The 144,179-nt window shown below is 46.1% G+C and overlaps 3 protein-coding genes across 3 annotated transcripts; all 3 read right to left on the reverse strand.

Annotated features, from left to right (window-relative positions):
- Positions 1 to 2,698: 2,698 nt before the first annotated feature.
- On the reverse strand, positions 2,699 to 65,746 carry LOC146200577 (uncharacterized). The gene is made up of 9 exons (XM_084592963.1): positions 65,623 to 65,746; positions 59,815 to 59,935; positions 47,395 to 47,537; positions 34,994 to 35,099; positions 30,847 to 30,998; positions 11,376 to 11,520; positions 7,344 to 7,483; positions 6,364 to 6,484; positions 2,699 to 3,030 (listed from the first exon to the last, which is right to left on the reverse strand). The coding sequence occupies exons 1-9, from the start codon at positions 65,669 to 65,671 to the stop codon at positions 2,853 to 2,855; spliced, it is 1,155 nt and encodes a 384-aa protein (XP_084449089.1). The 5' UTR covers positions 65,672 to 65,746; the 3' UTR covers positions 2,699 to 2,852.
- A 54,686-nt stretch (positions 65,747 to 120,432) lies between these two features.
- LOC146200578 (uncharacterized) lies at positions 120,433 to 123,202 on the reverse strand. The gene is made up of 3 exons (XM_084592399.1): positions 123,038 to 123,202; positions 122,169 to 122,325; positions 120,433 to 120,940 (listed from the first exon to the last, which is right to left on the reverse strand). Exons 1-3 carry the CDS (start codon positions 123,198 to 123,200, stop codon positions 120,433 to 120,435), a joined length of 828 nt encoding a protein of 275 aa, XP_084448525.1. The 5' UTR covers positions 123,201 to 123,202.
- Positions 123,203 to 124,439: 1,237 nt separating this feature from the next.
- LOC146200579 (uncharacterized) lies at positions 124,440 to 125,021 on the reverse strand. Its single transcript, XM_084592964.1, has one exon. It carries the CDS (start codon positions 125,019 to 125,021, stop codon positions 124,440 to 124,442), a length of 582 nt encoding a protein of 193 aa, XP_084449090.1.
- Between the last annotated feature and the right edge of the window lie 19,158 nt (positions 125,022 to 144,179).

A 144,179-nucleotide genomic window follows, 5' to 3' on the forward strand; every position in this document is an offset into this window, starting at 1 on the left:
CACCGCGCTATGTAAACCGCGTGAGAACATCATGGTCATCCTCTCTGCGCACACCATTTCGCTCTGTCATAAAGTGGCTTATTAAAGCCCGATGGGCCAGCTACCTTCCCCGCATTTTTATCACTAAATAAATTCCTTCCGTCTGAGCCCCGCTGCCCAGTTGTCTTGTTTCGAGTCCGAAAAAGCGTCCTCCTAATTTTTCCTAGGTAGTCTCGTCCCATAAGGCCTGGCTGATGGCGCTCTTGACTGCTGCAGGAGGAGAGAGAGGGTGGTATGATGTTTGCCGTGACCATGTAGAGCGTTAGTGGATGGATATCTGATGCACGATGGCTAAGTATAGAAGGAAAAGCTGGCAAAAAAATGAAAACATTGTAAACAAATAGCCTTTTCTCTTTTTGTTTATCCTTAGGCACGGAAAACGAGAAAAAAGCATTGAGTTCTATGAAGCCCTTAAGAACAAAAATATTTGTGCGAATACTCAGCATTAAATATTTAGTTGCTTCTAGATAAAAAAACAACACTAAGAAGGCTACAAAACGCAATTTTGGTTTATTGTGTTTTGTGTTGAGCAATTGAGGCTTCGTGCTTTGTGATAAATGCTCATTTTACGGAAACACTTAAGCATGCCAAGATATTGCATTTTTATTTTCCCCTTTTTTGCTAAGTGTAGAACTGTGAAAAACAAGATGTAGTCTTTTTTCACTTTGTAACTTCAGGAATAAATTACGAAGAGCAGCTAGTAAGGCCGTACTCCTCTCCGTTGCTTGGACGTCGATGCTGGTTCATCAGCGGCGGCGTCTGCAATCAGCCCACCGACCGCCGATGCAGCGGCTGGCTGATGTGCGTGGTTACGCCGTTATAGGTCGAGCTGTTGTGCTGTGACGTCACTATTATTTACTTATATCGATCTCAGCTTCAAACGTCATCCATTATGGTACCTATTGGTCGCCATAAGGAGAAAGAGCATTTAGCAATTGTTTGAAATTGATATAAACGCTGTTCAGTACGTGACCATGGAGGCCATACGCATAGAGGAAACGCATAACTTCTTTTACAGCTCCAAAATGGGGTGTACCAGCACCGTTAAGAAACAATATAAAAAAATTATAATGCATACGAAACGAACCAAATGATAAAAAAAAACTTAAGCTCAACATGAGCAGCTTAGAACCATCTAGAAAGAAGCTAACAGAAAAACATCACCTACACTTCTTGCCATGCCACTGATCCTGTCTGCGTACTGTGGCACATTTTACCTCCTCTTGTGCAGAGCCATCTAATGTAGGTCACTTGGAGCATCTATGCTACAAAACAAATCATTCAGAAATCATAAAAGACCGGTGTTTAGTTAATATGCCGGTAATTTTGAGTGTTTTGGAGAAGTCGTTCAAGCTTCCTCTTGCATGCACGAAAAGTCAGTCATTCAATTTCAACTACGAGGGACAGTGTACATGAGATCCGTCAGAAGATTTGCCACGTATAATATACTATAGGAAGGAATATTATTCGGTAATAAAAAAAACAACTAAAAAACTGTGTTTGGGTTTTGAAAGGATGTACGGTAAGTCTTAGTAATCAAGGTTTCAAGGTTTCTAACGGACCTCATGCGCTGTGCTTGATAAGCGCTCAGATACAGGCGCTCAAGATTTGCTAAGCGCTCAAAATTACACAAAAACGAGTACGACCAAAACTCAGCGTTCCCCTTTTTTAGTTTCCGAAATATGAATCTTATGCGGTGGCTGCTTTCTCTCAGATCTCGCAATAAGGGTAGTTTTCTAATACGCTGTGAAAAGGTAATAAGAAAAGCGTGCCTAGTTTATGCCATTACAAAACATCTGCCGAATCTCAAGCTGGCGCAAGCACTATTTCCTGTAAAATTTGTGCTGAAACTCAGGAGGTACTGTGTGCTAGAGAAAGCAAAATGTTTATTAAAGAGCTTTGTTGTCGACGGCGAGCTTCCATTGTCAACGTTAGATGCGATCTTGAACACGCTGCAGACCACAAGAAGCGGTGGTCTGTGTGGCAATGACAATGTGGCAGACAATCAGATGGCTCAAGAAAAAGTTGCGCATCAGCAATTTGGGACCCAAGCTCCACTAACTTAACTAATTCACTCGAGCTAGTGCAAAACAACTCTGCCCGGTTCATCCTTCTTAACTACAATCGTACAGCAAGTGTCACCTCCATGAAAAACATGCTAAATCTAACTACTTTAGCCTCCCGTCGAAAATTCTCACGGTTATGCTTATTTCATAAACTTTTCTACAATTGCCCCATTCTACGAGATGAACTAATTTCTGTGCCATATTTCATCTCATCCCGGCTTGATCATGCACATAAAGTCGGCATCACATCATACAAAACCAAAGCTTGTTCGCAGTCGTTTATTCCCCGCACATCAGCAGATTGGAATCACCTTCCCGGATCGACAGCCTGCGATTCCGTGCCAACTTAGCTAACATTGTATACTCAGGCCCTTAACAATTGTATTCATTGCTGTTACAATCACCAATGTTATTTTTGCCTTTCACTTACAACTATATTCTTACTATAGCAGCTAAAAATGTATAACCAGGAACATGACGCTTGTATTTTTCATTTTTGTTCTTTAACCTCTGTTCTATTATTTTTGTGACCACTCCCCTCTGAAATGCCCCTGGCCTTGAGGGTAATCATAAATAAATCATAAATAAAAGGTCTGACACGTCGGTCGTGGAAGGAACGAGAAAAAGGATCGTGCATCTAGCTGTCAGTACTGGACCGCCCCCTTTACCATGAAATTGCAAATTAGGGGGCGTACTAGTCGCGGTAATTCAAACAGCTGCATAACGACTGTATACAACTCTCCAGCGCTACAGTCGCGAACTAGTTCGTCGGTTTGTCAAGCTGCCAAGCGCCGTGCCACCGCACGGCTGCAGTCTGTCGAGGAAGTCCAGGAGGAGTTCTCTGGCGCCGTTCACGTCAGGCGTCTCTTCGCAGCGACGGACGAAACTTCTCTTCATGCAATCTGACCAGCCAGAGCGCAGGAGCCTGCACAAGAGAGTCTCAATGACGCTTCCCTTCCGGACCTTTTATCTGGCACACGGCTTTTCATGCGCTCGGATGCCATCGTCTCATAACAAATGGGCAGGCATCACTTTGTCTCGCTTCAATAATACCTTTTACACATTAGAGCACTCAAAGGGGAGGAAATTGAGAGGCTCGTTATGGTACACACATTCGGAATTTGTAGAAGCTTGGACGGCCGCCACCATAGCGCGGTGGGCAGAACGCTGCAGGCGAATGCTAAGACTTTGGCTTGATGTCCTACAGACGGCGAGTGGTGATAGTTTCCGGGCTAATCAGTTTCAATAATATTAGGTAAAAATCCCTTCCTCCAATTTATCCTAATTTCTTTAAGTTTAGTGGCTCTTGGGTTGTTTCACCTCATTACACAAGCGAGTTAAAGGCAGCCGAGTTTAGTCGGCAGAGGAAGAAGATGATGGATGGATGAGATGGAATGGATGGATGGAAGATATAGGAGCGTCCCCTTTGAAACGGGGTGAGAGCAGTTGCTATCATGTTTAATTTTTCCCCCTATATCTTAATTATTCTTTTAGGTCGGTTAAGTATACCATCATTCTATTTATTAAATTTTTGTTTCTACACTACTAACATTATGTCACTTTTCTGCTTTTAAGCCACCAATCTTCCAATCGTTCTTTGCTAGCCTCCACCCGGCAACTGGTATCTAAACCCCAGGGCCTCAGGTAGAGTGATTGCGCCTGCATCAACTTTGGGATGGATACCATCACATTCGAGTATGAGATGGTTAATTGTTTCCGTGATTTACCACATACTGCACATGTGTCATCTTCATGATTAAATTTCTTTTTGTAGTTGCGTGTTTTATGGCACCCTGATCTAGCTTCAAAAAGTAGGGCACTGGCTCTTGAGTTGTCAAAGAAAGCTTCCTTCCTGATCTGCCTTTTCCACTTTCGGTATAGTTTCACACTTTGTTTCTTTTTCACAAAATGTATCCAACTTTTAACTTCTGCGTTTTTCGCTTGTTCCTTAACGCTCTTTATTTCTTCATCCTTGTTACCAGCATACTTACTGGTTAGGTTTCTAGTTATTTTCCTCCATTGTGAATCAACGCTTTTTAGGTATAGGCATTTAACTACTTTGGCTTATAGAGGGGTATGAGAAAGCAACGCCATCTGGCGATCATTTCCCAAATAAAATCCGCTAAACAATTTCAGTGACAACTTTCGTGCGGGAATGGTGTAATTAAGTCAAAACTGTCGTAGCTGTCAGGTGGCAAAAACAAAATGATATCCTTACGTCTACTGCTAACATCTTGATTACAACATGAAACTGATCCCGCAGAACTTAGTTCAGAAAAGTGTGGCGAAGTGCTACCCTGTCCTTTTTCCCTATCGCTCACCGCTTTGATTTCCTCTACCGCTTCCTCACTATCTTCTGATTTCCGCCGCCCCAGTTCAGGTGCTTGAGATATCAGATACCGGGGCTGGCAAACATCCTTTCCTTCCTTTTGGACATATAACAAAGTAACCACTAAGTTATTACTACTAAGTGTTCAAGCCGAAAATGGCTCCTCTGAATTGTTTTGGCTCGGTGGGATGGGGCCGTGTGCTCCAAGCTACGAACTAAGGTTGGCGCCGTAGGGACGTACTTTTCAGTAAAAACGACGTGAGTGTTCTAAATCAGGCTTAAAAACGCACCTATTTACTTGAAATAATCTCCGGTCAAATATAACATAACCAAACCATCGAAAGTTTCTAAACAGTTTCTCAGAAAATGCCGTCTATGTACAGCCGATGCCCATTCATAAAAAGATTAGACGGGATGTGAACTCTTGCGTTTCAGAGAGGGGCAAGACGTTTCGAAATGAAAAAGGAAAATAATTTTTTAGCAGGATCAAGAACTGCACCCTTCTTTACAATGTGCTACGGAGGCCACACTTGACCACTTCCTAACAACTTGTTCCAGTCTTCATGTGGCCCTCAAGGCACACCTTAGAAGCCACTCTTACCACCCTACCAGACCACTTGACACAAGAGTATGGACACATGGCCCACACCACGGAGAGCTGTTGGTATTCATTGCGGCCACAGACCTGTATCAATATATTTAGGCCCTTATGCCGAAGGGCAAAGTTACGCAATATATAAAAAAAGAACTGCGCCTGTCAATAGTAGGTAACAACACAGAAGTCGGCAGGCTGCTCTTGGATATGAATTTGAGGGAAGTGCATTGTCGCCATTGGGCTGGGCTATAAGAGCTTCCTGCTCTACTTGACAGCTAATCACTGAAATTTACAGAAAGAAAAACAATTTACATTCACAGTAACCTTGTCTTAAAATTTTCAGTCAACGAAACAAATTCTAAAAAAAAATCTAAATTGATAACGTGTGGGCGTACAAGGTTACCCAATATTTTACGGGGACCTGCTTTTCAGCAGCATTTTCGGGTAGTTGGCGCTTGCGGAGCTTAGTGTATCTTTAGAGGGTACAAATAGTGTCATCGTTAACTCTGAGAGCAATATTAGTTCTACTGACATCGTAATTTCTAGGATGTATCACTGAAAAGCAGACCGCATGGTCGAAGAACTTCCGAAAAAACTTGCGTTTCATTACAAAGTGTCAAAAACAGTTGCTACGAAAGAGCACTGAACGTGAGTAGATGGGGGAAGCCTCAGTTCGCAGGTCGAGCCAACGTTTCGACAAGTGGACTTGTCATTGTCAGGGAGAGCGATCGTCGCTGGCAGCAGTTGAAATACGCTTGTGCTCCTCCCTCCCCTCCCCAGCTTTTCTTCTTCGGGAGCAAAATGGTATGTTGTTGAGAGAATGGAGGCGGGGGGCTACAGAAGCAAATACGTCGTAGAACCAGCTCCGTGTTTGTCCGACATCACCTCCTTAGTGTACGCTATGGTTTTGCGCTGTGGAACAAAATATCATGATATGTCGCGCATGAGCCACCTGCCTTCGTCTAGGTCTGATGTCAAGTGATTATATAACTTATATTTACGTCGCTTTAATTCTATCGCTTAATTAGTATGCACTGAAAGGTGCTTTCATAGTAACAAAGGACAACGGTGAAAGGCAGAATAGCAACACAGAAGAACGGGGCACACGAGCACATCGACAAGGGCGCAAAAAAAAAAAATCTAGCACCGCATTTCGGCTTCAAAGTACCCTTGCCTACTGAAGCATGCCGCGCCATAGCGTGCGTCTACGCAGCACACGCAATGTTGTTACGTGTCGCGAGGATGGCGACGAGTTATGGTTGCGCCGCCGCGGCATAATGAGGCTCCCCACAGCTACCGTTTGCACAGAGTGGTGTCACAAAGGGGCTGTATACCTGCATTCCTCGTAGGTCCTCTCGGATCCCAGCAGGCGTCGTCCGAGCGGCTTCTTTGCGTCGCCCACCGCGCACTCGCGGAATGCCTTCTCGTCCCAGCATGAGTGGGCGGCCGTCAGATCTGTGGAGTTTGAGGTATACACTAATATTTTGCGTACCACTCACAGGTATCCACGGATGAATGCTCTCGGTCTCCGTAAGCGTCCACTTTTGCGCCTAGATTACACGGCAGCTTTGCATCGACCGCCATAGACAGACATGCCAGAAGCATACGGGTCTTCCACTTCTCAGATAGAAATGCGTTACCGACCACACTCTCGCAATTCTACTCCAAGTGTTCTGTCTTTTAAACAGCGCTTGTTTTACCTGCAGAACACTACCATTTGTTAATGTTCACGCCTTTCTTAAGCTGCGCGATAGATGGCCGGTAAGGTTTCAAGCACATCATCAAAACAGGATTATCTTTTTTTAAATGCAATGAATTCATTAATTAATATAAAAGGCGCGAAGAGAGGACAAAAAGAACACACAAAAGTCAAACGGAAATATCAGCGCTCATGCTGAGCGTGCTCTACGTGTTTTCCTCTCTACCACAGGGCTCAAGCACGAATAAATAGCAACTTGCACAAAAAAAAAAAAAAAAACGAAACCGAAACTTGTCATCATTTCTATAGAAGTGCTCTGTTCTATGTTTAGAGAGAGAGAGAGCAAAGGAGATAGCGTTAGTAGATGGCATGCAGTTCATGGTGTTGCGAAGTGCGCTCATTCTTTCCACTGCCTCTTTACAACACGCTTGTGCTTAAGGTCCTGATTGTTTGACTCACCACAGAGCTGTACAACAGAACTCAGAATGTACAGCCCTGTCGATACTGTGGCGCCGCATTAATTAAGTTGTTTCGTCCATGTAGTAGAAGAAGTGCGCATAAAATGAATTTTACGTTGCAGTAAAAAGAAGAAAACTGGAATGAAAAATGGCTCACTGGTGAGCAGCTGGGGCGGTGCTGAGCAAACGGTGCCCTGCACAGCAATGGCCGCCTGATGGAACCGTTGCAACGTGCCGCGCTGCTCTAGAGTGCACTTTTTCAAGCTGTCTTCGGGGCGGCACTGTCCAGCCGGCTCTCTGCATATTTACGAGAGGATAGAAAACGTTCATCACAATCCCCACCGAGAACCCATATCAAAGGGCTCGTAGAACCCCACGCCACTCCGCCCATTCCGCGGCCTGATTTCGTGATTCAAGCGCTGTTAAACATACGAGTTCCGCATCTGCGTCCGGTAGCTAGGTAACTTACGCATTTACATGCGACAGAGCACGTGGACAACGAATGCACCTGTCAGGCACATTGGCATATTCGTGAATGAATCAATTGCGACGTATACCAAACGAAGGATGAGCTCCATATAGAGGAAAGGGTGAAAATATATTGGGTATGCCGTAATTGAGACTTATTTCATTTTTCTAAGCGCGATTTTTCTTTTTCAATCAAGCAAAGTTGCTGTGAATCAAAGTGATTCTGTTTTCTGAGCGCCTAGTTTCGAACCTTCTATTGGTATCTTCTATATTGCATAAACTTCTCGTTGGAACATAAGTATTCTGCAGTGCGAAAAGAAAAACGAAGTTCGCTTATCTCGGGCTAACTCACTACGGCACCATAATTAAAAATATCGGCTAACCAAAACAAAAAACGCGGTCTTCAAAATACAAATCCCGTCTGCACTGTGATGAAAAAGCTAATTTTTGCCGAACGCCATTTCGCAATATTTCTTCTTTTATTAAGGCGAAATTCTTTCTATGCTTATGGGCTATAAAAATGTCCGCAGGAAACATTTGCATGAACTGACAGCTAAAGGACTATAGACGCCAAATTTCGGTGGCATTTTTCTTATCGTTAATAATGCTTAAAGTCATTCCTGTATATCGATCCGTCGCAAGTTTTACCTACAACCACTAAATAGTTTATAATTTAATTTTTTTCTTTTCATCAGTTCTGGTTTCAGCAGCCGAGAGATAGTTGTGACGTCACAATCAATTCTTGATGCGCGGCATGAAAACACAACGATATATTCGATGACTCTTCACTTGTAGCAATTTGTTTTCCTAAGGCATGCTGGCTTTATCATTGTAGTGAATTTAAATGACACAATAACGAATATAGCGCTTTATTTTCATCCCTCACGTGACCTAAACTCGACTTTGACGGCATAGCCATCGCTAAACTGTTGAAACCGAAACAGGTGATGATGATGATGATGATGATGATGATGATGATGATGGAAATGTTTATTGAAAGCCACATTGGCTTAGAATCAGGGAAGGCTGATAGTGTCCCTAGTCCGGGACAACGTTGGTAAAAGCCGCTGCCCGTGCTCTTTCGACAAGGGTGGTTCTTCCTTGAGGTCCGAGCTGGACAGGGCCGCCTCCCAGCCTTCCCACGTTGGCTGATTTATTATGTCAATACTGGTAATTTGTTGACAGGCCCTTACCAAATGGTATGTTTGCCTTCTGGCCACAAAATTTGCACTGCGCCGAAAAGGACTCGGGCTCAACGGCATGAAGTGTTGCTGTATTATTAAATGACAGTTACTGGTACTCCCCTGATGGGGCTGGGATAGGTAGGTTCCCGCCGCTTGCGGCGGGGGCTGGCCTGCCTCAGAATTTTTATCTGTTGCAGGCCGTCATTGCACCCGCCACCACTTCGGTGGTGGAAGACGGCTGTTGTTGCGACGCACGTCTTCCTCTTCCTCTTCCTTTTCTTTCTTCTCTATTTTCTCTTCTTTCCCTTCCTATAAATCAATCAATCAATCAGTCAATCATTCTTCTCTATGTTCTCTTCTCTCTGCACGAGGCAGCGGAGGTGGCTCAGCTACAGAGCTAGTAGCAGGCCCGTGCATTTTCTTTTCCTTCTTCTTATAGCCACAACAACAGTTCGTAGCCTACGAAGGTGACACTCTTCTGATTTACTAAGACCATTAGCGGGCCTCGGGAATGTGCCTTTCAAGGCGCAAATGCTGTAATATCTCTGAATATGTTGTTAACGGAGAGGGGGAGCCTAAATCAGCAAGGGAGGACGTAGAAGGATTCCGGGGAAAAAAAGCTCGGGCCGAAGCGTGTGCGTGCTCATTTCCTTCAACTCTCTGGTGACATGGTACCCATATTAGCCCCTTCCGTGCAGCTTAAGTCCTACATTGACTCAGAATTCCGCAGGCAAGCGGCGTGATTCTGCCACGCAAATAGCTTCTATAAGCTGCCTGGGAATCTGTAACTATGTATTTCAATGCGGAGTGCATTGCGGATAGGGCTATCGCCACTTCCTCCATAGCCTGCGTATCTCCGTTACGAACGGAAAGCCCGCCCACGACCTGCATTTGATGCACCACTGATATTGTTGATATCACCACTACAGGACCCGCAGCGTCCACGAAGAAGGCTTCTTCTTCTCTTGAATTAGATTCGTTCATCTTCTTGCTTCTCGCCACTCGTCTAGCATGATGATGCTCCAGGTGCATGTTTTTGGGGAGCGGAAGCGTAAGAAATTTGCTCTTCCACTCTTGAGGTATATCTTGTTTCTCCGCCACTTGTTGTGGAAAGCAAATGTTCAAATTTTCTAAGACCCTGCGACCAGTCTTGGTTGTGGCCAGTCCCACTACCTGTCTTGTACGATGGGCGCTAATCAGTTCATCAGCCGTATTGTGTACCCCCAGTCGTAGCAGACGTGTATGTCCCGAGGTAAGATACGCATTTTAGTGCGTGCAGTGGTTCTTGCTGCATCCTTAAAAATCAGGCGTCAGTGCTTCAATGAAGGTTGTGAGCAATAGACGTTATAGACACGAAAATTAGGCAATTTTTACAATGTGTCTAACTCGGGAAAAAAGATTTGGAAGTGGGGATATCGATCTCATCTGCCATTCTAATGGCACATCGTGGTTTGGCAATGCCTGCGATTTCGACGACCCAGGGATCATTGAGCCGGTTAGATGTGCTTTCGCACTAAAAACGACCCCATGACACGTTTTGGAATCCAAATACATGTATTGCGAATTTCGATTTCGACGGTTCTTCAACTGAGCTACGGCAACGACCGATCGACCTTGTACTTTTGTATGTATTTTTGTTGGCTATATGGTATCCTTGGTAGTGTTCACCAGCGCCACTTCGTCCATAGCGGCGGACTTCGAATGTACTAACTTGCAGTGAGTATCCTGTGTAACCTGATCAAGCCGAGGAAGAAGGGAGCTATGTGGTGCCCCCTAGTCCTCATTAGGCTAATCAGCGAAGAAGGAAAGATGAGGGGATTGAACACAAAGAGAGCCAACAGCCACCGATACAAAGGCAAGCGTAGGGGATTCAAAAATACTGGAAGGATCGATTCCGATCTCACCTTCTCATCACAAAGTTCGGCTTGATAGCGACTGCAGGTGCAACTACGCAGGGAATGATGAGCCAGTTGCGCCTCGTGAATCAGTGCTTTTGCACTAAGTGGTCCGCCCGACCGTTCCTCGGCTCGTCGCGGCGCCTTAACCGGTGGCGATTTACCCCTTGCTCCCTTCACCTTCTTATGCCCGTCAACAGCGAGCCATTTTTTACTTCCCGTCTCAATGATGGACTCATGCAAATATCTCTAAAACTTACGACGCGTTCGATACACGGTCGTGACATTCAACCTGTACCCCTCTGCGACCTCTGTTTTCTTTGTCATGGTTTATCAAATCATACTGCACACAAAAACGCTACTGTCATCGACTCTGCGGAGCAGAAGATATATTACGTGGGTGCAGCGGGAGAGATGAACACATCCGCGTTGGCTTGGATTGACTTGGTTCTCTGCCCACACTCAGAAACAAACAAAATAACAAAAAAAAAAACGAAAAACAATTTTTTCGTGATCTGCTCAGGGGTGCGATACCTTATACCGTTCGTTCGGTGCGTTGCACCGAATGAACAGTATAAGGTATTGCTTAATGAAACAGGGTGTTGACCAGGCTCGAGTCTGCAGGCCCCTGGTCGTGCTCACCCGCAGATCTCTGCGTAGAAACGGCTCACATTCTTTCCGGGCTTGCCGTATAGCAGCAACATGGCCCGCACCATGTCAATGCTCTGTGCCAAGCAGAGCTCGTGCAGCTGGAAGGGGCACTCCTCCTGGAAAGGGTCTACGGGTCCTGCAGTGATCATTACGCACACGATGCTCATAAGTCTGGCTGAGAGCAGCGGGAGACGATGCGAATAGTGCATGTCTTATTAATCACTGGTAATTAAAATCGCATAAAAGATAATAAAGTCAGGGCAAAAAAAAATTTAGAGGGCACTTTGTGCCACTAAAGTGCGATGAGGCGAAAGCCATTAAGCGCGGTGGATCTTAGCCACCCACTACGGCGTCTCTATCTCCCTCTCTTCACTCCCACCGTCCCCCCGTTAAAACGCCGCTGATTCCTAGTTTCCCGCGTCTTCTGGTTGATGCGACGTCCGAGGAAGAGCCAAATGAAAGGCGCAGCAGGCTGCCTGGATCGGACGCCAGGCGGGGTCAGCTTCGTATATGCGTGAATGACGCCATGACTACACCAGTTGATGCTGTCGTAGTCATCTCTGCCATTATCATCATCACTGCCATTGTAACTACCACTATCATTATCAGTCACTATCTACCCCTAACTAGCTGCGGCATTCTCCATAACAACCGCGCTGGCATGACGCTAGGCAGGGAGAACTAAGATAGTCTGTTCTGAAAATAGTAGGACTCATTTAAAAAAAAATTATTCATGAGGATAGTACAAACGATTAGAATTTTAAGCACACTTCCACATCTACACACTGCTGCCAACAAGTTTTCCAGTTTTCGTACGCCTTCAGGAACGTCTAGACCGGAATGGTATTTAGCTCCCCCGTCATGGCCTGTTGAACCGCCTATAGGGAACCAAAACTGGAGTTTGGATGGATGGATGGATGGAATATAGGAGCGTCCCCTTTGAAACGGGGTGGTAGCAGTAGCTATCATGCTCATTTTTCTCCATATATCTTAATTATTGATTTAGAATGGTTAACTAAACCACCATGCTATTTATTAAATTTTGCTTCTACATTACTAACATTATGTCACTTCTCTGCTTTTAAGCCACCAATCTTCCAGCCGTTTTTTGCTAGTTTCCACCGCCGGTTTATTCACCCGGCCACTGTTATCTCTAAACCCTAGAGCTTCAGGAACAGTGATTGCGCCTGCATCAACTTCCGGATGGATACCATTGCATTCGAGTATAATATGGTCAATTGTTTCACTGGAGTTTCCACATACAGCACATCCGTCATCTCCATTGTTAAACTTCTTTTTGTATCTGCGTGTTCTAAGGCATCCTGATCTAGCTTCAAAAAGTAGGGCACTGCCTCTTGAGTTATCAAAGAAATCTTCCTTTCTGATCTGCATTTTCCACTTTCGGTATAATTCCACACTCTGTTTTTTTTTTTTTTTTCATCGAATTTATCCAATTTTCACCTTCTGTGTTTTTCACCGGTTCCGTAATGTCCTATATTTCTCCGTCCTTATGACTAGCAGACTTACTAGTTAGTTTCCTAGTTCTTTTCCTCCATTGTGAGTCAACGCTTTTTAGGTACAGGTATTTAAATACCTTAGCTGCCCATCTGTTACTGTCCAATTTCCTCAGGCGTTCCTCATATAATATTTTACTCTGAGCTTCCCGTACTTCGAAAGATGCCCAGCCCATAACTCCCTGTACCGCCTCATTTGTAGTTTTGCCGTGGGCACCTAGTGCTAATCGTCCAACAGATCTCTGATTTGTTTGTAATGTCGACTGTACCTCTGATTTTAGGCACAAAACCGCATTTCCGAAAGTAAGCCCGGGCACTATAATTCCTTTCCAAATACCCCTCAATACCTCATACCTATTGTATCCCCACAATGCCTTATGCTTCATTATCCCGGCATTCCTTCGCCCTTTGGCCTTAAGTGATTGCTCATGCTTTCCAATGTATGCCAATCCTTCGTTTACCCATACCCTCAATTATTTATATTCTGCTACTCTAGGTATTTCAAGGCCTTGAATTTTAAGACCCTGATCAGTTGAGCCGTTGAAAATCATCAGACCCGACTTAACTGCGCTGAAACTGAAGCCTAGAGCGTCCCCTTCGTCTCCGCAATATTTAACTAGAGTTTGCAATTCTTCCAGACTCTCAGCTAGCAGCACAATATCGTCTGCATACATCAAACCAGGGAGGCGCTGCTCTACCGCCTTTCCACCTAATCTGTATGACAGGTTAAAACCTTGGTTACTGTCTTGTATCCTCCGTTCCAGGTTTATCATATAAAGCATGAACAGCACCGGTGATAGAGGACAGCCTTGTCTTAATCCTTTGCATACTTTGACATCCTCCGTACTTCTTATCCCTTCAGACGTAATTTCTACTTTGTTATCCCGGTATATTTCCTGTAGGAACTCTATTATCTCATAACCGGAGAGTTAGCTCCGCGACGCCAGCGCTCGGTTTCCAGCGGAGCGGAGAGGAACTACAAAACCTACGCGCATCCGCGCCCACGCTGCGCGCGGCTGTCTGCGGAGTCTGCGCAGCCCGCTCGCTCGGGAGCGCGTGCTACAGGCAGCCGCACGTGCAAGCGGAGCGGGAGAAGGAGAGTGAGGATGAAGGGGGATGGTTGTGCGTCTGTGCGCGCAAAGCCGGCGCTCTTTGCCAGTGGTATTTCTTATTTTTGCTTTTTTTTCTGTGCCCCGGCTGACATAGAGGCTGGCTGGAGGCACGCTTTTTATCGGTGCTTTCGAAAGTGAGAAATTATGAATGATTGATCGCCGCGGACATTGTTTTCAAAGAGCGCTTGTTGGCAGGCTCAGACAAAAAAAACATGAACGCGAATTCGGTACTCGAAGGCAGAGGCAAGCGACAGGTATTTTGAAGGACTTGAGGCGGCACCTCTTGATGTCTTTTCCATGTTCAGAGAATGAAGGGTCCAGCCTTCTCGTTGAGAATTGATACGCGTGTACACAGCGACGAGTGCTCCGGGCGCTGGTTGGGGAGCTTGCTTTCCATTTGTGACTGCTCACTTGAAAGGGGCCTATTCAACTCTTTGGAGACAGACGTTTTAGGCGATGCTGCCGACGCCGTGGTTCCTGCTTTCGGCGCGTTTAGGACGCGTTCCCTACAAAAACACAAAGCATGCCGCCTTACCCTTTGGTTCCTGCTGACAGCGGTGAGGGGGAGTTCGCTGCTGCGGCACTAACATTTGAAATCAATGACCTATCTACCTTTAACAATGAGGGGTTTCTTAACGACCTAGGTCACTGACGAGAAGCCGAGGCATGCCAATTTTGCGGCAGTTTCCTCTCTCCACGAGACGAAGAGCGAGGAAATACCTGACGACTTTCCATGAGGGCGGGGACATCTCCCCACGGAAACCTTTGTATTCTTAATTCCATAGCTACACTGTGCAATTCCAAGTTCAGTTATCTCTCTAGCGAATGCACAGTTTTGAGCTCTCGAAGCAGGATCGCGTATGAGGATAGGACGATTAACGTATGTGTTTTCCCTTTATAAGCGCCGAGTCATGGCATTAATGACATATATCTGTTTCTTGAGGCCGCCTTGGTTCTGCGATGGCTACTGCGGCACCGCCAGTTACAGACAAAGGTGCGAGATACGAGCGGTACGAGGTACCTAAAAAAAAAAAAAAACGACAACCATCGTTTCAACACGAAAGAGAGAAGAGAGAAAAACACTTTCACGAGTTTTGCGAAAAAGCGCGCCGTCACTTTTTCGTTCCAGTTCTTTTTTTTCTTGCCCCCTTTGTTAGAGCGCGACGGCGGCCAGAATGCGGCCCGAGGAGGAGAGAAACAACCGAGCGCGCGCGCGCAAACACGTGCGGAGAACAGCGCGGAGCAGACGACAGCATGCTTTTCTATGCGGCAGGGAGCAGACGACGCGGCCGCACTGCGCGTAGATTTTGACGGGATCTCCATGGAGGGCGCTGACGCACAGAGCGGCGAAGCGCCCCCTGGCCCAGGTTTTCTCCCCTATAACCATCCGTGATGCTTGCACGTAGCAAAAGCATGTTTGTCAGGCGCCGGGCTGCCTACTCCTCTCCAATCCAATCTAATTCGATCCAATCTAGTGTAATCCAATCCAATGCAGTCTAATCTTATCCAATCCAGTGTAGTCTAATCGAACGCAGTCCAATCAAGTACAGTTCATTACAGTGAAATACAGTCTAGCCAATCCTGTCGAATTTAAGCCAAACCTCTCCAATCGAAACCAGTCCACTCGATTCCAATCAATCCAGTCCAATCTAAAGTAGTCCAATTCAATTCTGTCCAATGCTGAGTACATCATCATAATCATCATTATCATCATCCTCAGCCTGACTATACCCACTGCAGGGCGAAGGGCTCTCCCATATTCGTCCAATTTACCCGGTCCTGTGCTAGCTGCATCCACTTGACCCCTGCGAACGTGTTAGCCTCATCCGCCCACCTAACTCTCTGCCGCCCCCTGCTACGCTTTCTTTCCCTTGGAATCCAGTTTGTTACCCTAAGCGACCATCGGTTATCCTCTATTCGCACTACATGTCCTGCCCGCGCCCATTTCTTCTTTTTGATTTCCACTATATTGTCAGTAACTTGAGTTATTTCTCTGACACACTCTGCACGTTTCCTATCTCTTAACGTTATCCCTACCATTTTTCTTTTTATAGACCTCTGCGTTGTCCTTAACTTAAGTAGATCTCTCTTTGTTAGCTCCCACGTGTCAGTGCCGTAGGTAAGTACAGGTAAGATACAGCTGTTGTATACTTTCCTCTTGAGCGATACCCGTAAGCTGCTAGTCATAATATGCGAGTGCTTCCCAAATGCGCCGCATCCCAGTCTTATTCTCTTTGTTATTTCCTTTTCATGGTACGGATCTGCGGTTACTACCTGTCCTAAATAGATATATTCGCCTACTACTTCCAGTGCTTCGCTACCTAATGTAAACTGTTGTTCCTTCCTAGGCTATTGAACATTACCTTAGTCTTCTGCATATTGATTTTCAAGTCTCTCTTTTACTTTTCCTGTCTAGGTCATCAATCATTATTTGCAGTTCATCCCCTGAGTTACTTAGCAAGGCAATGTCATCAGCAAATCGCAGATTACTGAGGTGTTCTCCGTCTACTTTTATCCCTAACTGCTCCCAATCCAAGTCTCTGAATAAGTCTTCTAAGCAAGCTGTGAATAATACTGGGGAGATCATGTCTCCTTGCCTAACGCCTTTCTCTATATGAATTTTGTTACTTTCTTTATGTAGAACTATGGTTGCTGCGCACCCTCTATATATATGTTCCAGCACTTTCATGTACGGCTTGTCTCTACCCTGATTTCGCAATGCCTGTATGACTGCCGTGGTTTCTACTAAATGCTTTTTCGTAATAAGTGAATGCTATGTATAAGGACTGGTTATATTCCGAGAATTTTTCTATCACCTGGTTGATGGGATGGATATGATGGATAGTAGAGTATCCTTTCCGAAAACCTGCTTGATATTTTGCTTGGTTGCCGTCTAAAGTTGCTTTGATTCTATTAGCGATTACTTTAATAAATACCTTATACGTAACAGAGAGTAAACGAATTGGTCTGTAATTTTTCAAGTCCTTAGCGTCCGCTTTTTTGTGAATTAAGATAATGTCATGAATTAGGATAATAGCCTAGTACATGCTTGCCCAAAATGCACCGCGGTCTAGGCTGTCATCATAACTACTATCATCCTCACGCTGGACACTATGTCTAGCTGTGCTGCTGAATTAAAGACGAGACATCTTCTTCTGGTTGCTTATTGATTGCCAGATGGCGCGGCGAGCACGCTGCGTCCGCCAGCTGTGGCGGTTGCTATCGGCTCTGTGCCTTCCGCCACGCGAAACTTCTGGTTCGTGGAAAATGTAGCTTTCGCTACAGAAAGTCTGACGGGGCCATGGTCTGTAGGGGGCGGAGGCAGCGTTGCCACCTTGTGGTGGCCAAGATACTCCAATGTGCGGAACGCTGTGTGGCTGGTCGCGTTGTCATGGTGCAGCCGCCAATTGTTGGCGTTGGCTAACAATACGTTTTCGCAGTATTTTGAGGACTTCCACTTTAAAAAAAAATTACATTAACAGTTTGTTCGGGTGATACGAACTCCTTGTGGTTGACTACATATTGATAGAAAAAAAAAGGAAATGAGCACGAACGTTTGCTTGTATTTTATTTGCTCATGTGCGCTTTATTGGGGCGTGCAGAAGAAGGGGTGCGCCACTATGAGCTCAGCCGGTTGTTTTCCGGGTAGAATTCAAACACCTACGTCTTGTCAAAGGTCCAAACAATCGGGGTCCTCATTGACATGATGAAGAAGGTCCTGGCAGATCCCTTTTTGGTTGGCCTTTTGCTCCTCTGACAACATTCGCGGCACCAACTTCGCGGACACTTTCCTCATGGCTAAGTTTTCAGCCGCGATCTCTAAAAAGTTGGTTTGAGGAATACTCAAGTTGTCAGCAATCATTCTGATACTCTTCCTACGATCACTGTTTAGTACATTTTGCAGTCGCGACACCTCGTCTTCCACTCTTTCCCTATCTTCTCGGAACAACTTGTGCCACTCAAAAACACCTGGTCTATCTATGACAGCATCGCAGTAGGTTTGCTTAATCATGTCCTCAGTCTCTCTGCTCGTTTTAAGAACCTTTACACAAAATTTTATTGCGTATCGCTGATGCAGTAAACGCTCCATGATTCTCCGTGACGAGGCATTTCGACAGGTGTTGACAATACAAGTGACCTGCTCTCTTCAACGACCGAGAGCCAACTGAAAATTTTTGCTAGCTTTTGCCAGGTTTTCCCTTCACCAAACCTGCGCGCGAGAACCGTGTCTTGTCCCCCCATTCGCCCAGGAAAACAAAACCAGTCCTACTACTTTCAGAACAGACCGAACCCGGTGTGGATGTCAGGATGATTGACAGTATAGTGGGGCAGGACAAAGGACGCCGCCGTGAGTATCAGGCATTGAAGTCTTTCACCTTAATACAGCGATTCTTTATGTTTCTAATCACACGATGCATCTACAGTAGTGTGCTACTGGGCAACGTATGGAAGTCTTGTAAAGAAAACAGTGCTAATTTAACTACGTGTGGAGGCCTTCGACAGATTTGCGCCGCATTCGTTGATTTGTTGAGCTGCCCTTTCACCTCAACACAAGTGTAACTGTAAGCACAGGTGCGGGAAGCACTTTTAAGAGCAGTATTAATATAAACAGCGCGAACGCGAAGACAAAGGACAAGATAAAAGAAAGCCACAGTATGAGCGCTTGTACCGTGGCTTTCTTTTATCTTGTCCTTTGTCTTCGTGTTTGCGCTGTTTATATTAATAATGAATAAGGACCGACTCGCCCAACAAAGTATCTTGGTAACTCCTAAGAGCAGCTCGGAAATCTCAGGAAAACTGCATACCCATAACGCGAACCGCATGTTTATGTCAGTGTTTGAGTGTGGTCTACGGGGGTGGGCGATCTGAAAGGAAATGGCGTCGTCATGTATCGAAACTGAAATCTAATCTGTCACTCCGGTGGACGTAATCGAAAAGAGTTCTTTAGCACGGCGGGGCACGAGCCATCCACTCAATGCAGGTACGAGGCGCGCTCACGTGATATCGCGGGGAGACGGCATACAAGTACCGCTGCTGGTTCTTGTGGGTCGGAAAAGATTCCGGGCTGTGTGATGTCTGACATCGCACAGCACACGGATGCAACTGCGTTTCGATGGAGGCGAAACGAAGAGGCGTCCGTATGCTGTGCGATGTCAGCGCACGTTAAAGATCCCCAGGTGGTCGAAATTACTCCGTAGCCCTCCACTACGGCTCCTCTTTCTCTCTTTCCACTTTCACTCCCACCATCATCCCTTCCCTTACGGTGCGGTTGAGGTGTCCACAGAAAACAAGTGAGACAGTTACCGCGCCTTTCCCTTCCTATAAATCAATCAGTTTTAGCGCATGTCAAAGATCGATCCCAAGCGGTGAAAATTATTCCGCAGCCCTCCATGCAGATGGTGGTGGTGGTAACAACTTTTATTGCCACGAAATGAAAGGAATTGTTTCGGGCTGGGGCGAGTCTAGGGTGGCCTCCAGTCGGGAGCGACCTCTTGAGCTCGCGTGACGAGGGCCAGTTGCGTAGTTTTTCTTGGGCTGGCCAACAGCTTCTCCCATTCCTCCGCTGAGGGAGCTGGCAAGAGTGTCTTTGGAGGGGGATTGCTGGCGCATTCCCACAGTATATGGTCTTGAGTGGCCTGCGTCCCGTCACCGCAGTGCCGGCATGCAGGGTTGAATTCTTCGTTTGTAATTAACGATAGTCGGTAGGGGCTAAGAATGGCCTTTGTTTGTAGGCGTCTGAGTGTCGTGGCTTGTGCTCGGTCGAGGTCGGGGTGAGGGGCGGGGTACGTGCATCGTAGCTCGCGATAAAAGTTTGTTACATCCGCGTATGTGCGCGGTGCCTCCACAGGCGCGTCCGTTCCCGATAGATCGCCCGTCTCCCGGTTGGTTAAGCCTCGGGCTAGACGGTCGACCCCTTCGTTTCCGGAGTTACCCGCGTGAGCCGGAACTCATACGAGATTGATGTTGTGACTGAGAGATCGGTTGCGCAGAATTCGCGCCGCGAGTGCGCTTACAGAATTTTTGGCGAAATTTTGAACGGCGCTTTTTGAGTCGCTTAGAATAGTTTTGGTGCGGGGATCCGCGATGGCCAGTGCGATAGCTACTTCCTCTGCCTCGCGTATGGATCTAGCATGAAATGTTATGGCGTTAATGAAGGTTGAATTTGGAGTGGCCATACATGCCACGTTTTTGATGTGTTGAGCTGCATACACGTACACTGCTTGTGGATCGTCCTCGTACTGTTTCTCAAGGGTATGTGCCCTTGTCTTCCTGCGGGCATCATGTCTACCTGGTAGCATGTTTTTGGCTATTAGTTTAACAACTAGTCTACTAGTTATGTCAGCCGATAAATGTCCGTCTGAAATTGTGATAAATGCGGCGCCTTTCCTTTCCATGTGGCTTCGCAATGTCTGTCATGCAGTAAGAGCTGGGGTCGGATCTGGATTGCCAAAGATCTGAAGCGTTCAACAATGTTGCTGTCGAAACTGCCAACAGAGAGCGAAATCCACTGGTACAAATCTCGGAACAGACGCCTAAATTTTCAGGACGTGTACTTCTACTATACGTTTCCAAGGAATCTCAAGCGGTTCTGCCATTTGAAAGAGACAGCAGTTTCAATAATTTGAATGCGTCCAATATTCGGTCCAGTCGATTTGGAATTTCCGTCATAATGTCAAGCGCAAGGTAATTCTGAACGGCGTTGACAGCCGTAGCGTTTGCTTCAGCTCATTCGTTATCGCTGAAATGGTTTCTCCGTGGACACATCAAGTGGTGGTGGTGGTGGTTAAAACATTGATTAACTATTAAATAGTTACTGAGAGGTGATTGGGTTAGAACCTTATTTGCCTCCTCCCCTCACAATACTAGGTAGAGCCCTTATTCCGGGGCCTCAGACCTCGGCGGCTGCGTTTCGATGGAGGCGAAACGAAGAGGCGTCCGTGTGCTGTGCGATGTCAGCGCACGTTAAAGATCCCCAGGTGGTCGAAATTACTCCGTAGCCCTCCACTACGGCTCCTCTTTCTCTCTTTCCACTTTCACTCCAACCTTCCTCCCTTGCCTTACGGCGCGGTTGCGGTATCCATAGAAAGCAAGTGACACAGTTACCGCGCCCTTCCCTTCCTATAAATAAATCAGTTTTTTTTCCCGGGGCCTCATCGGCAAGCAACGCCGCCCGCGTCCGTTGTACCAACGCCTTTTGAGGCTTGTGATCTCGAAAGCCGAGCAGAGCCGCCTCGCAGTCCTGTCTAGTTGGATTGGTGTTGGGAAGAATAGATGGGTTTTATTGGCATGCCCAGACTATGTTGGAAGTGTCAGCCACCTCCCCACACTACTGGCGCGCGTCATCAAGGGATACGTTGAAATGTTTAAGCACCGCCGGGCACAGTACACTATTGGTGAAAAGTTTGATGAGGAGACGCTCGGCAGCGCAATCCAGTACAGTACGAGGGGCCGGGTAGCGCGTGTGCTCCTCCTTGTAGTAATCGGGGATGGCTTTGAATGTAAGGGCCAGATTGTCTGATTGAGAGTAGGCTTCCAAGGTCAAGGAGATAGCCCGGGGAGAGAGCGCGTGGGCGTCCTGATCGGCCTGTTCGTTTCCCATGAGCCCCTAGTGACTGGGCGCCCAAATATGGTTGTGCGGAGTTGTCTATCTATCGACAGCTAGATTACAGTATACGCCGGGTAAGCGGTAGAGCCCACCCCGGACAGGCCCCTCGCGAGTCGGTGATGATGTGCTTCGACTTGGCAATACTCAGAGCCAGATCGATAGCAATCTCCTTCGCGTGTGTTGTGCTGTAGGCTTTCAAAGTTAGGCAGTTAACTGCTTGTGTTGTGTATGATTGCAGTGGTACAAAACTCCCGTGGTGTTGGCCGGCAACGTCCACGTATTATACGCGTTGTTGGTGACCATAGTAGAGAGACTTTAGCTTGCCGTGATCCGCCACCGCGCGTTCCAATGCGCCATGGCCTCCGAGATCACCTCCGCGCGCACGCGAGGGTGATATCGGCGGCCATGAATGCGCACACCCAGATCCCCCTGACGCCGATAGATGGCGCCACATACTTGATGTCGGCATATAGACCTGCCGCGTAGGGACCAATCAGATTGTGCGCCCCACTCACGCGCGGTAGAGGGTGCCGGTGGCGGACCGGGGATCCATGGTAAGCTAAATCTGTCTAGTATCGCTCCAACGCTTCCGCGCGCGCCTGGCGACGACCGCTGTGGTCTTCTTTGAACGTATTGCAGGGAAGGGGTCGAACCCGGAGGGCGCATCTCCAGGGTTCTGGCCCTCTCACCCTTTCCTCAATGTGGTATTTGTTCGGCGTGTAGCCGGTCCAAGAGGCGGCGACCGGACGTGATCTGTGTAAGAAGCGCGTATTGGTCTCAACCAATACGCGTTTCTTACACAGATCTTACCGCAGCCGTGGCCTAGTGGTTAGAGCGCCCGTCTCGGCTGCGGGAGGTGGTTAGTTCGAAACCCACCGCCGGACACCCACCGGTAAAAATGGGTACAAGCGTCCCCCGGCCTGGCGCTCGGCTTTTCCTGGGGTGTGCGTTTGGGAGAAGCTCCGTGAACCCCGCTGCGCGCCCCTCCTCCGCAGTGGGCCCAAATCCAGTTTCGAACCTCGCAGCCTGCAAAGGTGGTTCTGTTTGTCTTGCAAAGGTACTTCCTTTGACTTTCACCTGAAGTGCTCCCTTAGAGCCTCAGCTGCAGCAGTCCTAAAAAAGTGGGCTTCTCGAAGCTCCGGGAAGGCGTTCACCACGCCAAGATCAGAAGTTTCTGGTTGGACGTGCTGACCAGAAGGTCGAGATCCCCCTTGATGAATTCCGGTCGATGGCCTCCAGATGATCATCATCGTGCTTGCGCAGGTACATATAGGGGGTCGAGCAGAGGATTCTACTGGTTACAGAGGCATGGGCAAGCCGCAGTGCATCCTTGCTTCGTAATCCGCCCCGCTTGTTGGAGACCCGGCGGACCATACAGCCCTGGTCTTTCATCGTGCGAAGTTTGGTCAGGGGGTGTCAGCCCTGCATTGATGGTGTATGAAGAGGCCATGGACGCGGAACTCTTTGGCCTCCCGGATCAGTTCCGAGGGCAGACTGATGCGAAGCTGAGTTTTGTCTCGAGAGGAGGTGCGTACGTGCACAAATTCAAATTTAGCTGGGGCGCACTGGAGTCCGCAGAAGGTTGCGTAGTCGTCGACTAGCTTCCAGGCAGGACTCTATGTTGCTCAGGTTACCTTGCGGGCCGCAAGGGAACAGTTGAAGGTGAAGTTAAAGTGGAAAGAGAGAAAGAGGAGCCGTAGTGAAGGACTACAGAGCGATGTCGACCACCTGGTGATCTTTAACGTGCACTGACATCGCACAGAACACGGATACCTTCGTTTCACCTCCATCGAAACGCAGCCGCGTAGACGTCTTGCAACTTATTAATGCGTAAGCATTATATGACTTTGTTGGCGGGTTTCGCGTGGGCATGGCATTGTCGGCGCTGCAAAAGAGGAATTAGTTTGTCGGAAAAAGAATGGTGCTAGGATAGAGCGTCAAGGAAACGTGTACAAGTGACACTATGGTAGGTGTGGTTTAATTAGATAATTATTCAGTCAATAACGAATCTAATTGGTTCGCAGAAAAAAAAATTGGCTGTGGCTGAGCTTGGTTAATCCTGGTAATTGCGAAGCAATACGTGGGTTCTGCTACTGTACCGCTTGTGGTGATGCTCTGGTTATGATTATGCTAGTATGGCTATGGTGATACTCTTGGCTGTGCAGTTTCTGCGATATTTGGCATGGGTAAACACGCACAGACAAGAATGACGACACACACATGTTACACCCAATCAGAATGCCGCAAAAGCGGGACACCTTTTGTCCACACAGCATGAGCCATTAAAGGCTTTGGCCTTAAAACACAAAGAAGCTAAACGCCACAGCCCGCCGGGACGGCAAGTGAGCCGAGTCCTACTGTCTCGACCAAAAAATTCGCGCGCCGCGTGCACGTCGCTCCCATTTGGCTGCGTTCCGAACTAGTAGTGCTCGAACGAGATGCACATTCCACACTGTCGGCCAAACTTATACCTTCCTCACTTGCTTCTGCCGTTGATTATGCGGCCGAAGACGCTGGGCATTTTTTTCGCCTGGCTGCATCTTGAGCTCGTCGCTTGGAAAGCCGCTCTTCTTCTGTCTCCGTATCTCGCTGATGCTTTCTCTTTGCAACCTGCCTAAGCGTATAGGCTGTAGGCGGCACCTCATGTGCTTGACGAGAAGAGCGGGAGTCAGGCCGTGGCTATGCGCCGCGCAAGGCGACGGCGTGAGATGGGGCCCTGTTTTTAAGCAGATGGTATGACGTCACATAGCGCGCAGCGCCCCTGGTGAGAGGAGCGGGAGTCAGGCCGCGGCCGTGGCTATGAACGCCACATAATTGATACACAAGACCAGCACATCGGTCTCCGCATTTATACCGACGCCACCCTATATCATGACGATGACACCGGCATCACGTTTGCAACCACTGCTTACTACCAAGAGGGTTCACAGCTGCACGCCACTAGCCACAGTGGTCGCAGGTACTGGTCCGCAACTGAACTCGAATTAACAGCCATCGACGAGGCCCTTCAACACTGCACCAAAGGAACAGATCGTTTCATCCACATCTACACCGACAGTCAAGAGGCTATAAAAACCCTGAAAGCCCGTTCTTACAAGACCTCGGTACAACACAGCATCAAAGAGCGCTGCCGATACCTGCGAGAGACCTCACAAGTCTCGGTACGAATACATTGGACACCTGGACATCACGCACAAGGAACTGGGAACAGAATGGCCCACGAGGCCGCTGGCGCGCAGCTAGAGGAAGACCGCCTGCATAGCCTTGATGTGGGCCCGTCCAACTCGGACCACCCTTACTGTTCTCCCGTCTCCTTCATCATACCGGACTCTGTCATCACGCGGCTTAAACATGAGCGGAGGGGTTTGTTGCGGGACCTTGTTCCCGGTATTAATCCTTCGATCCCTTCCGGCCTCTCTCGTCCAGCCCAAGTTCTAACTCACAAGGCGCGAGCCGGTGCAGCGTACACACCGGACATCCTGAGTCAATGGCGCCGAACCAAGATCAGCTGCCCCAACTGCCCTGCTGACTCCGTTGACCTGCAGCACTTGGTCTGGACCTGTCCTGGCACGGCTGGCCTCCGCGCACGCTACACATCTGCTCACCACATTCAGAGCTACGAAGACTGGACAGCCCCCAATACCAACGCCAAGCGCAAGCTTAGTGCCCTGCTAGACTTCATGTCGGAGTCTGGCGCCCTCAACCTCACCTAACCCACCCCCTTCCCCTCTAGGCCTCAGGTCATCCTCATGAATAAAGGTTTATGAATGAATGAATGCGCCGCGCAAGGCGACGGCGTGAGATGGGCCCCGTTTTTACACAGATGGTATGACGTCACGCAGCGAGGTCACGTGAAAGGTCAAGCGTGGCTATGCGGCTGCGGCATGGCACGGGCTGAGGTGGTAGCTAAAGTAGTATTGCTTCGCAATAAAAGTTGCAATGTCTGTCACGCTTGTTTTGTGGACAGCTTAACCGCGCTTAAATGGACTGAGATGAGAGTGGAAGCAGAAAGAGTGAAAGCAGTGCCGTAGTGGAGGGCTCCAGAGTATTTTCAACCACGGGGGGTCATTAACGTGCGCTGATATCGCGCAGCACACGGACGCCTCTTCGTTACGCTTCCATCGAAGCTTAATTAGAACCAGTTAAGTGGTTTACAGGAAAGGAACGACACCGTATCTGTGAATTGAGGAAAAGGAACAAGATGGTGTATTGAAAAAAAAAAGCTGGCTATGAATTAGCAATGGTTAACCTTATTTGAATTACCAAAGCAACGGCTGAATCTTTTGCTTGCTACATTATTCCCCTGTCACGTCCTATCAGTGTAAGGTGCTGCATTATTGGGTACACTTAAGCTCATCCTTTAAAGGTATGACGCGAGAGCGTAACGTACCATCCCATGTATAAAGTCACGCTTCAGCCAAGCCGTATTGACACGTGACGACCACAGTGGTAGGCGCCTTGCGCGGGCGGAGGCACTGGCCCGTCACTATGGGAACAAACACGGAATCTTCTACGTGGACGCCTCCGGCCCTCATCACGGGGGTGGTACAAGAACGCAGTCGTCCAATAAAACGTAATGGGGAATGACCTAACGGGTGGATGACCTAACGTTCTGAGCTGAAGACATAACACATGCGGAAGAGGCTGCCACCCCGTTAGTCGCAGACTAGGATTCGCGAGTCATCGTCACCGACCTGAGAGTGACCTGGACAATATTAAACAGGGGTACGCTACTCTCTTTGTGCACCGCATCCTTCAAAACAGTGACTACGTCGGGGCCCCCGAGTCTCGAACGATTGTATGGGCTCCAGCTCACATGGGCCTCGAAAGAAATGAAACGGCTGACGCTGCCGCCCACGCACTCACTCTCCGGGCAACGCTTCAGACCCTATTGATATAGATCCAGAACCCAATCGGGCCCTCGCTTTTCGAGAAATTATTGAGTTATTATAAATCGGCCATGCATTTATTCCGAGCCTTGCAAGCGCTATACAAAGGTGGAAGAATGCACACTCCTCCGTTTTTACACCAAAACGCTGCTGTGCCCGGCAGTTTTAAAACACTTTGATCCTGCCTGTACAGGAAAGTGCCCGCACTGTGCGGAGAAGTCTTCGGACATCTTCCACATGGTGTGGGCATCAAGCAGATAAATGAAGGGGAAATGAGGGTGCTCGTTATAATACATGAAGGAAAGAGGCCAACAGTCGGCGAGGTCAAGGAAAGCATTGGGGATTGTATTTTATGTATTTTTTGTAATTTTTACTTGGATAATCACAGAAATTAGTATTGTGTTCTGCTTAGGGGAAAGATAATTAAACACCAAATAGAAGAAAAAACAACGTGACGACGGTGGGGACCGAACCCACGACCTCCGAATATCGCGTCCGGTGCTCTTCCAACTGAGCTACATCGGCCGCTGTTCCCCCTGCTACTTTCTTGGGTATTACTGTTGTCTGTATACGAACCTTGAGAGTGTTCACCAGCGCCACCCTCAACCATAGCGGCGGACGTAGAACGTCCTGTGTTACCGCCAGCGTCACGTAGAACGTGATCAAGAGCGAGGGCGAAAGCTGTGCTAGAATTATCTTTCCCCTAAGCAGACTACAATACTAATTTCTGTGACTATCCAAGTAAAAATTACAAAAAATACATAAAATACAATCCCAATGCTTTCCTTGACCTCGTCGACTGTTGGCTTCTTTCCTTCATGGTGTGGGCATGTCAGTCAACCCCGAACCTCACCCCCAAACCCAACCCCACCCGGGAGGACTGGGAGGCAGCCCTGCTCGGCTGCTCCGATCTGGCAAGCCAGAAGGCCCTGGTCCACCGAGCTCAAACCGCAGCGGTCGCCAATGGACTCTTGTAATGAGGAGCCCACCTAGTGATTGCGAGACGTTGCCCTGGCTACCTCAAGCTTCTTCCCTGCAATAGTTTCACACACACACACACACACACACACACACACACACACACACACACACACACACACACACACACACACACACACACACACACACACACACACACACACACACACACACACACACACACACACACACACACACACACACACACACACACACACACACACACACACACACACACACACACACACACACACACACACACACACACACACACACACCACCGGGGTGGCGCAGTGGTTACGGCGCTCGACTACTGTTCCCAAGGACGCGGGATCGAATCCCGGCCTCGGCGGCCGCTTTTCGATGGAGGCGAAAAGCAAGGTGCCCGTGTTCTGCGCGATGTCACTGCACGTTAAAGAAACCTAGGTGGTCGAAATTTCCGGAGTCCTCCACTACGGCGTCTCTCATAGCCTGAGTTGATTTGGGACATGGAGGAAGGAAACAACTTAGGAGAGGCCGTTGCCATTCCCAGTGCATTGGAGAAAGGGTGGCGGAAGTGACGTCAAAATTTAGGGTTAGCCAAGTCGGACCATTAGCAACGGCGACGCTGTTGCTATGAAAACTCGGGCTACTAGCAACAGCGTTGCTAAGGGCCCTAGGTACGTGAGCGTCGCGGAGAAAGAGAATGCGGAGGGTAAAGGAGGAGGAGAGACGTTGCAGCGGCCGGTCGCGGCGCGGTCGCGCCGGCTTCAAAAAGATGACGTCAGGGCTTCTTCTAAGTTCTTACCTTCCTCCATGATTTGGGACGTTAAACCTCTCACACACACACACACACACACACACACACACACACACACACACACACACACACACACACACACACACACACACACACACACACACACACACACACACACACACACACACACACACACACACACACACACACACACACACACACACACACACACACACACACACACACACACACACACACACACACACACACACACACACACACACCAAGCCGTATGGACGTGCCTGCGCGTCGTAGGGGTAACAAGAATGCAATCGCTTCCTGCAGGCTGATTCTAATATCGCCCTCCCATATGAAAGGAGCTCCTGCCCGTGGCACCGCACACTAGCCTACAATCACTACTATCATCCTCATGCAGCCAAGCCTTTCGGTCAGAAATGACCAAAATGTTTGCGCATGATTGGGTCGGCCAGTAACAGTTAATGTGCAACTTTTATGTGGCACAGAGAAGCAGTAGCGAAACACTGGCCGCGAAGGCGATAAAGCAATCAAGGCAGGACAGCTTTCAGTCTACGTTTTGTCCTTGAATGATTTCTAGAGACGGACTATATGTAAAATTTGAGCAATGAAAGCAGGCGAATGTAGCCGTTTCATGACACATTTAGGAGCAATGCTAATCGCGCTACATTTGTTGGGCGAGCCGACCACTCATGTACTGTTTGCTGCTTTAGCGGCTACTGCGGAAGTTCCCACACCTCCACACGGGTTTCGTTTTCAAGAATCCATTATCCATTTGGATTCATTTACTCTACTCTGCCCTAGGCTATCTTTGTAGGGTCCGGGGCATTCAAGCGTCCACTACCAGACAATCAGATTTCAGCATTGCCTACATGACTCAACCACCGGTTGGCTGGTATGTGTGAGGAGCGGCGATGACTGTTGTCGACGGCGGGAGCTCTTATCCTGCAATTGCTTTGTCTGGCCGCTATCTGCGTTTGTTTGATGCTGCCGTCATGCTGACATCCAGAAAGATAAAAATTACAATTGATACTTATGGAATAGCGACTTTACACTATGTCCCATCCAGACCTCAGTAAATGTTATTTTTATTTTGCAGCCCATTTGTAGTCGCAAGATTTGCTTACTTGAAGAAATAGCTGATGTTTCCATGACCATATTCCCATTTATTATTGGCAGCAAAAGCTTAAGAGATGCGCGTTTTAAATATATGATATTGTAGCACTGTTTCACTAAATAATAAGTTGACAACCAACTTATTAGGCATCGTTGTCTTCAAGTGGGACATGTTATTTCCTACTTTTGTAAACCTGAGGTGACTGCATCTAAATTGTTTTTCTTTTCCAGGCGGCCTCTCGTAAACATTTGCCACAAGAATATCATTCCCTTGTTGCCCAAAAGCCGCCGTTGTTGCAATGGTATTGTTTTTCCTGTCTCTCCTCTACAAGCACAGTGTTCGGATCTCACACGAAAGGCTGCTAAGGCGCAACACGTTTTGTTGGGGCTTGAAATTCAGAGGCTGCTTGTCTTCGCCCAATTGAGAGTTGCAACTGGAACAGCGTAGAGCGACACACACGCATACCACCACTGTTAATTTTTTATCTTGTGCTAATCATCTCATTTGGTTGGTATTTGCTTGTCAATTCGAACAATAGAGTACATAAAATGATTTTACTAGCCGCGGCACCTCTTAGCAGCTGAACTGCGGCAGACTGAAATGAAAAGATCGGGGAAAGGAACGAAAGAAAGGGGCGAAAAGAATGAAGAACTGGGATGGATATGTAATAAACGCAGAAAATATAAATAAAGGCGCAAAATATAGCGCATCGCTCGCATCAGCAAACCAGCTAAGACACGTTTCAGCTATTAAATCCATTTTGTGTGCCAAAGACTGCGCAACGCGTGCGCTTTCTCCGTAGAACGCCCTGGCATCCCCGCCGCTATCATCGCGTCCCCACATACCAGAGAGGAGGAGCGGCGCTGCGCGCTCCGATTTGAGGCTAGTTTTCTTGGCCGCGAAAACGATCTATAGAGCACCAAGTAAAGATGCGCAAGGGATGAAAGGACTGGTGTGGGTTAATTAGGTAATTATTTAGAGACAATTCTGTGGTTTACAGGAAAGGAAAGACTCAGTATCTCGCGAAATCTTGCTGACACATTTTGCTGACAACGCTCAGGCTTACGCATTTCTCCAGTGCAGATTATGCAGTGATTTCAGAATTTTGTTTTTCTGCCAGAACAGGTTCGTATACTGCCTGTGGGTCCTGACACGCATTCCATGATCGGCAACCGAGGAGCGTTGTTGTTTCCATCAATTACCAATTGTTCTACGTGCACTCAAAGCGCATATTCACCCCTTTGTGCTAAAGGCGGCATCGCAAGGCCGGGAAGTTCTTTCTGTTCCGCGTTCCTGCGTATCTAGCTTAGCCTACACCGACGGTTCACTCTGCAGACCAGACAGCGCGATGACAAGAGCCAACATTAAAAGAAGTCGCTAACCGTTTTTCCGCTTATCTTTCTTTGAACACAATGTGTTACACGCATATAATGACGACAGACAACAGCGTCAGTAGAATGCTTGCACTCACGCGGCGTTGTTGAGGACGGAGATGTGCCCTGACAGCCGAGCCAATGCAGGAACGCAGTGAGGGAGCGTCTGGCCAGCGCCGCTCGATGGACGGGTCGGCGGCACATGCTTGACGGTTCCGACAGACAGCGCACTAGGCCATTCTCCAGGATACTGCAAAAAGTGTACGGATTAGCCTACGTCATAATATACGGGATTTCGCTCGATGATGAGAAATCCGTCTTAATTTAACTATACAGTCTTTCATTTGGAGCTGCAAGAAATGTATTCCTCAACTTTGACCCGTAATCAAAATAACAGATAGAAAACAGAACAAACACTAATTTCTCAGCAATCCTTTTCGAAGCTGATAACCTTGAGCGCAAATTTGTTAAGAACCTCGTGTGCATCCAGCATGGTTACCATGCTTTGCCATCAAAGACTGATTTACATGAACAATGTGCTCTACACAGGAAAATAAAATAAATTTTATGCATGACAACAGCCTTCCCACTAACTCTCACTGTAGAACGAACGTATTGATCGTATCAATCTTGCTTCTGACAATGCTTAAGTCAGCACACCACCTGGCAGCTGAATGAATGGCCGCCTGAAGCATGGGCCAAAAGACGCGAGTTCAGTCCTGGCTGCGGTGGTCGTTTTTCGATGGAGCCGAAAAGCGTGACGTCGGTGTACTGTGTGATGGCGGCGCACGTTACATAACCCCTGGAATCAAAATTTCTGGAGTCCTCCACTAACGGCGTCTCTCATAGCAAAGGTCTTTTTGGGACGTTGAAGCTTCTAAATGAAACCATACCTGAATTGCGGACATCAAATCAAGAAGCGCTTGATAATCTCGGGCTAAAACGCCCTCCTATATGCGGGGATAGAGGAAAGTTTGCCATGAGAAATAGAATATTTTAGCGACATGTTCTACGAAAGGGCAGTTTGGTTTAATATCAGGCTTAGAAATGGAACGCCGCAGCTAGGTAGGCCACCGAACCCCTCCGTGAAGGTGTTTCTGAGAAGGCCAAAAATTGCATTGCGAAGTTACTGCGAATGTTTTCGCAAAACGTTTTTTTTTTTTTTTTTAAATTCCTGAGGGCATCAATAACTTCGTATTTAGCCTGATCCGCGTACGTTAGCGGTCAAAAAGAAAACAAAAAATGGCATATATAAAAGAGGCAATAGAAAACACGGCATATATGCATTTTTCAGCTTGAGACATTTACCTTTGGAGGTAAAGGTTTTGACGCTGCTCGCACCAGAATTATAATCCAGTTCATGTTCTCCAATATTCGACGAACTTGCTTGTGGTCACACTCAGCAGTGCAGGACGTAGAGCGCTGATTAATTAAATGTCCTTTATTTCGAGAGGAAGGCACAAGACTACTATGGAGGGAAGGGGTAAAAACATTAGTACTTCGATACTTCAGTCATTGTACTACCCAATTTTTTATGACTCGATGCTATCAAAAGGTCCTAGTCGGCAGCCCTAACCCGCACTATTCAGGACACTTTGAGTTCCATATGTAGCGAATTAGAGTTGATTATTGGCACCTACGAGAAGCGCAGTATGGTAGTCAGCTTGATGTAGCGCAGTTTGTACAGGTCTTCGCTCTCGGTGGAGAAGGCCATCATCGTCATCATCAGCTGTGCTATTCACTGCAAGTCAATGGCCTCTGCCATATTCCTCCCAATAACATGGTCCTTTGCTAATGGCATCTACGTCACCCCAGAATTTGTCTTAACCTCATCCACCAACCAATATTCTGCCGCCCCCTGCTAAGGTTGCCTTCCCTTGCGATGCCTTGCAATTTGGTATCTTTATTGACATCGGTGATCCTTCCTTCGCAATGCATGTTATGCCCGTACCCATGGAGGAAATGATTTCCGCTAATAGGGCCACTGTCCAGGGTATGACATTTTAAGCAAAGGAGAGGTACCGGAGATAGTCTGTGCAAAATGCGACAGCGATACGCGCCGCAAAGCAGCAAAAATACAAATCAAAGAAATCTGCCTCCCCTTCGGGAAACCAGCTTCCCATTTCTCTACGCTGGCCCGTCGAGCCGCAAGGCTGACGTCGGACTAGAAAACGACGCCCATTGGTCTGCCTCGCTGGCTTGTCGGGTGAAGGATGGGCGTACACCACTAATTGTGTCCACCGCTCGCTGCTGCGCGCTTTTCCCTCGCCACGGCCGGACTGAATGCAGTAAATGCAGCGGCGCGCACACCCTCGCTCGTTTCGTTTTCGGGCACGCAGAGTGCCACGCCCCACCTCCTACCAAACGCGGAGGAGGAAGGAAAATTTGGCTCGCGGAGACTAGACGACCGGGCAGGAGAGTGAAAAATATTTGCGAGAAAACGGGAGGAGCAACTCGCGGGATGACCTGCAAATAATGATTGATGACCTAGACAGGAAAAGTAGAAAGGTAGGCTTGAAAATCAATATGCAGAAGACTAAGGTAATCTTCAACAGCCTCGAGAAGGAACAGTAGTTTACATTAGGTAGCGAAGTACTGGAAGTAGTACGCGAATATGTCTACTTAGGACAGGTAGTAACCGCAGATCCGGACCATGAAAAGGAAATAACAAGAAGAATAAGATTGGAATGGAGCGCATTTGGCGAGCACTCGCAGATTATGAGTAGGAGCTTACCGGTATCGCTAAAGAGGAAAGTATACTACAGTTACATTTTACCTGTACTCACCTATGGGGCTGAAACGTGGAGGCTAACCAAGAGAGTTCTACTTAAGTTGAGGACAACCCAGAGGGCTATGGAACGAAAAATGGTAGGGTTAACCTTAAGAGATAGGAAGCGTGCAGAGTGGGTCAGAGAAATAACTCAAGTTACCGACATTCTAGTGGAAATCAAGAAGAAGAAATGGGCATGGGCAGGACATGTAGGGCGAAGAGAGGATAACCGATGGTCGCTTAGGGTAACAAACTGGATTCCAAGGGAAGAAAAGCGTAGCAGGGGGCGGCAGAAACTTAGGTGGGCGGATGAGATTAAGAAGTTCGCAGGGGTCAAGTGGATGCAGCTAGCACAGAACCGGGTTAAGTGGAGAAATATGGGAGAGGTCTTCGCCCTGCAGTGGGTATAGTCAGGCTGATGATGATGATGATGATGATGGGAGGAGAGAAACACGACAGAATCGGGTGATTTCGATGGCTGTAACTGCGTTATTAGTTACTCTTTTAGAAAACATTTTCGGCCTTGCGTTCTGGGGGTGAAGCGTCACAGTCACAGGGGAAGAAAATATTTTCGACCGGAAGGTGTACAGTGGCCCTTTAACGGTCAGAGCTGCTCGTCCAAAGGCACTTCTTACGAGCTCCCGAAGAGGTCTAGTTAATTGCGTTGATGCTACTACATGCAAATTCTGGCTGCATTTCTCCTTGATTCTCTTTCGTTGACTATATTGCTCTATGGTCCTTTTTCTGAATTTATTACGTTCAGAGGGCAGGGTTAAGAGACTTTCTTGTATGCAAGGACTTCAAAACAATGTTGCTGTCGTCTCAAATTTAGGTCGCCTAATGTCTAAAACGCATTCATTACTTGCTTGTGAACCGAATTAAGATTGAATTTCTTGTCGAGATCTTTAGTGAGACGAAAGTGGTACAAAGTGTCGTGAACAGAAGGCCGCATGACAGGTACCCCACTAATGCTGAGCAGGTCCTCCGCCGCTAAAAATTGTAAAATTATGGCGGCTGTTACGAAATGCAGCTATGGCTGCATTTACTGATACTGGTTGTCGTGAATGTGTATGTTATGACAAATGGCATATAAATTTCATGCCATGTCTGGTCATCTGAGTAATTATAGTTCAGTCATGAGCCATAGTTACATTGAATGAGTTAGATCGGAGATCCATTGTAAATGAATATGGAGTCCATAACTTGTGTAAGTCGAAGTCACGACTATGACTGGTCCGCAGCCATGACTCTCAAAATTAGTAGGTTACGACATGCTAGGAGCTTCTAAAGAGCAGACAAGGCACAATACGAAAGCTTTCGCATTTCTCCAGTGCAGATCTATGGGATGCTCTGAACATTCTTGAAAGAATGTCGACATTGGAGCGTATTGTTCTCGACAGGTGGTCGACAAGAGCTGTCAAGGGCGCGCCGCCATGGCGGCATGCCGCTGAGGTTGCCGCGGATGCGATCCTTACCTGCAGGCAGACGGCCTCTCCTTGCTGTCGTGGAACGTGTGCAGCACTTTCACCGCGCAACGCCTGATGACCTCCAAAGGGCTGCAGTCGCCCTCGACCACGAAGCCTGTAGGCAGACACCCACGACGTTTGAGCACAGGACCAGGGTTGTTGAGCGGAAGGGAAAAATCATTGCTCTTCGCGACTTGTTTTTCTCGTTGCATCTTTCCGAATCAAAGGGACTTGGCTAAAGATTACATCAACATATCTGCGATGCTTAGTTTTGCCAAGGCGCGTATCACTGGATATTTCTTCTGGGGAGTGGACTGGTCATTTTGATTTCTAGCTCACAGCAGAGGCATGTTCATGACGGTGAAGTATAACTTTATCACGCGACGAGGGTTCTCGTTAAGTGTGAAAGGAAAACATGAAGCCATCCAGCACAGAGCACCTAGGAGGCAACGCGTTCGAAATAACAATACCAATACCTACTTATTGCTCTTTTTCATTGTGAACAATTTTATTCATTTCAATTTATGACGTGTGCTCTGTAATTTATTACCAGCAAGCATATTTGAACATTGAGCCTAGAGCTAGGAAATGTGCAATCTGTCTGGCCTATTGTTCAAAGATTTTTATGACGATCAATTACTACTATCCGGCGTTCGACTACGCTTGGAAAACATTAGTACGGAAGAGAAAAACAGAGTCAAAAGTTGACGCAACACGCTCTTTCAGCTCTTGAGCAAACATTTTCCACCACTTTCTTCGCGAGGTTCGCAATTCGCGACGAACAGAGCGTTTCTTGTACAAGAACGAAACATCATTTCCACTTATTCTATAGAACCATAAGAGAAGGAATAATTAGTGTTCGCGGGACTTAAATAATTTTTCGTTCAGGTTTCACTGCGTTCTAGTCTTCACTATATTTTACTGCGCTGGTAATCGATGCCGCAGCTCGTGGGGCTCGAAGCCATCTAACTTTCCGTGCAAAGAGTCCGTCAGAATGAGATTCTACAGCGTGAACAAAACTCGCAGCTTCCGTTGAATGCGTGCAGGTTGGACTTCAAAAGGAGTATGGTGTGGGTGCATGGTCTGTCCATGCAGCTGTGTGATAAAAGTTTAAGTTGCGTTGCGATATTGGAAGCCTTAGTATAAAATAATGTAGCAATCGTATTTTCTTGAGCATGACAACGTATCTTTACAACACAGTAGTGCAGCTCCAAGAAGCTGAAATTTACCAAGGAAGTTTTTACTGCCTGTATTCATTACTTATTCACATTTTCTCTGCATTTCTTTACAAACTACCCATCGCAAAATTAAGAGCTAAAAGAGCGCAAAATGCTAGTAGTGAGAAAAGCACTGTACGTACCACATTATTAATAAAATTATTATTTGTTTGCACTAAGTAAAATCTACACTTACACATATTGTTTGATGTTTGCAGTTCCAACTTTAGTTCAATTCCAAGCCTGGTTGTCGTTGCAGCTACTGAAACAATTGTTTGAAGAAATGAATGCATACCCCGTCATAAAAATGCGAAATTAGGAAAAGGTAGCAGACCTCGGAAAAATCAAAACAACCAAATTCAGGTCAGGGAGGAGAAACGAAGTGGCGTCCGTGTACTGTGCGATGTCAGCGCACGTTAAAGATCCCCAGGTGGTCGAAATTACTCCGTAGCCCTCCACTACGGCTCCTCTTTCTCTCTTTCCACTTTCATTGCCACCTTCCTTCCCTTACGGCGCGGTTCGGGTGTCCACAGAGCAAGTGTGACAGTTACTGCGCCTTTCCCTGCCTGTGAACCAATTTAACTTTATTTAATGTGGCTGCCATTGCAAAATATCGCAGAACACAACTATAACGTTTGCCCCTGTCCACGTCATAGCAGCTAATTTATATCTTGTTTTTTTTTTTGTCTCTTCAGTGCATTTGGCTACGTCACTGAAGTAGGAATAAAGTTTTTAGTACTCTAGTTATTTCCACCTTTTCTACATGGTTTCGCAAATAGCAATGACGCGACCAAACAACATGATAAAATGAGGACAGAAGACGCGGACGCGCAAATAGCCGATTCTTCTTACGTACTTAAAGCAGATCGCCTACCTCTGAGCATGACATCTTCCATTCCTATTGTTCTTTACTTTTTACGCGAAAATTTTGTAAATTCCGCGTACGTTCCCTGTGTTATGACGTATCTGTCGTAAGACGCTAGCGTTAAGAGCTCAGAATTTCTTTTCTTTTTTTTTTCTTTCGCGCAAGTGCGCTGTATTCATTTCATTTTTCCTGTATTTTATTTGTTCTTTTCACTTCACTTCACTTTTCCTTAAAGACCTCCCGGTATTACATAAGGGGCGGAGTTACAGATATATATACCGGGTGTCCCAGCTAACTTGAACCAAGGGGTACAAAATAATATATTTGAGGTAGGTCAGTGAAACCAATTGCATACAACTATCAGCCTGTTCGCGCACTACAGGCAATTTTTTATTTTGCAATTACTTAATTAGCTAATTACGTTAATTTCTCTAATTTATTAAATATCGACTTTAGACCAAAAATGTGAATTGGAAAGTTGTAGAGCACCTTCGGAAACCCCCATTTCATTAATTGCGATAAAGAAAGTCTCACGTGTATCTTTCTTTCCGGGCTCAGAAGAAAGCCCGCGAAATGCAAATAATACCACGTGACTAGTGCATTTGTGCGCCGCGATTGTGGTGCTCTCAGTCGCGGTTTGAGCGAACGAAATTAGCTGCGTCCGTGTCTTCTTGGCCCCGTTAAAGCGGCAGGCCGATATGCCTGCGATGGCTTCTTCGCCCGCGTCAGACAGCCGGCCCACGTGACGGTGCAGTAGCAGCGAGAGCGGCGAGCCGACACCACGGAGATTCTAACGAGGCCTCCTTCTCTCCCATCAGCGGACGTCACGACAAACGGATGAGCGATAAGGTATCAGCCACTGAATCTGTGCATACAGGCTTGGGTAAAGGGGCGAGATGACATCATGTGACTAGACTAACATTAGCGCTGCACCTTCATTTGCCGGTTCTTTATCGCCATCCGCCTGCCGTGATGTAGGCTGCTGCGGTGCGCTCGAGCTCGCTGGAACCATCAAGGTATATGTACAATGGTAGCGAAGGCTGGGCCCAAAAACGGTCCAGCGCGACAGCAGCACAGCCAAGGTCAATGTACAACTGGTCGCGCAACTCGGAAGAAAACGCGTGCAGCTGCCTACTGCCAGCGGCATCAACTCGATGATGAGGGCTCCTGCGAACTGTGAGGCAAATTACTAACGCACAGAAAATAAGATCTGCCAGAACTCCAAGGAACTAGAAAGTAAACATAATATTCGCGCTCAGGAATGAATGCAGTTTTTGTTTCTTGCGTAAGAAAAAACGTGTCACATTTTTAATAATTTTGTAACTTGTTTCTAACGGCCTCTCTCGGCCACTTATTATCCGCTGCGTAGTTGCCCAAAGCTCAGATATGGCTGAGACCAAAGCGTTTCATCCGCGGAATGGTTGCGTCGTCGGCCCCGGTTCAACGTTCATCGTTGCGTGCTGCGTACAGAGTGGGTTATCTGTAACAAACAGTCAGTATTTCATTCTGCTGGTTTTGGTAGAGCTTTACTGCAAGGCGAAGACTGTCTGTGCTCGATGAGAAACTGATTGCCGCTGCATGTGCGCATTTCCTGACGATGGGACAGTGCTGCGTCACAGCTCGGCGGCTCGGCTCGGCCTCCCAGGCACGTCGCAAAAGTGGTGGCTTGTTTTACGGATACACGTCTGCATGAGCGGCGTATCGCTGCATGTTTTAATCGAACGGTGAAGGTGAGATTTTATTGCCCCCAAGACGCGCGCCGCATTGATCTAAGCCTTCCGTTCCGCTCCCTTTGCTGCGTGTTTTGCTTACTGCGTCGTATTACCGCACCAACGTTCGGTGAACGTGCTTTAGCTGTTATTACAGTGATTTTCCTATTGTCAATGGGATGCTTAACATGTTAAATTCTGAAGTTGTAAATTTGTAACCTCACATTGACTCCTTTTCGTGGCAAATGAAGCGCGAGTAAAATATGGGAATCATGAACAGGGCGAGATTTATTGGAGCGAAGCTATATCTAGATATTTTCACTTCTCAGACGCATTAACTTCTAAATACTAGCAATCCCAATTTGAATTGCTTACCGAAGGTCTTACAGGTTGGCGTTCTAGCGCTAGCGTTAGTTATTTCGTTCGTTTGTTTTTGTTGTTTTTTGACGTTGATATGTACTTTGTTAGCAAGATCTTTCACCCTTTTATAATCTCACCGCGTCTCGTTTGGAGACCTACGCTCAGGAAATTTTGTTATCACGAGGATTTCATGAAGACCGTGACGAATGAGCGGTGGTCGCTCTCCTACACTTAGAGATTTCATTGTCGTGAAGCGTCTATAAGTAATCGTGAATTAATAAAGCCTGGCATTCTATGCAGCACAGCTTCACTCATTTATGCCCTTAGTGAAATGCCTCAAGCCATGTGGTTCTATCCATGTGCTTGCCGAATTCACTTGAAGGCCCTTGTTCACAAACGTGCCCGAAGAAATAAGCCCCAGAATGCGTTTACATGACGCGCGACGAAAGACTAGGCTAACGACGACGGAGGCAGAACGATGCTATGATAAGGTGGTTAAAGATGCCGTGACATTTCAGTTAACGTAAAACTTGACAGTAGAAATCCATGTCAAGTAAAGTTGGCTGAACAGTTACGGTGTCCATTTTTCTGCCTTATCCGAGCATCGTTCTGCCTCCGTCGTTGTTTGCCTTGTTTTCCGTTCATAAGTAAAAAGACAATCAAATTCCCAGCCAAAAGTACGTTGCTGTGACGTCACAAGCAACGTCACGTGTTTATTGTGCCTCACAGTTCGCAGGGGGCACTGGGAAACTAAAGCCTCGCTCAGAGTCGACACGTAGGCCTCTATGGGAGTTACGCTACCATTTGTTCTTCTACCATGGCACAGCCACTTTGGGGGGGCCAAAACACTTAGATAATGAAATTCAAAAGCACAAATAAAAACGCTATAAAACAACATAAAGAAATACACATTTTAATTCCACGTTTTATAAAATAGGTAAACTATTTCAGCAAAATATTACTCCCCATTTTTAATTTTTTGCAACGTTCTTGTTACGCCCCCTGTTGATGAGTGTGCGGTGCATTTGCAGCTTGACTTTGCAGGCCTTGTTTCGGCACCCAGCCACAGTGGCCGCGGGAGCTCACGAAGCGGTTTCTTATCGCCAGTCTCGAAATGCCCCTTTTGCGAAGTTTTCGTCGTCCTTGCGCGTCGCGTCTCTGTCACCGTTTTGTAAAATTTGCACCCCGCCGCACCGCTGCGGCAGTTTTCTCGGTTTTTGTCGTTTCCTTCGACGTGCGGCCAGTGCGAAGTCTTTTTCCGTCTTTGCACGCTTCGCGCTGTTCTTTTGAAGCGCTTAGCGCTTTATTTCAAGATGAGCTTGCGGCGTGTGAAGAAACGATGCGCCGTGGCACATTGCGACAGCATGGACAGTGGCGAGTGGCGTCGGTGTCAAGCTACACCGCTTCCCGCTGGACTTTCACAGGTGAGCTGTTGTCAGTGTCGTCTGCTACAAGGCGTCTGCTCTAAGTATGCTCCGAATGCTTTCGTTGGGCTGTTTCTTCTGTTTCTGTTTGTTTGGGCTTCTGTTTCTGTAACCAGTTCGTGCGCACGTGGCTTCATTTTTTCGGTGATATTTATGTAATACACTACAGGGCACACACTTTAAGTGCTGAGCTGTGCGAAGGAGGCCCCCCAGGCCCACCATTTGTCTGATTTATGGTGAGTTTCATGCAGCCGGCTATCACCAGCGTTAACTTGATACCGGGCTCTCAGGAGCAACCACGCGCATGCCACTGACCGGAAGGCCAATTTAAAACCAATTGTGCTGCCTGACAAGTCTGAGCACAACACTGTATAGTTTTCCAACACCGCGAAGCCAATTTGACCCTCGCAACTGGTAGTATCAAAATTCAGCCACGTGTATATGCGCGGCCTTGAGGGTGCTTTAACTGAATTCACTCAGGAGTTACTGCCTGTCTTCTTATTGCTATCCTGCATATGCATGACCGTTAGGGTAACTTTAAACGCACTTCATTCTCGTCAATCTTAACCATAGAAAAGTATAGCTACCCGCATGCCATGAGGACGAGCGTACGTAACCGCACTCTTAGGCGCTGAGAGCTTGGGGTGAGCATTTACTACCATAGTTCAGATATAATGGAAATATAATGTACTGCAGTTAGCATTGACAGGAATAATGACGCATTGGCGTTTGGAGTATGCAGTATTCCTTACGGCGCAATTGTGAATAACGTGCACGTTGCATCACGTCCAGGTGCCGAGCGTGAGCGTGGGTGCTACCACAACGTCAGCCTGGAGAAGACACCATGGCAGCTGCGAGACTTGCGGGTTTTTTTTTCAAGCACTTCGAACCGTCTGCGTATCTGTCGTCAAAAAAGCTGCGACCCGTGTTGATGCGCCTACTTATGTCATGTCATGTTTGCCTCAATTGAAGCAGCACTGTCTTCTATGCTTTTCAATTTCCTACCTGGCAACGTTCGTGGAACTGCAGGGCTTTTTTCTATCCGCACTGTGACCATTAAGATGAATAGCCAGCTTAAAGAAACTACTGCTTGAGCTGCCTGTGACGTGTATTTTTTGTTGGTGTGCTTTATCACTGTATTTGTTTGGTTGCTGTAATAAAGCATGAATATGAAAACCATACTTGCCGTACACTGTATTGCAAACTGTGCACTTGAGCCTGTGCTTTGTGCATCATACCTTGTACTCAAAAGTAGTAGCACCAGTATTTCCACAAAGGTTTCCCCTACGAATCATGCATGATTGCATTCTTAGCCAGCCAAGATAAGCTAGCGTCTGAAAGTGTTGCTGCCTTTCTATGCTGCCTTCTTTGCCAGTAACTTTCATTGGGTTCCGAATTGCACATTACCAAGGCCATAACTAGCAGGAACTCGAGCACATTTGACTGGAAAAGGTTGGTGCGCACTGAAAGGCAACCTTCATGAGATACCGGCTTGAAAAGGCGGGTTCTTTAAAAAGACCACTTTAAAATTCGCGCTAAAAACATACGTATGCGTGACGTCATTCAACGTCACTCATACGTAGTTGCCCCCCAATATGGCGGTGCCCATGAGCCGCCATTTTTTGGACCAATGGGAGCCTATGGAACCTTCGCTACCATTGTACATATACCTTGGAACCATCGCCAACATTTCTGTCTGCCGCTGCAACGGGACCAGCGGGTCACGGCCGCAGCTGTGTGTGTGTGTGTGTGCGTGTGCGTGTGCGTGTGCGTGTGCGTGTGCGTGTGTGTGTGTGTGTGTGTGTGTGTGTGTGTGTGTGTGTGTGTGTGTGTGTGTGTGTGTGTGTGTGTGTGTGTGTGTGTGTGTGTGTGTGTGTGTGTGTGTGTGTGTGAATTTTTATGACTTCAGGAAGTGACGATGGGCTCTTGAAAGCGACGACTTCGTGGGTTCCAGTCCACAATTTCTCAGGGAAAAAAAGACTATGAAAAAGCTTTTGTGCGAGCAATAAGGCAAGTTATCTGAAACGGACGCGCAGCGCGATCAGATACGTGAGAGCTATGCCCAGTGCAAGGTGTCTTATTGAGTGAACCGTTTAGAATTTCCTACCGCAAACAAAGGCTGACAATGCAGCGACAAAGTAAGAGGCCTTCAAGGCTGTAATGTTGCTGTAATAGAAGAAACATTTGGTTTGGTTAGTACGGGGACATGATGAATAAATTGGCAGGGGTATGCACGATGCATGAAACGGGTGGCACATATTTGAATTGATTCGAGAGCGTATCTGAAGTGGCTTCTAGGTGGCACTGACGTACTGAAGTTTTTTTACCCGAAACGTATATGAGGACATCAGCGTAGACCTGCAGAGAGGCTTAGATGCGCATGAACAGTCCTGGTACACGTTAATAAAATGTAGGTTGTTAGCAGCATGTAAATAATTTGTTGAAAGAGACAAGCATTTTTGTTTTAGCTGTAACATTCAAATAATTATGTGGTACCTGGGGAAATATTAGCTGCACCCAAAAGTCTATAGAAAAGCCACCGACACATTCGATGGAGAAAAGAAAAAAATCGGGCGTGAAACACGGAGAGTGTTGCAATTTAGGTCGGATCACACCATGCTAATCCCACTTTCTTCCGAAGCGCCAGCAAAGAAAGGGACGGACATTATTTGATTGCGACAAACCACGCTAATCAGGTGTAATGCAATCGTTCGAACATTTAAACAAATGTCACCTGTCAAAGCAGAGTAACGGAGACATGAAAAGTGAGCAACACAACTCGTCAAAAGACGAACTCAATAGATGCCCTAGCAATTGTTGATGACAAAAAAGCATCGCCTGAGAAATGTACGGACGCCGAGACGCACGTACACAAAGCACAAACATCGACTTTCACCTGAGAGACCAATTATGTGTAGATAAATTCTGCTTCCCTCCGCCTTTCCATATTAAGTTGTAATCATTTTCTTATCTCTTTCAAATATGACTCTATAATAATCTTTTTCGTCCCAGTAAAATGCGCTCTGTTGATAGCTACTTTATTTTGCTATTTCTGAGCTTTGAGCTGCCTGTTATGGTGTCATCGCTTGTAAGGAACCAAAGTAAGAATTCCAAAGGACGATTATTTTATAGAAGACGAAATACGTGCAGCCAAAAATTATGGCTGGGAGCAGAAAACCCACCTGCGGGCAATTTTAGAGCATATTTCTTCACAACAGGGCCGCAGCATCTGAAACTTTGGAAAGCGCTGTACCTTTAGGATTAGTTAGAAACGCTTAGGCGATCAAGTGTGCTCAAACTGGTGTTATTGTCTTTAATTTAATCACATATCCTCTCTATGTTGCGCCTCAGACGACTACTTATCCGTCGCCTCAATGTCTCTATGCGTTTAATGGCAATGACGTTGGGGCTAAAGCATTGAAAAGCGTTTTGCATTAGTAGCAAAGAAATCTGAGTTCGAACGAATTCATGAGCATTTTTTCGCACGCATTAGCGATATTAAGTACATCCTAAATAGCATTGGTATTTTCTGTTACAATACTGGCCCTCTTCAAACAAAAGAATGCCGTAGCAGTCAAATTCCCGACGTGATGACGAAAGACAAAAACTTAGTAATTTCGCGCGAACGGAAAGATGGCATTCGGTTTGTGTGGTGGCAAAACGACAGCTAAATAAAATCCCGCGTTGTTGTTGTGCAGATTGGTTTACTTTCAGCGCATTTGAAGAATAGTGCTTTCTCAAAAGTGCGCTTTTGCATTTGCGGCGTGCATGGCTCTAAGTTTGTTTGCAAGCAACTTTGTAAGGAAGCATTATGGTTTCAAGCATCAAGAACTAAATATGTTTGTATGGTTGCAGTGGGTGCAAACACGCAATCGTTTTGAACTGAATTTATGTGATCCTTTTACAAATTCCAAATACTTTGTCTTTAGCATCATCATCAATCAGACTAATTCCATTTATGATACATTCATCTTCAATATGCCTCCAGTTACCCATCACCAAGCCTGGCGTGTATGGTGTAGTTGGGTCACGTCCTGAGTAATTATTATTCAACACAACTATTAAATTTCGATTCGCACGTAGAGCATGTGTTGTTGTGTTAGGTCATTCCTGGAGAGGCCAATAGTGTCCATTGGTGATTTAAAACCATCCAGGTTGGTGACTTCTCAGAAGCCATTGTGGTTGACAGCGCTCACACACACGGACAGAGTACAAAAAACTGAAGTGACGGCGACAACTTCAACTTTATTCCAGAACCGTCGAAACACATATATACACAAAGATAGCCAAAGAGTGAACCTCGAGCAGCTGTCTCATGCAATAGAAGGCAACGGGAACAGCTGCTTGGAAATGTTCTTCACAGCAAAAACACACAAGGTCGGGTGTCCTCTGCGCCTTATTGTTTCGTAGCCAAATGCCTGGCAGAAAGGCTTTGCTAAGTATTTGCAAGGCAACCTGACAAATGCTTACCAAGAGTGATCCCTTTCTGGTAAAGAATACGGAAGAAGTCACTCGGTCCTTGAATGGGAATACAAACAAAGCCTACTGCGCCTTTTCTACAGATCTAAAAGGCTTTTATTTTAACTTTTACCTCACGATGACCTCATGAAATGCATTTCTGAAGCTATCGATAAGCATGAAGCCGTATCCTTCCTGAATGAGCGTGACCTCTCTGTGCATGGTTTCTTTGAATTACTCTGTGTGTCTAAGATCAACGTTTTGCACAATTTAATGGTTCACGCTTCTTCCAAAAGCAAGAGATCTGCAACGAATCATGCATTGCTCCCGGGCTCAGAGGACTGCGTATGAGAGAACTATCAGGAACCGCGTCGAACACTCACTCATTGAAAACTTTCCGCTTCTTAGGCGATTTCTTAGTATTTTCAAACCGTGACTACGAAGCCTTTTTCCAAGAAGCGCCTCAAGTATTGAGTGTTCCGTTCTCTTACTGGAACCAAGAATCATCTGTACGCCAAATCATGTGTTCTGGGCATTTGAAGAAACATCACCCAGTCTGCCCTTATTAACGCCATGAACAAGTCATGCGAGCATAAGCTGCCAGAAAGTTTCTCAAACCAAGTATGCAGGCTAACGCAATCAGGGTCTCCACTGCTGCCGAAAAAGAGCTAAAATGTACTAAGCCCGAAAAAAGTGACCCGCTGGCTGAGGCGTGCGGGCAATAGGAGAAAGATGCGGTTATTCCTTGCATGTTTAAAATTTCACACAACCTTACGAAGTTTAGAATGAAAACAGGGGTAGACGTCTTTTCTGCCTCCTAGCGCCTATCGCAAGGCGTTTTTTACTCTATCCCTTTGTCCTTCTGTTCCTTTTGATCCCTTTGTCTTGCCGCAAGGTATATACCGGACAAACGTACCGATGCATGAAAGAAAGGCTGACGGAGCATAACAATGACTTATCAGGTATATCACTCAATAATCTGCCAGCCCATTCTCAGAACAGTGACCCAAAAAAGTCGTGCCCCAAATGTAAAAACAAACAAACAAACCCAGTGTTTAATGCACCGGAATAAGCTGGCACGTGAAAGAGTGAAAACTGTCAAGATTTCTGAGGTTCAAGGGTGAATCTGTAAGCACACCTTCCGTTTCACTCGCAGAAAAAGGAGTTGCCTATCTTTCTTGATTTTGTTTACCTAGCCCGGGTTTTACCGACGTGTTAAATCTTTCACTTTATCGCCAATTCCCCCTCCTACCCCTCCCCTTTCCAACCCTTCTTGTATTTTAGCTTTTAGCTGTCATGCATTTTTTTTTATTTCATACGGGGATAATTTACCTTTCCCTTTCGTTTTTATTCACTTCATCTTCATTCTTCAGCTATGTTAATTGTTGGTTTCATCTTTGCTGCTCATTCTCACTTCCTTCTTTTTTACCAGTTTAGTTATTTAGTTCTCTTCATCTTCCTCATTTAGCTGTGTGAATTGCCTTCACCATTTTTCGCCCATTTTTGTTTTTTTACGCAATCTCTATTTTGTTTTCATTGCGTATATCTTTATTGCCCTTTCTTTTATTCATCACGCTTCATCTGTTTGTATGATTTCAGTTACATATTTTCGGACCAGTTCTTAAAAATTCTTTTCGCCAAGGTACTCCAATGTTTCACTTGTCGTTGACTTGAAGATGACTTGCTTACATTCAACTCACCTTGTCAGTGTATTACCAATTCCTGTTCTATCTTTTAGATATTTAGTTTTCTTCTTTCGCACTGGTCATATACCTTTTTGTTGCCACGAGCGTCAAAACCGCAGGTAGTCGGTGCTGTTTTTGGGTATATACGCAGTGTTTCGATAGTTCCGGAAGAAAGTTGAAGATTAGCGCCTGTGACGTCGTCACTTTTGTTTTTTGCTCTATGCTTGTGTCTAAGCGCTGTCAACCACAATGGATCAGCTGCAACTACCCCGACAGCTTGTCCTATTTTCCATAGGCGCCACTAATCTGTGAGCTGAAAGCCGCACTGCTGGAAGAAAGAGTGCAACTTCCACTGCATGAGCGTTTTCATGCAGAGATTAAAACTGATTAAAAGGGAACAATGTAAAAGAGGCCCAGTCAAAAAAATAGTGACAAAGTCAAGGTGCAGCTCTGCAGGCTCCTCCAAAGCTACCAGAGCTCAAAATTGTAAAACTATCCCTGCTCGATGACTGCTAATTTTGTCATCGCCAGACAAAACGCTCTATCCTTAAATGTCCGCTAAGCTTCCTGAAAATGCTCTCAGAGATCAGTGGCCACCAAGCGGATCGCTGGATATTTACCCCGTCAAAGCGGGCAGGGGTTTCGGCGAGATAGCCTTTATTTACCTGCGATACCACCTCCTACGCGCTTACTTTTAAGCAGCTGCCGCTCCGGGTCGTTGCAGAGCTCGGCGCTAATTTGCCTGTAGAGACCCTCCATCTCCTCGACCAGCTTCTCCTCACGACAGGCCTTGGTCTCCGGCTTTGCGAGGCACGATGAGTACTCCCAGTACTGGCTGCAAGGAAGGCGCAAAGTCCGTGCACGCTCTGAATAATATTTGTGACGAGCAGCTCATGGTGCCTCTGAATACGCCACTCGCACCGTCACTACCCGGGAAAGAGGGCTTGGTAAAGAGAGGCCAAGCTTCGACAAGCCACCCATCGAGCGACCCGCATGTCCCATAAAGCGTTTGGCTATCCATCAGCACAGTGCAGAGTTTAGCGCACAAGTTGGTTTCAGCTTACATCATAGGTGAAGACAGTAAGGTATCACTGCGAGAATGTTGTGAAATTGAGATAAGCATCAGAGCCACCAAAACACAATCTCCTGTGCAGCAGATGGTATCCAGCTGCAAGAAAATTCTAATGTGGTCACAAATAAACACGTTTTAAAAAAATCACTGCATTCATGAAACTTTCGAAATGAATTACAAAGAATGTTTTGGTTTGTTTTGCATTTTAACGTCCCGAAGCAACTCAGGCTGTAAGAGACGCCGTAGTGGAGGACTCCGGAAATTTCACCTGGGATTCTTCAACGTGCACTGACATCGCACAACACACAGACGCCACTCCATTTTGCTTCCATTGAAACGCAGCCGCCGGAGGTCGAGATCCAACCCGGTTATTCTGGCACCACATAGTCGGGCACCTTAAGCACTGCACCACCACGGCGGGGCAAAAAATGTTTTGTAACAAACATAAAAATACTTGCGTGTTTTTATTTATTTATTTTTATTTATATACTTATGTTAACCCTCTATATGAGGGTTAACGTAAATATGGAGGGGAATACATACAAATACAAGCTCAATTCTCATCGCTAAAATACACTCAATAATAAAGAATTACAGATTTGCACAGCAATCCTCCAGGAACGTCTTTACACCTATCTCAAAGTTTTCTACATCTGTTTGGTTCTCTACGTCGCTTAGCACTTAACCAATGGTGCGATGCAAGGACACGAAAACATGGGAAGAAAAAGGATAGTTCATTTCAGATTTCTACTGCACAGGCAAAAATGGGTAGCGATACACATCAGTATGTGTAACAACAGGTTGCAATACTTTACTGTGATTTTGTTTGTGGGCAACGCTTCAGAAGCGGTGCATAGTCAACATCATCATCATCATCATCATCAGCCTGACTATACCCAGTGCAGGGCGTAGGCCTCTTCCATATTTATCCAATTAACCCGGTTCTGTGCTAGCTGCGTCCACTTGACCCCTGCGAACTTCTTAACGTCATCCGCCCACCTGACTTTTTGCCGCCCCTGCTGCGCTTTCCTTCCCTTGGAATCCAGTTTGTTACGCTAAGCGACCATCGGTTATCCTCTATTCGCACTACATGTCCTGCCCGCGCCCATTTCTTCTTTTTGATTTCACTGTAATGTCAGTAACTTGAGTTATTTCTCTAATCCACTCTGCACGTTTCCTATATCTTAGCGTTATCTCTACCATTTTTCTTTCCATAGCCCTCTTTGCTGTCTTCAACTTAAGTAGAACACTCATTGTTAGACTCCACGTTTAGCCCCATAGGTAAGTGTCAGGTAAGATGCGACTATTGTATATATTCCTCTTGAGTTATACCGGTAAGCTGCTAGTCATAATCTGGGAGTGCTTGCGAAATGCGCTCCATCCCAGACTTATTCTTCTTGCTATTTCCCTTTCATAGTCCGGATCTGCGGTTACTACCTGTCCTAAGTAGACATATTCCAGTGCTTCGCTACCTAACATAAACTACTGTGTCCTTCCCTAGGCTATTGAATATTACCTTAGTCTTCTGCATATTGATTTTCAAGCGTACTTTCCTACTTTTCCTATCTAGGTCATCAATCATTCTTTGCAAATCATCCCTTGAGGTACCTAACAAGGCAATGTCATCAGCAAATCACAGATTACTGATGTATTCTCCATCTACCCTTATTCCTAACTGCTCCCATTCCAAGTCTCTGATTACTTCTTCTAACCAAGCTGTGAATAGTATTGGAGAGATTGTGTCTCCTTGCTAAAACCTTTCTTTATAGGATATTTGTTACTTTCTTTATGCAGACCTATGGGTGCTGTGCGCCCTCTATATATATCTTCCAGCACTTTCACGTACGGCTCGTCTACACACTGATTTCGCCACGCCTGCATGACCGCCGAGGTTTCTACTGAGTCAAATGCTTTTTCGTAATCAATGAATGCTATGTATAAGGGCTGGTTATATTCCCAGCATTTTTCTATTCCCTGGTTGATGGTATGGATATGATCGATAGTAGAGCATCATTTCCGAAAACCTGCGTGATCTTTTGCTTGACTGTTGTCCCGATTCTATAAGCGATTGCTTTGGTAAACACCTTATACGTAACAGACAGTAAGCTGATTGGTCTGTAATTTTTAAGGTCCTCAGCGTCCCCTTTCTTATGAATGAGGATAATGTTTGCGTTCTTCCATGGTTCCGGTACCGTGGATGACACCAGGCACTGCCTATACAGGGTGGTCAGTTTTTCTAGCACGATATTCCCCCCCCTCCCCCCCCACCGTCCTTCAACAAATCTGTAGTTATCTGATCCTCTCCAGCTGCTTTCCTCCTTCTCATAGTCTCCATTACTTTCTTAACCTCGTCATTTGTCACTGGTGGAACGTCTGACTGTTTTTCCCTACCGCCAATTTCATTACGGTCCTGACTACTTTGGCTACTGTAGAGATCAGTATAGAACTCCCCGGCTGCTTTGACTATCCTGTCCATATTCGTGATGACGTTGCCCGCCTTGTCCTTTAGCGCATACATCTGATTTTTGCCTATTCCTAATTTCCTCTTCACCACTTTGAGGCTTCCCCCGTTATTTACAGCTTGCTCAATTTTCTCCACGTTATACTTCTTTATATCGGCCACTTTGTGCTTATTGATTAGCTTTGATATCTCTGCCAATTCTATCTGGTCTGTTGGATTTGAAGCTTTCATACTCTGGCGTTTCTTATTCTAATCTTTCGTCTCCTTAGACAGCTTACTGGTATCCTCTCTGGCTACCCTACCGGCTACTTCTACAGCGCTCTCAGTAATGATATCTCTGAAACTATTGTTCATTGCTTCTACGGTAATGTTACCAACCTCGGTTAGTGCTGAATATCTATTCTGTAGCGAGATCCTGAACTCTTCTGCCTTCCCCCCTCACCGGTATTTTATTGATCGACTTCTTTCTTACTAATCTGTTGCGTTCCTTCTTCAGATTTAGACTAATTCGGGATCTCACCATCCTGTGGTCACTGCATCGCACTTTCCCGATAACCTCTACCTCTTACATAATGGCGGGAGTTAAACACAGTATGAAGTTAATTTTTATTTTTAGTCTCCCCGTTAAGACTTTTCCATGTCCATTTCCGATTCTTCCGTTTGCTGAAGAAGACATTCATGATTTTTAAGTTATTGCGCTCTGCAAACTCGACTAGTAACTCCCCCCTGCTATTCCTAGAACCAATGCCATAGTCACCTACTGCCTGGTCTCCTGCCTGCTTTTTCCCTACCTTGGCATTGAAGTCGCCCATTAGTACAGTATACTGCGCTTTTACTTTTCGCATTGCCGATTCTACATCTTCGTAGAAGCTTTGAACTGGCTGTTCATCATAACTACATGTGAGTGCATAGGCCTGTACAACCTTCAGTTTATACCGCTTATTAAGCCTAATTACGATGACTGTCACCCTCTCATTAATATTATAGAATTCATCTATATTACCCGCTATATACTTATTGACAAGGAAACCTACTCCTAGTTGTCGCCTCTCCGGTAAACATCGATAACACAGTACATGGCCATCCTACAGTACAGTATATGCCTCATTTGGCCTCCTAACCTCACTAACTCCTATGACATCCCATTTAATACACTCTAGTTCCTCTAACAGTACTGCTAAACTAGCTTCACTAGCTAGGGTTCTAGCGTTAAACGCTGCCAGGGTCAGTTTCCATAGTGTACATAGTGTTGTTCACTAATTTTTCTTTATCATTCATTATCAGAAAGAAAGATTCGTCTGTTTCTATTGTGCTTATTGACGAATGACTCCAGAGACAACGAACACGACAGCAAATGCGTACATATCACGTCGAAGAAAAAAGTTGAGCGCTGATAATCATAATCATAGATGCAAAATACAGTATCTAACTTCTATTAAAACAAAAAAAAAAAAAGCTTCACATTTAGTAACGTAGTAAGTTTGTTCTTGAAGGTGCGACTGCCGGTTGGCTGCAGCTTTGATTTGAAACATAAGCAAGGTAGACCTCCGATTCACCTAATTTAAACCACGTTAATTTTAGAATGAGGGCCTACATGAACGTCACATTAGAGACAAACAACTATCTTGGTAATGTATGCTACTGAAATGAAACTGGGGTCAGAGAAAGAGGGTTTTATTTATTTTTTTATAATACTGTAATCCCCTCAGGGGAGTTTAGCAGGATGGGACACAGTACATATGTAAAGAGTACATTAGCAACACAGGTAAAAAAAAAAACAAAGAGGAGAAAACAAATAAAACAGCACAATTCAGATCAACGGAGCTCGAGGTTTGCGCTTTGTAATTTTTTTTAAACAACGCTTGAAACAGTGATGATTTCAAAACTTGGTCAGCAGTAAAGCAATTCCATCCTTCTACAGTTCGCCGAAAGAAAGAATACTTAGAACAGATGTTACGTGCGGTAAATGGGGTATTGTACGGCTATGTCTCTGCCTAGTAACATAACCAGAAGAAAAAACTAGTATCTCCATAATATCTATCTTATATTGGCCGTTTCCCCGCCTGGGTGGCGCAATGGTTACGGCGTTTGACTACTGTTCCCAAGGACGCGGGATCGAATACCGGCCTCGGCGGAAGCTTTTCGATGGAGGCGAAAAGCAAGGCGCCCGTGTGCTGTGCGATGTCAGTGCACGTTAAAGAATCCTGGGTGGTCGAAATTACCGGAGTCCTCCACTACGGCGTCTCTCATAGCTTGAGTTGCTTTGGGATGTTAAACCCCACAAAACAAACAATATAGTGACCGTTAATCAGCTGAAACAGGAATTTAAGACGTGACATCCGGTTTCTTTGCCTTATCGGTGGCATGTTTGCTTCTGTTATGAGCTCTGTTACTCAAGTATGTTCAAAACTATTATAAATGAAGCGGGCTGCTATGTTTTGCACCATTTCTATTTTGTTATTGCCAGTTTTACTGAAAGGTCTCAAATGATGCATGCGTAATCCAGTATTGGCAGAATTATAGTTTTGTATTCGAGTAAGCGGACGCGGCAGTAGAAAGGTTCAAAACTCTCCTCAGAAAGAATAACTTGCAATTAGCAATAGCTACTACATATTCAAGGTGCTTAGTCCAGTTGAGGTCTTATAATGATCCAGAGTCCGAGATACTTGTACTGTGTTACTGCAGAAAGAAATATATCATTAGCCGCGTAAGGAAACTTTATGCTTTTTATGTGTAATGGACATGAAAACAGTTTTGTCAAAATTATTTTCCATTTGCCATACTTCACACCATGCTACAATTTTTTGAAAAGCATCGTTTAACATCTTGTGATCAGTTGCGTCATATATTTAGGAGTACAATACATAGTCAGCAGCATAAAGCTTTACCTTAGCCGGAATCACTTGCAGAACATCATTAATAAATAAAAGAAACAGAAGCGGTACAAGAACCGAGCCCTGGGGAAAGCCAGAGTCTACTGAAAGGCTTTCAGTGTAATGGCCATTAGAAACAACAAATTGTTCTCTTTCTTGAACCTATGCTGTAAGCGAGTTATTTTTTTTTTTCAAGGAACTTTATTGACAAAACCAAATAAAATGTGCAAACACTGTTTGGACCAATAGCTCAGTAGGCTATTGGCCGGTCCAAATACAAATATTACTCTCAGGTTCAGCCATAGAGGATCAAGGATTGAAAGGAACAATAATGATATAAACGCAACATTACTGCTACAATTGCATACATATGCAAGAATACAGCAAACTGCAAGTAAAATAAAATACCCACATAATTATGGGTACCAAATAAAATCGATAAGCATAATAGTACTACAATGAAGAAAAAGAGAATTAGAAAGAATATGGTTACAAAGTACAATAAAGTGCAAGCGAAGTACACGATACACTCACAAAAATTATTGCGCACACGTAATAGCATGTGCGCAACAACATATAGCAGTGTAAAGCATGTTTCAAAATCTAGGCAACATATGTGAATTTCACTAAGAAAGAAAGTCAGGCAGAATTTGATTAGACTGGTAATATAGTTTACATGTCAATTTAAAGTTTCTCGCGGCTTTTACCTCGATCGGCAATTTATTCCATTTAACATCATTGAACTACATCAGTCGCTCACCATTTACATTTCCACATTTGGGAAGGTTAAAATTACAGTTAGATGCCTGCCTAGTATTACGCGAAGGCTGGACAAATAGGCTTAATGGAAGGGGGGAGGTATTGCTAATTATATTGCTGATCACAAGCGCAACTTTGTAGTTACGCAAGGTTAGGTACGATAGTGTATTGTTGGCATAAAAAATGTTGCTGCTGGATTGATCAAAATTGCTAGTTGTTATTGCATTCAATGTCCGCTTTTGAAGACGATGTAAAGGCGACAAATATGTTTTATATGTTTGACCCCAAGATTCACAGCCGCGAATTTTTCGCTATCTTGCCTCATTTGTGAAGGAGGGTTTTGCGCGAGACCGTATCGAAAGCTTTTGAAAAGTCTATAAAAATTGCATCTATTTGCTTCCCCTTATAAATTGCTTTCGCAAAATCATGCATTGTTAGAACTAATTGCGTAGTCCTAGAGAATTCTTTTCTGAAGCCGTGTTGATGCTTTGTTAATGTATTATATTTACCCAAGAATTCTACGATATGATTATGTATTCTGTGTTCCAAAATTTTACATACTGTGGATATGAAAGAAGTTGGACGGCAGTTTTGAACGCAGGGCGTTTTTCCTGTTTTATGCAGCGGCTTCACTCTGCCAGTTATTCAGTCTCTCGGAACATGTCCCTCGCACTACGATCTAGTGAAAATAACGTGCCTATGATGTTCATTCAGCATACCGCTTTAAAAACGCGTCTGGAATGTTGTTCGAGGGAACAATTAACATTTCCCCGCATCAGCTGAATGCTCGCTATTGAAGCAGCAGCCGCCTAAGTTCTGAGCGGGCTTCGTTTGGCCACAGCAGCAACATTTTCGTCCTCACAGTGCTCTGGCTCGCTATATTTTGTAGCCTGTCATTAACCTTGTGCTGTTTAATTCCATCGAAAAATAATTTCTCGACCTTCGGTGGAATCTTTCTCGACCTTCGAATTAGTGCGGCAGCAATGCTCCGGAAGCAGCCATCTCAAGCTTATTTTTGTATATGTGCTGGTGAGACTAATACTCTCTGTTTACTTTATACTTCTCTGCACTGCCGCCGGACTTAGCGTACATGTGTCGAATGTCTACTTGAAGTATCTCCCATTTCAGGAGTGCTCATCTTTGTGACAATGTCGAAGGGAACAAAAGAATGGGCAAAGCAGTTTGATGATTTCCGACGGGAACTGCGTGCTGAAATTAGATCTTTGAAATATAGTGTTAAGTTTTGGTCGCACACATTTGATGCTGTGAATGATATCGAGAACGATGGGATTGAGCTGAAGCAGGACATCGAAAAGTCGGTAGAAAAAAATTGTGAACTAGAACAAGAAATGAAAGGGTATACAGACTAGGGTGGATAAAATGGAACAATATCAGAGGTTAAACAGCCCTGAAAGTAAAGGTCTGCCTGATGAATGTGACAAAGTAGGTGCAATGAAGGAAATTGCAAAAAAAAAAAGAGAACCAACCTACGAGTAGTTACTGATGACAGACATCGACATATGTCACAAAGTTGAAACGGCCAAATCTCAGGGCAAGAATGTTGTCGTTCGCCTCGCGTGTAGGACAAACGTAATAACATTCTTGCGAAAGCGCGCAAGACCGAGCTGACGACGCAGCTCTTTGGCTACAATGGCACGGATAAAGTGTATTTGTCAATCAGCATCTCACGCTTAAAAACAAGCAACTGCTCGGTACCGCTAACGCTCGCGAGAGGATTGTTGCCTGGAAATATGTGTGGACCAGCAAGGGGATGAAAATTCTTGCTCGCCGTACGGAAACATCGTCCATCATGCGGATTGCTTCGTCGAGTTACGTTTCCCGATGTCTGTCGATGATAGCATACCTTGAAACACCGAATTTGGACATGCATATTTTATGAACAGTGCAATCACATATGCCTGCTTTTGTGTTGTCTTATGTCCTAAAATCGCATCTTGGGGAAGACAGCTTCAAAACTTTGCCATTAAAAAGCTTCCATATCAATCCTCGATCACTTCGCAATAAGTGTGACGATTATACGTCGATTCTGAATAGCTTTGGCTTTGATTTGGATGTATTGATGGTAACAGAAACATGGTTCAATGGTAAATTTGCATTTACACTTCCTTCCTTTGAGACCTTTTATATGAATAGCCAAACTAGCCGCAAAGCCGGTGGAGTATCTTATTTATGAAATCTCATCCGCAGTGCGCCTTAACTTCAGAAGTTTACTCTTTCCTCAGATGATGTTGAAGTTGTATTTGTCTTAAGTGACTCGGCTGTATTTTCCGTTTCTTACAGACCACCAAATGGAAACGTGCAAGTGTTTTTTTTTGCATTCCTTGATCAATTCTTGCAATTCGTTCCTCAAAATAAGTACGCTGTGGTTTGGGGCCGGGATTTTAACAGTGATACGTTATCTGATTCCTCCTTAAAGGTGCGTTTAGAAATTATGCTCTCATCTAATGGCTGTATATAAACGGTATTACTGAGCTTACTTGCACTGATAAGAACTCTTCTAGTTCATAACAAATATTGAACAAACTTGTTCATAACAAATATTGAGATATATCTTGTCAAATCCGGTTCGTTGTCTGGGATTTGAGCGATCACATATGAGAATTTATATGTCTGAAGAAATGTGTCACAATACGTGGTTAGCAGCGTCATTAAAGTTACCAATGAATTGCGGAGCATGGAATTCATCGCTTTCGCATCACCTTGCTTCGGGAGAACTGGAGTAATATGTATGGCCTAAATGATGCCGATACTGCTTATGACGCTTCTCTGACTAGATTTTACGGTCTGTATAAACACCATTTTTCGCTTAAAAAAGCCACATACAGAAAGAGGATCAGAAAACTGTAGATAAGCAGCTCACTACATCATCGCATACAGAAAAAATATAAACTCTACTGACTGTTTCTCAAATCCCGAGATCCTGATGTCCTAGCACAGTATAAAAAACATCGGAACAGATTAAACCGCGATATTAGAGCAGCTAAGATCATGTTAGTATTCTAACCTACTTGAGCGTATCAATGGCGAAAGTGACTTAATTTGGAAACATTTAACTAGTATAATAAATACCAGAGAGGCAGTAAGAGTTCCCGAGAGCATAAACGTTAGTGCATGGTGTTGAAATTAGAGGCTCGGCACTGGCTAGCGCGTTTAATAACTCTTTTCTGCAATTCCTGATACAGATTGCAGTGGATGCCTGTGGTCTTAAAGTCTTCAATAATAATTTTACTATTTCCCTGAAGCCCGTAAGCTCTGAAGGAACAGTTTGTTTCTTCCACACCCTCAAGCGTACAACTTCTTGTGGTGTGAGTGGTTTTCAAGTAGGATCTATTCAATTTGTGATGGACTTGATTGCCCCACTTCTAGCCCATATATTTAACCTATGTTTGAAGTCGATTAACTTTCCCCGTTTCGATGCAAAAAGAAAACGTTAAACCAGTTTTGAAAAAGGCAATAAAAATGATATCGGTAACTACAGGCCCATATCTCTGCTACCAATATTTCCTAATTTGAAAAATAATTTTAATAATCACTTCTCCTGAAAAGCATAACACTATTTCAGGAAACACTTTTCCACTGAAGTGGCTTTGTGAGCCCTAAAGAAGCTTATACTAAGTAATTTTGAGGCCAGGAAGTTCGTACTTGCTTTATTTATTAACTTCAAGAAAACATTAGACTGCATACATCACGATATTCTGCTAGAGAAAAAATTACAGGTATGGTATTAGAGGTCTTGTGCAAAAGCTCATAGCCTCCTACCTTTTTAATAGAACCTGATACGAGGATATGAATGGCTGGCTTTCAGGTACTTTACGTATTTCTCGAGGCGTTCCACAAAGTAGTATTTTCAGACCATTTGTGTTTAATTTATGCATTAGCGATGTCATCACTGTTAATAAGAACGACTTTTTGTTATGTGCGCAGATGACACCAGTTTATGTTTTGCTGGAAATGACCCCACTGAACTTATTAAAGAAGCTAACCGTATACTGTCGAACCTCGTGCACTAGTCTAATCATCATGCGTTGTTATTCAACTTCTCTAAAATAAAAGCCAAGGTTTTCCGCCCTGAAGGTAAAACTGTGAGCCTTGATACTGTCATAAACTGTGTTTCTCACGAAATTGAAGTTGTGCCAGATTTCAAGATCCTCGGTGTTTGTTTTACATAGAAACTTCTCTGGGACAAACATATCAATTTCTTAAGTTTAAAGGTGGCCCGTATAGTAGGTCTTCTCCACGCGACAGTTTATTTATTTATTTATTTATTTATTTATTTATTTATTTATTTATTTATTTATTTATTTATTTATTTATTACACTATGAAGGTACCTAGAACATTATAGAGGGGAGGGGCAATCAACAAGGCAAATTACACAAAAACTAGAATAAAATTATAGAAGATGCAAAAATACAAGATAAAGAATACGAATATAAAGGTTACAAAAACAACAAAAAAGGCACACAGAAAAATCAACGCTTAAAGGAAAATATATTGTTATTATCCCGAGTTTCGCATGGTAGCACGAGAAAGATGGTACAAATACAATGTAAGTAAGCAAACAATGTTACTACACACAGTAGATCATTTGCTATATTAGTTTACAAAATAAAACCTTGGACGGTAGTTTTAAAGTTATCAGTGCTGGTAAAGCTTGTGAGTGACGCAGGTAAGTCGTTCGAATCTTTGCTGGCTTGGGGAGGAAACGAATACGAATAGCTTACGGTGTTACTATGAGGAATATTCACTTTTTGGCTGTGGTTTAGGTGAGATGAAATATATGGTGGTGGTTAAACCCAAAGAAGACGTAAGTATGAATTGTAATAATATATTTTATGAAAAGATGTAGGCGAGATATTTTTCTGCGGATGAATAACGGCGAGAGATGTGGGAATGATTTCGTAATAGTAACACTGGAAGTACTTTAGTAATTGTGTATGATGAATCGGGCTGAGCGATGTTGAATTGCCTCTAAAGTTGTATGATGTTGGCATGCCCGGGTATCCAAACTGGCGACGCATGTGTAAGTTGTTGATGAATGTAAGTTGTGTATACTTATAATTTTAGTGATGAGGGAGCTAGTGTGAAATTTCCACGAATATATCCCAGTGTTCCACTATACTTCGAGGTTATGTGGTCAATATGTGTTTTCCAGGATGTATTAGTAGCAATTTGAACCCTATAGGTTCCGGTAAGAAGTTACGCTTTCTAATGGATTGTTATTAAGCAAGTATGTTGGACACGTCATGTTAGTGCCAGATATCCACATACACTTACATTTTTTATTGCTTAATTCCATGCACCATGTGCAACACCACTCGTTGATGTTATTAAGGTTCTCCTGAGTGGCCGTATTATCTGAGTGATTAGTCCACATTCCACATGCATTACCAGCTTGCACTGTACGCTTTGTTGCCGCTATAGATTGAAAGGTCAAGCAGGAAGGTCAGCGGTATTGAAGTTGATTGTAATCTTTATGAGAGAAAGTTGATATTTGGTCATGCAAATTTAAAATAGACAGAGACTATAAAAAATATATAAACGGCACCATTGAAGCTGTGTGGTTGCTTCTGTGTCTTCGTATTGGTTTCCTCCATGCTGCTGTAAATTTGAAGGACAATCAAGTCCTGCATTCACAAGCCCATTAGCAAGGCTGACTTATTGCAATGGGTAGTGTCCTTAAATATATATCGTAAAGTACCAATGCTGGTGTCAACTGGGAACTAGTTGGATAAGGATTCGCTACTCTTTCACGGGTCTATTGGTGAGAGGGTTTTGGGTGAAGGGAAAAAGAGAAGCCCAAAAAGGAACTGCAGTCTGGGTACGTCTCTGGCCTGTTTACAGGAAAACAAGTGAACACGCACAAAGTAAACAACCTGCGCTGAACTGTCAATGGCATCGTAATTTGATTTCCTCCGGTGCCTCACCTGCAGAATGATTGCGCTGCATCATCTTGCGCTGATTTTACGTCGAAGAAAAGTACGATGCTGTCCAGAATATCCTGGTAGCAGGAGCGCACCTTGGCTAAGTCGCAGGCTTGAGTGCCAGCTGAAAGAGCAGATTGACATAAATTTCCCACAAGGCAATAGCACTTCGACAACCAGGGGTCCCCATTTCCTGACATGTATATTAACGCTGGTGTTATATGAACGAAGTTGCTCAGCCTTACACCATTGATAGCCACGTACTGAAAACTCTATTTTGACGCAAAATGTTTTTCCGCAGCGGTAAACATTTCAGGGGGGACGTGGATGCAATGATGGAAAAATACAGCGCAGAGAAGGACGAGGACGAAATGAAGACACATGGGACACACGAGCGCTGTATTTTTTCATCACGAATAACCAACACGCCCAGACTACTACGGTAGTGGATGCAATATTAACAAAGATATATCCACTGGCGTATCATAACAAAAAGAACGCGTAAACGTAGAGAGCGATCAGCTTACTCTCTGTTGGCTATGTTATTTATTCATGTATTCACTATTAGGTTCACGAAAACCTTGATTTAAATGAACCCAACGGCCAGGCTGTATAGATAGGATATTGATGATATCAATGCTTTTGACCAGGTGATAGAGCAGCATGTAGAGTTTATTCAAACCGTACCTATAGCCTTCATACTAACAGAAAAACATTTGACGCAGAACCTCAGCAGTCATTTAGGCATTGCTGAACTACAATGTAAATGATCTGTATGTGGAAGTCAAACGCCTTAGAGGAATCGTTCAATGTAGATTAGATATCATCATCATCAGCCTGACTATACCCACTACAGGGCGAAGATCTCTACCAATTAGCCCGGTTCTGTGCCGGCTGCATCCACTTGACCCCTGCGAACTTCTTGACCTCATCCGCCCACCTAACTTTCTGCCGCCCCCTACTACGCTTTCATTCCCTTGGAATCCAGTTTGTTACCCTAAGCGGCCATCGGTTATCCTCTCTTCGCACTTCTTCTTCTTGATTTCCACTAGAATGTCGGTAACTTGAGTTATTTCTCTGACCCACTCTGCACGCTTCCTATCTCTTAATGTTAACCCCATCATTTTTCGTTCCATAGCCCTCTGGGTTGTCCTCAACTTAAGTAGAACTCTCTTGGTTAGCCTCCACCTTTCAGCCCCATAAGTGAGTACAGGTAAGATGCGACTGTTGTATACTTTCCTCTTGAGCGATACCGGTAATCTGGTAGTCATAATCTCTGAGTGCTTGCCAAATACGTTCCATCCAAGTCTTATTCTTCTTGTTATTTCCTTTTCATGGTCCGGATCTGCGGTTACTACCTGTCCTAAGTAGACATATTCGCCTACTACTTCCAGTGCTTCGCTACCTAAAGTAAACTTCTGTTCCTTCCCTAGGCTGTTGAACATTACCTCAGTCTTCTGCATATTGATTTTCAAGCCTACCTTCCTACTTTTCCTGTTCAGGTCACCAATCATTGATTGGATTAGATATCTAATAAAGATAAATTACTCGTTCGCATCCACCCACGCGGAGCCATGCGGCTGCACAGGAAAGCTTGACAGATTTCTGAAACCCTTCGTAGTTGAGAAAATGTTCTTCATGTCACGGGGTTCGCAACTGCAACTATAGCCTGTCTGTGACAGTCGCTCTACCAACTGCGCTAACGCGCACAGCCAGCAGATCTGATGGAATGATGAGAACGAATAGACCGGTTCCACAAACAGTTCCGCTTCCCCGCTGCGATGCACCTTGGCAGTTGCAGTGCTCCGAGAGGAGGGCGCACCGGCGCGTAGAGTCGCCTGCGGAACTAGCAGCGCTGTTTGCATTGCCACGCGGTCTTTTTGTGCACGTATTCAGGTTTACTCGATCAACGGATTCCTATGATTTCCTCCGTATGACAAGTGCCCCGAGTAGGCGGCAACAGATTTCGAATAGCCTGTAAAATAACTATCTATTGAAGGAGCGCAGAAGCTGGTCGCAGAGGCATCTTGCGAAATTCTGCTCAGTGCGTTTAGCTTCTTGTTTCTGTAGAGTAATGTATTTGGCATATAATATATATTTCAAAACTTACGCGTGAAACTGAATGCAGCCGTACTTTTTTGTTGTCGCCAAGTACAGGTGAAGGTGCCTAAATATTTGCGCAAGCTCCGGTCGGAATCACCTTCGCTGGAGTTCTTGAAGACCTCTTTGCGGTATTCGCATCATAAGTTGGGCTGGCTGGTTGGTGCTTATTTGCATTGTCTTTTCTGGAGCAAAAGTAATTAAGGCTATGGTACGCTAAACACAACTTTAACTTTAACTTTAACTGTATCAAGGTTAATATCGCCTCATTATAAGTAGACGCAGCGGAAATGCATACGGTATTGTGCCGCATGTTCGTGCCCCCCGAAAAATGCATACGGCGTGACGAGGAATTGCATGATCCGTGCAAATCAAAATCAAAAAGAAGCTTAAGCGCTAATCAAATTTGTTTTGTGCTGCGAAGAATGATCGCGATGATTCATAATTACACCCTTTTTCTTGCTTTGAATTAGGCTCGTCTTTTACAATAGTACACCAGATTCAGGAAAGCATTCCTGTGTAAAACTGCTTATTAAACTAATTAGAGAAGTCTCTGTAGAAACAGGCAACAAAAAATAAGTTCGCGCCACTTACAATGTGGATGAAGAAGAAAAAGGCGTTCTAAACCTTGAAATAAAATGGAAATGGCCCGCATAAAATGCAAGCGTCACGTGAAGGCGTAAAAACATAGGTTTCAGCGTGCATGCCAATGTTCATTTTTGAACATAATCAGAGAGAAAGCGTTCAGCTTGTCTTGCACGCAAGCAGCTTCATCTTTTCTGCCCGCGACATCCACCACCTCGGTGTTTTACAAGAAGATTCCTCTCCTGAATACTATAAATGCTGCTAATAGAAATTGGTTTAGTTGGTTATGAGTTTTTATGTGCCACTCATGCTTGAGAGGCGCTTCGAAAGAGAGGATAATAAATTTGATTCTAAGGGAAAGCAAACGCACCAGGTAGGATGCATAACTTTATAGGTCGGATGAGGCCACGAAGTTTGCTGGTATTACGGAGATGCAGCTGCTAAACAATGGGGCTGATAGTAAAAAGATATAAGAGAGTCTTGGCTAATTTGTGAGTGTAGCCAGGGTGAGGACGGATGATGTTGGTGAGGACGAATGGTAAGCGAAATGTGAAGTGTGCCGAGAGCGCACAGTTAACCTAGGCACCCCGTTCATTTTAAACCGATCCTAACATGTTAGAGCGTAGCAACCAGGCACTCGTTATCGGGTAGAGCATCGGTGGAGAGGAGTGTAGAAGCGCCAGGGCGAGTAGGAGTGAAGTGGAAGAAGAAAGCAATGTAGGCGGAGAGCGCACGAGGACAGCAAGGGGATTCGGAATAACTATAGCCAAGAGTGCACTAAGAGTAACGGAAAGCATGCAGTTATGGTAAGAGCAGGAGTCTGATAAACGAGATGGCCTCCACCGAAGCACGTGCCAAGCATGGCAGTCGTTCCGCAATGGCTGTTACATGCACGATTGCAATTAGCGTTATTACCTTAAGAGCTGCGTATCCCGTTGATGAAGGCGCACTCCTCTAGTGATCCTTTTTTCGATCAAAATTTTATTATTTATTATCCCCCAGCGGTTATAGACATCACGTAAAAAACCTTGTTCCCGCCAAACGTTATTGAAAGTGGGTTAATAGCAGAAATAATGTATCGGAGTCTCTATCTTTCACACCGCTCCTCTCGACCGTTCCGAGATAAATCTTTTCAGCCGTCAACTCACTTGCGTCAGAAAGAGGTATACTGTTGTCTCCCTTTTTCCAAGCAGGGGCCAGAACAGAACGTAGTGCGCACAGTCTGAACAGCCGTAAATTTAAACTTTAATCTGTGAACAGGATGTAGCGGCCCAGGACAGCGGACCGGCAATCACATTATACCAAAACTCTGCAGTCACCAGCGGCAACAAATCAGTACGTGGGAGATCGTTACTGTACTTTATTCACTACAGATACAGCGCACCAGTAAAATGTATTGAAGCTGTGACACAAAATGTTGGGAAGTTGCGAAAATAAAGCGGAATATCCTAGGCAGAAAATTTTCACCAATCGATTTAAAAAGCTTGCATGGTTGGTTGGTTCATAGGAAGGGAAAGACGCAGTATCATTGGTAGTTAATCTTGGGGGAAAAACAACAACTTACTCTTGAGACATGGACGAAGAAAGATACAAAGAAGGAAAGCTTGTTTAGATTTAAACTATAGAACGTTCGTGCGAAAAAAATATTGTTGGCCCATTCCGCGGCATTCGCTGTCAACCAGGATAGCTCTCGACCTCAATGCACGCCAAATGTGCAGCTTCTTTTGGTCACCAGTGTGGTTGAGAAGATGGGCAGTCTTGATGGCAAGCGGGTTTAATTTTCAGTTTTCCCCGTGTTTCAGGTATAAATGGTTGTACTATTTCGCAAAGATCACCATATTCGTCCGATGCGGGTACTTCCCTAGATCAGTGCATATCTGATCGCAATGAGGAACTTTTTGAGTGCATGACAGAAATGAAAGACACTGCGGCAATCCTAAAAAATGGAACGCTTCGATTCTTTTATATTGCAATGTCAAAGAACTCAACTTCAAAAGGCCAGGTAGCTATTCAAATTTCGCCTTGGAAGTTCCTAAACAGCATTATACGCTAGTGATGCATACGAGGTTAGGAAGTAGGGCTTCATTAATATAGTAAGAATCAGTTTTGGATTCTGAAAAGAGTTTTGATCACAAGAAGAGGTGCTGTATCAAGAATCTACTGTACGATGATAATGTTCAAGCGCGCGGACGCAGCGAAGCGTCCCGTATTACATTCCCTTGATGTCAAGCAACATATCATATTTGCAACCCTTTTAAAGGCAATTTAGCTGCCTATAAAAAAGGAATGTTTCTCTGCCTACGAGCGCCTTCTGGAGCACTTTGGTATAACGAGAGAGGAAAAAGACGCTCTCAAAGGTGTTCCGGATGGAAGTCACTGAGCCAATTCAGAAGTAAGACGCCCAGCGAGGCGACGTATTTTTTTGATGGAACCTCGTCGCTATGGCCGCCCACGGAGCTTTCTCGCTGTGGAGAAAAAAACTCAAGAACGATTTTGTGTTCATATGAACGCAGCCTAATGGTCTGAATGCAAATGAAGAACGTAGAGTTCAATTACTCTCACTGACTGCTTTCCAGCGAATGCCATGAACTCATGTCCATAGCGTCGTGGATAATCCGGCATCACGCTACAATGGAAAATTCATTTTAGCATGATAGTGCATTGGCAATGAGTAAACCGCTGTCATGAAAATCAATCGACGCCAGTGTGTGGACCATCCGCCGCGTCGCACATGAGTTGTATCCGACTGCAGATGTATCCTCATTTTCCTAAATCATGGTGTTAGCCAGAACAGCAGCTTGGGCTGGTTGGTTATCCATCTTCAGGTAACAGCGCAAAAAGCACATACGGAACACAAGAGCAAGAACACACAACGAGCGCTGACTTAAACTGTTTAAAGTTATCGCTCGTTGTGCAAGATGTTAGGCTGCAGTCACTTCACCTCCCTGACATTAAACATTGAAATCGAATTACTAGCACACATTACTGCACAGTGACGCTTTCCTCGGCATTTCGAAACCTTCCTTATAAGGCTTCAATGGAAGATTGTTCTAGCAGCAATGGAGAATAAAAAGGAATAAACATAACAAAGCGTGGTTGACAAAGTTCCTCTCGGGAAACACCCACCTTTCGCTATAGTAGCGACCAGCAGTGTTAGCAGGAGAGCACGGAACATCGCGCAGTATACAAAAGAAAGTGGCTTCGGCCGAGTCGCCAGACGCTCTTATGCGACTTATCTCTGAGAGTCAGTGAGCTCGCGCAACAAAGACGCCCTCGATCTGTCTTTATTCTTAATGCGCTAGAGTCACGTGCCACATAGAGGCTGCGTCAATCGACCGACAGTGGAAGATAAGGCGAGGCAGGATGAGTGCTCTCATTGAAGATGAATTCCGATATCGGCTATGATTACGCAAAACACCAGCGCAGAATGGCAAAGACAACAAAAAGTTACCGGACAATGCGGCGCGACGGACAAAATGCGTGCGTATAATCCCTTCTTCAAAACAGCGAAGCATATAGTTGTGTATACAGAACTCTCAGCATTTCCTGATAGTGCGCTGCATTGAGCACCGACCTTCAAGGTTCACTCAGCGCTCCACATTACACGCATAGGACGCTTCTCTACGTCGTATAGAGGACGCCGATGAATATTATTTATTAGTATGGCCTGCTAGCTATTTTTATGCCGCAGAAGTTTTCACCTGGCTCGATAACTACTTGATTTGAATGTGTGATATTAAAATGATTCCACAGACATTCGCAGGTTTCTTAAGCAAAAGCGTTGAAGAGCCCGTAAACGCTGCGTTGACGCCGCTGCTGTTCTCTTTGGGAGCGAAAAAGCGTGGGAATAGCTCTAGCAAGTGGCATTTGGCATGTGACATACCTGTGCACATAATGGTCGTTGGCTGCTGTGACGTCACGACGCTGCATGGCTTGGCTTACTTGGCAAGCGCAGCCCACTATGACTTCGCTTTTGAAGTGGGAGGATGAGATTCGAATCAAGCCTTCCAGGTCACTTTGATGCTTGGTTTTTGAGACGCTGCCCCTGGGACACGCAGGGAAGTTCGCATGGCGTGTTTATGAGGGGGTTTATAACTCTGTTGAATGATCTTTAAAATATTGATGCATCTTACGACTCTGTGCATGAGTGTGTGTGGGATAGTGTGCGGTATATAGATGTCCAAGCAAGAAGGCCAGTCACTAAGGAAGTAACAAAGTGAATGAACGAGAACACGAATCTGGAAGGGGGCCTTGCAAAGAGAGCCAACCCCGTCGTCGTGTCATACACTTAAAAAAAGCAGCTTAACTTTTCAAGAAACTTTTCTTTTTACCAAGTAGAGTATTTTAACGCGGCGATTTCACGCCATTGTTAAGTGTTCTAAGCAATTTTCTGCAGGTTCTTTCAAAATGAATCAGAACAACATATGGGGAGTACCATTTTAATGATAGCTATGTGCGGCATGCGCAGACCTTTTTGACCTAACTTTGAGCAACTGAATTTACTCCTGGCGTACAGCATCCGATACTCATTGACATCATACTGAAGAATGCACAAAGCATGCATCCGTTTGACGCGATACCATTAGAACCCCGACCGGGAAAATATTTCCGCGCCGTTTGCGTATTTCCCAGGACAGAAAGTGTTCTCCTTTGATCTTAAATACAAGATATTTAGAAACCTGGAACCTGCAATTGTTGATGTAGGAAAAAGGGATCTGCAATCTTCCATGGTTTGCAGGTACTAAAGTAAAGAAATAAAAATCCCCTTCTTAATTTATTGAGGGAGTTGCGGGAGAGATAGAAAGGTGGCTGTGACTCGAATGACAAAAAAGAATTTTGCAAAATTTATACTCACTGATAATAACCTTGAAGGATTCCACAAGAATAAAAAAGAGAAGTGAAACCGACCGATATTAACTCCATGGTATTGCCGAGGAAAGCTGGAGGGAGTTCAGGAACTAAAGTTTTAAAATATTGTGAGCCTTCTGTGGACCTTCTTTCATTTGTACATGCCATCATCATCTTCTTTCATTTGTACATACCATCATCATCGTCCCGCGGCGCCGGCTCCGGCGCGTGCCTCCTGCACCCCGCCCAGCATCGACTTACGCGCACGTCGCAGCATCACCCCCTCCTTTTGTTCCGCTGCCCCAACTGGGATCGCCCTACAACCACATCAACGCCGTGACGACGGCTCAGCCTACGCCACCCTATTACGCACCCTGGCGCCCCTCTCGCCCAGTGTGCTACTACTGTGGAATACGAGGACATATATCCCGCTTCTGCCGTCGACGTATTCAGAACGAGCGGCGTGGTTATGACGCCTTCGAAAGTGACGTACCCTCATATTATCAGCGACGACCTATTTCCAGCCCACCTCGAAGATCATCCCCACCTCCAGAATCCTCGTCTGAGCCTCGTGGAACCCATGCATCTCGACGTCGGTCCCTATCCCCATACCGCCGCTCAGTTTCCCCTCTCCGACCCGCAACAACCCTCCCTGTCCGCCATTCGGAAAACTAAGCGTTGCAGTTTCCGGAGGTCAAACTGCAGTCTACGAACTTACCAAAAGTCCTCCAGATCGCCCGTATAATGTGATTTCCGTTTTCGCTGAAGGATTACCCGTCGAAGCATTGATTGATACAAGGGATGCAATTTCTGTCATTCACGCTGATTTGTGGTACCGTTTGCGAAAAGTTACGACACCATATGATGGGCCTGAACTCCGTGGAGCCAATGACGTCCCTTTGCGCCCTTTAGCAAAGTGCACCGTACGAGTTGTTATTGACGGCGTCCGCCATCATGTGCAGTTTGCTGTGCTCTCACCATGTGCGCATCTGATGATTTTTGGATGGGATTTTTTGTCAACCGCTTCGGCGTTAATTTCTTGTGGCGACCGAGTTATTCATATGACAGACAGCGATTTTTCATGTGAAGTTTCCGAACGACATCATCCCCTCGTTGCCACCGCTGATACTGTTCTGCCTCCTCAGTGCGAAAAACTGCTTGCCGTTGTTTCTGACCACATCGCTGACGGCGACGTACTCATCGCACCATCTTATCGTCATCTTGCACGCGGTATCGCCTTCCCGTCTAGTCTTGTGAGGTTCTGCAACGGCTCAGCGACAGTAGCGGCCACTAACACTTCACGTGAATCCCTCGTGCTCCGAAAAGGAACTTCTCTCCCCTGCATGGTGGATGTTCAACCTTTGTCCTTGATGGCTCTCACCGCCCCTCAGCCTCAGCACCGTGTTTCGACAGACGTCTCTCTTTCTGTTCTCACAAAGACTATTAATCCTAACCTCACGCCGAACCAACGCCAAGAACTGCTGACATTGCTTCGACAACACGAAGCCATTTTTGATGCCACTTTCCCACCACTGGGACGGACTAGTGTTGCGCACCATCGCATCGTTACTGAAGGTAGCTCTATCGTTCGCCGACGGCCTTATCGGGTTTCCCTCTCAGAACGAAAAGTAATTGAAGAAAATGTAAATGACATATGCTCCATCGCAATATTATTCGTCCCTCGACAAGTCCATGGTCCTCCCCAGTAGTGTTAGTTAAAAAAAAGGACGGCTCGGTACGCTTTTGTGTTGATTACCGCGCACTCAACAAAATTACCCGCAAAGATGTATACCCAATGCCAAGAATTGATGACGCCCTTGACTCTCTCCAAGGCGCCGAACATTTCTCGACTTTGGACCTCCGCTCAGGTTATTGGCAAATACCTATGCACGAGGACGATAAAGAAAAAACCGCTTTCGCAACTCCTGATGGCCTTTACGAATTTAATGTTTTGCCTTTCTAACTTTGTAATGCACCAGCGACATTTGAAAGGATGATCGATACTGTGCTTCGTGGCCTAAAATGGAGAACCTGTTTATGTTACTTGGATGACATTGTCATCTTTTCGTCAACTTTTAACGACCATCTCACGCGCCTGAATGAGGTCCTCACGTGTCTCGCTTCAGCGGGCCTTCAGCTCAACACCAAGAAGTGCCACTTTGCACAGAAGGAAATTAAAATATTGGGACATCTAGTCAGCCATGACGGAATTCGTCCAGACCCTGAAAAAATCATCGCGGTCTTGAAATTTGCTCGTCCACAACGGACTACAGAATTGCGCAGTTTTCTCGGCCTGGCGTCTTATTTCCGGCGTTTTATAAAGCATTTTGCAAGTATTGCTGCTCCACTTCATCAACTACTTAAAGCACGCAGCCCTTTCGTGTTGACTGAACAGTGCGAAGCTGCTTTTAATAACCTGAAGCACGCCCTCACATCAGACCCTGTTCTTGGCCACTTCAGTGACAGCGCTCCAACCATCCTGCACACTGATGCCAGTGGTCTCGGTCTTGGCGCTGTACTTCTGCAGCGCGATGCAACTTCGCGTGAGAAAGTGATTGCTTCGCCAGTCGGACTATGACTCCAGCTGATAAAAAAACTACACTATTACCGAGCAGGAGTGCCTTGCCGTCGTCTGGGCTGTCCAAAAGTTCGCCCTTACCTATACGGTCGGCACTTCACAGTTGTGGCCGATCACCATGCTCTTTGTTGGTTGTCTTCGCTCAAAAATTTGACAGGCCGACTTGGCCGTTGTATTCTACGCCTGCAAGAATACAATTTCGACGTCACCTTTAAATCGGGTCGCCAACACCAAGACACCGACGCTCTTTCTCGCTGTCCACTTTCGGAATCGGCTTGCTGTTTTTCTTCCCAATGCATTTCCACCTATGACCACAGCCGACCATCTCTTTCCCCGACGTATATCACAACAGTTTCATTTGACGACTCTGAGAACAAACACGCTCTCCGCTCACAGCAATTAGCCGATGCCTACTGCCATCCCATCATCGACCGCCTTATTGGCGCTTCGGACCCACCCAATGCTCGGCTTCGCAGACAACTTCGCAATTTCAAGCTCGAAGATGGCATCCTACTCCGCTTCGTGTATTGCCCTGATGGAACTCGCTGGATCCCAGTCGTGCCGCGTGTGCTTCGCCCACGTATACTGGCGGCTCTCCACGATGACGCTACTGCAGGTCACCTTGGTGTTGACAAAACCTACGACCGCGTGAAAAAACGATTCATTTGGCCTGGCCTATCTTCCAGCGTTGCCAAATACGTCGCATCCTGCCCTCTATGCCAACGTCGCAAACGGCCGACTTCTTCACCCGCTGGCCTTCTACAACCTGTTCCCTGTCCCGCCACGCCATTCGACGTAGTCGGCATCGATTTATATGGTCCCCTACCTCTCTCCAATGGGGGTAACCATTGGATTATAACAGCTGTCGACCACCTTACACGCTACGCTGAGACAGCACCTGTACCGACCGGTTCCGCTCAAGAAGTAGCAAATTTCTTTTTGCGGTCAATTGTATTGCGTCATGGCGCTCCTCGGGTGCTCCTAAGTGACCGCGGAACGGCCTTCTTATCGACAGTCGTTGCCGAAGTTCTTTACCGTCATCCACCCTTCATAAGACAACCTCGAGCTACCATCCCCAGACTAACCGGCTGACTGAGCGATTTCACCGCACCTTATCGGATATGATCTCCATGTACATCACACCGGATCACCGAAATTGGGACACTATTCTGCCATTCGTCACTTTCGCCTATAACACAGCAGTACAGCGGACTATCGGTTATTCTCCATTTTTCCTCGTTTATGGCCGTCCTCCCACTACAATTCTCGACGCATCCTTCTTTTCTACGCCCGACTACTCCACATCGGTACCTACCCAGTTCTTATCTCGTGTGGCCAGATGCCTTCATCTTGCCCGCTTCAACACAGCAGCGTGCCAGGAAGACCGCAAGAGTCGCTACGATTCTACGCATCGCGTGGTCTCTTATCGTCCCGGTGACGAAGTACTGCTTTATACTCCACTGCGCACCCCTGGCCTTAGTGACAAATTCCACCACAGCTACCTTGGTCCCTACAAGATCATCAGCCAAACCTCTCCAGTTAACTACAAAGTCACGCCTGTTGATCCCCCAGCCGATCGACGCCACCGTGGAACTGAAATTGTTCATGTTTCTCGCTTGAAACCGTTTGTGCGCCGCGGTACATCGGTTAGTTAGGAGCGGCCAGGCTGGCCGCTTCCGACCCCCCGGGCAGATTGTGTGAGCCTTCTGTGGACCTTCTTTCATTTGTACATACCATCATCATCGTCCCGCGGCGCCGGCTTCGGCGCGTGCCTGCGTTGGTGATCGGATTAAAAACGCTAGACAAGGCTTCGGTGTCCTTGCCGCCACTACCTCGCCGTCTTGACCTAGCCTTCTTCCACAATATAATTTGTTTTGCATCCGCGCGTGTAATATTAGCAAATAATGAGCAGCGCACCGAATTAACCACCCTTCAATCATTCAGCCTAATGCAAATCGGTAACGAAAACTGACCTCGAAAAAGAGGACAGACCTACCTTTAAAAGTGAGCAAGATGGTTAAGGCAAGGAAGTTATTGAGCGCAGAAAATGTAATAGGTGAGAGACGGTTATGAAAACACTCTCTCCAGATTTTGTACCTTTATGAAGTCAATAAACCTAGAAACGTGTCTTATAATCATATAACTACTGTCTATATTTGCAGACAACAGAATTCCGATAATATTAAAGCGTCCACATAACACGAATCAAAGACAGAGTTTAACTCTCAGCACCTAAGAAGTATATTTCTCTTTCTTGTAAAGTGAATGTAAAGAAATGCTCTGGCTCCAAATAACCAGCCTCTCGGATCGCTACCGTGCCGCATATTGAGAGCCAAGTGTATTGTGTCTTGAGGTATGGTAACAAACTGTCCAAGTAGCTGTAGCAGTAGTTGTCAATATGTAATTTCTTATACCTAAGCTTATATCCTTCGCGAAAGAAAGCAGCTTCTTCGTAGCCTGACATGTATTTGGCACTATGGAACAGACATTCTTACTCTGTTTAAGTGGACCGGAACTGGGCCCAACCATCGGACTACATCGGTCGATTTTGAGCACACTAACATTATGTAATCGTTCAGTCGTTTCCTTCGTAACTGCCGTATTAAAGCCGACTGAAATGAGGTCTAACTGTTTTCTTCCTGTTTCTTCGTATGCTTGGAGCGAACTGTCATCTGAAAGACATGAAGGACTACAGATTCGTCCTTCATCTCCTGTCTTCTGGCTAAGCTTGGTCGAGCTAAAATACATTACTTTTCGCTAAGAACTTACCAGCTAGATCAAGCAAGTCCTCAACCTTTGTTTAGTCATGTCATCGGCGCATGGCCTAGCTTTGATTGACGATAATCTCATGTCAGTATCTGCAATGCAGATATTATAGGTTCCTGATAGTCTTTATTTCATTTGTGCAAGAAATGAATAGCAACTGCTCTTTCTCCATCTTGGCGGCGCACGAATTAACGCCTTCTAATAAAATCATTATGTAATACAGCTGTGCGTGCAAAAAAACCACAGCTCTAATCTCTCTTCGGGCGAAAGCGTCTCTAGGCCCATGGTGAATATCTCCCGCCTGTTCGATGTATGCGCGAGATGTGTCACCTTGACGTCGCAATAAGTTTCTAGCGTCATTATAATTCCCCTGTAAGGACGTCGCATTACGGTCTGACGACGAACCCAAAGAAACGAAAGTAGTGAAATATTAACGGGTACACAAGCACGGAAGACAGAGGAAGCAGAAAAGAGATTCACAGAAGAGGAAGAAGGAAAGGCTTTCACCACAAAGCTCTTCCTGCAATCCATAAAGTGTAATCCTTTAATTTATTGCTGCTTACGTTCTGTCGGAGTCCTTTACTGATTTTTCTGGAGTTGAATGCTTCGCCGCAGCTTGAAACTAGTTTAAATACTTTGTGTCGTAACACCCCCCGCAATTTTCAAGGCGCAACACGCACTATACATTTGCACTGTCTTTGACGATTTCTCAGGATGAATAGAGGGTCTCTGAAACGGTACTTAAGAAAACACTCTTATGCAAGAAATTCATAAAGATGGCCTTAGTTGAGTATTCGAGTCAAATGTAAAAGCTTTGCGTAGAATTTATAACTTAGAAATAATTATTAAATGTGGTTCTCGCGACGACCAGCAACGGATTTGGGCAATATATTCCGGTGCGCAAACCTCATCGATGGCGTCATCGGGGCGAGATGCGCCCATTCATTGGACGCAACCAACCGAAGTGACGAGGGCGGGACGGGGGTGATGGGGCCTCCTCCCGACTTGTTCTGTTCATTTTTGTTATTGGGCACAGGCGTGCGCGCAGCTGTAGGGCGAGAGGAGGAAAATCATTTTCGAACACCAACATGATGTGTGCTAGTGCAGCTACCTTAAAAATTCTTATTTTGCTGGGAGGACTGCTGACGTACCTATTGGTCTTATGCGTTTATTTATTCTTTTCTTGGAAGGGGGGGGGGGAGGGTTAGTGAATAGCTCTCATGGGCCTTTCGAGGTGTCCAAGAAGGGAAAGCGGTCCCAACTACTGCTCAAGACGTAAGCACCATTTGGAAAGTATCTCCCCCCATCCCCCCCTGTAGCGTTTCACCAATCATCTGCTGCTGCAGTCATGCAACCAGAGGCACACTGCCGAGGACCTTCAATATACGAGGATGAGGGGAATACTTGAAATACCCTGGTCAGTTTCCTGCTAATAATAGATGGACGGAGGGTCCCATAATGAATGAATTCCCTGTTCTTCTCACTGTTCTTCTGAAGAACGACGTTCCATTGTGCTGAGTTCAAGACCATTCTCAAGCCTTTTCTGCGCTCATTGCAGCCCTCACCAACCCGCCCGTCCTGGCAGTGGCACACTTCAACCCCTGAGCCCCAACGGAGGTACGCACTGACGCCAGTGGTCACGACATTGGTGCCATTCTCGCCCAAAAGCATACGGGTCGCACTCGCGTCATTGCTTTGCCAGTCGCCTTCTTTCTACGGCTTCTTTCTACGAATAAAGATGGCTTACAGATTCGGCCACTTAAGTATGTTGCTAATATTATAGCTTCAGTTTTAGAGTACATCATTAATCAAATATTTTCATGCGGTCAATTTCCTCGCCGGCTCCAAGTGGCTAAAGTTACTACCATTTTTAAAGGTGGTGAGGAATACAATATGTCTAACTACAGGTCTATTTCAATACTCACTGTTTTCTCCAGTCATTGAAAAACTAATACACGTTCGTATGAGCTCATTCCTAACCAAGCATCACATCATGACACAATATGAGTTTGGGCTTACAAAAAAACGATCCACAGAAAGTGCCTTGCTTGCGCAAAAAGAAATCATTCTGAATGCTTCTGAGCGTGAATTCTGTGCACTTGGAATATTCGTAGATTATTCAAAAGCATTTGACTAAATAAATCACCCCACGCTAATAAAACATTTGAATATTATGGTTTCAGAGGCTGTTTTCTATCTGTCATTAAGTCCTACCTACAGCACCGCCAACAAAAAGTACACACAAATAACTCTTGCTCCAGTTTCAAAACATTACTACACGGCGTTCCGCAGGGAAGTATTCTCGGGCCGCTGCTGTTCAACCTATATATTAACGACCTTGTTAACATAGATTTAAACACTTCGTTTGTTATTTATGCCGACGATACAAATTTATTTTTCTCACATCAAAGTTTACCCCTGCTTGTAAAAAAAGCGAATGAAGTGCTTGATGTACTGAACACTTGGAGTCAAATTAATTCTTTAACTATAAACATCTCGCTGACAAAATCAATTCATTGCGCCCTAAAAATAAGCCAGTTAATTCCAATATTGTTCTTCGACTTCGGTCATAGATTTGGTACCAGTTATAAAAACGTTAGGTATTCCTTTTCAAGAGAATATGCAGTGGAGCGCTAATACTGACCTTGTTCACTCCAAACTTTCGGGAACAGTAGGTATTCTTGAACGCTTTCGTTATTTTTTTTTCCAGGGCACATTAAATTGCTGTTATACAACTCCTTTTTCATGTCCACGCTATCGTATGGTTATTTGGTATGGGGAACAACGACCTACACAAACCTGTCCAATATCTATCGACTACAGAAAAAAGCTGTAACAATCATTTCTAATGAACCCTATGACGCACACACAGAACCTATATTTCGTGACCTTAGATTAAAACCATTACCGAACCTGTTCAACGCAATTCTGTTAAAGCGTTATCATACTTATCGCATAAATAGTGACCCTCTCCTCGAAACACTTGCGACGCTGACTCCAGTCCAGTCGAAAAAACGTATGGCACACGAAGCAGTCAGGTTTGGAAGATTCCCAATACCTGTACCAACTACGGCCGCCAAATGTTGATGTACACCCGTGCGCAAAAGTGGAGAGACCACACGTTTTGACAAAACTGCGAGCCAGCTTTTTCGGGCAGTGAAGCGGTTATCTCTAAGTTATGCATAGAGTAGCCTCCCTAATATGCTTGTCATCTTGCCCAAGCAAATTTGTCAGGTGCATATTTTTGTACGGAAAAATAATAATTGCAGCTGTTCTTGTGGTTTCTACACTTTTGCGCAGAGGTGTACATGCTACGACAAGCTCTCAATTCCTCTGTTAACAAGTCCAGCTAATATATACAACAGTATATGTCCTCAAATAAAAATATTGTTAATACGTACATTTCTGTAACACCTAATATTAGTCCTATCATCTAAATGTTGTTTGTAATATATAAAGCCGTCGGTATGTTTATAGAGGCTTTTTCTTGTTTTGTTGCGTTTCTGTCTGCTGCTGTATTGCACTGTAAGCGGGGTGCTAGCCTTTGTCGAGCCATCGCAGGCTTTTTGCTAGCACCCTGCAGCATCACGACTAACGTGTAATCAGTATTAATGCTAAATAAAATTAATTGTATTTTTGCCACCATGTATGAGGCACAATAAATCAGGAACGGAATTTCACACTCGACCTGGTCGGTTGTTGGCCCCTCTGCTCCAAACACTGTATCCGCGCAAATCAGCCAGTTAAAGAAAAAATCTCCCACCAAAAGGGATACTTTACTATTCTCACGTAGTGGTGACGAGGTCGACGACACAAATGAAGGGTCGATGATTGCACTAAAGAAACTTTATTTGGCCTGACTTACGCCCGCAAAAGAACGAAGCAACTCGGCGACGGCGAAAGCAACAAACGTGCTCGTCGGTCGTCGGACAAAGAATGCCCGTCACACTCGACAACACTCAATTAAAGGCTGCACAGAACAATCTAGATAACGTCGCAAACAGCTACCAGCACGGGCTGGAACATTGTGGAAATACACCCTAGTGGCCGGAACCTTCGAGACAGATCTCGGTGCATCTTGCGCTACAGCAAAACTGATAAAGGTGTGACTCGCGACATCGAGCATTAACAAACAAAGAATACAGAACTGATACGCGGTCCAGAATCATAGTGATAAGCCTGTATGCCGGCGGCTGTTAAAAAACAACAAATGCTGTTTTGAAGGTTTCGCGGCATTACTCCCCCCTTAAAAAAAAACATCGCCTCGATGTTTCAAAACAAAGAAACTTAAACATAAACACTGCAAAGTTTAAACACCACAGATTCTTTAACGCGCGTAATAGGGCTTCAGTAGTACAACATGTACAATTTCTGGGCGTGCGCGTCGCCGTTGTGATGCTGACGTTCCGTCGGGAATGACTTCATAGTCCAGTGGTCCGACGCGGCGAAGGATTTTGTATGGCCCAAAGTATCGACGCAACAACTTTTCACTTAATCCGCGACGGAGAATTGGTGTCCAAACCCACACTTGGTCTCCTGTATTGTACTTTGCGTGGCGTCGTCGTAAATTGTATCGTCGGCTGTCGGTGCGCTGTTGGTCTTTAATACGCAGCCGTGTGAGTCGTCGGGCTTCCTCTGCACGCTGCAGGTAGGCGGCGACGTCAAGGTTGTCTTCGCTGGTTACGTGCGGCAGCATTGCGTCGAGCGTCGTCGCGGGCTCCCTGCCGTACACAAGCTTAACGGGGTCGCTCTGGTCGTCTCCTGGACTCCCGTGTTATACGCGAAGATCACGTACGGCAAGATGGCGTCCCAGGTCTTGTGTTCAGCGTCGACGTACATAGCGGTCATGTCAGCTATCGTTTTGTTCAGGCGCTCCGTAAGGCCGTTGTTCTGGGGATGGTACGCAGTTTTTCGTCGATGGCTTGTGTGACTGTATTCAATGATGGCTTGCGTCAACTCTGCCGTAAACGCCGTTCCCCTGTCCGTGATGAGCACTTCTGGGGCGCCGTGTCGCAAGAGAATTTGTTCGACAAAAAATTTGGCGACTTCTGCCGCGGTACCATTTGGTAGTGCTCTTGCTTCGGCGTAACGGGTAAGGTAGTCAGTGGCCACGATGATCCACTTGTTACCCATAGACGAAGATGGAAAAGGGCCGAGGAGATCCATCCCAATTTGTTGAAAGGGCAGGATAGGGGGCGGAATCGGGTTTAGTAGTCCTCCTGGTCTGATCGGCGGAGTCTTGCGTCGTTGGCACTCAAGACACGTCTTCACGTAGTGGGCAACTTCGGCAGGCAGTCGCGGCCAGTAATACTGCTCCTGGATTCGACGGAACGTGCGCGCAAATCCGAGATGGCCTGCTGTGGGCTGATCGTGCAACGCCTGCAGAATTTTTTGCCGAAGGGTTTTAGGCACTACAAGAAGCTGCGCGGTCTTGTTGGTTGCAAAGTTCTTCTTCACTAGGAGGCCATTGCTTAACGCGAACGATGATAAATGACGACCTGAACACGCCAGGAGGGGAAGTGGTCTTTCCTTCTAAGTAATCGGCTAGCGCTTTCAGCTCAGGGTCTGATCGCTGTTGTTCTGCGAAACTGCTGGCGCTTACCGGTCCCAAAAAGGCGTCGTCGTCATCATCCTTCGGGGGGGCATCGACGGGAGCGCGGGATAAGCAGTCTGCGTCGGAATGCTTCCGGCCCGACTTATAGACTACAGTCATGTCAAATTCTTGAAGTCGTAGGCTCCATCTGGCAAGGCGGCCGGAAGGATCTTTCAAATTTGCCAGCCAGCAGAGCGCGTGATGGTCGCTTACCACCTTGAATGGTCGGCCGTATAGGTATGGACGAAACTTAGAAGTGGCCCGGATGATTGCAAGGCACTCCTTCTCGGTCGTCGAGTAATTGACTTCGGCTTTTGTGAGGGACCTGCTATCATAGGCGATTACTTTCTCCTGTCCGGCACTCTTCTGGACGAGAACGGCTCCTAGGCCCACACTGCTCGCGTCGGTGTGAATTTCTGTCTCGGCATTTTCATCAGTGGCCAAGTACAGGAGGGTATTGCAGGCGGCGCTAAAGTTCGTCGAAGGCTTCTCCTTGCGGCGCTTCCCATTTAAAAGGTACGTCAGCCTTTGTAAGCTGCGTCAACGGTTCGGCGATCCGCGAAAAGTTTCTGACAAATCGTCGATAATAAGCGCACAGCCCAAGGAATCGGCGCACGGCTTTCTTGTCGGCAGGCAGGGGGAATTGTGCGATTGTAGCTGTTTTCTCCGGGTCTGGGCGAATACCGTCCTTGCTAACGATGTGATCTAGGAACCGGAGTTCTTCGTAGGCGAAGTGACACTTCTCTGCTTTTAGCGTCAGTCCCGATGACTTGATTGCTTCCAGCACTGTCTGTAGTCGTTTTAGGTGGTCTTCAAAGTTTGACGAGAAGACAACAACGTCGTCAAAATATACCAAACAAATTTGCCACTTCAAGCCTGCCAGGACTGTGTCCATTACTCGTTGAAATGTGGCTGGTGCGGAGCAGAGGCCAAATGGCATCACCTTGAACTCAAAAAGACCGTGCGGTGTGATGAATGCGGTCTTCTCGCGATCTCTTTCGTCGACCTCAATTTGCAAATATCCGCTTTTCAGGTCCATCGATGAGAAGTACCTTGCATTGCAGAGCCGGTGGAGAGTGTCGTCGATGCGGGGAAGCGGGTAGACATCCTTCTTCGTTATGCTATTCAAGCGGCGGTAATCAACGCAGAAGCGAATTGTGCCGTCTTTCTTCTGGACCAAAACGACTGGTGCCGCCCAGGGGCTGTTCGATGGCTGGATTACGTCATCACGCAGCATTTCCGCAACTCGATCGCGAATGGCCTGACGTTCTCGAGGCAATATACGATAAGGGCTTTGACGCAGAGGTCAGGCGTGTTCGTCCGTTATAATGCGGTGCTTGGCCAGTGGTGTTTGTCGTGCCTTCGGTGATGACGAGAAGCACTTCCCGTAGCTTCGAAGCAGACTGAGAATCTGATCTTTCCTGTTGTGGGTCAATGCCGGGTTGATGTCAAATGTGGGCTGACGGAATAGGTCCGGTGCGTCTTCCAGCGTTTATTCGTGGAGGGCGAATACATTTCTGAGGTCCGCCAATTCGTCGAGAAAAGCGATCGTCGTGCCCTTGTTGAGATGCCGGTATTCGTCGGTGAAGTTTGTTACCAGAACCTGAGCTTGACCTCTCCGGAATTTCGTGATGCCTCTTGCGATGCCGACACCTCGTTCTAAGAGCAATTGGATATTTCCTTCGACGATGCCTTCAGCGGCTTCGTTGTTTGCGCTACCTACACAGACTGCGATGCTTGATCGGGGCGGGACGGTCAATTCTTCATCGAGGACGTTTAGAGCGATGTGTTGCATCGAGGTCGTCGTAGCAGGAATGGCTTTGTCTGCAGAGAGCTTGATGAGCTTGGATCGCAGGTCGATAATAGCCCTATGTTCATTTAAGAAGTCCACGCCTAAAATCACGTCGCGGGAGCACTGCTGCAAGACCACAAAGCTGGTGGGGTAAGTACGCCCATTTACGGTTATTCTTGAAGTGCATCGTCCCGATGGAGTAATCAGGTTGCCACCTGCGGTGCGAATCAGCGGGCCATCCCAAGCGGTGGTAACTTTTCTGAGCTGAGAGGCTAACGGTCCACTAATGACTGAATAGTCAGCTCCGGTGTATACTAAGGCAGTGACTCTGCGACCGTCGATATCAACTTCAAGGTCACTTGTTCGCGTCCTCACATTGCACGTGGGCCTTAGTGTCCGATCTCAGCTCCGTCGTTTCTTCAGGTCATGGCCTGGGCGGCGGTGTCTGCTTGCACTCTGGTCGTGTTGTCGTCCATGACGTCGTGTAGAGCGGCGGTGAAATGGCTGCGTCGTCGTTAGTGGTCGTCTGCGGCGGAGGATGTTCGTCTTTTCGCCGTTGAGCAACCTCACCTCCAAAGGTTGCTCTGTTTAGTTTCCCCTGCGCGGGCTTGGGGACCTTCCGCGCATACTCTCATCATAGGTAGGGCCTGGCGACGTAAAGCGGGCCCTGTACGGCGATGGAGATCTGAACCGACGGCTTGGTGGCGCAACCTCACCGCTACGCAGATAGTTGTCAATTTCTTGTGGTCGTTCACCTGGGCGTGGTCGTGGAGCGTCGACTGCAAATCCGCGGAGACCGATTCGTCGGTACGGGCAGTGGCGCAGAATGCGGCCGGCCTCACCGCAGTGGAAGCGTAATGGCCGGTTGTTTGCAGTCCTCCAGGCGTCGATCTTCCTGGGGTTCGGGAGTCGTTGGTAGGCTTGGCGGGCGGGGGCCAAGGGGCGGTTTTTAGGAACAGGACGGTAGCGGCGAGGGCTCGGAAAGTCATCAGGTCGGGACGCAGGGCGACGTAATGCACCAGCGTAGTTCATTGCTGTTGCCTCTTGTGCTGGAACAGTCGCAGCCGTCGCTTGAGGAACGCCCAGCGCCTGCTGGACTTCTTCACAGACGACGTCCGCGAGCGTCGCCACCTGGGGTTGTTGCGATGATGGCATCAATCGGCGGAGCTCCTCTCGCACGATCTCTCGGATGAGGTCCCGAAGGTTCTCTCCACTTGCAGATGCGCTGGGGTAGTGGCTTGAGTAGTCTGGCTGATGTGGTCGCTCGTAGTGGCGCATCCGGGTATACAACGTCTTCTCGATGGCAGACGCTTCCGTTTCAAATTCCGCCACGTTTTTGGCGAATTTCGGATAAGATTTGCAAAAAGTGATTCTTTGACGCCTCGGATTAAAAATTTGACTCTCTCACCTTCAGTCATGTTAGGGTCGGCGCGGCGAAAGAGGCGCTTCATCTCTTCAACGTACGCCAGGACAGGCTCGTTAGGAAGTTGAAGTCTTGACTGAAGGAGGGCCTGGGCTCTTTCCTTTCGGACGACGCTTGAAAAGGTAGTCAAGAACGCTTCCTTGAAAATGTCCCAATCCTTCATTGCTGCCTCATGATTTTCGAACCAAACTCAGGCATGTCCTTGAAGAACAAAGTAGACTTGCCTGAGTTTCGCAGCGTCGTTCCAGCCGTTGAATTCTGCCACACGGTCGAAAAGGTCCATCCAGTCTCCAGCAGCTTCATCCGGTTGTCCATGGAAGCAAGGGGGCTCACGGGATTGGATGAAAACAACCGGTGCTGTAGGCTGGGCCAATGTCAGCGTCGATGCCTTCCGAGATCGAATGGGGTCAGGCAGCAGACCGTGTTCGGGTTGTAGGCCTTGAAGTCGGCAGCTGGCTCGGTGACCTGTAGGCTGGTCTTTCAGGGCGACTGGAACACGGCTTGGGTCTTCGCTTGAAGGATCAAAGGCAGCACCTCCACCAGATGTCACGTAGCGGTGACGAGGTCGACGACACAAATGAAGGGTCGATAATTGCACTAAAGAAACTATTTGAGCTGACTTGCGCGCGCAAAAGAACTAAGCAACTCGGCGACGGCGAGAGCAACAAACGTGCTCGTCGGTCGTCGGACAAAGAATGCCCGTCACACTCGGCAACGCTCAATTTAAAGGTTGCACAGAACAATCTAGATAACGTGGCAAACAGCTACCAGCACCATAGAGAAAGAGATTGGTAAAGAGCGGACACTCCCATAGGGCCCAGCGGCCCATTTGACTGTAGTGCACCAAGCGGCCGGCGGCAACTACTTCCGGTCTTGCTGAAAGGCGCGCGATTTGTATGCTAGCCATGCGCTGCGCCCTTCCCTACCCTTTTGGCGCATTATTTTGGTTCTAAATAATCTGCTAGTGTTTCTATTTATTCTCAGCATGCATAACAACAGGAAAAATAGATTCCCAGTTCTCTAAACTGGCCATCAACGCAGCTGCGCCACAGCCTTTGCAAAACAGTATTGCAGAAAAGACGCCAAGTGCTTTGTGAAATGAATTTATTTTGCTGCATATAAAACACGAGATGCAACAGATGTAGACGGATGCATTGACAATACTTGACACACATTAGGCGATGTGCACAAGGAAAAATAAAAATACTCAAGGAGAAAAACAGCACTTGGGTAGAGTAAAAAAAAAGGCATATAACGTTGATTTCCGAATTATTGCAAGTGATATCTAACAAAACGGGCATTATGCATAAACTACACAGTCCCAGTAGTGGCTACCTTAGCAAGGGTAACTTGTATTGTCCAGGGCAGAGAGGAGTACTGACGCTTGAGGGAAGGCCACACCATTCCCTCGTCGCATCTGCCGTGCTTCGGCTGCAGTCCGTGGGTCCATGCAGTGCTGTTGGAAAAGGAATGAACATGATGCAGAAGGTTGCAATGAAATGTAAGGCCACTGCACCGCGCACACATCTGTGCATGTGGGTGGGTACTGAAAACTTAGTGAGCAGCAGTTATGGTCCAGAACAGAAACGCTGTCATTCGTAAAATTGATACAAAAGCTACTCTTGCAACGTAGATGTCAGGAAATGCAGGCTAACCTAACCTATCTGAAAATGCTTTTCTACAGAGCGTGAAATAACAGCCACTAATCTAACAATATTCCTCAAGAGCACTGAACAGCTGAAGCAATGAAGCTTGCCGCATAAAACATTTTCACTTTAACGTTGTCCCGTTAAATGTAACGTGACACCACGCAAAAGTAGCCGTTCGCAAAACCGCGGCCTGGCCTCACCACGGCCGGTGAGCACGTGATGTTGGCTTGCCTTTCATACGAGACTTTGTGAAGCGCAGACCACCGCGCTGAGCTAAACTGCCCGAAATGCCTCGCAGTTTTACAAGAATGAAACATTTTTCACCTTGCGGTTGCCCTGTTAAACGCGACACCACGCAAAACAAGCCGTTCGCAAAACCTCACGCCAGGTCACATGTCATCGCGGCCGGCGAGCGCCTTGTCATGCCTGTTGTCTGCCCTTCACGTGCGTCTTTGTGAAGCGCAGACCGCCGCACTGACATACACTGCCTGAAATACTGCGTAGTTTAACAAGAAAGTCAAGAATGAAACGTTTCTCACTTTACCGTTGCTCTGCTAAACGCGACACTTAGGAAAATAGCCGTTCGGCAAACTGCGTCAGCATGGCCGCACCGGCCGGCGAACACGCCATTTTGGCGCAACGGCCTGCCTTGGTGCCTTCAAATGCCACTTTGTCAAGCGTGACCAGCTAAACTGTTAGAAATGAAGCTGTTTCCCGGGAACACAACATATTACACCTTGCCGTGGTTGGGAACCGCCAGAGTTACGGCGTAATGAACTGCGCCTGAACAGCCGGCGCGCCTGTTCACGAGCTGCGAAACTTATTGGCACCGGCCGACATGGTCAGCGTAAACTGTTCGAAATGCAGCGTAGTTAAGCAAAAAACGTTGCTCACCTTGCCGTCGTTTCCAACCGCTGTCGTTCTGCGCAGCAGTCCACGAGAGGTCTGTGCCGCACAAGTGCGGCGAGGCACGAGCACACAACCGCGCCCTTTGACAACTTCTTGTCGTCTGCTCCGGCGGGCTACCGCTGCAGCGAGTGCCGTCGCGCGCGCGTCCGCGCATGCGCACGTTGGTGCCGCCATCCATCAATCGGCGGCAGCGCAAAAAGTCGCGCGTCATTTCCTGGGGCCAGTTTTCGCCGAGTGACCGCTCTTTACCAATCTCTTTCTCTATGCCAGCACGGGCTGGAACATTGTGGAAAGACACCCGAGTTGCCGGAACCTTCGAGACAGATCTCGGTGCATCTTACGCTACAGCAAAACAGATAAAGGTGTGACTCGCGACATCGAGCATTAACAAACAAAGAATAGAGAACTGATACGCGTCCCAGAATCAGAGCGATAAGCCTGTATGCCGGCGGCTGTTTAAAAACAACAAATACTGTTTTGAAGGTTTCGCGGCACTATAATTAGTTATGGTGATTTACATTTGTACTGCAATGAATGATGGTGTTCTTTGTGTCTAAACATGCATCTTATCTTGCAGAAATTCAATTCAAAACATCTTCCGAGGCGAAATCTTACTAGCTACAGTATGCGAAAATCCATCTATCATCTGCGTTGTAAACAGTGGATGGTTTCCTTCAAGATTGCGTCACTACAGCCGTTTTCTAGCTTTCAAAAAGATGAGTGGGACGACGCCATGCGTAAGAGGTACATTGTGTGAAGGCACTTCCCTTTGCCTGCATTTGTTCTTACGGCATCACTAACAGGCCTCCATGAGATGGCAGATCTGAACTCTTTCATATCAAACTTGTGACATAGCGGTTGTGATGCATCAGTCCCCGTGATGGCTTAGAGTTGTTTTTTCCTTTGGCCTGCATCTGCTAGAGTCCACAGGGTAGAAACTGAGAATAAATGTAGCACTTCCGATTTCCCTTGATCGACTCAGAACCGCACGTGACCTTGTGGAGGGGTGCCTTCAGAAATGTAGAAAGAATACAGAGGGCAACACGTGACCGGTCACGTATAGGGACGTGCGTCACAGGAGAAATCTTGAGAAAAGAAACTTCACGGTAGCCCATTGCCAGCGCCAACGCGAGACAACTTTCGCCCTGCAGGAGTGCTCCCGTGACCTGATTTGAGGTATGGACTTTTTGAGCAAACATCAGCCGATCGTCGACCTTCGCTAGAAGCTCACCAAGCGTTTGAGGGACCATCACCCTGCCTTCTGCAGCGACACAGATGCATCACATTGCTCTAAACGTCCTCGACGGAGACTCAACTGTGCCGTTACGATCAAGCATCGTCGCCTGCGCGGGGAACGTAGACAGCAGCCATCGAAGGCATCGTCGAAGGAAAACTCAGTGGCTCCTGGATCAAGGGTTCGGCATCGCGAGAGGTTGTCGCCCACTTCCGGTATGGAAAAGCTCACATGCTAGTTATGAACTTCATCGAAGAAGACCACCATCTCAACAACGGAACTAAGATAACTTTTCTCCGCGACCTTGCAGACATAGGAGACATCTTCGTCCTCCCCGAACAACCCGAAGATGATGCACTTAATCAAGGCTACCAGCCAACGCTCGGCGTCAGTTCAGTACTACTCCGAAACTAGCAATACCATTCTTGCCACTTACTTACGCATCCGATCTCTGCGCCAAAGCCCCTACCGTGTATCACCGCGCGAACGCCAGACCATCCGCGATCAAGTTGAGGGAAATGTTCGCGATGACGTCGTTCAGCCACCAAAGCGTCTCTGGGCGGCACTTATTGCAGTGAAGAAGAAAAGCGAAACACTTCTTTTCTGCGGTGATTACCGCCGCTTGAATAGCATATCGAAGAAGGATGTCTACCCGCTCCGCCGCATCGACGACACACTGGATCGGCTTTGCAAAGCTACATAGTTTTCATTGGCAGACCTAAAAAACTCTAGGGGGAACTTTGGACCACTAAAGTGAGATAAGGCTAAAGCCTTTGTTGGAAACGCCGCTAATTCCTGCTTTATTGTGTCTGCAGTAAGGTAGAAATTTGGCCGAGTTGGTATTTAGGCATGATTGATGTACTAGTGAAGGAGCATATGAGGGCCATATCATCCGACACTTATTCACACGTGGTTGTGCATTGCAGGAAATTCAAAGAAACAAAAAATAAGAAAGGTAATAAAGATAGACAAAGCTGCTACCCGCTGTTCTCACAAACTAGAATTCTCCGTCATAGAGGTAAGCTAACGCGAGAAGTTAAGGAGGCCTACTGTCACAGGAAAAGCGGTGATTAGATGCATCAGCAAGCCTTCTGTCTTGCTTGCACAGTGTGAATTTTTATACCTTGAAAAGAACTTGAAACGTAATGTTTTTTCTTTACTATCTTGCGGTTCCGCGCAGGTGCATCTGTTTTTTTTTCTGTATATATATCCTGTCTGTTTGTTCAAATAAACTTAGTTTTGAGTTTGCGCTTGTCCAGTTCTTTGAGTGTTCAGTCGTCGTTTTTAGCGCAGTGCATTTTTTCAATGTTTCAATAGAGAGTTTTAGAATAGGGGGACCCTATCGGTTAGGGGGATAGGGTAATAGCGGGGCGCGAGTGCGCATGCGCAGAACCCAAGCGGGACTTGGGTGTTTGGGTCAGCGGACGACGGTCACCCTATCTCGGCGAAATAGCGTGGACCCTATCGCCGGATAAGGTCGGGGAACATGGCGGCGTCCGGCCAAGCGGCGGCCGCTCGCCTCGGCACATATTCGCCGTTACCGCTCCATGGTGTCACGCGTTCAAGGCAAACGAAAGGCCAACGAAGCTTGTGCTATGTCCCATGATGCCCGCACCACCAAATTTAAGCGATAAAACGCCCCATATTTTCTGATTGATTCCGGATTTACCGAGCCGCTAGGCTTAGCGAGTTCGCCTCGTTTGGTTGCCATGGGGACCAGGCGTCGGAAAGCGCGGGAGGTTCAAATGAGGTTTCGCGGCTCAGCCTGGATTGGTAAAGATTGGCCGATTTCGTCTTGTCTGAAGAAAAGAGTTTATATAACTGGTATTTTTAAGATAGCTTTGTACAATGACAGTAGTTTCTTTTTAATAAAATAGCATTGTTGGCTTTTATATATTTAAATGCTTTTCACTGTTTACCGTCTGGGCGCTGCAATCGACAAACGCAAGCCTCGCTCCGCTACGTCGGTAAAACCCTATTCTAAAACTCGCCGGTCGGCTCGAACGTTGCGCCACGGTACGCTATTTTCTTGGGGGCCCCAAGCCTTAGGTTCCCCTATTCTAAAACTCCCTATTGATGTCTTATTGCGTCTGCTTGTGTACACTGAGCGGTGCTGCGTTCATGGAAGCGCCAAACGAAAGGCGCAGCACTGAGGCCTATAGGGGAGAAAACCTGGGCCAGGGGGCGCTGCGCCGCTCTGTGCGTCAGGGCCCTCCATGGAGACCCCGTCAAAATCTACGCGCAGCCCAGCCGCGTCGTCTGCTAGCCGCCGCATAGAAAAGCATGCTGTCGTCTGCTCCGCGCTGCTCTCCAGCACGTGTTTGCGCGCGCGCGCTCGGTTGTTTCTCTCCTTCTCCGGCCACATTCTGGCCGCCGTCGCGCTCCAACAAAGGGGGCAAGAAAAAAAAATGGAATGAAAAAGTGACGGCGCGCTTTTTCGCAAAACTCGTGAAAGTTTTTCTCTCTTCTTTCTTTCGTGTTGAAACGATGGTTATCGTTTTTTTTTAGGTATCTTGTACCACTCGTATCTCGCACCTCTGTTTGTAATTGGCGGTGCCGCAGCAGCCATCGCAGAACCAAGTCGGCCTCAAGAAACAGATATATGTCATTAATGCCATCACTGGGCGCTTATAAAGGGAAAACACATACGTTAATCGTCCTATCCTCATACGCGATCCTGCTTCGGAAGCTCAAAACTGCGCATTCGCTAGAGGAGATAACTGAACTAGGGATTGCACAGTGTAGCTGTGGAATTAAGAAGACAAAGGTTTACTTGGAGAGATGTCCCCGCCTGCATGAAAAGTCGTCGGGCATTTCCTCGCTCTTCGTCTCACGGAGAGAGGAAACTGCCGAAAGAATGGCATGCCTCGGCTTCTCGTCAGTGATCCAGGTCGTTAAGAAACCTTTCATTGTTAAAGGTAGATAAGTGATTGATTTCGGATGGCAGCGCCACAGCAGCGAACTCCCCCTGACCGCTGTCAGCAGGAACCAAAGGGTAAGGCGGCATGCTTTGTGCCTTTCTAGGGAACGCGTCCTAAACGCGCCGAAAGCAGGCACCACGGCGCCGGCAGCATCGCCTAAAACGTCTGTCCCCAAAGAGTTGAATAGGCCCCTTTCAAGTGAGCAGTCACAAATGGAAAGGAAGCTCCCCAACCAGCGCCCGGAACACTCGTCGCTGTGTACACGCGAATCAATTCTCAACGAGAAGGCTGGACCCTTTATTCTCTGAACAACAGGGAAGAGACATCAAGAGGTGCCGCCTCAAGTCCTTCAAAATACCTGTCGCTTGCCTCTGCCTTGGAGTACCGAATTCGCGTTCATGTTTTTTTTTTGTCTGAGCCTGCCAACAAGCGCTCTTTGAAAACAATGTCCGCGGCGATCAATTAATCATAATTTCTCACTTTCGAAAGCACCGATAAAAAGCGTGCCTCCAGCCAGCCTCTATGTCAGCCGGGGCACAGAAAAAAGCAAAAATAAGAAACACCACTGGCAAAGAGCGCCAGCTTTGCGCGCACAGACGCACGACCATCCCCCCTCGTCCTCACTCTCCTTCTCCCGCTCCGCGAGCACGTGCGGCTGCCTGTAGCACGCGCTCCCGAGCGAGCGGGCTGCGCAGACTCCGCAGACAGCCGCGCGCAGCGCGGGCGCGGATGCGCGTAGGTTTTGTAGTTCCTCTCCGCTCCGCTGGAAACCGAGCGCTGGCGTCGCGGAGCAAACTCCAGCTTTGGTTCCCTATATCGGACACCCGGCGGGGTCAGCTTCGTATGTGTGAATCACCTGGTGATGTCATCGGCATTACCAGAATAGAGGTCATGATCGTACGTGACGCAAGAATCTACGCAGCAGAAACGCGAAAGATAAGCGTTCGTGCTGCACACGGTGCATCGCATTTGCTATCATAATCATTAACTAAATCCACCGTCATTATCACTAACTACAGCACCATTGTGATCGCTACTATCATCCTCACGGTAGACAAGAAGAATTATGATGTGCGTTTCACGATCCCGGTTGCGGCACAATTGGTAAAAGTGCCCGGCTGGAGATCCAATGGAGGTTCGATTCCCGATGGAGACAAGATTTATTTATTTATTATTGAATATCTTTCTCAAGGTAGACAAGGAGAAAGGAGAAGACGAGGACGTCAAAAACTCACGGTGACTCTCCGAATCTCGCGACGTGTGACACTTCTCGTGGCCAAGCAGACACGGCATTGGCCCCGAGTATGAGTCATTAAGGGCTTGCACCTTAAAATTGGGTACTGGCAGATTGAGGTCGACGAAAGAGATAGCGTTCATCACGCCAGACGGCCTCTTCGACTTTACGATAACGCCATTCGGCCTCTTCTCTGCAATAGCGTCGTTCCAGTGAGTAGTGGATACCATGTTGTCTGGCTTGAAGTTTCAGGTATACCTGGTATACTTCTATGACTTAGTTATCTTCTCCTAAAGCTTTGAAGACGATCTTTTCATATGGTTTAGGACAGTGCTGCAAGCAATAAAGTCACCGGGGCTAGCATTGAGACAAGAGAAATGCTGCTTAGACGACAAGGAGCTGCTCATCTCATCTTAAACAAGAAAGGAGTTCACCAAGACCATCAGAAAACGGCAGCGGCAGCCCAGTTTCCACAGCCTGGTGTCAAGAAATCTGTGCACCTACTCTTTGGACTCTGCGCGTAATATCGCCGATCTGTCGAGAACATTCAGGGCTTCAGTGCTTATCAATATGACTTTAGATTTCTTCTGTGGCTTTCTGTGTTTGGCGACGCTGTGAAATGACCAGTGTATAAGGGGGCCTGCGGCCTCGTCAAGCTGTCTTCAACAGCTTTTTCTGCAGGCGTCCTGCATCTTGTTTGTTCTACTTGATGCGAAATAAACATTATTATTATTATTATTATTAACATCTCGCGCGTCACTGAAGCGTCGTCGCAACTTACAAAGGCTAACATACCTTTGAAATTGAAACCACCACAAGCAGGAGCCTTCAACAAACTTAAGCGCCGCCCACAGTTCCCTCCTGTCTTCGGCCACTTTGATGCCAATACCGAGACTGAAAGTCACACCGACGCAAGCAGTAGGGGCCTAGGCGCCATCCTTGAGCGCCAGACAGGACAAAATTATTTCATACTCTAGCACGTCCCTCTCAAAAGCCGAAGCCAGTTACTCGACGAGCAAGAAGGAGGGCCTCGCGATCGTCTGGACGCTTTCAAAGTTCTACCCGTACATAAACGGTCAACCATTCAAGGTGGTAAGCTATCACGCTAGCTAGCACGCTGGAGTCCGCGACTTCAAGACTTCAAGACTTCAAGACCATCGTCTCTAAATCAGGCAAGAAGTAGTCATGCAGACTGTTTGTCCCGCGCGCCTCTTGAGCATAACAGCACTCTGTTCGAAGACGATTCTCTTGGCACTATCTCCACGAATAATTTGGCTCAACAACAAAGAGACGACCTTGAACTACGGCCCCACATTCAGTACCCAGAAGGAAATAATCCGACTCCGCCCCGAATTTTCTCGCGCTGATTGTCATCGTTCTGTTTACGAGACGGCATCCTGTACAAGAACTACGGGCCGACGGAAGCTGTTTATCTTCTCGTCGTACCGAAGGCTTTTCGCGACGAAGTCCTGTAGCCGTCACACGACGACCCTTCTTCTGGTCACCTGGGTTTCCCCGAACGCCAAAAGTATTATTGGCATAAGCTCACTGCTGAGGTCAAGCACTACGTCAAAATTTGCCGGGAGTGCCAACGTCAAAAGACGCCGCTGAAAGTCAGCCGGACTACTACAACCTATTGATCCGCCAAAAGTCCCGTTCCAACAAGTCGGCATGAATTTACTCGGCCCGTTTCCGAAGTCCTCGCTCGGCAATCGGTACATTGTGGTTACCATGCACTGACTATCGCAGCCGATACTGTGAAACGGCAGGTTTTTTCCCCGTGGAACCGCTGGTGAAATTGCGACTTTTTTTATGCAGATAATTGTACTTCGCCACGGTGCACCCGCAGTTGTTATAACTGACAGGGGAACGACTTTCACCTTGGCACTTACAGAGGAGGTCATGCGAGTCACCGGAGAACAACCGCTTATCACTCGCAAACAAATGGACGTACCGAACGGCTTAATAAGACAATCGCCGATATGATTTTAATGTATGTCGAAGAGGACCATCGCAACTGGGACGCAATACTTCCCTATTTCACCTTCGCATATAACACTGCGCCACAAGAAACGACGCAGTTCACTCCGTTTCATTTAGTCCATTGCCGCGAAGCCATGAAGTCACCTACGAAGTTGAATCTGTGGTTCTGAAGTCCCCGTCCACAGCTCCAACCTCCGAAATAGTGCATGTGCCCCTCTAAAGCCCTATAATCAACGTTCTATTTCGCTAATATAGACCGCACCGGGACTGTGCTTTTCCCGCGGGGGTGGGGGGGTACTGTTACTTGACTGTATTCGCTGTTCGTGATGAGGATTAAGAAGTGCAACAGACTCCGAGAAGACGACGACGCTGAGTGTTGTGAAATCAGTGCCCTCATCAACGTTAGCTGTGCAGAGAGCTTTAGGACTGTAGATCTTCCGCGTAACAATATGCTGGACGCAATGGTACTTCCTGATCGTGTTAATCCCGCTGTCATGGGTGCTGATGAATTCGTTCTGCATGCCGAGGCTGCCCGCCAACTTGCTGTACAGCGTATCCGGCGCTAGCAAGAAAAAGGTGCTCACCGGTATAATCTACGCCACAGAAATGCGAGTTACGAGCCCCAAGAACGAGTTTGGGTGTGGAGCCCAATCCGTATGAGAGGGCGGACTGAAAAGTTGCTTCGTCGATACTTTGGCCCTTATGAAGTCCTGGACTATGATTGCAGCATTACATCGTCTTCGACAATACGCAGATTGTTGACTCCTGGGTCTTCTGTGTCGCTGTGCGCCATGGCTTGCTTTGTCAACAATGTGACTCGCGCCTCGCTTAGGTCGATCACAGCACCGTTTGCCTGCAGAAAGTCGAGGCCCAGGATCAAATATCTCGAACACTCACGCAAGACGACGAACTCAGCGACGTAGAGAAAACAGAGGATGCCGATTCGGGCTCTGCACATTCCGGCCGAACTAATGAGGTGACCTCCAGCAGTGCGAAAGCTAGGGCCCAATCATGGCGTCAAAACGGCGATCTGGGCGAGGGCGTGACTCATCACTGAATAGTCTGCATCACTATCAAGTAAAGCAATCGCGTCAGTTCGTCATTTGTCACACAGAAATCAGAAGTAGCTCGTAGGATGCTTTCGCTACCCCGCACTTGTGAGAAATCAGCGTATTGGTGTATCGGCGGTGGAGGATTTTCAGTTTACCCGACGGCAGTGGCCTTGCCTCCGGAGACCGCTGGAATTAGTTTTCCCGGCGTGGACTGAGAGAAAGGCGCTCAAGATAGCTGATGTCTCAGTGAGGGATTGGGGAACGGTAACACAGCGCAAAAGACGATCTAGAATCATAGCGGACGTATGTCTCAGGCCTCTAATGGGCCGACAGATGAGCTTCAATTTCGAGTGGTCGTTCGTCATTCCGTGGGAAAGGGTCGTCGGGCGCGAAACCACGTAGACCCACTCGGGGGTACGGGCAGGCCCTGTAAAAGATGACCCGCCTTATCACAGTGGTAGCAGAGGGGCCGTCGGTCCGGTGCACGCCACACATCACATTTCCGTGGCCGCTGATAGACTGGTCGAGCAGGCACGTGGGGAAGACAAGACAGCTGTACTACTTGAGTAGCGGTATTCAAGTCGTAGCATGGTGGTGGCGCCCTGCAGAGGACAGATGCATAGGTAGGTCTGACCGCTATCTGTCTAGGAACCTCAGAGAGGTGTTGCTGCGCTGCCAGGCGCACCTCGTCCCGGACGACTTTAGACACCGATGAATTGAAGGCGCGCTGGAAGGCAGCTGGAGGGCTTGTAGTTCCTCCCTGATGATTGACCTGATTAGGTCAAGTAAAACAGCAACATAGCTCCCTTGCGCCATCGAAGAAACAGCAGGCTAAATATGTTTACATCCAGCTTTTATTGCTGGTCTCGTTGCAGGAGCGTCGTCTTTATGACGGTCGCCTCATTGAGGAATTCGGCAGCAGTACGTGGTGGACTGCGTTGAAGACCTGCGAAAAGCTACTGCTTGCCTCCACGCATGAGGTGCCGAAGCTTCGTCCCCGCCCAAAAGGGGTCAGTACGCTTGAATAGGCGCGTCATGACTTCCACATAAATGCGGACGCTTTCGTTAGTCCGCTGGATACCGGAGTGAAGAACAGCTTCAGCATTCTCCAGGTGGTCTGTTTGGAAATGTATCTGGGAGATTTCGGCGAAATGTTTCCCAGGTGGACAAGGTGTCTTAATGGTTCTCGAACCATGTCCTAGCAAAGTCCTCGAGTGGAAAATATGCGTTATGGAGCTTACGGTCGTTGCTCCAGCCGTTGTAGCGCGCGACTCGCTCGAAGGTGTCCGCAGCCAGTAACCGCGTATTCGTACACATCGCCATGGAAAGATGGCGGTGTTCTAGGTGTGTGGTAGAGGATGGGAGCCGGGGACCTGCTATCTGTGGCCATTTCTGATGGAACCGTAGGTCGCCGCTTCATCTTTGTTGAGGTGGCAAGAGGCCCAAATTCAGGTGACAGCCCGCGAAGGCGGCGGCTTGGGCGCTGAAGGTCCGGTGTGAGATCCGTGCTTTTATCTTGTAGGCGTACGAAGGTCGGGAAGCGTACACAGCACGACTCCACCAGATGTCTAACAGTTGCACTAAAGATCTACTGCAGCCGTTGAACGAGGGCACCGAGCGAGCTGAACCAGGAACGCGGGTAACGGAAATGAGCCTACAGTCTAACGCCCCCTACTTCTACTGATTGCGCTCCTTCTTCTACCTAATAGGCACATATTAATATAACATGTCGTTTCGATTATTTATAATCTCCCCGTCGCGCGCGGAGCTAGTTAGCGCCACCGCCACCCTTGCGGACTGGCGACCAATGGCGAACTTGATATTTGACGCCGTCGACCGATCGTCGGTCTCATCCAAATTCATCACAGTATATATGTGGATAGATTACAGGGCTAGCTTAAGTCAATGAAGGTCTAGTGTAAAAAAACACGGTGTCATCCCAAGCAACATAAACAACAGCTAGGTGGGATTAAAGCAAACAGGACGGGAACAAGCACCGCTGAACTATAATTATTTAGACACAAGATTTCCGAAGCATTTCAAATTGAAAAGGTAACTTGAAAACATCGAGTATAACAGCACTGTTAACGAATCCGAATAAATAAATGAGCCTGCCAACCACAAAAGCAATTTAATGTGGTTGTCCACAAACTATTTCCAGCCACATGCTAATTTGCTATCTAACATTGACCAGTAGCTGATTGTAATAGAACTGACAGTATTGCCCAGCATATGCCATATATTGGTCAACCTCAGTGGAGTAACGGCTAACGCTGTTCGATATAGCCATCCTTATGAAGTGGCAATGCCAATACCGGTGATAGGTATGTCAATGTATTTATGACATTGGCGAGTCATTGTAACAGAGCTGACCATATTGTCCAACATATGCCATATATTGGCCATCGTCAGTTGACTGACGGTTAACGCTGTACGTTATAGCCATCATTATAAAATGATAATGGCAACATTGGTGATACGTCGGATGTCAAGGCGCATCATGACCACCCTCGTATAATGGCCCCATCGATATTGTGATAACATTGAATATGACGGGCCAATGTTGCCATCATTATAAATAGGCACGACAATATTGTTTGCCAATGGGAATACTCAGGACCAATGTTGGACGTGTTGTAGGATGGCATAACCAATACCAACGCTAGGATGACAACGCTGGGACTACATGGGGCTGATCTTTGTCCACTCATTGACAATATTGGTCCAGGCCCTAGTGCAGCCTGGGTAATGCGGTCTTTCGGATTGTGACACGTCTCCTTTCAAGCGCTATAAAGAGCAATGCTAACTGCTTCCATGGTTGGTTGCAAAAACGCTTATCAAACTAGCCAAGTATCAAATTTGGCGCATTTCTGACGCGACTCTGGTGAGTCACCAGCGAGAAAGTTGGGACTGAACTCATCTGCCGTGCAAAGTAACTTCTTTTCTTAATTACTGCCTTGCTTTATATTTAGCATGTGCTTTTCTCGCTACAATAAAATATCTGCTAGAAGGCTACTTTCAAACTGCTAGTTATGTTCTTGCAACAAAAACAGAAATACAACGCGCACAGTGACAAGTTTGCCAAAACTTACACCCATTACTATAATTTAGGAATATACACTGTTTAACACTCTGACGGAAATTATTCAATAGAGAGAAGAAACAAGAAATTTAAAAAGAAAGAATGTTGTGCTTTTTGCAGCCGTATAAAATGAGGTGACACGACAGAGAGCAAATGTAATAGACCGCCTCCCTGTGCCTACCTAATATTGACGACCAACAAAACTACTAAGCTCCATGGTAAAGCTTAGCCAACAATGTGTCCAGTGGTTGATATAAGTCCGGGAATATGTATAACTTACACAGACGCATCAATCATTCAAAGTGGTGGAAGAATGGCAACTCCCAGCCCCACACATGTAGAGTTAGCCACATACAGGGAGTACGTAACGGACCCCTCGGACTCGTTTGCAATAGAGCTGTATGCTATCCGCTATTCGATGGAGGCTATAAATGTCATGCTGTTTATAAGCCAAGATCACATTTATACCGAAACGTTAGCAACTATTCAACAACAACAGAGAGTTCCAAAATCCCCTAAGCGTTACCAAGGAGATACGTGCTATAAACAGGAAAATAAGAGAACGCCTTCAGATACATTGGATAAAAGAAGACGCTAGTACCATTGATCATAAAAAATAGACACCCTACAGGCCAAGCCTCGCATTTGATACCCGCACCACTCTCCAAATCTTGGCAGAGGGTGTAAGAAAAATTGCACGTGCCCTCATTCTCCCGTGCACTCACCTCCTCCTTCATAACCTAAAAAGAATGTAGGAGGTGTCTTACATGGATTACGGCTAGGGCGGCCCTTGCACCGTCGGTGATGAACCGATGGGGCTCTCAGGTAAATGCAGTGCCGAGCTCATACTCTAGGCATCCTAGGCCAGCGCCGAGCTAGATCTTCGCAACCTTTTATGGACGTGCCGAGGAATGCAGCCGTCAAAAAAAAAGACGACTGCAAGAAGCTTCACTGCCAGCTACAAGAAATGAAGACATATGCTATAATAACGAACAACATTTAGAGCCGGAGCTTGTTCCAGTTTCTTGAAGAAAATAGACTCCATCACACCATCAGTTTTATGGGTTATCAAGCTTACATGACAAGGCTAGTATCTCCGATCTGGGTCACATGCTGCTGCCCGGAAATCGCTGGCAGCGTTTAAATACTGTCAGCTCAGATTAGAATGAAAAACGCATGATGCCCTTCGATTGACACCTGGGCGCGCTCAAAACCTTTGCAACCGCTACGACCACTGCATACTGTTTTCCAGTGGTGTGGAACTGAAGTGCACGCCTGCGTTCTAAAAACTACACAACTGATAATTTTATCCGAATTATCTTGACAAACACGACTGGGCGCAAAAAGAGGGAGGAATGCAAGCGAGGCTCTCAACTCGAAGAGGCTGTGAAACATCCAATTTGGACATTGATTTCACTACGTGTGGTTTGTCCACAAGGATTGCTGATAAAATTAGCCACTTACAACTAGGCACTTTCGCCGATGTAAGTGCATGTCTGAACAGTTCAGGGGCGTAATTCTAGTAAGGAAACTGTTTAACAAATAGCTTTGGTGACGTATTTCGGTTCCTGTCTTTCAGTCATCTACTGTACGTTGCACAATTTAGCGACCCACCTCGTGACCCAAGACTCATCATTGAACACGTACGGTGCTTAGGACGATCCGGGTGGGGTTGCACTCACCAGCTTTCACTCGGACGTGCTCTCACTTTCGACACTTATATCCCCGCCCAGGAGGTCCGATGTGTAAAATAAAAATGTTGATACCGACATTAACCACTTGCTGTGGGACATCACAGCACTGAAACAACACGAATCTGGGACTTAACAATAGCTAGCCTATCAGTGAGCAATCCTGCCTCGCATATCACCTGGATGCAAGGACCATATGTTATCGCTCACTCCAGGATTTCATGAAGTCAGCCAACATCCTTCTATTCACTTAATAATTTATTCATTCTTTGCTCATACCCCCTGATGCCCCGAGGCTGTAAATTAGGTTAGAAAAAATTCAGTTCAGAAACTGTTTAGCAAACGCCCTTGATGATGTCTTCTAGTGCCGGTCTTTCAGGCATATCTTGCGCGTTTGACAATCACATGCACGCCATGGAATGCTTCTCGCCGTACCGCTGAATTCTCAAAGCTCAATTTTCGCAGAAAAATGGCATTTGGTCGGCAGTATCTCTTTATACAAAATCTGTTTGGGGCACTTCCCTGATTCCATTACGTGCATATTCGCATCCTATGCGGCGGAGATGATGATGATGAAAATGTTTATTGAAAGCCCCATTGGCTTAGATTAAGGGAAGGCTGATCGGGTCCTTAGTCCGGTATACCATAGGCAAAAGCCGCTGCGCCTGCTCTTTCGACGAGGGCTCGTTGTTCCTTGAGGTCAGAGCTGGACAGGGCCGCCTCCCGGACCTCTCACGTTGGCTGATTTATTATGTCAAACTGGTATTTTGTTGATAAGCCCATACCACTTGGTATAAGTTTGCCTTCTGGGCACAAACATTGCACTGCGCCGAAAAGGACTCGGGCCCAATGGTGTGAAGTGTTGCTGGATTACTAAATGACATAGTTGGTAACTTCGAAGGTGACACTCTTCTGATTTACTAAGACCCTTAGCGGGCTTCGGGAATGCCTACCTTTCAAGTCGCAAATGGTGTAATATCTCTGAATATGTTGTTAACGGAAAGGGGGAGCCGCTACGCCACCGCTGGCGCAGGTGGTGCCTCCTTGTGCTCTTTGTAACTACCTTCCGTTGCCTCACCTTTTGCTGCGACAAAGTTGCTGCAAGCAGCACACTATGTGCTGTGCTAAATACTTTCGAAACAGGTGTACATAGCACGCCTAGTAAAAGACACTTGACCTGTGCCTGTCAAATAATGGCGACACCATGTGCACCATAGAGATCGATGTACTTTCGCACACAGAATGTTTTCCGGTATAAACCTTCCGTCGTATTTGTGCAATCCGCGTTATTGCTACACATTTGATTTGCGCTTGGAACGGGAAGGCACCTTTCAAGCACACATTGCACAAATGTATTGCTTTTTACAGTACACTTGTACAGCTCGCTCCACTACAACGCGCGACCTGTGTCTTGCAGGTGAGTCTCCCTGGGAACACCCTACGAGTTGCACTTACCCTCATGCATTCGAATTGCTACAGCAGGCAAGTGCGACATAGTTATGCATAAAATGCCAATGAATCACTGCTGTGCTTGATCACGCAATAAATGGCCCGACGTTGACAGGTGACAGCACACACTGTTAGTTGTACGCACCTCTTACACTCAACATGCTGAAGTAGCAAACGGGAAACCTATGTATCACAAGACAGAAACGTAAAGTATCCCTGGCACTGGTGGTGGTGGTGGTGAAAACTTTTATTGTCCGGAAGAGGCGGCACCGGAGCTCCGGCACCGCCCGCAGGCGTCCAGGGAGCCCGATGTCACCCCAAGAGGTAGGGGCTAGTAGACAAAGCGGTTCGCCGCTTCGGTTGCCAGACGGACAATGTTGGCATGTGTCTCCGAGTCTTCGCTATGAAGCGCGGTCTCCCATGCTTCTGCGTCCTTGAATAAATTGTAGCCCGGGGAGTGGCTGCACTCCCAGAGGATATGTGTTAAAGTTCCTATATCGCTACAGATTCTGCAGAATTGGTCCTCCGGATTTCCAGTTTGCGTGAGGTATCTCCATCTGGTCTGCCACCAAAACATTCACCACCGAAGGACGAGCACGAAGAAGCTGAAGACGCAATCGGCCCCATGATTTCGCAGCTGTTTCATATGCTGGCTCCTTGTCAGGCTGATACCAGTAAGCTGCCTTTCCCTGAAACGTTAGCGTCTTCCACTCGCTTGGGCACCCGTAGACCTAGCGCCAGAGCCGCTTCCCTAACTGTCACCACTGTGCTTGATGTCTTCGCTAAAGAGGAGATAGGAGGGGGGGGGGGGGGGCACATGCGCGTGCAATCAGATGAGTGCAGAGAGTGCAAAAAAAAAAATGGGGACGTAGCAAGGGCACGAACAAGCGCTGTTTGTGTCCCTCCTAGGTACCCATCTTCTTTTGCGCTGTCTGCACGCATGGATTACCCACTCGCCTAAGCGTCTGTTTTACCATTCAGATAATGTGCAAGGCTGCACAGCAGTGACAATGTTTCCAGCTCGCCCCACTTTGCAAAGGAGAGCGAAGTGCCATTACAGGCATCGAAACCAGCTTTCATAAGGCTGGTAGACCTCTCCATTACCGATCGAGCTCAAGCGTTGGCAGGGGTTCCAATGGAGGATGCCCTAGTATACTGATTATAGGAGCCAGGGCGCAAGCGTGCAGCCGCTGTCTCCTGCGCATTGAGCGAAACTGGTGACAGCGCTTCCAACGAAATTACGCATAAAGACAATTACAATGAACATCTCTCTCTTGCAAACCTCGTATAACTCGCCAAGAAGGAACTCTCCCTTTGCCAATCGAGACTTCTTCCACGAAGCGCCGCCACAGGGCAGGTTGCTTCATCACGTGGGAATTGTTATATGATCCCAGGAAGCGCGGGTCGATGGGGAGAATTCATGTATCCGCATTGCTGACCTGAGGAATAGCAACCTCTGTGAGTGAAACTGGACTTTACTCCTTTTTTTTAACATTCTATATCCTGCGTACGATTTCTCCTTTCTCAAACTTCTCGAATAAAAAAAATCTGAGATACATTATTTCCTGCAGATGTCGTTGAAACAACAGAAACTCATGCATGCTATTAAAATGCGATGTGACGATACTTATGACCATTACATGCAATGCGCAATACCTTTTTCGGCACCAGCAGGCTTCCCCTGGAACTGGAGGCAAGTTTGGTGCTTTTATCGCGACAAACACGCAGTCGACGGCCTCAATATGCGCCGCTAATTCTTCCGCGCTCTTGAGATTCTTGATTTGGATTTATAGAATGATACCCTTTGCAGTTCTTATGAATCAAAAACAAGTGTCATTTGTGTATTTCCTGATGTAGGTATTACTACAGTGACCAATGCAATGCAATCAAGCAATGCAACAAAGCTACTTCAATGAGCTTTTAAATGCACATTTTTTTATACTCTGTATACACTTGTTTCAAGCCATACTCCTGTTTACAAAAATGTAGAAGCGGAGGTCATGTTTTACGTCCACGGCCTTCAGTTTTGCCATCTAATATAGCCTCCTGAAATGAATAATAAATTTGTTTAGGAAACCTTTATTTTTCATCTAATCATCAAGCTTTATGACCACCTATGCAGGCCTCTCATAGTTGTTGAAATAAGTTTTATTACGGATAAAAAATTGTACACTATCGTGCTGCCCTATTTGCATTTTACTTTGTTTCAGGGCCGATTTTAGTCTAAGTGGGGCATTTAAGTGCATTTGTACATCGTAAAATGTTTTACATATCCCTATCAAAATATTGAATCTCAGTGAGGGCAAGGTCCTCGCTGGCGTTCCGAAATTCTCCTCGCACCCCCGACGATCAGGGTAAGAAGGAGTGTGGTTAGAAAAGAAATAAAAAACAGTAAAAAGGCAGGAATGGAGGCAGGGGTGGTGGCGGCGCGCGCCTAGGGAAGGGAGAGACGTCCTGCGGTTAAGACGTCGCCCCCCCCCCCCCCCGTTCCCCCCCCCCCACCCTTCTCTCCTTTCACAATGTCAAACCAGTGGCCCGTCTTGAAGAGGGGCGAAAACTGATCCTGCCGCTCGGTGGGGAGCGCGGTGGGGGGGGGGGGGGGGGGGGAGGCCCCCCTCTTCTCTCCTTTCACTTGGCGCGCGCCGCCACCTCCCCGCCCCATCCCTGCCCTTTTCCTATTTTTTTTTTTTTCTTTTTTAACCACCTTCCTTTTTACCCGGATCGCAACCTCGCCAGCCGCGAGCGCGCCACGACATTGCGCTCGCGTCAACAGGGCCTCGCAGGCGTTCCATAATAGTTTAAGCCAAACTGACCACACGCACGAGCATAATACTGCATCTGAGTGTAAAGAAGACCTCTGCGAAATGATTTTGCATCTCGTAGAGTCGTCTTTAACTCGTCGTTTTACGCAAGAATAAAGACTTCGGGTTGAGCGCGCCACGACATTCCGCTCGCGTATACAGCGCCTCGCAGGCGTTCCGTAATAGTTTAAGCCAAACTGACCACACGCACGAGCTTGATACTGCATCTGAGTGTAAAGAAGACCTCTGCGAAATGATTTTGCATCTCGTAGAGTCGTCTTTAACTCCTCGTTTTACGCAGGAATAAAGACTTCGGGTTGAGCGCGCCACGACATTCCGTTCGCGTCTACAGCGCCTCGCAGGCGTTCCATAATAGTTTAAGCCAAACTAACCACACGCACGAGCATGATACTGCATCTGAGTGTAAAGAAGACCTCTGCGAAATGATTTTGCATCTCGTAGAGTAGTCTTTAACTCGTCGTTTTACGCAGGAATAAAGACTTCGGGTTGAGCGCGCCACGACATTCCGCTCGCGCCTACAGCGCCTCGCAGGCGTTCCATAATAGTTTAAGCCAAACTGACCACACGCACGAGCATGATACTGCACCTGAGTGTAAAGAAGACCTCTGCGAAATGATTTTGCATCTCGTAGAGTCGTCTTTAACTCGTCGTTTTACGCATTAATAAAGACTTCGGGTTGAGCGCGCCACGACATTCCGCTCGCGTCTACAGCGCCTCGCAGGCGTTCCATAATAGTTTAAGCCAAACTGACCACACGCACGAGCATGATACTGCACCTGAGTGTAAAGAAGACCTCTGCGAAATGATTTTGCATCTCGTAGAGTCGTCTTTAACTCGTCGTTTTACGCATTAATAAAGACTTCGGGTTGAGCGCGCCACGACATTCCGCTCGCGTCTACAGCGCCTCGCAGGCGTTCCATAATAGTTTAAGCCAAACTGACCACACGCACGAGCATGATACTGCATCTGAGTGTAAAGAAGACCTCTGCGAAATGATTTTGCATCTCGTAGAGTCGTCTTTAACTCGTCGTTTTACGCATTAATAAAGACTTCGGGTTGAGCGCGCCACGACATTCCGCTCGCGTCTACAGCGCCTCGCAGGCGTTCCATAATAGTTTAAGCCAAACTGACCACACGCACGAGCATGATACTGCACCTGAGTGTAAAGAAGACCTCTGCGAAATGATTTTGCATCTCGTAGAGTCGTCTTTAACTCGTCGTTTTACGCAGGAATAAAGACTTCGGGTTGAGCGCGCCACGACATTCCGCTCGCGTCTACAGCGCCTCGCAGGCGTTCCATAATAGTTTAAGCCAAACTGACCACACGCACGAGCATAATACTGCATCTGAGTGTAAAGAATACCTCTGCGAAATGATTTTGCATCTCGTAGAGTCGTCTTTAACTCCTCGTTTTACGCAGGAATAAAGACTTCGGGTTGAGCGCGCCACGACATTCCGCTCGCGTCTACAGCGCCTCGCAGGCGTTCCATAATAGTTTAAGCCAAACTAACCACACGCACGAGCATGATACTGCATCTGAGTGTAAAGAAGACCTCTGCGAAATGATTTTGCATCTCGTAGAGTCGTCTTTAACTCGTCGTTTTGCGCAGGAATAAAGACTTCGGGTTGAGCGCGCCACGACATTCCGCTCGCGTCTACAGCGCCTCGCAGGCGTTCCATAATAGTTTAAGCCAAACTGACCACACGCACGAGCATGATACTGCATCTGAGTGTAGAGAAGACCTCTGCGAAATGATTTTGCATCTCGTAGAGTCGTCTATAACTCGTCGTTTTACGCAGGAATAAAGACTTCGGGTTGAGCGCGCCACGACATTCCGCTCGCGTCTACAGCGCCTCGCAGGCGTTCCATAATAGTTTAAGCCAAACTGACCACACGCACGAGCATAATACTGCATCTGAGTGTAAAGAAGACCTCTGCGAAATGATTTTGCATCTCGTAGAGTCGTCTTTAACTCGTCGTTTTACGCAAGAATAAAGACTTCGGGTTGAGCGCGCCACGACATTCCGCTCGCGTATACAGCGCCTCGCAGGCGTTCCGTAATAGTTTAAGCCAAACTGACCACACGCACGAGCTTGATACTGCATCTGAGTGTAAAGAAGACCTCTGCGAAATGATTTTGCATCTCGTAGAGTCGTCTTTAACTCCTCGTTTTACGCAGGAATAAAGACTTCGGGTTGAGCGCGCCACGACATTCCGCTCGCGTCTACAGCGCCTCGCAGGCGTTCCATAATAGTTTAAGCCAAACTAACCACACGCACGAGCATGATACTGCATCTGAGTGTAAAGAAGACCTCTGCGAAATGATTTTGCATCTCGTAGAGTAGTCTTTAACTCGTCGTTTTACGCAGGAATAAAGACTTCGGGTTGAGCGCGCCACGACATTCCGCTCGCGCCTACAGCGCCTCGCAGGCGTTCCATAATAGTTTAAGCCAAACTGACCACACGCACGAGCATGATACTGCATCTGAGTGTAAAGAAGACCTCTGCGAAATGATTTTGCATCTCGTAGAGTCGTCTTTAACTCGTCGTTTTACGCATTAATAAAGACTTCGGGTTGAGCGCGCCACGACATTCCGCTCGCGTCTACAGCGCCTCGCAGGCGTTCCATAATAGTTTAAGCCAAACTGACCACACGCACGAGCATGATACTGCACCTGAGTGTAAAGAAGACCTCTGCGAAATGATTTTGCATCTCGTAGAGTCGTCTTTAACTCGTCGTTTTACGCAGGAATAAAGACTTCGGGTTGAGCGCGCCACGACATTCCGCTCGCGTCTACAGCGCCTCGCAGGCGTTCCATAATAGTTTAAGCCAAACTGACCACACGCACGAGCATAATACTGCATCTGAGTGTAAAGAATACCTCTGCGAAATGATTTTGCATCTCGTAGAGTCGTCTTTAACTCCTCGTTTTACGCAGGAATAAAGACTTCGGGTTGAGCGCGCCACGACATTCCGCTCGCGTCTACAGCGCCTCGCAGGCGTTCCATAATAGTTTAAGCCAAACTAACCACACGCACGAGCATGATACTGCATCTGAGTGTAAAGAAGACCTCTGCGAAATGATTTTGCATCTCGTAGAGTCGTCTTTAACTCGTCGTTTTGCGCAGGAATAAAGACTTCGGGTTGAGCGCGCCACGACATTCCGCTCGCGTCTACAGCGCCTCGCAGGCGTTCCATAATAGTTTAAGCCAAACTGACCACACGCACGAGCATGATACTGCATCTGAGTGTAAAGAAGACCTCTGCGAAATGATTTTGCATCTCGTAGAGTCGTCTATAACTCGTCGTTTTACGCAGGAATAAAGACTTCGGGTTGAGCGCGCCACGACATTCCGCTCGCGTCTACAGCGCCTCGCAGGCGTTCCATAATAGTTTAAGCCCAACTGACCACACGCACGAGCATGATACTGCATCTGAGTGTAAAGAAGACCTCTGCGTAATGATTTTGCATCTCGTAGAGTCGTCTTTAACTCGTCGTTTTACGCAGGAATAAAGACTTCGGGTTAAGCGCGCCACGACATTCCGCTCGCGCGTCTACAGAGCCTCGCAGGCGTTCCATAATAGTTTAAGCCAAACTGACCACACGCACGAGCTTGATACTGCATCTGAGTGTAAAGAAGACCTCTGCGAAATGATTTTGCATCTCGTAGAGTCGTCTTTAACTCGTCGTTTTACGCAGGAATAAAGACTTCGGGTTGAGCGCGCCACGACATTCCGCTCGCGTCTACAGCGCCTCGCAGGCGTTCCATAATAGTTTAAGCCAAACTGACCACACGCACGAGCATGATACTGCATCTGAGTGTAAAGAAGACCTCTGCGAAATGATTTTGCATCTCGTAGAGTCGTCTTTAACTCGTCGTTTTGCGCAGGAATAAAGACTTTGGGTTGAGCGCGCCACGACATTCCGCTCGCGTCTACAGCGCCTCGCAGGCGTTCCATAATAGTTTAAGCCAAACTGACCACACGCACGAGCATGATACTGCATCTGAGTGTAAAGAAGACCTCTGCGAAATGGTTTTGCATCTCGTAGAGTCGTCTTTAACTCGTCGTTTTACGCAGGAATAAAGACTACGGGTTGAGCGCGCCACAACATTCCGCTCGCGTCTACAGCGCCTCGTAGGCGTTCCATAATAGTTTAAGCCAAACTGACCACACGCACGAGCATGATACTGCCTCTGAGTGTAAAGACGACCTCTGCAAATGGTTTTGCACCTCGTAGAGTCGTCTTTAACTCGTCGTTTTACGCAGGAATAAAGACTACGGGTTGAGCGAGCCACGACATTCCGCTCGCGTCTACAGCGCCTCGCAGGCGTTCCATAATAGTTTAAGCCAAACTGACCACACGCACGAGCATGATACAGCATCAAATAAGAAATGGATAAAAAGCAGTACAAGAGAACTTTAAACAGCACTGAACTGGAGAAAAAGCAAAACGTGAAGTAAATTAAATACAATACTTAGGCTAGAAAGTGGAAGTTATATGTGATAAATACAGTTTAGAGTACAAAGCTACGAACGTCCAATATAAATGAACAGAGCGAGTTTTGGAAAATGTCAAGGTGAAGGCAAAAAGAGTTAAACAACATCTGCATTCTGTCGAGAGGGGAATGGGAATGACGAAACGGAGAAACTTGAAAATGTCAAGGTGAAGACAAAAAGAGTTAAACAACATCTGCATTCTGTCGAGAGGGGAATGGGAATGACGAAACGGAGAAACTTGAAAATGTCAAGGTGAAGACAAAAAGAGTTAATCAACATCTGCATTCTGTCGAGAGGGGAATGGGAATGATGAAACGGAGAAACTTGAAAATGTCAAGGTGAAGACAAAAAGAGTTAAACAACATCTGCATTCTGTCGAGAGGGGAATGGGAATGATGAAACGGAGAAACTTGAAAATGTCAAGGTGAAGACAAAAAGAGTTAAACAACATCTGCATTCTGTCGAGAGGGGAATGGGAATGATGAAACGGAGAAACTTGAAAATGTCAAGGTGAAGACAAAAAGAGTTAAACAACATCTGCATTCTGTCGAGAGGGGAATGGGAATGATGAAACGGAGAAACTTGAAAATGTCAAGGTGAAGACAAAAAGAGTTAAACAACATCTGCATTCTGTCGAGAGGGGAATGGGAATGATGAAACGGAGAAACTTGAAAATGTCAAGGTGAAGACAAAAAGAGTTAAACAACATCTGCATTCTGTCGAGAGGGGAATGGGAATGATGAAACGGAGAAACTTGAAAATGTCAAGGTGAAGACAAAAAGAGTTAAACAACATCTGCATTCTGTCGAGAGGGGAATGGGAATGATGAAACGGAGAAACTTGAAAATGTCAAGGTGAAGACAAAAAGAGTTAATCAACATCTGCATTCTGTCGAGAGGGGAATGGGAATGATGAAACGGAGAAACTTGAAAATGTCAAGGTGAAGACAAAAAGAGTTAAACAACATCTGCATTCTGTCGAGAGGGGAATGGGAATGATGAAACGGAGAAACTTGAAAATGTCAAGGTGAAGACAAAAAGAGTTAATCAACATCTGCATTCTGTCGAGAGGGGAATGGGAATGATGAAACGGAGAAACTTGAAAATGTCAAGGTGAAGACAAAAAGAGTTAATCAACATCTGCATTCTGTCGAGAGGGGAATGGGAATGATGAAACGGAGAAACTTGAAAATGTCAAGGTGAAGACAAAAAGAGTTAATCAACATCTGCATTCTGTCGAGAGGGGAATGGGAATGATGAAACGGAGAAACTTGAAAATGTCAAGGTGAAGACAAAAAGAGTTAAACAACATCTGCATTCTGTCGAGAGGGGAATGGGAATGATGAAACGGAGAAACTTGAAAATGTCAAGGTGAAGACAAAAAGAGTTAATCAACATCTGCATTCTGTCGAGAGGGGAATGGGAATGATGAAACGGAGAAACTTGAAAATGTCAAGGTGAAGACAAAAAGAGTTAATCAACATCTGCATTCTGTCGAGAGGGGAATGGGAATGATGAAACGGAGAAACTTGAAAATGTCAAGGTGAAGACAAAAAGAGTTAAACAACATCTGCATTCTGTCGAGAGGGGAATGGGAATGATGAAACGGAGAAACTTGAAAATGTCAAGGTGAAGACAAAAAGAGTTAATCAACATCTGCATTCTGTCGAGAGGGGAATGGGAATGATGAAACGGAGAAACTTGAAAATGTCAAGGTGAAGACAAAAAGAGTTAATCAACATCTGCATTCTGTCGAGAGGGGAATGGGAATGATGAAACGGAGAAACTTGAAAATGTCAAGGTGAAGACAAAAAGAGTTAAACAACATCTGCATTCTGTCGAGAGGGGAATGGGAATGATGAAACGGAGAAACTTGAAAATGTCAAGGTGAAGACAAAAAGAGTTAATCAACATCTGCATTCTGTCGAGAGGGGAATGGGAATGATGAAACGGAGAAACTTGAAAATGTCAAGGTGAAGACAAAAAGAGTTAAACAACATCTGCATTCTGTCGAGAGGGGAATGGGAATGATGAAACGGAGAAACTTGAAAATGTCAAGGTGAAGACAAAAAGAGTTAAACAACATCTGCATTCTGTCGAGAGGGGAATGGGAATGATGAAACGGAGAAACTTGAAAATGTCAAGGTGAAGACAAAAAGAGTTAAACAACATCTGCATTCTGTCGAGAGGGGAATGGGAATGATGAAACGGAGAAACTTGAAAATGTCAAGGTGAAGACAAAAAGAGTTAATCAACATCTGCATTCTGTCGAGAGGGGAATGGGAATGATGAAACGGAGAAACTTGAAAATGTCAAGGTGAAGACAAAAAGAGTTAAACAACATCTGCATTCTGTCGAGAGGGGAATGGGAATGATGAAACGGAGAAACTTGAAAATGTCAAGGTGAAGACAAAAAGAGTTAATCAACATCTGCATTCTGTCGAGAGGGGAATGGGAATGATGAAACGGAGAAACTTGAAAATGTCAAGGTGAAGACAAAAAGAGTTAAACAACATCTGCATTCTGTCGAGAGGGGAATGGGAATGATGAAACGGAGAAACTTGAAAATGTCAAGGTGAAGACAAAAAGAGTTAAACAACATCTGCATTCTGTCGAGAGGGGAATGGGAATGATGAAACGGAGAAACTTGAAAATGTCAAGGTGAAGACAAAAAGAGTTAATCAACATCTGCATTCTGTCGAGAGGGGAATGGGAATGATGAAACGGAGAAACTTGAAAATGTCAAGGTGAAGACAAAAAGAGTTAAACAACATCTGCATTCTGTCGAGAGGGGAATGGGAATGATGAAACGGAGAAACTTGAAAATGTCAAGGTGAAGACAAAAAGAGTTAATCAACATCTGCATTCTGTCGAGAGGGGAATGGGAATGATGAAACGGAGAAACTTGAAAATGTCAAGGTGAAGACAAAAAGAGTTAAACAACATCTGCATTCTGTCGAGAGGGGAATGGGAATGATGAAACGGAGAAACTTGAAAATGTCAAGGTGAAGACAAAAAGAGTTAAACAACATCTGCATTCTGTCGAGAGGGGAATGGGAATGATGAAACGGAGAAACTTGAAAATGTCAAGGTGAAGACAAAAAGAGTTAATCAACATCTGCATTCTGTCGAGAGGGGAATGGGAATGATGAAACGGAGAAACTTGAAAATGTCAAGGTGAAGACAAAAAGAGTTAAACAACATCTGCATTCTGTCGAGAGGGGAATGGGAATGATGAAACGGAGAAACTTGAAAATGTCAAGGTGAAGACAAAAAGAGTTAAACAACATCTGCATTCTGTCGAGAGGGGAATGGGAATGATGAAACGGAGAAACTTGAAAATGTCAAGGTGAAGACAAAAAGAGTTAAACAACATCTGCATTCTGTCGAGAGGGGAATGGGAATGATGAAACGGAGAAACTTGAAAATGTCAAGGTGAAGACAAAAAGAGTTAATCAACATCTGCATTCTGTCGAGAGGGGAATGGGAATGATGAAACGGAGAAACTTGAAAATGTCAAGGTGAAGACAAAAAGAGTTAAACAACATCTGCATTCTGTCGAGAGGGGAATGGGAATGATGAAACGGAGAAACTTGAAAATGTCAAGGTGAAGACAAAAAGAGTTAATCAACATCTGCATTCTGTCGAGAGGGGAATGGGAATGATGAAACGGAGAAACTTGAAAATGTCAAGGTGAAGACAAAAAGAGTTAAACAACATCTGCATTCTGTCGAGAGGGGAATGGGAATGATGAAACGGAGAAACTTGAAAATGTCAAGGTGAAGACAAAAAGAGTTAAACAACATCTGCATTCTGTCGAGAGGGGAATGGGAATGATGAAACGGAGAAACTTGAAAATGTCAAGGTGAAGACAAAAAGAGTTAATCAACATCTGCATTCTGTCGAGAGGGGAATGGGAATGATGAAACGGAGAAACTTGAAAATGTCAAGGTGAAGACAAAAAGAGTTAATCAACATCTGCATTCTGTCGAGAGGGGAATGGGAATGATGAAACGGAGAAACTTGAAAATGTCAAGGTGAAGACAAAAAGAGTTAATCAACATCTGCATTCTGTCGAGAGGGGAATGGGAATGATGAAACGGAGAAACTTGAAAATGTCAAGGTGAAGACAAAAAGAGTTAAACAACATCTGCATTCTGTCGAGAGGGGAATGGGAATGATGAAACGGAGAAACTTGAAAATGTCAAGGTGAAGACAAAAAGAGTTAATCAACATCTGCATTCTGTCGAGAGGGGAATGGGAATGATGAAACGGAGAAACTTGAAAATGTCAAGGTGAAGACAAAAAGAGTTAAACAACATCTGCATTCTGTCGAGAGGGGAATGGGAATGATGAAACGGAGAAACTTGAAAATGTCAAGGTGAAGACAAAAAGAGTTAATCAACATCTGCATTCTGTCGAGAGGGGAATGGGAATGATGAAACGGAGAAACTTGAAAATGTCAAGGTGAAGACAAAAAGAGTTAAACAACATCTGCATTCTGTCGAGAGGGGAATGGGAATGACGAAACGGAGAAACTTGAAAATGTCAAGGTGAAGACAAAAAGAGTTAAACAACGTCTGCATTCTGTCGAGAGGGGAATGGGAATGACGAAACGGAGAAACTTGAAAATGTCAAGGTGAAGACAAAAAGAGTTAAACAACATATGCATTCTGTCGAGAGGGGAATGGGAATGACGAAACGGAGAAACTTGAAACTGTCTGAATTCCAGTAACACAGAGATTTGAGCTAGTTGGTTCATCTTCGATATTTTACCGGTGCTGCGACAGGGGACGAGGAACAAGAAGAGACGACAAGACAAGCGCTCGGACTATCGGACTAACAACTGAAGGTTTAATGAAACACAAGGAAATATATTCTCACATGACAACCAGAAGCGCATGCGCTATTCCTTGCCACAAAAAAAAAAAAAAAAAAGACAAAAACACCGAAACATACAGCTATGGATTCAAATATGACAGTTCACAATCATTGATAATTACTGATTGTGTGCTAACGCATGTGTTACTTTTTTTATGGATGTGATAGGCTTCACTAAGTTCTCTAGTTAATTTGTTTTGATTCCTGAAAATAATCTTAGCTTTATCAAGGCTCGGAGTGCATGCTTTTTTCGACACCTTCGATGAATCGGGATCATTAAGATTACAATGTCTGTAATGTAGTGCTAAGCTGGATGAGCAAACTCCTTTCAAAGACGTTTTATGCTGGCGAAGGTGCGCATTGATGCATTTCTCCATTTTCCCTATGTACCTCTTCCCGCATGTAAAGGGTATATCACAGACTACTCCTTCTGCGCATGGTACAAAACGCAGCTCATGTTTTACTTGACATCCTTTGCTAGTTTTTTTGTTTTTGTTCTTTTGCGTCTCCTATCTACCATAGCACAAATTTTTCCCAGCCTATTGAGAGCTGAAAACAACACTTTAACCCCATACATATTGCCAACTTGTTTGAGCCTATGGGATAGCTTGTGAACGTGCGGTATTACCGCATAACTCTTTTAATTTTTACTTGTTGTGCCCGATACATCCCACTTACCAAATGACTAACTTTTCCAGGATTTTATTGCAGGCTAGTATTATCACTTCCTTTAGGAAGCCTGCTAACCTTAATCTCCGAACCTGCTGATTGAAACTGCTGTCGATAGTGTGGACACAGGATTTAGTGATAGCCGAACCAAACACGACACAGCTGTACTATCTTCGAATGTGCTGAATTGTAATCTAATAAGGGTTTTTCAGACCTCTGTTGAAATTACCAACACACATGGTCACCTTTTTCTTCTAGTCTCATATTCAAGAACTGGAGCTGATTTCTTTCCGGTGTTTCATAGGTAAATTTACGACCGAATCCATTACGGGTAAAGGTATTTAAAACATCTTCCACCTGCTTCTTTAGATCACAGCCTCCAACAAAAACCAAGTAATCGTCCACATATCTGAAGACTTGTTTTACGTCTTTGCCTAAGCAGTTTTCGATAGCTTTGTCCACATAAGAAAGAAATATATTGCTTAGTACAGGCGCTACTTTTGATCCAATGCACACCCCCGTTTCTTGAATATACAAACTGCCATCCCATTCAACAAAAGTGGATTATAGTTAAAAGACACAAGCTCTAAAACCTTCAGTTGTTAGTCCGAGCGCTTGTCTTGTCTTCTCTTCTTGTTCCTCGTCCCCTGTCGCAGCGCCGGTAAAATATCGAGGTCTGAATTCCCTTATGCTCTTTCGAGGAACGCGCAGAAGAATGTACTCTAAGAGCTGAGGGCACATAATGTGGCCATGAAGGTGCTTTTATAGAAAAATTATATCTACTCTGACACGACGGCAGTTAAGAGAAGGAAGATTCAGGGGGGTACTCTTGGTGGAGCGAGGGGAGGAAGTTGAGCAAGGAAAGCGATATCGAAATATCCGTTAAATTTTTTGCTGTACTCTGTCAACCCTGTTCCAGTTCGATTTTCAAGTGCCACTCCAAACAACCGACGCGTACTCCAAAAGCGGCGAGCATATGGACAGGTACAGCTTTAGGAATGGAAGTGGAGTACGAAACTCTCTGGAAAGTCTGCAGACGAATCTGAGTGTCCGCATAGCCATGCTGAGCAATGCGTTTAGTATGACAGGAGAAGCTGGAGGGTGCGGTCAAAAAGTACACCAAGGTCATTAATTTCATCAACCCTGTCCAACAGCACAGAATTCACAGAATAATGGTGGAGAAAGCTGTGCGTTTTACGAGTAAATGCGACAGCCCTAGTTTTGTAAGAATTGAGGGTAAGTCGATTCTTCGTACACCAATCAGAAAAAGCAGTTATGTCCGATTGCAACAACAAGCAATCTTGAAAAGAATGTATGACCTTGAATATTTTTATATCATCAGCATAAAGAAGAAACGACGAGTTCTTGATGACGGAGGAAACGTCGTTGATAAAAACGGCAAAGAGGAGTGGGCCTAATACAGTACTTTGAGGAACTCCACTGGTTGCAGGATAAACGAAGGAAGTCTGTTCATTGACGCTGACAAAGCAGGGGCGATCAAGGAGATAGCTACGTAGGAAGGCTACGATTGAGGCTTCGACACCAGAGTGTAGAAGCTTTTCAAGTAGTAATGAGTGCGTAACAACGTCGAAAGCTTTGCTCAAATAACAGTACACAGTGTCAACCTGACCTCTCTGAAGGACTGCTGCAGAGGCATATGTCATAAACGTGACTAGGTTGGTTGAAGTAGAGCGACCCGATATGAAGCCATGTTGATTCGGTACTATGACATGTTTGAGATGGAAGGAAAGTACATTATGCAAAGCTAATTCGAAAAGCTTAGAGGTTGCACATAAAGGAAAAATCGGACGATAATTAGAAACATGAGACTTGTTTCCTGACTTGAAGACAGGAAAGACGCATGCTTTTTGCCACACGCGAGGAAAGGCAGCATTTTTCAAACAGTTATTAAATATAGCAGTCAGTACTGGTACAAAGATACAACTGAAGGCTTTTATTATGGCGGCTGGAATGCCATCAGGTCCAGGAGACAAAGATGGTCTCAGACGCTTAAGATTTGCAGTTATTAATTTCTCGTCAAAGAGAAAGGAATTATATGGTGCACCAGAAGGGAGGCATACGGAGTCGCACTGTGGAGGTTTGCATACGGAGGAAAAATGTTGGGCAAAACTGTCGGCAACAACCCGAATTTCCGACCCCTGAGAGTCAACTAAGCTCATACTGGAATCCGATTTAATGGAACGCTTGCGAACGTACCGCCAGAACTGACTTGGAGGATTAGTGGCACTCCCCTCTAAAGATTCAAGATAAGAGTCATGGTCCCGCTTGTATAAGCGTTTGCAAAGAGAACGCAAGCGGCGAAACTCATCTGCTCAATTGTGAAACCCGAGGCGTTTCGCTTTACGATGGGCCCGTTTTAAAGTTTTAACGCCGTTTTCAGTTCTCTGGAAAACCAGAAAGGAAACTTCCTACGAGTAGGAGTATGCAGAGGTATGTACTGATGCATACCATCAAGAACTATTTCAGTGAAGCGACTGACTTGTTCGTGGGCATCACTAAGTCGTTTAAAAGGGACCAGTCGACAGAAGAGAAGAAATTGAAGAGACCGACATAGTCACCACGAGCATACGGGAAACAGGGCGAATTCCCCGCACGATCTAAATTAGTAGAGGGTGAGGCAGAGACAGAAGTAATCAAAAGAAGTGGAGGGTGAAATTTGTCACAGCGAGTAAGCGGTATGTCGGAACTCGAGACGCGAACACTTTCTAAATTCAATAGACAGATATCGAGAATATTACCACAGCAGTTTTCAATGAAATTGTGTTGTTACAAAGAGTTAAAGGCTACAAAATCAAGTAGCATGCTACATTTACTTAATATATAATGATTATTGTGAGAAGTAAATAAATTCCAGTTGATACCTGGAGTAATAAAATCGCCTAAAATGAGAAGTTTGTGTTTGCTATGACGAGTTATAACATGTTCGATTGAGAGCAGGACATCATCTTAGGCTCGAGGAGGAAGACTCGGAGGAATGTAGAAAGCTGCAAGTAAAAGTTTTTCATGTCGATTTAAAGTGAGCTCAAGCCACACACATTCATTAACAGTTTCCAGATCGTAACGTCGAACCCACTGCAGAGAACTGTCAACAGCAACGAGCATCCCTCCCCCCTCCTCTTTGTTTTGTCCTGTTTCAGGGCCCAGTATTAATATTAATAATAATTATCTTACTGTGTATATAAGACATGCTACTCATTGATTTCTTTCTTTCCGTGACCCGTTCCGTCTCAGTTTCATTTCATGTGTTATTTATTTCTTCTTTTGTGTTCTACATTTGTGTGTGTAAAACTTGTGTGCGCATTTTCGTGTTTTTTTTTGTTTTTTTTTATTTGTGCTGCAGCACGAAGACCATATGGTTGTTTCTGCGCTCATTAAATAAAGATTGAGTGATGGATTATTATTATTATTCCTCTCATACTAAACGCATTGCTCTGCGGGCTATGCGCACACTTGCATTCGTTTGCAGACGTTCGAGAGAGTCCGTACTCCACTTCCGTTCTTAAAGCTGTACTTGTTGATATGCTTGCCGCTCTTGTAGTATGCGTCGGTTGTTTGGAATGGCACTTGCAAAACAAGCTTGGACAAAGTTTACAGAGTACAGCAAAAAAATTTACGGACATTTCGATATCGTTTTTTTTGCGCAACTTCCTCCTCTCGCTCCACCAGGAGCACCCAACTGAATCTTTCTTGTCTTAACTGCCGTCGTGTCAGATAGATATGAGTTTTTTGTACAAACTCCTTCATGGCCACATTATGTGCCCTCAACTCTTAGAGTACATCCTACTGTGCGTTCCGCGAAAGAGCATGAGGGAATTCAGACCATTTCAAATTTCTCCGTCTCTTCATTCCCATTACCCTCTGGACAGAATGCAGTGGTTATTGAACTCTTTTCTTCGACACCTTGATATCTTCCGAAACTCGCTCTCTTCGTTTATATTGGATGTTCTTAGCGTTGTATTCTAAACAGTACTTATAACTTCCACTTTCTAGCCTAAATATTGTATTTACTTCACTTATTGCTTTTTCTCCTGTTCAATGCTGTTTGTATCTTGAACTGCTTTTTATCCAATTCTTATTTATATTTTAACTTTAATCTTTATATTCAAGTGTTACTGTTCGCGTTCAATTCTATTTCTTTATTGTATTTCCTTGTATTTCTAGCCTGTGTGTTAGGTACCACACACTTGTTGCGCCTGGAATGGTTGTTTAGTTTATGTATATTGCCGCGAAACCTTCAAAAGTGTATTTGTTGTTTTTTTAACAGCCGCTGGCATGCGGCCTTATCACTGTGATTCTGGGACGCGTATCAATTCTGTATCCCGTGTTTGTCCATGCTCGTTGTCGCGATACGACGCGTTATCATTTTCTTTGTCGCGAACGATGCACCGAAATCTGTCTCGAAGATTACGATCACTTGCGTATGTTTCTACAATGTCCCAGGTTGTGCTAGTAGCAGTTTGAGACGTTATATAGATTGTTCTGAGCAGCCTTTAAATTGAGCGTTGACTGATCGCTGTTTGCTTACTGATCGCTATTTGCTAGCGTAATCAGAGTTTGGCGATGGTTCTTTTCCAGAACTGCAGGCGACGGTGTGCGCGCCTCGCGAAAGTGTCATCGCGGAGGCACCGTGGCGCTGGGAGGGAGGGGAGTCGATCTGCACCCAGGATTCGCACAGGGTGCGTGGGGCATTTCGCTTCCTCACTGAGGAGATGCCGTTGCGTTAGGAGCATGGAGGGCATCGCGGCATTTAGCCGAGGGTAACCACCTTTAGCAGGCTACGACATTCTAAACTGGGTTTGTGGCCCGCGAGGGCACAGCGGGGTTTACGGATCTTCCCCCAAGCGCAGTTCCCCAGAGGAGCCGGGCGCCAGGCCGGGGAACGCTTGTACCCAATTTTAACCGGTGGGTGTCCGGCGGTGGGTTTCGAACTAACCACCTCCCGCAGCCGACACGGGCGCCCGACGATCGACGAGCACGTTTGTTGCTATCGCCGCAGTCAAGTTGCTTAGTTCTTTTGCGGGCGCAAGTCAGCCCAATAAAGAGTTAATTTCAGTACCATCAAGCCTGTGTCTTCTTTTGGTGTCTACGGCCTTGTCACCACTACGTGACAATATTTCTATATTACTATACTCAATGAGATATTTGTTTTTTTTGTTCTCTATCGTTTTTTTCTTTCTTAGTGATGTGCTCTCCAATTCCTACACCGTGTATACAAGACGTTCTGCTCACTGATTTCTTTCTATCTGACAGTCTTTTTATCTCAATTTCATTTCATGTGTTTTTGTTTCTTCGTTTGTATTCTATCTGTGTGTGTAAAGCTTGTGTGTGCATTTTTTTTAGTTGTGCTGTTGCACGAAGACCACGTGGTTGTTCCTGCGCTCATTAAATAAAGATTTATTATTATTATTATTATTATTATTATTATTATTATTATTATTATTATTATTATTATTATTATTATTATTATTATTATTATTATTATTACTATATGCCGTGCTCCCCCTAGGTCATAAAAATAATAGCTCGCAGGCTCGCTCATATCTCGCTCGGCCCGAGCTGCATATGCGAAGCAATAACACTGCATTTCAACGAATGCATTTCCACTAACGTTCTGCGCTTGCTGGACGACTCTTCAGCCGCCTATTTTGCCAGGATGTCATGCGAAAATAGAGCGAGGGGATCGGTCCGCGCTTTTTTCCACGAAACAACGTCCCTTACTTCCTCGACGCGACAAACTAGTGAACAATAATTGTGTGCGGCGCTAGCATACTCTAGGCCCTCGGAAGGATGTCTGGATGAATGGATGCACACGAATATTATTGTCTCCTCCTGGCCTCCAGTGCGGAAGCGCGTCCTGGTTTGCCAGTGCCGCGTTCAGACTGCAGTCGCATCTGTCGTAAGTGTCGTATGCATCGCAATGCCCGTAGCTGCTGGAACTCCCGTTTACGTAGCTTACGACCGCGCATGTTCACACTGTGCCGTTCGGTAAGATACGTTCTTTACGACTAGCCAATCAACGCTCTCGGCTCGCATTCTCCAAGATGGCGCCGGTTAGCAAGCGGCTGTTAGCGGATGTCGAAGCTTTGCAAGCTCAAAATGAGCTTATAATCGTCTACGGACTCCACCTACGCAGGCGGAGACGTAATAGAAGAACGTGGGTGCGTCAGATCTTCCTGGATAGAGCCGTGGATGGAGATTTTCACGATCTTTTTGCGAAGTTGAGGGCTGGCGATACCGCCCTGTTTTACAACTTTGTCCGGATGTCACCACAGCAATTCGACTTTCTCGAAAGCCTCGTCAGACCGCTGATTCAAGTCCAAGAGACTCCGCTGCGAGAATCCCTGTCATCTGCAGAGCGTTTGGCTATAACCCTGAGGTAAGCATATGTCTCTTTCTCTGCTTCGGATGGTAGATGCGGGTGTAGGCGAGCGTTTAACATCGTACCTGTGCAGATGGCTGTTGGCGAAATTAGTTTGCTTTTTGCCGACAGAAAGCTGCAGTACGTAGCGTGTATAGTGGTGGGTTTCTAGTTACAGCCATGCGCATATTTTAAAAACAGTGTCGCGCGCTCCGAAGCCAGTATCGAGTACATATTTGGAGTATTCGGGGGTGCAATATGCTAAATATAGCAAATTCACGCTGCGTTTTTGCTTTCCAAAGGGGTTATGTACAGCATTCTGATTTCACAAAGAGAACAAGTGGGCAATAATAAATGAAGGTTTTTGCATAGATCGACATTTTTTTTTTTTTTCAGAAGTGAACGTTACTTTTTACCATGAATGCCTCCTGCTCACATCGTAGTCCATGAATAATAATTTCCGCCCCTTACAGTCTACAGAGCAGCTGTGAACAGCTGTTTACATGCAGTGTTTTTAACAGAATGCAGTGAGCACATATATGTTGTCTTTTTATATTAAAGGTTCTTGGCAAGTGGAAACAGCTACCAGTCCCTGCCATACAGCTTCAGGGTTGGGAAGTCGACCATATCACAACTGATTCCTGAAGTGTGCATCGCTATATGGAAGGTGCTCAAACCAAGGGTGCTGAGGCAGCCAGATCATAGACAACTTAAGGTTATTGCCGATGAATTTATGTGGAAGTGGAATTTTCCAAACTGTGTTGGTGCTATCGATGGCAAGCATATTCATTTGGATGCACCGCCAAATTCTGGCTCCGTGTATTTCAATTACAAGCGCAGCTTTAGCATCAACCTCATGGCATCCTGCGATGCTGGCTACAGATTCACAAGTGTTTACATAGGGGCATTTGGCAGCGAAAGCGACGGTGGTGTTTTTTCAGCGTGCGGGCTTGGTGAAATCGTTGAAAGCGCGCCCCAAACGTTCCCATCCGCCGTCGCTTTGTCCAATAATGGCCCTGAGCTCCCGTTTGTATTGGTAGCAGACGACGCATTTCCCTTAAAACACAACCTAATGAAGCCGTACCCTGGTGTCCAACCACCAAACACACCAAAAAGGGTGTACAACTACAGGCTTTCGCGAGCACGGCGGTGCAGAGAAAATGCTTTTGGAATTTTGTGTGCACGATGGAGAGTGCTCCGGAACCGCATGAGTCTGCTGCCGAAGAATGCGGTTGCAGTTTCAGCTGCTTGCTGTTGCCTGCACAATTACCTGATGCAGGAGGGGAGGCTGCCAGGTGGCTACGGTCCACCGCAGTTTGGAGATACTACAAACAGTGCAGGTGCAGTCATGCCAGGAGAATGGAGAAACGGCACTGAACCCCTGCCACAAATACCTAGACAAGGCTCTAATGCTTATTCTAAGAAAGCGTCTGAAGTGAGAGACTTCTTTGCAGCTTATTTTCATGGTGAGGGTTCCGTGAGCTGGCAATGGGTTTAAATTTAAATGCAAGTTAGCTGCTTTTTTTTCTGTGGCATCCTGTTCAGCGACATATGTCTTGACAACATCGTGATTTGCCTTAATTGTGCGCTGTTCTTTTGCTGTAACTGTATTGCATAAGTGATAATGTATCACTAATAATGAAATAAATGTTTTGCGAACACAAGCGTCGTTTTGATAATGTTTATTTCGTTCGTAAAGGGCTTTTGCACTGCATAAATATTTTGTAACAAGATTGTTCGGTCATTTAGGTGCATAATAATAAACAGAAACTTTTCACTTCATTTTTTCGATCTTAAGTACCCGAGGGCATTGTGTACAGATCGAGAGGTAGAGTTAACATATGGAACATTTCTGGGATATGCTAGGAAAAAAGAGCAAAATACAGCACGAACAAGCAATGGAAAAATGACCAAAATTACGGGAGCGATGCAAAAATAAATCAAGTGAGATAATAGCAAATAAGATATAACAACATGTAAAGCAGAAAATAAAGCATAAGTTATAGTTAGTTGAAGGGGCATCAGGTGTTCGACAATTTTACTTTCAAACATTATCTGGCGACGTGCTTGATTTTTGTGTTGTCCTCCTACCTTAAAAAAAAAAAAGACAAATGCATCCATTTAATCCAGGTTCTATGGGAACTATTACTTCTATATGTAAGAGAAAAAAAAATATGCCCAGCATATGGTTTTTACTCTGTCTCAGAAGCTGTTTGCAGCACATGTTTGAAGCCTGACCCAATGAGGATCATGCACACTACAATAGGTAATTGGGCTGCTGCTGTCGCTCCAGCCATTTAATGGAGGGGAGTGATGCCTGTAGGCGACAGTAACTGCACAATTATCTTTTGAAGTGCATATGATCATCATTGAGCCAGGTTTCCCGTCTTTGACAGTGCTGCAAACCGCCTCCGAGGCGGAGTATATTGCATCACACAGAACAAAAGAATACATTCCAAAATTTTAGGGCTTCTACTCCATTAAACATCTGCATCGTTCAGCTTGAATGCTTCCTCAACCAATAGTCTGTGGATTTTAAGTTCTAGGTGCTCTTTTCTACGCTCATCCACCTTACCGAGGAGGCCTTTCAAGCTCAATAAGAAGGGTTCGTCGTCATCTACTGACATGGCAGCTGTTTTTAGCTCATTCAGCCTATGGCGATTCGCTTGGAGCGTTGACAACATTAACTCATCCAAGTCGCTCTTCTTTCTTTTTGTGCGCTTGTTTTTATCCGATGCAGCCGTTTCTCCTGAACAGGAAGGTACATTTGCTGCAGACCTATTATCTCCCTCATTGCTTGGCTCTCTCGAAGCTTCTGGAAGGGGTGATACTTGCATAATATCCTCAGGAAGTGACGTCTCCTCTTGAGTGCTGTCAACGTAGAACGTGCGGCATAGACCTTCCACAGATGCAATTGAGTCATTGACTGGCTCAAGTGGCTGCTGAGTCAAAGGAACTGCAGCTGTAGGTTCGTCTCTTCTCGCCAGGCTGCGTACAGTAACGACAAAAACAAAAACACATTAGATGCCTATATTCACACAAACTCAGGCATTATTAAAATTAGAGGGCAGTGCAATGCAAATCTGTATCACATGGGGCTGTCTTTAAACTTCCCATTAACATTGACAAGCCAATGTGCCCAAATGTACAGGCTGGCTTTAGCTTGTAAATATTCCACTCCTGGTCGCCCTTTGTTAGAGTACAACTGAACATAAATGCTAGAAATTTTCTCTTCAATGAATTAGGCTCCGATGAAAAACAAATTCTCCAGCACTACTTGTGACGGTACACATTTTTTTTTCTTCAAAAAAAAAATTCTAATGTAAACTACAGCAGAGCAAGAAATTAGAAATGTGAACGAATTTGGTTCAAGCGCATGCCTGTCCACCGCAGGCAGTGTGACAGTGGCCTTGCACGCCAGCTTCTGTCCTCACGCTTCCCCAGTACTCTGCCGGCAAACGTTTGATGCTGCCGCTCACAAGAGTTCCCCAACATTCGGTCAAAGAAGCAAGGCGGTGCGTGACGCCCGCGGGGAGTTTCCATCTGGCCCATAGCGGGGTGAGTCTTTTTGTTTCGGGGCGAAGATCCTATCTCAGTCGGTACATCCCTTTTTTTTTTCTTTTTTTTTCGACAACCCCGTTCGCACGTACTTCTGGCGCGCGGTCCTTCAGCAGCGCTTCCCACGAGATCCACTTTACGAATGTTGGAAAGGGATCTTCGAGACGTTTCGGTGCGGCGACTAAAAAGGTCGTGCAGCTGTATCCAAACAATGAGTCGGGGTGCGCAATAGACACAAACGTTCGCGAAACGCGTCCCATTAACTCCCCCCCTTCGGCAGATATGCTGTTTACTTTTCGTCTTTTACGGCGGTCTTCTTTCAAACACCAGTGGGTCCACGCCAGCTCGGTTCTGCGGCCCGACCACAACCTTGCTAATCATCGGCCTTTTGCTGCAGGGCAATACTGTTTCCTCACTTGTTGTCAACGAAGACGTCCTACAAACGCCTGGACGCCTCCGGTCGCAAAGCACTAAAGAATCTAAAACCAAAAAGGAACAGCGGGAGCATGCTTTCCTCCTGCGCAACAGCCCAGCGTAACTGCTTGCATTTCTTCGTCAAAATATGGCCGCTGCAGCTGCTTCTAAAATTATCAACCCATGCTTAGCAGCAAAATTCCACAGCTACTGACTAGCAATAAAGCAAATAATTCGCTTTTACCTTCGGCGTTGTATAGCGTCAACCAGGAACATAAGGTTTGGCATAAGGACCCATGCTTTCTCCACGTCCGCTGCGCCACTTCCAGACTTTACATACACCTTTCGTAGTCGAAGGAACTTCTGTCGCAGATAGCTCCAGCGGTGCTGTAACACTGCCGCTGCATTGAGCATAGAAAAAGAACGTGTTTACACAATGCAAACAACACATTGCAAACGGCGTACGCTGAAAGGAAGCTGGCTGCTGCCGTATTTGTAGCCGAGCATAAAGTTTATGTACACCGACGTAGAAGTGAGCTATATGAACGTTTATTATGGCCTGCCAGTCTGAGTTTGGCAGGGTGGCAACCGAATCAAAAAGGGTAATGGCTTATTATGTGCGACGAAGTGATAGCATAGTCGGTCCTCATGCAGACACTCCTGGGAACCGTTCCCATAGACAGCCTTGAATGTTTCGGTGTACGGTTCAACTCTACACCGATGGTTGTCACATGCAGCGAATAGCACTTCTGTGCTAGATTTCATGATGATTTAAACTATAAATCAGTAACGCACTCGTGAGAGATTTCCAAGCCCACCTCTGCACCAGAAATCGCCGCTTCACATTGTGTTAGCGACACAGCTCCAACAACGCCCGAAAAACATCTTGACAGGATCCTTATCCTACCACATAAAAACATTATTGCAAACATGTCGGTAATTAATGGTACGCAGGTATATCTGACGGGTTGCGAAAGTGCACTGAAACAAAACGGACAGCGCATTACCGCAAACATTATCAACACTCGCACTGCGCCATAACTTCAATTTTCTAGACGAGAGAGAGAATTTGATTGCAGTTTGTCCACAAATGAAAAATCGAAAATCACTTACTGGTTTGATTCAATGCACTGGATATTTGCAGCCATGCATCATTTTGTAGTTGCTTGTCACGGTGTGACTTCAGCCGCTGATCATAAAGAACCGACCTCTGCCGTACTTCTTCGATGAGCAGCTCATCATTGCACAGTGAAGACACTCCTCCTGTACTGCACATTGTTAAGCTGCGGGCAGAAACACAACACGAACACTGGCGAGCCGAAACAATCTAGCAGTGTCGGAACTATCACAACGTCGAGTGGTGCCGTCTGCTATCCGTCAGCGCGCGAAGTCTGGGAGGACCGGAAGCCCAGAGACCGGAAAGGGAAAACCGAAACGGCTATGCTCATTGGTCACGTCGTAACAGACGCATCTCTACTAGTCGTAAAAGTCGCGGGTCCTCCGACATTTACGACCACGCCGGCTGCGTACGTTGCGCATTTTACGCTCAATACGGCAGTAGTCTGAACAGACACGTTACGTTTTTTGCTCTTACGCTTACGATCCTTACGAACGATAGGTGCGTTGGGCACGTAGTCTGAACGCGTTGGAATGGGTTAACAGTGGGAGGAGGTGAGTCAGGGTGTCTCCACAGATGGCTCACTCGTCTGTAGGCGGAAACAAAGTCCACTCAAATATTGTGAACAAATTTTTGCAGAAAATATGCTAGGTAGTCCTGGTAACCCTTCCCGCCAAACGGGCTTAGCTTGACGGCCGCAGGACTGGATCAGAAAAAAGGTCAGTTTTTGAAAGCGCGAACTACGCATTCGGAGTGCGTCGATTGGCACAAGAGAGCAAGACCAAGAGGTGAATAGCGTTTGGGGAAGTCAAAATAACTTCAATGCAAAAATATAAAGGCAGATGAGTTACCTTAAAAAGGATATAAAGACTTCATTAAATTTCGCAAGGGCGAAAGTGAACGACTTTACCTACATTTACTATAATCTAACAACTGCCATGTCCTGCTCGAGGCGGTTCGCCCACTCCGCGCACAGCTCTGCGAAGAACATGTGGATACAGCAGAGGGCACTCGTTCTATAAATTTCGCTCCAATAGGCAATATGAATTCGGAAAATAATTTAGTTGGAAACCAAAGGTAAAAAAAGCTAGCAGCTAGGCCATTTGGCTACCAAAGCTGAGTTCGCGAATCAGCGTAAAGTTGTCGGTTCCAACATTGACGAATGTTTGTAATGCCAAACGGATTCATCGGATCAGCAAAAAGGTGATTCCGTATAGAGAGAGGGACAGGGGTGACAGAGACATGATGGTAAATGTCATGCCTGCTCTGCCAAAGCTCGTTTGGTGGCCCCAAGAGGGACCGGGAAAAAAAAAAGCTGCTGAGCAGCTTTGAGCCTCCGATTGAAGACCTTGAGAGTTCCAGTGGAAGAAGTGGCTAGCTGAAGATAGAGCACGTACTTCACATCGGGTAGTGCCGTGCGATGGCCTCGATCAACCGTAGGAAAGGGTCGCTGCAACGCCGTCGCCCGTTGATCGACAACCACCACATCCACGCGAGGTGCGAGTCCGTGAGGCCATCCGTCATCCGCCACCCGCTTCGTATCAGCCGGTTCTTGACTTTCTGCCATGCGCTTTCAATATTCTGCGTGTGCGCGCCGGTAACGGGGTTCACGAAAAACTGTGTATGGTTCACAGTTTTGTGAATCAAGTTCATGTTTACCCCGTTACCGTCCACCAATCCCGGCACACACTGGTAGGCCGCCCACTCGTCGCTGAGGATGGTGGTCCCCGGACGGACGTTTGCGGAGATGATGGCTCCAAGTGTCGCTGAGTCCCGCCGGTCGACCTTGAAGAGTCGCAGCTCTTTTGTGGCCACCCATATCATGCCGAAAATCCATGGGCCGCGATCGATGACGCCACCGTAATTGTTCTGCCTGTGGGGCGGAACGTTATCGCCTGCCAAAAGGCGGCCGCGGTTGTACTTTCTCTTGCCGCGCATGAGGCACTCATCGACCTGCACATCCTCACCGGGACCGCCCATCGGCGGCTGCAGCTGGAGCTCGGCGCAGCAGACTTTGCGAACGTAATTGCACCAGTCGGTGCACGTTTGCTTGGAAATGTCGTTGCCTTCCATAGCCCTGGTGCTGGTGATTGAAACGTCCTTTGCCATGCAATAGGTGATATAAAGGGCATATGATCGCGACAACTTGACATTTGGGCGGCCGAGGCTGTCCTTTCTGGCGAAAAAACTTGCTGAGGTGCCAGCGGTCGCCTGAAGAGCTGCGGGCCCGTGCAGTGCAGCGGTGCCGTGCAGCTGCGAAAGCTGCTTCCGGCATCTATTGCACCGAAATTGGGCCCGTCGTCCGTTCGTCGACTTCCGATAGAAGGTGACTACTTGTCCGTCGCAGGTCGGGCGAGCGCTGTTGAAACCCAGCTGGCCACACACTCCCCAAAACTCCGCCGTCGCCGGACGACCGACAGGGGCCGTCGAAGCTTGGGGTCGCACCGCTGACGACTGGGGTGCCAGTCCCAAACCTCTCACGAAGTCTTCCTGGACCCTTGCGTCATCCATGATTCGGCCCATTTCACAGAACTTAGGGTCCTTACGGGGGGCAGCCATCATGAATATCGAGCAGTCGCAACAAATCCAGAGAGATGCAAGAGAACGACTGAAAGAAGGCCCGGCATTTTATACCATCGTGGCCAGGCTGTTGGCGCTCTCCTCGCCCTCACCTTCCAATCGGCGAGCCTCTCTCACCGTCACCCTCAATTTAAAAAAAAACAACAAAAAAAAAAACTCATTTCCTGGCGCTCTCTCGCCCTCGCCCTCATCCCAACTTAAACTGCTGGTCCTCACACACCCTCATCCTCAATTCTTATCTCTCCCCCCTCACCCTCAACCTCATGTTCAGCAGCTTTAATCTTGTAGTTATTTTTCATTATTTTCGACCTATGACAATGTTCTTGAGTCGAAGTAGACGCAAACAATTCTCCTCTGCATCCGCTGTCGGCGGTGTCAAGCCGCGTAGATAATTTATGCTTAACAATCAGAATTTCGAGAGAATAATACTGGACTTTAAGACGCGGGCTGCGTTCATGCTGTGGCGAATCACTGGCAAGAGCCATCTGGTACATGTTCCGACAGCTGCTGACAATGAGATATGCACTGCGCCGGGAAACCAGGGGCTGTGAAAAGTGCAAAGCAAAATTGTGACAGTGCCCTAAGCCACCAATAAAAGGCGAAATTGTGAGAAGGAAGGAAAATAGCTACTGCCGTAGTTCACCGGGCAAACCTGCCCACCGATTCGCTCTCCGTATGTTTGAAGGAGATAGAGCGACGAAATATTCCACAGTCCACACCGCGTGAAGATGGAAATGGTACGAACAACTTCTATCCAGCCTCTTACGGAAGGCATGAGGCTTATACGGCATACTAAAAAACAGAACAATGCAATGTAATTTAAGGAACAGAGAAACGCTATTCAGCAGAAGCCTAATCTCTCGCTCCCTTCGATTTTAGGGAAAGGGGACACAGCATGCAAGCCTGGGGCCGTGTGCTACAGTTTCAGATATGTACCCCCGTGCATAAACTCCACGCCTTCCGAGATATCTGCCCGCCAAATTTTTCTGACAGAGAAGCAGTTATTTCTGAGATATACGAGCCCTCCTTGACATACTTTCCATCTTATCCAAGCAATTTTGTATGGCACATATTTTTATACTGAAAAAATGCAATCGTTTCGGTTCGCGTGGATTATACCACTTTTGTCCGCGGCAATTTGGCAGACGCCGCGTAAAAAAGCGGTTCTTTGGGCATGGCGCCGCAAGTGCCACCAACGATCTGTTCCGGTCGCGTCCCTCCAGGAACAAACAGAAAACACAAAGTCAAACACGTAATTCTGTTGCGCTTCTGATTATCACAGACGCCACCGCACCTAAGACCGTTTTTTGTTTATTTTCAATTACTGTTGAAGTTACACGACAACAGAACGGGACAGCGTCTAACTAGAGCATTACGGCGGGAAAGGTGAACGGGCCAGCGTTCCGTGCATAAGGCTTCGTTATGCTTCCTAAAGAGCGTGCCTAATCTAGGTACAGTTATGAAAAAAAAAAAAGCTGCGCTTTGTACGGGACCAGAAAAGCAACACACATGCGCCAACTAGCCCGAATCCACACTCTGCATCAGTTCACCTATGTTCGCATCTCCTGACCTGTCCCATTCAGGGCAGTATATCCGCATATTCAAAAAGCGGAGACCGGATTGCCTGCGCTATCAAGGCAAAAGCCGTAGAAAAATGAAACTCACCTCGAACCTGCATGACGTAGTGCACACATTTTGCTTGGACCGCGCCTTTCTCGAAAATATCCTGGGGCACACACAGCCACAATAGAAACGTATTCGCGCACATTGTGCACGGACATTCTTGAGCATATAAAATTTGCAACAGCCCACCAAAGTGTTGATTTGAACATAAACGTCAACAATTTTAGTTGTCCGACCGAAAGCTACACAGCAGCACGAAGTCACAAACTGAATAGCTTGCCCACCCATTCCTGCAGATCGCTGTCTTTTTTTTTTTTTTTTTCTGACGGGGAGGGGGGGGGGGAGTGTAAGTTAGAGGAATACCCCTCGTTTAGGCAGAGAGCGCAGGAAATGAACGAATGGCAGTGGACTGAGAGCAATGCTGTCATGCGCATGCTTGTCTCCACCCGGTGCCTCAGGGAGATCTGATAAGACAGCCACAGCTGTCACTTGAGTCCGGCCGTGGACCGGCGTTACTAAGCGCGTGTGGTCTGCCCGCCGCGCGGAAGAGTTTTTTTTTTTTTTTTTTTTTTTTTTCTAACGGCTTTTCTAATGACCGCTGCCCTCGCTGTGGGGGGAGTCTAGCCTGTCGTCTGCGCATTGCAACAGGGAGCACAGCTCAGCGCACAATTGCTTGCTTAGTACTTTATCTGTCGCCTCCCATGTGGTGTGGCTCTGTCCTAGTACAGAGTTGGTCTTCAAACGAAGCGCCGCCAGCCAAAGCTCTCAGGCGTGCGGTTGAGGCGCGCCTCGGCTACCAACGTTCAGGCTACAACTTTCTGGATCTCTGTACCCCACCCGATGGAACATCTTACCGGCCTAGTACGAGTAGTGGCTTTCGTTGCTTCGTTTTTAGTGTGTTAGCAACATACACATGGTGTATGCGTGTGTGTTCGGCACAAGGCAGAAAAAGGGACAGGACGCTATCTGAAAGCACGCACCTCGCTCACACGAGAAGCGACACGGGGAATCTGTAGAAGAGAGGAGGCCTCTTTTCTTCCGCAGAAATGACTAAGCACAATCTAAAAGCAGTCATGTCAATTTTAATCTGACATACAGATTCAAGAGGACACACGCCATGACTATGCGCGGGATTAGGTTGTGTTGCGCATTCGAAAGTACGTATCACGCAAACCCTCGTAGTTTTGTTCCCCGAAATCATCTTCTTGATGGGACCTAGCAGACGTTTTAACAATATGCGAGACACATGATTTCTGGTGCGACTCTCGCCTTGGCGGCATGCACATAAGTACTTAATCTCAGCTGGTCATCTTGACCTTAACAAAGTTCAATGAAACTTCAAAAATTCTCATAAAGTCGGAAGCTATCATATAGCAGCCCATTTTAACTAAACCAACCGAATGAGTCCGAGCGACCTGGACTCCTGGAGGGCTAAACTTCGATGTCACCCTCCCATCTCAATCGGTAACAAAAAAAAAAAAAAAAACCATTCCACAGCGGGTCAGGCACGGGCCGTGCAGACCTCTATCACCGAGTGTGAAGCGATGTTTCGTACCTTTCCACGAATCTAAACACTGCTTTGTCTTAGTTAAAAAATTCCAGTTCAACAGCTCCGCTATTTCTGCAGAATTGAACCAGCATCACATTTTCGTTTTACTTGCTTTCGATAGGGAGACCTTGAAAGCCGACATAAATGGGGTCCACCTCTACAGTGAAGCTGCTATTCGCAAAGTAATGGAAGTGTAAGAACACTGGCACACTGGCGTGTGTGAGAAAACTTTCTATCAAGATAGTTCAACTCATTAAGTAATTAGATAAGGCGACCGAGGTTTCAACTGCTAACGCAAGAGGCGAATTCCATCTTAAGGCGGTATGCTTCGCATACCTTTTTCTACCGTGGAAATTTGATGGTAATATGGAATTGCAACGGGTCTTGTACCTTGCTCCTCTTCACTGTGGCGGTGCTCCTCAATAGCATCACTGGCAAGCGTCTCTAAAACAGAGGTGGCCACCTTACAGGGAAATCGCACTGATCAGTGTTTGCAGCTTGTACGCCCACGCTATGTGTCATTTTGTGTAGGCTTGATTGGTCAAGAATGGCATGCAGGTAGTTTTTAGCAATAAAGTAAGACGCTTGAAAAGTGCTGACTGGTTATTTAAAATACCTTTTTTAGCGAGGCTGATAGTTTCAGTACGCTTGGAATTTGCGGCCAGCAATAAATATGGACACCGTGCAGGAACGCAGGAGGCATGCACCCGCGGTTAGGGAGCCTAGGTGTTACGCCGCGGCGCCCGGCCAGACTTATGGGCCGCTATCTTGGTCCCCAGCTTTCGTGTGGCGCACTTTGTATACAGTCAAAACCTGATATAACAAAAATCCCGATTTAACAAAGATATCCCGATTCCCCTCATACGCTCGAAACCTACCTCCGGACACCCACCGCTAAAAATCGATACAAGCGTCCCCCGGCCTGGCGCTCGGCTTTTCTTGGGGTGTGCGTTTCGGAGAAGCTCCGTAAACCCCTCTGCGTCCTCCTTCCCGGTGAGCCCAAGCCCAGTTTCGAACCTCGCAGCCTGTAAAGGTGGTTCATGTTCGTCTTGCAAAGGTACTCTTTTTGAGCCTCCGCTGCAGTGCTGCCTTTTAGCCGCAGCCTCGGATGCAGAAGTTAGGAACTTGCTTTGAGTAACTTGAAATAACGAAAATAATTTCGTTATCCGTCCCGATGTAACGATCCTTTTGCTGAGAAATGTAGGCGAAAAAGTCTATTTTTGGTCTATTTTGTACAAAACACTCAAGGATGTATTGGCTGCGAGCCAACAGTAACATCATGCACCAACTACGGCCCGCTTTTGAGCTGCGCGGTACGAAACGCGAGTTATATTGATGTTAATTGGCGAGATTTCACCAGCGGTAGAAAGCCACTCCGTCGACCCGGTGTCGGCAGCAGTACCGCATGCCAACACCGAGACAAATTAGAGTAGCCGTTAATCTGCTCAGACGGTTTCACGAAACACATGAGAAAAAACACAAAAAAAATCTCTGCAGATATTGTTTACAAACCGCAAGCAAGCAAAGATCACCGACGTCTTTGCTGCGAAAGAAATTTAGTCCCCTGGGACCCCTCTTGCCGAGGTAAACTTTTCGTTGCTTCTTTTAATAAGCGCTATCGGTGTCGGTGGTTGTGCGGACCGCGATTTCATTGTAGCAACATAGCATAGTGAACAAGTTGGTATTGCATTGAAAGATGACGTAACAGTACAGCTTCCCATGGTCCTTGGTTTATGTTGGCTGTTACGTCCTTTCAAAACACGATTTCATTTTCAGCGCATTTACGCTTTGTAAATATGATGTCGCGGTACTTCCCGATCCCGCGTCACCATATAATAATCAACTTTATCGGATAAAACGACTGAGAAAAGCCTTCCGCGATTTAACGAAGTTCCTGATTTAACGAAATATTTCGCGACTCCCCTCAACTTCGTTAATCGAGTTTTAACTGTATCTAAAACCCGGGTGTAGTAAAATGAGAATTTGGCCGTATTACCCGATTAGGTGCGTTACGTGTCTTTCATTTCGGAGGGGGGGGGGGGGGGGGAGAGGGGTCACAGTTAATGTGTAGCATTACGTGGGTGATGAGCGCCGTGCACAGAATGTACAGGACTCGTACGCTGTAGCTGTGAAGCTGCCTTTTATTCTGCGAGTACAGCGCCAGTATTGTTATATCAATGGAAAGCTTATGCCAAACATAATTGCACTAAAAGCATTGCAGCAGCTAACCACTCGAAAGTTAATTAGTTTACTGTGATTAAGAATTAAACTTTATGATAAAACGTCGTCATATATCGTCGAACAGTTTACGTCAGGTATAATTGCACTTGATTGCTTGCAGACCTTAATTAATGGTCGTTAATGAATTAACTGTGATTTAAAACTGAGCTTCATGTTATAACATAAAGTCGCACATAATTGGATGGCTTATACCGCGTACGACTGCTATGCTCTACTTAGCGGTTTTAGTTAATAACCATTAATAAGTTAACTTGGTTAAGAATTGAACTTTAAGCTACAATTTTTCATTTTCATTTCATTTTATTATCCTAAAGGCCCAAGTGGGCCTTACATAGGGAGGGAGAAGTCATAAAAAACATTGTTAAAACGTTACATAGTGTCATCACATGTTAACAAGAAAAAATGAGAAAAAAGTGATATACACAACTAACAAACAACTACAAACAATATTACATACGTAGATTAACGGCAACACGAGCCACGGCCGGTCTCGAGGGAGAGCGCGCGCTCTTTCTTACGGCCTTCTCAATCGCCGCGGGAACAATGGGAACTTTTCTCCTCGAGTCACGCTCTCCGCCGCTGCAAGGGGCGCGACCTGCTCACTGTTCGCTCCGCATCTGCTTCAGTGGCGGCGGGTGGCTTTTGCATGGTTTCGCGCTGTCGCTCGCGAGTTTCGTAGTAAGTGCAGCCCCGAAATGAAAGGGCTCAGCAGGTAGATGCTGCAGCGGCATGTCGTCAGCGTACTACACACGTAAACCGAGTATATAAGAAACACTGTTGCTCAGCAAGCGTTCGACAAGCATATTACATTCATTGCGGCATGGCAGCTATTGTTGTCCATTTTAATCCGAAATTTCCTCAAGCCTGCACAAGAATAGCAAAAAGAAAAAAAAAAAAAAGAACAATGAGCAGGGATCACATCGAAGCTTCTTCAAGGCTAACATTACAGCAACTCGTCTGCAACAGCAAAACCGTCTTTCAGCGTCAGATTCGAAACCATCCATATATAGCACCGAATATGAAAATAATTTCATAAAAAATGTAATGTAGGTTGCATAATGCTTGCATGATATAGGGTATTAGTATCATCATTTATTACCCCTTTAAAGGTCCTGTTCAGGACATTACATAAGGGGGGGGGGGGGGGGAGGCACAGGGTTGTTCAGCAGTCATACATGATCATAAATATAAAAGTAATATAGAAGTATAGAAAAAAAAATATATCTATAGAAAATAACAAGATGAGATAAAAACACAAAATAGAAACAGCAGGTAAAACAAAGTGAAAAAAGACGAGTAACAAATTCAGATAAGTCATGGAAGAGTGGCAAAACTATAAAACAAATTCAAATAACAGCTATAGAAGTAAAACCGGCTGGTCAGTTTGCAGGGCTTGGTAGCTGACATAAGGTACAGGAAGATTATTTTTTTTCATTGAGATAGTCGATTAGGAGCTGTCTGAATCTAGAAGGATTAGCCTCAATGACAATGTATTCGGGGAGGTTATTCCAGTTTTCAATCGCGCTGGGAAGGAAGGATTTATTGAAGGAATTGGTGGAGCCGTGCAAACGCTGTAAGCTTGAAGAGTTAAATAAACGGCGAGATGATCGTACCGGAGCTCGTAGAAGATTTTCTCGAAGTGCTGGAAAGTTAAAGTAGTTTGTGAAAAAGACAAAGAATAGAAATTTTCCTGCGGAAAGATAATGATTTGAGACCGAGAGATGATTTCAAGACTGTGATGCTGAACTGCGATTTGTACTGTGAGGTGATGAAGCGTGCTGCCCGATTCTGAATGGCTTCGAGTGAATCTATCAAGTAGGTCTGGTGAGGATCTACGAATGTACGTTTCATATGCTAGTTGTCTGGTGGCTGCGGTGGACATGGAAAGTGATCTGCTCATGAATCCGAGTGATTTGGAAGCACTAGCACATAGTTTGGTGATGTGGTCAGCCCAAGTTAGGTTGGTTGTTATTTCGATGCCGAGGTACCTGTATGAATTTGTTTGAGAGAGCGCTATGGAGCTCAGGGAGTACGAGAAATGAAGAATGGAACGTTTACGTGAATTGTGCATGAATATACATTTCGAGACATTTAGCTGCATTAGCCAGTCGGAACACCACTTCTGAATTCGGGTTAGGTCATCCTGTAATATTTCCTGATCTCTGCTATTGATGATGCGGCGATAAATGACGCAGTCGTCCGCAAAGAGACGGACAGATGATAAAATACTAGATGGCAAATCGTTGTTGAAAATTGGGAAGAGTAACGGAGCAAGAACCGATCCTTGAGGGACCCCGGAGATTACTCTCGTAGTTTCGGATGCGGGATTGGCGATGACGGTGAATTGCAAACGGTTGGTTAAGAAACAGTGGATCCAGGATAAGACAAGAGGGTCAAGTGACAGACCTGAGATTTTGGAAAAGAGACGCTGGTGAGGAACGCGATCGAATGCCTTGGCGAAGTCTAAGTAAATGATATCGGTTTGGAAAGAAGCGTCTAGATTTAAGTGAATATCAGTTGTAAGTTCGAATAGTTGAGTTTCGCAAGAAAAACCTGTCCTGAAACCATGCTGATTGGGAAAAAAAAAAACAATTGTAGTCAAGGTGAGATGCGATATGCGAGTATATTATATGTTCGAAAAGTTTACAAGAGATACATGTTTGTGAAATTGGTCGATAATTTGAGGGGTCGGAGCGATCTCCAGCTTTGAAGACTGGTGTAACCTTGCTTAATTTCCAGTCGTCTGGAATCTGACTAGAACAGTCAAAGTAATGTAAGGTTGAGTTTTCAATGTTATTATCATTTATATATTAGCAAATGTGTTGTATGTAAACATTATTTTATTTTGCAAATAAATGCTGTTTTAATGAAATTTTACATGATATTATTCTTATTATGAAAACAATAAACAAATGGTTTGATATTTATGACACCGGCCACTTGTGCTGGAAGCAGTAAACAGAAGCTAATAAATGATTCAGCTGGTGATACTCGATTGAGTAGCCGACAAACGAGTTCACTTGCTATATCGAAAGCATCCAAGAAACTTCTAAAGCGTTAAAGAAGGAAACTTTCACTGAAGAAACATTTCAAGAAATGCTGTTCATCACGAGTCTACTCTACAAGTGGTAGAATACCTCTTGGGAAAGGTGTCGGCTCCGTCCTCACCAGGAAACTCAATAGTGGCCTCATTGAGGCTCTCTTAGGGAAAGTAAGGCTAATGTGTGGAGAGAACGACATGCTAGATGCGAGGGCCGTAACAGCAGCACTTGACCACATTGTCAAGACGGACGTTTCATCTTGGAGCAAAATCAAGCAGTTTACGTCGATGCCGAAGAAATCATTTCTGGTCGGCCACAATCAGTAACCGAGGAAATGAAGGAATTGTGGTGGTATCTTCTGTCATCCCATTACTGTCACATATTCCGGTTTACCTTACGTCGATGGATACATTGATAAGTTAATCAGTGACCTCGGGTGTGACGCTGCGCTATCTTTCTTGAAACTAGCGAAAGAAGCAGCCCCATGTACACTCTTCTACGCGGACACAATTCTAGGGGACTGCATTATCCGAAACCAGAGTTTATTGCCCTATTGAACAATGTTACCTTTAAAAAAAAAAAAGAAAATTCTTGCCTCTACCTCACACAAATGCTCTTGAAGTACTTCAAATCCTGATTCAGCTCTATTGAGCAATCGCCACTGCTGAGTTGCCCTGAAGGAATTAACAACAGCCTATAAGGTCCGCTTCTTGATATCTGAAAAATTTATCAGAATCCTTCTTGTCAATTATGCCAAGAAAATGACAGACAGCAATTGCAGACCAGCTCCCTATATGAACAAACCGGCCAGGAAGATTGAGACTGAGTTTTCTAGCCGCAGGTCACGTTTAGATGAATTGATAAATATGTAGTACAATGCATAACTTTGAAGGACAATGTTTTTCATTGTTTGCCGCTCTTTTCAATTAGGCATAACTGTTCATGCCCATTTGCTTCATTAAAAGTTGTTTATCTATGTATTAAACCGACTACTTCTGCTATACACGTACGTGCGTCCGGGACTATATATACATATTCTGTCTTTCAACCGACTGATTTTTTTTTTTAACGCAGCTAGAACAGCGCACACCACTAAACAACTGCACTTTTAAATATATGCGTAAATTTTGTTCCTTAGTATGATTCTGAGCCGCGCCATGAATTTTCGCCGGTGCCTCTTTTGGTCTAAACGAAACAGAAGCTGTTGACAGAATCTCCAGCCAACAGTTTGCTATGCGCTCCCATCAGGTCGCGCTACACCTGCTTACAGCTTTCGAAAGAGCACTGCATAGCCTGATAAATTTATTTCTGTGCAAAAGTTAGGGGCAAAAATGTTGAAGTGCACCAGCTTTATTCGACCGCGCTCGGCCGCACTGACGAAGGCGCGCGCGCGCGTGGGCGGCGTTTACTATATTTTATTCCTCGTACACGATAAATCTTAGACGCTGATTACGGCGTCTTTGTATAAACCATAAAGGGTGAAATGTCAGGACCTGCCGGTTGCAACTGAGGCGGGCGGAGCGAAGAGCAAGCGCGCGTTTCCCTTGCGCGTGAACGCGAGGCGCGGCGGGAGGTGGAAACAGACCCCATTGGTGAAGCCGTAAGAGAAGAGAAGCGCGCTCCCCCTCGAGATCGGCCGTACACGAGCACAAATCAGAGAGAGAAAAAAAAAAAAATAAATAAACGAGCGTAAAAACTTAAAACAGCGAATTTCTCAGTTTATTAAGCATTTTCGACTAAGCAGGGAACATCGTTTCCAAGGCTTCTCTAAATTTTTCATGGTTCGTGAGGCAAACAATATTTTTATTTAGGTCGTTCCATTCACTAATTGAAAGATGAGGGAATGAAAACTGTAACAAATTTGGTCGCGCAAAAGAAGATTCCACTTTGTGATCATGGTCGCGGCGAGGAAAGATTTGAGTGGCCGGTTTTATTTTTTCGATGCTGTAATTTGAAGGGTTATAGTAAAGCTTGTGGAAAAATATTAGGCGATTAACGTTTCGCCTAATATATAAAATTTCAAGTCATATATCATTAGATAGCTTATATAGAGTACGCTCGGAATACAATAATTGCCAGTCTTTGTTAAAAGTTAATAATTTGTTAAGTGCGATAACAATTGAACTTCAGGTTACAACGTCAAGTCTAATTTGCCGTATATCACGGGAAAGCTTATGTTTGGTACGATTTCACTACAGCAATTGCCGGTCTTAGTTATTAACCGGTGATTAATTAATGACGATTAACAAATTACCTTTATAAGGTACAACAAGCCATACATCAATTACCGCAGCCGAACAGGACAGCTGTCATTGTTGAAGAATGGGCGCGTCCCCTCTCGCCGGCGGCATTTCGCTTCCCCATACCTCACTTGCCCAAGAATGTCGCTTGTGTCTTCGGGTGTTAGGGCCATCCCCGCTCGGCTTGTTAGCGCTTCCCTTCTTAGGGCATGGCCGCCTATTTCGTGGGAAATCCTGAAGACACGCGTCCTCATTCGGGTTCTTGTGTGTGCTAACCAATCGGACCGGCATTGAACGCGCATTATTTCCCTCCGTCACGGGCGCCCGACTGACCCTTGCAATCCCGAGGGGGTTCCTCCTCACAAGACCTTTACAATGGTGTGTCCGCCGCCTGGTTGCGATGCATCTGGTAGCAATTAGCTTGTCGACCGTCGCTCAGCTTTCGCTTCTCAGGAGTATGCAGCGTCCGCCGTGCTTCCAACCGGGCACGTAGCAAGCAGCCTCGTCGGCGAGCCAAAAGAGCGAACCCCTACGCCTGCGGCCATTCGGGTGTTCGGGAAAACCGACCACCATACAATGGGCCACTGTCTGGGCTCGCAGTCCCGCGCACGCTTTTCAGCCGCTTAGTCACCGTCTGCGTGTTTCTCGCGCGGCCTTGAAATAAACGGTCAGCAGACAGCCAGGGCTCGTCCGTGTCCTTCCGCCTTGTGTCCTGTGGTTCCTTCATTGTTTATCCAATTCACCACATCACTCCAGCTATCCCACCCGCCAGTGTTGGCTGTTGAGCTAGCGACGCATGTTTGGTCCTCAGCTGAACCGGCGCGGATGGTCGCTCTGCATGCAGGAGAGAGTTGGCGCATGTACATTGCTGCCGTCCGACTTTTTCTTCACTGCTCACTGCGTGAAATTTCAGTTGCGCACTGCAGTGAATATTAATTGATAACTTGTACAGCTTTTTCGGTCGGAAAAACATCGGCGTAGTCGTAGTAGTAGTAGTAGTAGTAGTAGTAGTAGTAGTAGTAGTAGTAGTAGTAGTAGTAGTAGTCTGCACCGCGTGTCAGAAATAATCGGGGCCTGCTTCAAAAATAGTATCATGGTGATTTGTGGTTCTAGTGATTGATGATTGATTGCTGTGCGATAGGTGATGATGGGTGAATAAATTGTAACTAATTTATAAATTGAATAAGTGGAAAAAAAAATGAAAAAGAGGCCTCAAAGGAGTCAAAGTGCTCACAATGTGAAGCCATTGCTTTACGATGCCAATTAAGAAATTTTCAGGGTCTGATAAATATGAAGAATTGAAAAATTGAAAATAAGGAAAAGGGGCTGAAAGTTGTGAAAACTCTCACAATGGAAACCCGATATGTACCTATGCTAGGTATTGGTGTGCAAAAATAAAAAAAGACCGAATTTAAAAAGTAAATTAGTGTAACGCATCGTCTATGCATGTGAAACGTTATAACGCCATACCTTTAATAATGGAGCTTTCCAAGGCGACATACTATCGGGTGTGGAGCATATAAAATTTTGCATAGCCATGTCTCATAGTTAGAACATGACTCGAGGTCATAACTGACTCATGACTAGTATTCGTAATGCAATGTAGCATGCCTCAGCTCTTTAAAAAGTAATTAATGTGCTGTGAGGTTTAGAGCGTGTAGAAACATTACGCATAGTCATCACTTGTCGCAGTCATCATTCTTGATTTAATAACTCTCATCATGGAGGACTACGGTTGATGTGCAGGCACTATATATGTTTCATTTCATTCATTTTTCCCTTAAAGGCCCGAGGGAAATACATAAGGGGGAGCAAACTCAATACACAATGCGAATAAAAACATTAAAACATGGAAACAACAGGAAAACAGAACTAAGAAAGAATGCATGGGTCCAACGAAACAATATCAAGGCCATGACTGCTGCTAATTTATGTCGGAAGCTTTCGTCGGCTACTGCGGCCACTGTTCTCTCCTTCAAGGGATGTTCGGCGTAGAAGGGTTGGGGCAGGGTTGGGGCAGTGTCCCAACGCAGCACAGCAGACCTCTGTAACAAATGGCAGACGTGTGCAGGATCGTTTAACGAAATTCGCTAACATTCCCGGTGCTCCGTTACTGCAGTTTCTCCGATAACCATCGTGCGTAGGCGACTAAGCGGCTGAAAAGCGTGCGCGGGACTGCGAGCCCAGACAGTGGCCCATTGTATGGTGGTCGTTTTTCCCGAACACCCGAATGGCCGCAGGCGTAGGGGTTCGCTCTTTTGGCTCGCCGATGAAGCTGCTTGCTACGTGCCCGGTTGGAAGCACGGCGGACGCTGTATACTCCTGAGAAGCCAAAGCTGAGCGACGGTCGACAAGCTAATTGCTACCAGATGCATCGCAACCAGGCGGCGGACACACCATTGTAAAGGTCTTGTGAGGAGGAACCCCCTCGGGATTGCAAGGGTCAGTCGGGCGCCCGTGACGGAGGGAAATAATGCGCGTTCAACGCCGGTCCGATTGGTTAGCACACATAAGAACCTGAATGAGGCTGGGAACGCGTGTCTTCAGGATTTCCCACGAAATAGGCGGCCATGCCCTAAGAAGGGAAGCGCTAACAAGCCGAGCGGGGATGGCCCTAACACCCGAAGACACAAGCGACATTCTTGGGAAAGTGAGGTATGGGGAAGCGAAATGCCGCCGGCGAAAGGGGACGCGGCCATTCTTCAACAATGACGGCTGTCCTGTTCAGCTGCGGTAATTGATATATGGCTTGTTGTACCTTATAAAGGTAATTTGTTAATCGTCATTAATTAATCACCGGTTAATAACTAAGACCGGCAATTGCTGTAGTGAAATTGAACCAAACATATAAGCTTTCCAGTGATATACGAAATATAAGACGACGTTGCAGCCTGAAGTTCAATTGTTATCACACTTAACTAATTATTAACTTTTAACAAAGGCTGACAATTATTGTATTCCAGGCGTACTCTATATAAGCTATTCAATGATATATGACTTGAAATTGTAGCTTAAAGTTCAATTCTTAATCACAGTTACCTTATTAATGGTTATTAGCTAAAAACGCCAAGTAGAGCATAGCAGTCGCACGCGGTATAAGCCATCCAATGATATATAACTTTATTTTATAACATGAAGTTCAGTTTTTAATCACAGTAACTCATTAACGACCATTAATTAGGTCTGCAAGCAGTCAAGTGCAATTATACCCGACGTAAACTGTTCGACGATATGTGACGACGTTGTATCATAAAGTTCAATTCTTAATCACAGTCAACTAATTAACTTTCGAGTAGTTAGCAGCTACAAAGCTTATAGTGCAATTATGCTCGGCATAAGCTTTCCATTGATATAACAATACTGGCGCGGTACTCGCGAAATAAAACGCAGCTGCACAGCTGCAGCGTACGCGTCCTGTACACACATTCTGTGCATGGCGCTCGTCAGCCAAGTAATGCCGGAGTCTTTCAATATTGGTAATGCTACGACAAATGTCATTTTGGTTTAATTACAAAGCTGCGACCTCCCCCCCCCCCTCCTTCCACAAAAAGAAACAGAAACCTAATGCTCCTAACCAGGCAATACGGTCTAATTGTCATTTTACCTCATCCGGGTTCCCTGAAAAAGCATACCACACAAAACCTGAGGACCAAGATGGCGGCCCACCAGGCTTGGGGTGTGCGCGAAACAAGTAATAGTAATGCACTTTAATTAGAACTCAAGAAGTTGTGGAAACCCAGGCCGCTATTTCCATTTTGTATTGCAAATGCGCTGCCACCCCGGACTTCGAGTCCCTCTTTTAGAATAACTTGGTCGCTCTCCCAATGCCGAGAACCCCTCTTGACGATGCCTCCCCCCCCCCCCCCCCCTTCCCCTGCAATCTTCTCTTTTCGCGTTGGCGAGGGTTGGGAAAGGATGAGTATGGAAAGATAGGCGGGGGAGGGGGATTACGCCGGTAGAAGCAGATTTACTGAAGGTTTACTCACACTGGAAAACTGAAAACAATATTTTGAAACAGGCAAAAATAAAGAGGTGCGGATTAAAGATCAAGCCTATAGTTCTGCACTAAAAGAAATGAAGTGTGTATTGCTAGTATGCATGATGTTGAATGCGGAGGGAGTAATTACATCACTTTATTCTGATAACAGCACATAAAATATGGAGTAAATTTAATAGCTTTAGCAGCCACTATCTGGATAATATATGCGGCCAGCCTTCACTACTTTTTCTCGTCTTATCGCGCCGTGCAAATAAAAGAAAAATTTAAGAGCACTGCAGAATCTGCATTGGAGTAATGCGAAAGCACAGATGCTTTTTTTTTTCCTTTTCGCTGTTTTTGAATGTGGGTTGTATTTTTTTTCTAACTGTTTCGTTGCGCGCCAATCCCTTCCTAAAGGAATTAGAGACAAAAAGTCTCTACTTCCGGTTGCACGAGGTCGCACCCTTGACGTCACCCTAGTGGACTGACTTAGTGATTTTAGTCTGATACATTCAAATTACGCGCTAATTCCTTACTATGCGCAGTCCTTTTTGTTTCTACTTCCGGTTGCGTGACGTCACATCTTTGACGTTACATTCATTAACGTCTTGTTTACCCATTTTAGTCTTTGGTACTTTCAAATTACGCGCGAATCCGCTACTATGCCCCTTTTTTGGCTCTACTTCCGGTTGCGTGACTTCACATCCTTGACGTCCCCCTAACTGAATCACTAAATTAACGTCTTTGGTACTTTCAAATTGCACACCAATCCGTTACTATGCCCTTTTTTGGCTCTAATTCCGGTTGCGTGACGTCACATCCTTTACGTCACCCTGTTTGACTGGTTAATTAACTATTTTGGTCTTTGGCACTTTCAAATTGCGCGTCAGTCCCTTCCTATGCCCTCTTTTGGCTCGGCTTCAGGTTGCGTGACGTCACATATTTGACGTCACCTTAACTGATTTATTTATTACTTAATTACTTGATGCATCTTGACGTCACCCTAATTGACTGATTTAAATAACTATTTTAGTATTTGATACATTCAAATGAGGCGCCCAGCGACTGGCTAATGAGACCATTTTCGCCTTTACTTTTAGACACTTTTGCAACTAATCAATTACCTAATTAACTTATTGAACCAATTATTTTTCATACACAACATTACGTCACCCTCTATTGATTGACACCACTCATTAACCTCTATCGCTTCACAATTACTCACAACTGTGGCCGACACAGTTTTGCGGACACGTTCTGCGGACGCGGTCTGCGGACAGAAATCTGTGGGCATAGCGAAGTAATGCTTGCCCATTATAAACATTATTTCATCCCGAACAGTGTTATTTCTCATCGCTGTTAAAATACGACTTATTTCACATCTGTTAAGGGAAGCTTTCGGTACTTGCATATCCTTGTCGCCTTCGACGCCTGCGTTTATTGCTCTCCCAAACACTAGCAGGCAGGCCAAATTGAATACACATTCATAGGCTGTTATAAAACACTGTCATGCGCCATTGCAACGTAATCTTGCACTGAAACCGTGTAGCGACACCCATCAGTACAGAAGCCTGCGCAGAAGCAATGCTCGGCATCACAGCTGGGGTGTGCACGAAAAAGAAAGTGTCGAAACCCAGGTCACTATTCCTATGCAGTATTGTAAATGCGTTATCTCCCCCGCCTTCGAGTCCCCGCGCTTTTAGAATCCCTTTCTCCTTCTCCCACTGCGAACAACCCCTCTTGACGACGCACCCCTCCTCACTTCTTGGAACATTGGAGAGGGTTGGGAGAGGATGGGTGGGGGAGAAGGAGGGAGGGTAAGGAGGGCGTGCTACCCTTTTTTGCCTTTTGTTAGTGTTGGTTAGTTTGTTTTCGGCCATGCGGCCCTTATAGCGCTCGCGGAGGAGAGCCGGTAGCGCCCATTCGTGCGGCTGTATGATGGCCTGGTGTACATGTCACTCAAGAAAGTGGCAGCTAATTTTCAAAAAGCGCTTTAATCCAATGTTCAAGGAATGTGAATCGTCAAATATGCGATTCGTATATAATTGTCATTTCTTAAGATACACAGTTTTGTTCCCAAGCAAGAGTGTTCGCAAAGCGAGTTGTCTGTAATTTTAAAGCGCGAAGAAAAGCAAGAAAAAAAAAGAAAGACCCTACTAAGAACGCATTTGTTTTTGCCGAAAAGAGCCGAATCTGGGCACCGAATTAGGTGAAGTTCAGCTGCAATTTTTAGTTTGCTCAAAGATCTTCAAAGCTGTCACTTATAGCCTTCCAATGTGTTGCTGTGGATAAAAAAAAATAAAACTGCATTTTGCTTTCTTTCCGCCAAGGTGCATTTGGCTCTTTTCGAAACAAAAAAGAAACCTCTTAATTGGTTTCAAGATAGCTTCTATTCATTGCGGCGGACAGTGCCGCTGAGATTAGACAAAAACCTTGAGCTTTGCTATTTTGTTTTTTATCCAGTTGCACTCTCCCTAAAAAAAAAAAAAAAAAAAAAGAAAAGCATGTTGAATTTTGACACGCCGGGAGGCTTATTAGACACCTGTAGTAGCCGTATGACATGTTCACGTGTCTTCTGTTACAGTGTTCACACGCCATGGACCGCCACTACTTATATGCACTTAGTCGGTTAACAACCACCAGCTGCTGTTTTCGACATAGAAAAAAATGTTGTCAAAATCAAAGGCTTTGCTGTTTCTTAAGCATAGAAATTATTTGTACAACGCTCGAAGAAAGAATGGGGAAGAAAAGGCCATTTTCCTCCTTTTCGCATAACCCAGTTGCGCCCTTCACAAAAAGAAGGAAACGCGCACAAGCTCGTCGCCAAGACGCCCGCTAAAAACCATTAACTTCTGTGGGGGGCGGTAGGGCGCTGACCCCTGCTTTCCGGCTTTTTCGACTGCCAACAAGAAGGGTGGGGTGAGAGGGGATTGTGAGCAGGGGGAGCCGATACACGGGGAAACACACGCGTGGCACTTACTTCACGGGATTTCGGCACTGCGGGGAGATGGCCCATTGCCTCCGACACGCGGAAACCGCCACACGGGGAAGCGTGCTACACCCTCACAGCTTACACCATGGAGTACCGTTAAGCAGGCACTCGAGGTCTTAGCCGCCAATGTGTGAAAACGCTGCGTAATATGGGTTCGATAGATTCCTAAACAATCATTCACTGCGTCCTCACGTGAACGCTCGCAGAAAGAATGTGGAAGAAAGGATATTTTTCCTGTTTTCGCTGAAACCACTAGCCTCGGTCCAGAGCGCGTACTTCTCTCGCCCTCGAGCGCCCTCCACCTCCAGTAGCGAAAAAAAAAAAAAAAAGAACGCGAAGCTCGTCGTCAAGACGCCTGTTAAAAACATTCTGTGCTGTGGGGGTGGTGAGGGGCTAGGGTGCTGACCCCTGCTTCCCCACTCTTGCAATTTCTGACAAGAAGGGAGGGGTGGGGACAATTGAGAGCAGGTGGAGCCCGTACACGGAGAAACACATGCGTGGCTCTGCACGGGATTTCGGCACTAGTGGGAGATGGCACATCGCATCCGATACGCGGAAACCGCGATCAGGGGAAGCGTGCGTGAAGCCAAACTCGAAAGCGCATTCGGCAAAGTAAAACGAGCTTATGGCCAAGTTAGTTACTTTGTTTCCACATAACTGCAGCGCGAAAATGACCAACACAAAGGAAGGAAAAACACACGCAACACGGACAATCACTGCATTCACAACTGATTTCATTTCGCCAACGCATGACAATTATAAAGGTTTCGCCACGGATGCGCGCACAGGAAAGAAGAAAGGAAGGACACGTGCCACTGTTAACATAAAAAATATTTTCACACCGTGTGACACATCTCATTGTGTGGCAGAGAAAAGATCATTTATTTATTTAT

Source organism: Amblyomma maculatum, chromosome 2, assembly GCF_055883805.1.
Source record: "Amblyomma maculatum isolate TAMU_Amacu chromosome 2, ASM5588380v1, whole genome shotgun sequence".
Lineage (NCBI taxonomy): Eukaryota > Metazoa > Arthropoda > Arachnida > Ixodida > Ixodidae > Amblyomma > Amblyomma maculatum.

Excerpts from the sequence above, each read along its gene's own strand:
- LOC146200577 (XM_084592963.1), bottom strand. The coding sequence starts at position 65,671 with ATGTTCCGTGCTCTCCTGCTAACACTGCTGGTCGCTACTATAGCGAAA. Across the intron at positions 6,485-7,343 it reads ACCGCCCCAGCTGCTCACCA|ATCTGACGGCCGCCCACTCA; the intron begins GTGAGCCATTTT and ends CAAACTCCACAG. Across the intron at positions 3,031-6,363 it reads AGGACCTACGAGGAATGCAG|GCTCCTGCGCTCTGGCTGGT; the intron begins GTATACAGCCCC and ends TCTCTTGTGCAG.
- LOC146200578 (XM_084592399.1), bottom strand. The coding sequence starts at position 123,200 with ATGTGCAGTACAGGAGGAGTGTCTTCACTGTGCAATGATGAGCTGCTC. Across the intron at positions 122,326-123,037 it reads CAGTGCATTGAATCAAACCA|CGGCAGTGTTACAGCACCGC; the intron begins GTAAGTGATTTT and ends TGCTCAATGCAG. Across the intron at positions 120,941-122,168 it reads GACGCTATACAACGCCGAAG|CCTGGCGAGAAGAGACGAAC; the intron begins GTAAAAGCGAAT and ends TACTGTACGCAG.
- LOC146200579 (XM_084592964.1), bottom strand. The coding sequence starts at position 125,021 with ATGGGCGGTCCCGGTGAGGATGTGCAGGTCGATGAGTGCCTCATGCGC.